This window comes from Bufo gargarizans, chromosome 8, assembly GCF_014858855.1.
Source record: "Bufo gargarizans isolate SCDJY-AF-19 chromosome 8, ASM1485885v1, whole genome shotgun sequence".
Taxonomy (NCBI): domain Eukaryota; kingdom Metazoa; phylum Chordata; class Amphibia; order Anura; family Bufonidae; genus Bufo; species Bufo gargarizans.
Window position 1 is genome coordinate 89,619,869 of NC_058087.1, and position 144,179 is coordinate 89,764,047.

At 44.1% G+C, this 144,179-nt stretch overlaps 1 protein-coding gene across 4 annotated transcripts; it reads left to right on the plus strand.

Annotated features, from left to right (window-relative positions):
• The first annotated feature begins 36,223 nt into the window (after positions 1 to 36,223).
• Positions 36,224 to 105,601, plus strand: CREB1 (cAMP responsive element binding protein 1). Of its 4 annotated transcripts, XM_044302701.1 has the most exons (10): positions 36,224 to 36,378; positions 54,478 to 54,575; positions 59,246 to 59,327; positions 68,045 to 68,166; positions 71,344 to 71,490; positions 77,946 to 78,046; positions 83,578 to 83,720; positions 96,220 to 96,396; positions 99,529 to 99,679; positions 102,064 to 105,601. In XM_044302701.1, exons 4-10 carry the CDS (start codon positions 68,053 to 68,055, stop codon positions 102,206 to 102,208), a joined length of 978 nt encoding a protein of 325 aa, XP_044158636.1. In that variant the 5' UTR covers positions 36,224 to 36,378; positions 54,478 to 54,575; positions 59,246 to 59,327; positions 68,045 to 68,052; the 3' UTR covers positions 102,209 to 105,601. The 4 variants fall into 4 exon arrangements, with proteins under 4 accessions (XP_044158636.1, XP_044158635.1, XP_044158634.1 ...); XM_044302700.1 differs by lacking the exon at positions 54,478 to 54,575; XM_044302699.1 differs by lacking the exons at positions 54,478 to 54,575; positions 59,246 to 59,327.
• Positions 105,602 to 144,179: the final 38,578 nt, after the last annotated feature.

Here is a 144,179-nt window from a genome sequence, read left to right on the forward strand (position 1 = left end):
AAAATTTTTTTTGGATCACTGCACATTCACTTTACACGCACTGCGGCGATAAAAAAATCTGTTTTGATATTTTTTATCAACCGCAGCGGCCTCCGGTACTTCGCTAGCCTCCCCTTTGTAAGACAGGCTTGCTTTTTTTTTCTTGGGTAGTCTCAGGGAATACCCCGAAATTTAGTTGCCCACATGTCTAACAGGGGGTATTCTTCTGAAGAGGCCTACAGGCTTCTGACCCAGTTGGATGAGGAGTGGGAACCCTCATCTGATGAATCCAGCGGGTCAGAATACGAACCTGTAGAAAGCAGTGGCTCTCTGACCCAAAGTTCGGACGAGGAGGCTGAGGTCCCTGATACCACCAGGCGTACCCGGCCCCGTGTCGCTAGACCGCAGGTTGCGCAGGATCCGCTTCAAGAGCAGCAGAGTGGGGCTGGTGCTGTCGGATTACGTGGTGAGGCATACACCAGCAGCCCAGCCCTCCCTGGACCTAGTACCAGCACTGCCGTACAACCTGGTGAAGTAGCGAGCACCAGAAGGCAGTTGAAGCTGGTACGGTGGCACGTGCAGTAGTGACCCCGTCGCAGCCACCGCAAAGACGTGCCCGTAGAGCCCCTAGAATCCCAGAGGTGCTGGCAAACCCTGATTGGCAGTCCCCAACTTCAGCCGCACCTGTAGTTTTCCCTTTCACTGCCCAGTCTGGAGTTCGGGTTGAGACGGCTCAGATCGGTTCGGCCCTGGGATTTTTTGAGCTGTTCTTGACTGCGGAGCTTTTAGACATAGTTGTGGCCGAAACAAACAGGTATGCCACACAATTTATTACCGCTAACCCGGGAAGCTTTTATGCCCAGCCTTTCCGGTGGAAACCAGTCCAAGTTTCCGAACTTAAAACTTTTCTGGGCCTCCTCCTCAACATGGGCCTGACAAAAAAGCATGAATTGCGGTCATATTGGTCCACGAACCCGATTCATCACATGCCCATGTTCTCTGCTGCCATGTCCAGGGCACGTTTTGAGGCCATCCTGCGGTTCCCGTCCCAGGGGCCACCCTGCTTTTGACCGGCTCCACAAAATTCGGCCCCTCATAGACCATTTCAACCAGAAATTTGCAGATATTTATACCCCAGAGCAAAACATCTGCATAGACGAGTCCCTGATACATTTTACCGGGCGCCTTGGCTTCAAACAATACATCCCAAGCAAGCGCGCCCGGTATGGGGTCAAATTGTATAAGCTCTGTGAAAGGGCCACAGGCTATACCCACAAATTTCGGGTCTATGAGGGAAAAGATCAGACCCTGGAGCCGGTCGGTTGCCCTGACTACCTGGGGAGCAGTGGGAAGACAGTTTGGGACTTGGTGTCACCCTTATTCGGCAAGGGGTACCATCTTTATGTGGACAATTTTTACACAAGTGTGGCCCTCTTTAGGCATTTGTTTCTAGAACGGATTGGCGCCTGTGGTACCGCGCGAACTAGTCGCGCGGGCTTTCCCCAACGGCTCGTTACCACCCGTCTTGCAAGGGGGCAGAGGGCCGCACTGTGTAACGAAGAACTGCTCACGGTGAAATGGAGAGACAAGCGTGACGTTTACATGCTCTCCTCCATTCACGCAGACACGACAATCCAAATTGAGCGAGCAACCCGTGTCATTGAAAAGCCCCTCTCAGTCCACGACTATAACCTCCACATGGGAGGGGTCGACTTCAATGACCAGATGTTGTCTCCGTATTTAGTTTCCCGACGCACCAGACGCTGGTATAAGAAGGTGTCTGTATATTTAATTCAGTTGGCTCTGTACAATAGTTTTGTTCTCTACAGTAAGGCTGGGAGAACTGGATCCTTCCTCAAATTTCAGGAAGAGATCATCGAGAACCTCCTGTATCCAGGAGGTTCCGTGGCCCCAACCACCAGTGTAGTTAGCCGTCTACACGAGTGTCATTTCCCCAATGTCGTTCCTGGTACCTCAACCCAACAGTCACCCCGAAAAAGATGTCGTGTCTGTAGCAGGAGTGGAATAAGGCGTGACACCCGCTATTTCTGTCCTGACTGTCCGGACCACCTTGCCCTATGCTTTGGAGAGTGTTTCCGGAAGTACCACTCACAGGTACACTATTAGCATAGGGATCATCTCACCAGGACAGGCACACAGGGCTATTAGGGCCCATTCACTCACTGCTGCTGCAAACGTCTCCTTTCACATGGGACAAAGTGCATAACGCACTTCGCCACATCTTTGGGCGATTTGCGCTTTGCACATTGACCCATGGGGAAGGAGAGGTTTGTTCTATAAAGGTAAAAAAACAAAAAAAAAACATACCAGTAAGCAAACACGTTAATGTTCAGTTAAAAAAGTTAAAGTTTATATGTTCTGTTGCAAAGTTAATAAAATTATTGCGTTGCGGCCTGGTTTTTTCTTTTTTTTCTTTTTTTACCTTCCAGGTGGACCAACCGATCGACTAGCTGCAGCACCGATGTGCATTCTGACAGAAGCATTGTGCTGCTGTCAGATTACACGCAAGTCGGTGTATGCGGCGCTGCAAGACGGGATTTTCTCCTCTGCAGTGACAGATACGTTTGCCGAGGCATACGAGCTGAGGAGGAGGCGGCGTTTCTATGCTTTGGCAAGCACTTTGTATGTATATATATATATATATATATATAAAAAAAAAAAAAAAAATCCCGGCAATGATTTATTCATCCACATCGATTGATGTGAATGGAGAAATCTGGTTTGCCAGGGCATACGAGCTAAGTGGGTATGGATGTAGGGCGGAGCTCCTATGTCCTGGCAGACGCCTTTCCCCTCCATTTTTTTTTTTTGGCAGAGATTTTTTTATCCACATTGATCGATGCGAATGAAGAAATCTGTGCTGTTCATTTTTTTCTTTCAGCCCAGAGGCTGAACGGAAAAAAAAATCTCATTACCTGTATGCTCAATATAAGGAGAATAGCAGAAACTCCTAATGCTGGCCATACATGTAATGATTGCGGAGACCCTCAAATGCCAGGGCAGTACAAACACCCCACAACTGACCCCATTTTGGAAAGAAGACACCCCAAGGTATTTGCTGAGGGGCATATTGAGTCCATGAAAGATTTAAATTTTTGTCCTAAGTTAGCGGAAAGTGAGACTTTGTGAGAAAAAAAAAAAAAAAATTCTATGAACTTGCCAGGCCCCTCATTGGATACCTTGGGGTGTCTTCTTTCCAAAGTGGGGTCACATGTGGGGTATTTATACTGCCCTGGCTTTTTAGGGGCCCTAAAGCGTGAGAAGAAGTCTGGGATCCAAATGTCTAAAAATGCCCTCCTAAAAGGAATTTGGGCCCCTTTGCGCATCTAGGCTGCAAAAAAGTGTCACACATCTGGTATCGCCGTACTCAGGAGAAGTTGGGGAATGTGTTTCGGGGTGTCATTTTACATATACCCATGCTGGGTGAGAAAAATATCTTGGTCAAATGCCAACTTTGTATAAAAAAATGGGAAAAGTTGTCTTTTGCCAAGATATTTCTCTCACCCAGCATGGGTATATGTAAAATGACACCCCAAAACACATTCCCCAACTTCTCCTGAGTACGGCGATACCAGATGTGTGACACTTTTTTGATGCCAAGGTGGGCAAAGGGGCACATATTCCAAAGTGCACCTTTCGGATTTCACCGGTCATTTTTTACAGATTTTGATTGCAAAGTACTTCTCACACATATGGGCCCCTAAATTGCCAGGGCAGTATAACTACGCCACAAGTGACCCCATTTTGGAAAGAAGACACCCCAAGGTATTCCGTGAGGGGCATGGCGAGTTCCTAGAATTTTTTATATTTTGTCGCAAGTTAGTGGAATATGAGACTTTGTAAGGAAAAAAGAGAAAAAAAAAAATCATCATTTTCCGCTAACTTGTGACAAAAAATAAAAAATTCTAGGAACTCGCCATGCTTCTCAGGGAATACCTTGGGGTGTCTTCTTTCCAAAATGGGGTCACTTGTGGCGTAGTTATACTGCCCTGGCAATTTAGGGGCCCAAATGTGTGAGAAGTACCTTGCAATCAAAATGTGTAAAAAATGGCCTGCAAAATCTGAAAGGTGCACTTTGGAATATGTGCCCCTTTGCCCACCTTGGCAGCAAAAAAGTGTGACACATCTGGTATCGCCGTACTCAGGAGAAGTTGGGGAATGTGTTTTGGGGTGTCATTTTACATATACCCATGCTGGATGAGAGAAATATCTTGGTAAAAGACAACTTTTCCCATTTTTTTATACAAAGTTGGCATTTGACCAAGATATTTTTCTCACCCAGCATGGGTATATGTAAAATGACACCCCAAAACACATTCCCCAACTTCTCCTGAGTACGGCGATACCAGATGTGTCACACTTTTTTGCTGCCAAGGTGGGCAAAGGGGCACATATTCCAAAGTGCACCTTTTGGATTTCACCGGTCATTTTTTACACATTTTGATTGCAAAGTTCTTCTCACACATTTGGGCCCCTAAATTGCCAGGGCAGTATAACTACCCCACAAGTGACCCCATTTTGGAAAGAAGACACCCCAAGGTATTCTGTGAGGGGCATGGTGAGTTCCTAGAATTTTTTATTTTTTGTCGCAAGTTAGTGGAATATGAGACTTTGTAAGAAAAAATAAAAAAAATAAAATCATCATCATTTTCCGCTAACTTGTGACAAAAAATAAAAAGTTCTATGAACTCACTATGCCGATCAGCGAATACCTTAGGGTGTCTACTTTCCGAAATGGGGTCATTTGTGGGGGGTTTCTACTGTTTGGGCATTGTAGAACCTCAGGAATCATGACAGGTGCTCAGAAAGTCAGAGCTGCTTCAAAAAGCGGAAATTCACATTTTTGTACCATAGTTTGTAAATGCTATAACTTTTACCCAAACATTTTTTTTTTATCAAAGACATGTAGAACAATAAATTTGGCGAAAAATTTATATATGGATGTCGTTTTTTTTGCAAAATTTTACAGCTGAAAGTGAAAAATGTCATTTTTTTGCAAAAAAATCGTTACATTTTGATTAATAACAAAAAAAGTAAAAATGCCAGCAGCAATGAAATACCACCAAATGAAAGCTCTATTAGTGAGAAGAAAAGGAGGTAAAATTCATTTGTATGGTAAGTTGCATGACCGAGCGATAAACGGTGAAAGTAGTGTAGTGCCGAAGTGTAAAAAGTGCTCTGGTCATGAAGGGGGTTTCACCTAGCGGGGCTGAAGTGGTTAACCCCCCCCCCCCCAACAGCCTCATTTACATACAATAGGGCACATGGAGGACTATGGTACAGGGAAGGGTGGGGCCCGACAATAGCAAGGGCTGATGGGAGATTTGAGAGGGGACAGAGCAGCTGGTTCAAACTGGTCTCCCAGTGTCCCTGAGACAACACCTTGCTGGGGGAACAATGGGACAGGAAAAAGGGGGAGGAGAAGAGGCACAGAACAGCAATGCCTCCAACATAGCAAACATCACAGCTAGAGCAAGACACACATAGTCCACAATACATCGCAACACAATCCAACCGAACCCATATTAACATACATAATATTTAAGACAGCCTGAATGCAATCTGCTACACAGTCTTAAAGGGCATTGTTCCTAAAAGTCATAATATGTCCACGGATGGTCCTTAAAGGGCCAGTAGCAGCAATATAAAATACCACATGCCCAAATTGCATTCAAACGTAAAAATTTACCAGGGGCCATAGTCAGCAGGTAGGAGGCGGGTAGCCAGTCCTCTCCAATGCCCAGTGGCGAGGCGGGTTCCGCCACAATAACAGAATTAGGTTGGCTTGATATTTGGAGGGTAAGAAACCCAAACTTAAAAAGATATTCCTGTCATTCTAAAACCCATGGGAGTTTATCACGAATAGATTTGGTATTCAAAGATAATAGAGGGGCACAGGAGATTGAATAGATCAAGTATGGACGGCGAGGTTATCAGATCACAATACAATTATTATTAATATAAAAAATTAAAAAATAATAAAAAACACAAGGATGAATATAAATATAGGATGGATTAATATAATGGGCACTCATAATAAGATATTGAATGAGATTAGGGAATATTTTGACATAAAGGAGGGTTCATCTAAAAATGACATGGTATGGGACGCCGCAAAGGTATATATAAGAGGGATTATCATTAAATACACTGTAATATATAAGTAAGGAATTAGGAAGAAAATAATGGAATTAGAATGTGAGGTGGAAAAACTTGAAAAAAAATATATTGAAAACCCCATCGCAAAAAACTATAAAGCATGGATAGATAAAGTGACCAAATTGGAAAATTACCTACTTTTACTAGCGGAACAATAAAAAGAGAACTTTGTAAGAGACAATTACATCTGTGCCCATATACCCGATAAAAAACTGGCCACCCTAGTAGCAACCAAGACAAAAAATAATAACTATATACATTGCCTGGTAGATAAATCTGGCCATAAATTGGTTGAACAATTAGCTAAAATGGAGGTACTTAAGGAATATTTTGAAAATATATACAGTAGTAAGATAAATAAGAGTGTGAGGAAAATACAACAGGTCCTTGAGGAAATTGTTATTATCAAGCTAACTGATGATCAAAGAGAAAGTCTAGAGGATCATTTAGTCATTACAGAAGTGGAGGCAACTCTATCTAAGATAACTAAGAATAAGATTCCGGGAATAGATGGGATCCCGTTTGAGGTCTATGCTCAATATAAAGAAGTATTAACTTCAAAATTGCTTAAAATGTGGGCCTCTTCAAGGGAATCAGGAAAACTTCCGGATTCTGTGAGAGAAGCCCTAATAACACTGATATTAAAACCAATACTCCCGGACTCTTATCGCCCTATCTCATTAATAAATACAGACAACAAAATACTGGCAAGAGACGGAGTACAGGGGAGACGGAGTACAGGAAGAGACGAGCAGGACGGAGTACAGGGGAGACGGAGTACAGGAAGAGACGAGCAGGAAAAAAATAAAAAAAAGATTGGGGAGAGTGGTTTCCGGGATCATTCATGAGGATCAGTCGGGATTTATGGCAGGCAAAACTACAAATGACAATATAATTAGATATTTTATGAATACCCAGCTGGAACCTTCGAATTGTAGTGAACATATGGTTGTAACCATAGATGCTGCAAAGGCGTTTGACACCATAGAATGGCCCTTCCTATTCGCTACATTGGAGAGAATGGGATTTGCAGACAATTTTGTATCTTGGGTAAAATTTTCGTATGCCGAAGTTTCTGCAAGGGCAATATTGAACGGCGAATATTCAGACAAAATATCTATTGGTAGGGGGGTTAGACAGGGCAGCCCCTTATCACGGTTGCTATTTGCTATAGCAATGGAACCTCTAGCTCAGGGGTGGCCAACCCGCGGCTCGCGAGCCGCATGCAGCTCCTTCCAACTTTATTTACGGCTCCTCCTCTCTGCCGCACTCTGTCTACAGATGCGGCTCGCAGGGGAGTGTATGTGGCTCGCAGGGTAGCGTGGCGGTGAATTTTGTGGCCATTTTGCATTGCAGTCGTTATGGTTATGTAACTGCAGAAATACAAATATGGCTGACTGTCAAAATGTCCCTCCCAACCACTGTGACTGGGTGATTTACCAGCTGCACATTGCCCCTCACATAGCTTACAATGTGCACTGATGCCATGCAACTAGCTTGTGGTTGCAGAAGTTGCCCAGCGAGAGTCCAGTACAGTGAGCTCACCCTTAAATTCACCTCCATCACTGGCCACCAATGCTAATACTGGGGAGGGAGGGAGGGGGGGCCGCACTGGCCACCAATGCTAATACTGGGGAGGGAGGGGGGCCGCACTGGCCACCAATGCTTTTAATACTGGGGAGGGAGGGGGGTCTGCCCCCTGCTGCCTGGCAGCACCCGATCAGGGGGCTGAGATCCGCACAATTAACCCCTCAGGTGCGGTACCTGAGGGGTTAATTGTGCGGATCACAGCCCCCTGTAAGAGATCGAGTGGTGCCAGGCAGCAGGGGGCAGTTATGTACACAGTTTTTAGTATATTCTAACTTGAAGTGCCCCCATCACTATGGGAACGCCTCTGTGTTAGAATATACTGTCGGATCTGAGTTTTCACGATCTAACTCAAATCCGATGGTATTTTCTAACATAGAGGCGTTCCCATGGTGATGGGGACGCTTCAAGTTAAAATATACCATCAGATTGGAAAAAACTCAGATCCGATGGTATATTAATAGGGACTCCTGACTTTACATTGAAAGTCAATGGGGATTGGATCCGTCCCCATTGACTTGCATTGTAAGTCAGGACGGATCTGTTTGGCTCTGCACAGCCAGGCGGACACCAAAACGCTGCAAGCTCCTGAGCGGAATGGAGGCGGAACGGAGCCAAACTGATGCATTCTGAATGGATCCGCATCCATTCAGAATGCATTGAGGATGTATGGATCAGTTTGGGGCTGCTTGTGAGAGCCTTCAAACGGATCTCACAAGTGGAACCCCAAATGCAAGTGTGAAAAAAGCCTAAGACCCCCAAATCCTTATCAGACCCACAAAATAAGCCCCCCAGTGCTCACATAAGACACCACAAATTAGAAACTCAACCATGCTCATAACTCCCCCCCCCCCCCCATGCCAATTCATCTGAGCATAGGGGGGTTGTCTGAGCATTGTGGGTAATCAGAGCATGGAGGTGTCTGATTTGTGGTATTAGGGGTCTCATTTTGCAGGTCTGATGAGGATTGGTTCTATTTTTTTCATATTTTTCTCCTCTAAGACCTAGGTGTGTCTTACAAAAGACGAAAAATAGTTTGAGGAAACCAAACAAAACTAGGAATCCAAACAAAACGTCAGGTCACTGTGGAGAGAGTGCCACGGTCCTCAGAGCAGCAGCAGCAGAGGTATGGCAGGATAAGCCTCCTACACATGGAGAAGAGCCCTCAGTTTTTTTTTATTAAACTACTGATTATGGGGGTCTTATCTGACATGGGGGGTAGTATGAGCTCAGATAAGACCCCCAAATTCTTATCAGACCCACAAAATAAGCCCCCCAGTGCTCACATAAGACACCACAAATCAGACACTCCACCATGCTCATAACTCCCCCCATGTCAATTCATCTGAGCATAGGGGGGTTGTCTGAGCATTGTGGGTGATCAGAGCATGGAGATGTCTGATTTGTGATGTCTCATCTGTGTATTAGGGGTCACATTTTGGAGGTCTGATGAGGATTGGTTCTATTTTTTTTCATATTTTTCTCCTCTAAAACCTAGGTGTGTCTTACATAAGATGAAAAAATTGTTTGAGGAAACCAAACAAAACTAGGAATCCAAACAAAACGTCAGGTCACTGTGGAGAGAGCGCCACGGTCCTCAGAGCAGCAGCAGCAGAGGTACGGCAGGATAAGCCTCCTACACATGGAGAAGAGCCCTCAGTTTTTAATTGAACTACTGATCATGGGGGTCTTATCTGACATGGGGGTAGTATGAGCTCAGATAAGACCCCCAAATCTTCATCAGACCCACAAAATAAGTCCCCCAGTACTCACATAAGACACCACAAATCAGACACCCCATGCTCATAACTCCCCCCATGTCAGATCATCTGAGCATGGGGCAGTTGTCTGAGCATTGTGGGTGATCAGAGCATGGAGGGGTCTCATGAGGATTGGTTCTATTTTTTTCATATTTTTCTCCTCTAAAACCTAGGTGTGTCTTACATAAGACAAAAAATAGTTTGAGGAAACCAAACAAAACTAGGAATCCAAACAAAATCAAAGCCAGCCTTCACTCCTCAGTAAGGAGAACGCTGCAACGTCACCACACTAAATATGGCAGTGTCTGGGAAACATAAAGCCAAGCGTAAATATGAAGATGAACACAGAACATTTCTACCGGAGTGGGAGGATTTGTATTTTTTCATTGAGAGGAAAGGGAAGGCATTCTGTCTGATATGCCAGACATCAATATCACATTTTAAAGCTTCAGCTCTTCAGCGCCACTTTGCCTCACAACATGCTAAAATGGACCACGACTTTCCGGCAGGTACAGAACTGCGCAAACACAAGCTAAATACATTGAAACGCCACTCAGAACTACAGACTCAGTTCTTTAAGAAACTTACAAAACAATCAGAAACTGTCACTCTTGCATCCTATCAACTGGCATGGAATATCGCTTGCGCCAAAAAAACATACAATGAAGGGGAATTTGTGAAAAGTTGCCTTAGTGACGCCATTGCAATCTTGTCTCCAGAAGATGAACGTTTGAAATGAATGACCTTGAGAAATGCCAGTATTTCCGTATTGCACTGGATGAGTCTACTGATATACAAGACAAGCCTCAGTTGGCAATTTTTGTACGGTCTGTATCAGACAACTACTTAATATTGTCCCGTTGACAGAACTCATGGCATCAATATAAAAGAGACCCTGATGACTGTAGTTGAAAAGGCAAATTTGCCATTATCAAAACTCACAGCCATAACCACAGATGGAGCACCGTCTATGATAGTATCTGTGAATGGCCTTGTCGGGCTATGTAAATGTGATGACCGATTTCCACAGTTTTGGACATTTCATTGCATCATTCAGGAGCAGCTGGTGTCTAAAAAGCTAAATTTAGACCACGTCATGATGCCTGTTCTGGAAATTGTCAATTTTATTTGCATTCATGCGCTTAATCACAGACAGTTCAGCAATCTCATTGCAGACCTTGATGAGAACCTTCCCAGTGATTTGCCACTTCACTGCTCTGTAAGGTGGCTTTCAAGAGGTAAGGTGATATCTAATTTTTTTTTACTTTTGAGTCAGGTAAAGTTGTTTCTGGAAGAAAAACACAAAGACTATCCCGTGCTTTCTGATTCCCAGTGGATTTTGGATCTGGCATTTCTGGTGGACATGCTGCACCACCTGGATAGACTCAACCTTGACCTCCAAGGGAAATTTAAGATGCTGCCCGATCTAGTGCAAACAGTTTTTGCATTTATTAACAAGCTCAAGCTTTTTAAAACTAATCTGAGAAAGGGAGAACTAACACATTTCCCCTCTGTATCAAATGCAAGTGCCTAAGCTGCTAAGATCCAAAAAAAGAGAACTTCTTACTACACAGAACTTCTTGAAAACTTACAGCAGACCTTTGAGGACATATTCCAGGATCTACAACTGAAGAGGCCACAAATTACATTCCTCGTTAACCCATTTGCTGCCAATTCAGATTGTTTAAAACCCCTGCTGGTGACAGATGAAGCAACAACACAATTTGAGATGATTGAACTTTTGGAAGATGACCGACTCAGGTCAATTCTGAGTGAGGGAACCTTGGAGTTTTGGAAAATCGTGCCTATGGAGAAGTATCCCAATGTAAAACGAGCTGCACTGAAGCTTCTATCAATGTTTGGCTCAACCTATGAGGTATTCAAAGACTATAGTAAGTACTCTGGACTGAATATAAACTGGTCCAAGTCGGCCTGTATTCCGATTGATCCTCTGAATGGTTTTGTACCAGGATTACTAGAAGTCAAAGAAAGTTGAGAATCTGTAAAATATTTAGGTATCCAGATAATAACTAATCCCGGGGATTATATACAGCTAAATGTGCTCCCTAAACTACAGGACTTGCGGAAGAAAATAGAGGTTTGTAAAAAAAAAATACATATTTCGATGGCAGGTCGTATCTCACTGGTTAAAATGTGTATATTACCCTCGTTAAATTATACCTTTTGGAATACACCGATAATAATCCCCAAAAGATTTTTTAAAATAATAGCCACTTTAATAACGGACTTGATATGGTACGGTAAAATAACAAGGATAAGAGCACAGATATTATATATCCACGAGAAAGAGGGTGGATTATCAGTTCCGTATTTGGAGCTCTATTTTGTTTCTGGACAGATTAAAAACATGATAATGTGGAGTAAGTCATGTAGGTATAAGAATATGGTGGCAGGGATCAATAAATGGTTAGAAAAGTGTAGTATCTTTCAATTAATAGAAGCAGATATATTGTCAAATCAACAAGTTAACAAAATACTCCTATTCGATTTATGGAATAAATCTTGGAAAATGGTAAAAGATTTATGGCCTCAAACGGAAATACACTCAGACACTTTGCTATGGGATAATACCCATCTAAAAGAACTAAAACTAATTGAACAAAAATTCTGGTGGAAGTATGGAATATTTAAACTGGGACAGATATGGAGAGAGGGGGACATAATAACCTACCAAGATCTCAAAATTGAATATAATATCGGAGAAAAAGACCTGACTCTCTTCTATCTACAGTTGAAAGAAGCTTTGCGAGGGGAGCTAGGAAAAGTTACACAAATAGTACCCTGCCCACGTTTCTTAGAGGACATCCCTAATTTAGTCTCAGGGAAAAGATGGATTTCCAAAGTATACGGAATCCTGTTACAGCAGAAGACAAATAAAAAAGCTATAACTACCCTGAATTATAGATGGTGTGAGGATCTGAATATGCAAAGGGAAGAATTTTGGGAAAAGGCCATAAAGTCTAAAAATAAGCTTTCAAAAAACTTCTCATACAGAATTATGCAATTTAATATACTTTACTGATTATATTACTCCTCAAAGTTTTTAATCAAATGTTATAAATCTAAACAATTTAGCTGTAAAAAATGCGGGAAAGTAGGAGTAGACGACATCCATATACTTTGGACATGTTTAAAGATCCAGTGCTTCTGGAGGAATGTGAAAGAAAAAATAGAGAAATATCACCTGTTTAAACGCCCTCTTAGTTTCGAGGCATGTATCCTGGGCGTGATGGATAAAATGGTTACCTCCAAAGATCAAGAAGTAGTATCTAAGTTGTTATTTTATGCTAGAAAATTGTATTGTGACACACTGGGGAGACGGGAAGGTACCTACAGTTAAGGAATGGGAGAGTTTTACCAGATTCCCACTTGTTGGAGAAGAATTTCATTTGGTGTTGATTAGGGAGAAAGATATGTTTGCAATAAAGTGGCAGAGACGGCTAGTCTAGTAACGTGGGGCTAGTGGCGGATTCGGAGGGGGGATGGGGGATTGGGGCGGCAGTGTGGGGACGGTCCGGAGAGTTGGGAGCACAGTGTTTTGTTTTTTCTCCCCTCCTACCCCCCCCCCCCCCCCAGAAGTGAACTAAGCAGGAGAAGGGATGACGATAAGGTATTACTGTTTATGCTGTTAAGAAAAAGAGTAAAGTTAAATGGAATCGTTGAATTTTTGTAAATTATAAACAGTTAATAAAGACTATTAAAAAAAATATATACATTTGTATTTAGGGGTTAATTATATGCATTGGTGGCACAGTATTGGTGGCCCCTCCTCCTCAGTATTATCTTCTCATTCATGGCCAGCGGCAGCTGCCTCACAGTGGAGAGGGAGAGGGGGGGCTCCCTCCTTCTTCGCTGTGTCGGCTCAGGAGAGCATGGTGCGCGGCCAGGGCCATGTTCTCTAAAAGATACTAGGCTGCGCAGTTTCATGCAATACAAGGCAGCTACAGTTGCAAGAAAAAGTATGTGAATCCTTTGGAATTATATTGATTTCTGCACAAATTGGTCAACACATGTGATCTGATCTTCATCTAAGTCACAACAATAAACAATCACAGTCTGCTTAAACTAATAAAACACAAATGATTAAATGTTACCATGTTTTTATTCAACACACCATGTAAACATTCACAGTGCAGGTGGAAAAAGTATGTGAACCCCTAGACTAATGATATCTCCAAGAGCTAATTGGAGTGAGGTGTCAGCCAACTGGAGTCCAATCAATGAGATGAGATTGGAGGTGTTTGTTACAGCTGCCCTGCCCTATAGGGCTCACCAGTGCATTCCTTCTTTTTAAGAATGTTCCAAACTGTTGTTTTGGCCGCGCCTAATGTTTTTGCTATCTCTCTGATAGGTTTGTTTTTGTTTTTTCAGCCTAATGATGGCTTGCTTCACTGATAGTGACAGCTCTTTGGATCTCATCTTGAGAGTTGACAGCAGCAGATTCCAAATAGCACACTTGAAATGAACTCTGGACTTTTATCTGCTCATTGTAATTGGGATAATGAGGGAATAACACACACCTGGCCATGGAACAGCTGAGAAGTCAATTGTCCCATTACTTCTGGTTCCTTAACAAGTGGAAGGCACATATGCAAACTGTTGTAATTCCTACACCGTTCACCTGATTTAGATGTAAATACCCTCAAATTAAAGCTGACAGCCTGCAGTTAAAGCACATTGTTAGTTTCATTTCAAATCCATTGTGGTGTTGTATAGAGCCAAAAATGTTAAAATTTTGTCAATGTCCCAATATTTATGGACCTGACTGTGTGTATATATATATATATATATATATATATATATATAGATATATCTATATATATATATATATATAAATATATATAAAACTGAGATGAAATCTCACCCAGCATAAGAAGTTGGATGCATATAGAAGTACAGCCAGGACCCCAAAACCTCAATGGTGTCCTACTGCCTCAGAGCCATGATTAAAGGGGTTCTCGCTTTAGCAAATTACATGTGTAAAGGCCGATTCATTGGCCTGCATTTGTGGGAGGGGCACCGCTGCCTTTATGTTCAGCCAACGCCCCTCCCACCTTGCACGTCGTTCTGCGTTTTGCCCGGTACCTGGTGGAGAGTGGCGTGTCCTGTGACCGGTGTGTGCGGAGTAGTGGTGCCTTGTGGTCTGCAGCGTTCCCTGCTGGTAAGTAGCTGCTATGTCCTGCAGCCAGCGCATTGAAGTCCGGCTGGCGGTGGGTCGGCCCCTGGGGGGGGGGGGGGCACCTCCGCACCGGAGCGGTCTGCCAGGGAGCAACGCAAGCTCCCCACGCGGCACGACACGTCAGGGTGCAGCGTGTCCCCGATCAGCTGTTTGCTTCAAAGTCTGGCACGGGCCACCGTGCTATCAGATAGGCAGGGATACGGGAAGCGGGGGGCGGGGCTTGTTCTGGGGTCATGAGAAGGTTAGGGTTTTCGCCGGCTTCAATGCAGTTGCCAGTACTGGCAGGTGCTGTGCAGGGTGTATGTAGAGCCCTGTTTCTGGTCAGTTAGTAGCAGTTGAGGGTGCCAGTCTTTGTGGGGTGATAGCAGGAGAGTAGAATGTGCAGTAATTGTTAATTGTATAACCGTGTCCAGGGAGTCTAGGGGGTTAATGCGGAGGAGTGTAGGGTAGGGAGTTAGGGGGAGGGGGTTTGGGAGGGAGTGGTTTGTGGTCTCTGGCTGAGGTTTATTTTTCACTTGTGGGGTTCCGTTAGCACCTTATCACCTGGGTTTTCCCCGTTAAGGAGGCAGGTCATAGTCGCAGGTGTCGTTTTTTTACTTAAATTACCAAATAATTGGATTTTTTTCTGATATCCTTATCACACGAGTTTTAAATACATTGCATTAGAATTAGTGACTTTTTAAAATACCTTTAATCTTGATAGTTACTATCAAGATTAAAGGTATTTTTAAAAGTCACTAATTCTAATGCAATGTGTCATTTTTTACTTCCCTCAGGCAGTAGGCGGGGTTAGTGGGTACGGCTAGTGGGTACGGCTAATTTGGGTGGTTACGGTCACAGGTCAGGTTCTTTTTATGAAGGAACTTTTTTGATTGGTTTAAAAAAAAAGAGGAAGGTGAGGTAAACAGTTAATTGTTTAAGTTACGTTCTCTCCTTCAATTCTACTTGCTAGTCCTTTGCTCACCCTCCTCTTACCGTTGTTTGTGGTTTCATCCAGCCGTGGTGTGTGACCCAGTGTTGACAGCATGATTGTTTGCTTCTAGGTTCCAGCGTTTCTCTTAAGTTACGTCCAGGATCTTGGTTTACCTGCCAGGTAGTAGAGGTACACGTCGGGGGGGAGGAGAGAGGTTGCAAGTGTAGTTCATGTCTTATTCGCTATCCGTTGTTATGTGTTGTCTCTATAGCTGTTATGTCGCATGCTTCAGATATCGTTGAGGCTTCCGTGGATAAGGATGTTGTGGGAATGTCTGAAGGGGCAGTATTCCGTCCCTTCGTACATGGACTATCCCTAGGCTTATTTTGGAACTAAGAGGGGTATTTCTTTCCCGGCTTCTGCCAGGAAGGCTGAGTTGTACCGGCTGTTGAAAGGTTCAGTGGCTCCATGTCAAGACGACGTCTCCATGGCCACGGTGCAAACGTCACTCACCCAATTACAAGTCATGTTGAATAGCCTAACGTTGGCTGTTACTTGTATTCAAGCAAGGTTGGAGAGGGTCGAGTCTCGCGCATTGGTCGTCCCTGTATCTCCTCCAGACTTACCCGTTGCCTCTACATCCACGCAGGTGGCTGTCGTCCAACGCAGGCCGCTCCTAATGTCTTTCCTGCACATTTTGTCCCGGCTAACATCAGGAAAGATATACTAGAGGGTAGGGATGTTAACCTTGCCTCTTTTCTGGTTGCCACCAGGGACCTGTCCAATAAGAAGGTCATTACCTGCGGTGAGGTCTCTGTGGTGCTGAGAGGCCGTGACCATAGGCTCAATCGCAAGTTGATGATCCCTGAATTTGTCATGGCGTTCAGTCTGTTCAGAGATGTGATATGTTCTGTTAGGTCTGATAGGAGGGAGGAGCTTGATTTGTACCTTTTACGAGTCACAGAGTTAGGGTATAAGTATGGCGGGTGTTCATTTTATGATTATCATTGTTCCTTTTCCGCCAAGGTAGCAGCGACTTTAGCGCAGTTTCAGTTCGTCACAGATTGGTCCAATTTAGACACTGAGTTGTTTTGCAGACATTTTGCTGGGTTGAAAGATCCTTCCTGTTCATTATGTCACTCAATTTTCTACTCAGCGGAGTGTGTGTCACAAGTCAGCCACCAGTGCGCCGTCTAACCCGTCTAGTTCGTCGGCTGGACCCCTAGATGTTTTCAGGTCTTCCAGCTCAGTTGACAAGTTGTGTCGGCCCATTGTTCAGTTGGGTAGGGCCGCTTTCTACACATTTGTTCTAATTGTTTCAGGGCCCACCCCAAAGTCGCATGCACATTAAAGTCACTCAAAGCTTACATGAGTGCCATCCTAATCCAGGTTTTGTGGAGTTTTTAATTTCAGTATTTTCTAAAGGTTTTCATACCGGGTTGGTCACTATTCAAGAGTTTACCCATGAATGTAAAAATCTTCAGTCAGCCGGCAAGAATCCTAGCGCCATAGACAAGCTGATAAACGCTGAGTTAGATAAGGGTTTTTTGATTGGTCCTTTTAAGGTGCCCCCTTTCCAGCGGTGGAGAGTTAGTCCCGTACGGGTTGTCATGGGTAAGTTTAGTAAGAAGGAGAGACTGATCATAGACCTGTCCGCCCGCATAGTTCCCATGTCCCTAGCCTCAATTCCCTTATTCCATCAGAGGAAGTGGGCATGAGGTATTCTTCCATTGACCAGGCCATCGCCATCATCATTCAGTTAGGACCCAGAGCAGCTCTCTCCAAAGCCGATTTCTCTGATGCCTTTAAGTTACTCCCTATTGCGCCCGCTCTCTGGCAGTGGCACAGCATTAAGTGGAGGGACCAATACTACTTTTCCACAAAACTTACTTTTGGTTCTAAGGGCAGCCCGTGGCTATTCGATCAGTTGGCTCAGGCCCTCCATTGGGTATTAGAGAATAAAATCCACTGTGAATACGTCATCCATTACTTGGACGACTTCCTGCTGATTGAGAGGTGGGCCGGCCCCCCAGGGTCTGGGGAAACTTTTGAGTTGCTTTTCTCAGATGGGTGTCCATGTATCCTGCAAGAAAATTAAGGGACCATCCACAACCATTACTTTTCTAGGCATAGTGTTAGACTCTGAGAACATGTTAGCCAGGTTGCCATCAGATAAGCTAGTTAGGATCAGAGAAGTTGTTCACAGGTTCTCAGTTACCACCGTGGTCACCAAGGCTGATTTACAGTCGTTACTGGGCATGTTAAATTTTGCGATGAGGATTATTCCACAAGGCAGGTCATTAATTTCCCGTTTGTTGGCCCTTCTCGCTTCTGCCCCGAACCAATACAGCCCTGGAAAGTCATGCCTTATCTGACCTACACATGTGGGACCACTTCCTCAGCCAGTGGAACGGGGTTTCCTTGTTTATTCCCGAATTGTCTAGCTTGTCTCCAGTAATTTTCTCAGACACAGCTGCTGGCACAGGTTTTGGCTGCTATTTTGGGCACCCACTGGGTCGCAGGTGAGTGGCAGGTTGAGGTTAGACAGATCCCGGGTTTCCTGCAGACCTCAGCACTCTTTGAGCTGTGCCCCACAGTGGCGGCTGCCTTTATCTGGGGCAGCTGCTGGACGAATTTCACTGTGTTATTTATAACCGACAATGCCGCAGTGGTAGATATTATAACCAGTGGTTTGTCTAAGTCTTCACATGTCACGTGTCTCATGAGGCGTCTAGTTCAACTCTCGTTGCAACATCATTTTTGTATTACTAGTACGCATATACCAGGTTCTCAAAATGTGGCAGCTGATGCCTTGTCGAGGTCTAATTTTCCCCTTTTTTCACAGGTCATGCCAGAGGCGGATGTTACGGGCGCTGCTGTCCCACCCCACGACTTGCTAATTCTGGTTTGACTAGTCACCTGGCCACAGCACATACCTTATTTGCCAAGTCACTTTCTCCAAACACGGCTAGGGCTTACCGCACCGGGTGGGCCGCATATTTGCAAGTTCCTGGAGAAATGCCCCCAAGGAGAGACCGGTTTCATTGAGTACATTCTTGCTTTTATAGGTTACTGCCACTCGGAACTTAAGCTGTCACACAACACAGTGAAATCCTACCTGTCAGGGGTGCAGCATTTTCTTTCCGTTACGGGGTTCGTTGTTTTCTGTTCACGCAGTCAAAGCAACGCTGAGGGGGTTAAGTAGATATGGCCCAGGAGACCAGATACGCAGACAAGCCGTTACTGGTAGGCTATTCCGTAACCTGTCTGATGTTCTGGATAAGAGTCCTTTCGGGTTTTGCCCAGCTTGGTGCTTAAAGACGCTATTTATTTAGCCTTTTACGGTTTCTTGAGGCCTGGTAAGTTTACTTATCCCCCCAATAGCAGTAAGTTTGTCACAGTTAGTCAACTGGTTCATCATCTTGAGGGTTTCACGTTGTTACTGAGGACATCCAAGACCTTTGAGACGGGTCCCCCACCCCAGTGTCCTACTTCCCTACGTCCCACTGGTGGTGCCCCGTCAGGGTCCTTCAGCAGTTGCAGGCAGCCTTTGTAGGCCACAGGCCAGATAGTCCACTGTTGCCTTTTGGGGTGTCGCCACTTAGCACTTAGACGACCCCGCCTCGATTTCAGGTCATTCATTTCGTTTAGGAGCAGCGTCCGCGGCCTGCAAAAATCAGGTGCCAGCGCACGTTATCCAGAAGTTGGGCCGCTGGCGCTCCTCCTGCTTTAGTCGCTACATCCCTCATCCCAAAGCCAAGATGTTATTGGCTTTCCAAAGTTTGGTCTTGTAATTATGTCATAATAAATTACTCTTGCTACTCTGTATGCTTTTTTGCCCTCTTTCTGGTGTCCCTACTACGTCGCAGTTGCGGCACAACTCTAACCGCTTAGGTGTTAGGTAGGTTCAGGTGGGGTAGGGTGCATTCTCTCGGTAGCCACGACCACAAGTGCAAAGGCCAATTCATTGGCCTGCATTTGTGGGAGGGGCACCGCTGCCTTTATCTTCAGCCGGCGCCCCTCCCAGCTTGCACGTCGTTCTGCGTTTTTCCCTCCCACCCGCCCTTTTCTCTTGTCACTCATGGAGGGGATGCCCTCTTTCTGGTGTCACTGCTACGTCGCGGTTGCGGCACAACTCTAACAGCTTAGGTGTTAGGTAGGTTCAGGTGGGGTAGGGTGCATTCTCTCGGTACCCACAACCACAAGTATTATATAGAGAGAATTAATACAAGGCACTTACTAATGTATCGTGATAGTTCATATTGCTTCCTGGATTCATTCTTCCATTGCATTCTTTCTTCCATGGTTACAACTAGTGTTGAGCAAATCGGGTTTGGATTGCTGCATCCTAACCAGATTTGTTTGTAAAATTTGTTAACAATATCGCCTCTGTCTTACCGTAACAATGTATGGGATCCGCATCGTCTCACGTCTATTATATGACACTTTGTTTATTCGCATAAATTACAGTGTCAAAATCCAAAGCTGAACTTAGCTTCGTTAATGAGACAGGAAGCAGAGTTCAGCTTCAGATTTTGACACTGTAATTTATGCGAATAAACTGTCAAAATCTGAATCTGAACTCAGCTTCCTGCCTCATAACGAAGCTTAGTTCAGCTTTGGATTTTGACACTGTAATTTATGTGAATAAACAAATGTCATAGATGCGAGACAAAGCAAGTCTCACAATATCAGCTGCAAGTTCACAAAGGCCTACACGGGGCCCATATATTTTACGGTAGGACGGCGACTATATTGTTAAAGTTTTCAAACAAATGAGGTTCAAAAACAACAATCCAAACCCGATTTGTTCAACATTAGTTACAACCACCCTGCAGGACTTTTTTCTATAGTGTGCAGGCACAACCACCACTGTTGGATTGCAGAGTGGTCGTAACCATAGAAATGAGCAGTGTATAATGTGATAGAAAAATGCATCAAGCCAGCAAAGGAGGTAATATGGATAATAACAGTACATTAGTAAGTGGCTTGTATATACTGTCTACATAGGGACCCGCCCCTATTTTAAGAATGGAGCCCCAAAGTGGTGGCTGGAGGACTCCAGTCCAGCCACCACCAAGCGCTCTCTACCAATAGAAGCGAATGGGAGTGCACCACGCAAGACCGGCTACCGCTCCCATTCTGGAGAGTCTGTAAAATAGGCAACTTGTTTTCCAGTGTTCGTGAAAGAATTAAAATAAAATGATGTGCCTGTGATTTGAGGCTGGCGGTATAGAGACTAGATTATTTTGGAGGTACTTATTTTACAGCTCCCAGTAAATGCTGGTAATGAGTCCCTATCAGTGTACTGAGCTGTAGACAGGGATAAGGCTACTTTCACACTTGCGGCAGAGTCATCTGGCAAAACGTATGCAAACTGCATTTGTAAGACTGTTCAGAATCCTGATCCGTCTTAAAAATGCCTGACCAGTCAGAAAAATGCATTGAAATGCAAAATGGATCTGGCATTTATGTTTTTCACCTTTTTTTCGGTCTGCGCAGGATGTATCCGGCATTCCGGTATTTTGAATGCCGGATCCAGCACTAATACATTCCTATGGAAAAAAAAGATCCGGCATTCAGGCAATTGTATAGTTTTTTGGGCTGGATATAAAACCGTAGCATGCTGCGGTTTTACCTCTGTCCTGATCAGTCAAAATGACTGAACTGAAGACATCCTGAACGGGTTGCTCTCCATTCAGAATGCATGGGGATAAAACTGATCTGTTATTTTTACTAATGTACTGTTATGAGATCTTTTGACGGAACTCAGTGCTGGAAAAGAAAACCGCTAGTGTGAAAGTAGCCTTAGGGCTCTTTCACACCTGCGTTCTTTTCTTCCGGCATAGAGTTCCGTCATCGGGGCTCTATGCCGGAAGAATCCTGATCAGTTTTAACCTAATGCATTCTGAATGGAGAGAAATCCGTTCAGGATGCATCAGGATATCTTCAGTTCAGGACCGGAACGTTTTTTGGCCGGAGAAAATACCGCAGCATGCTGCGCTTTTTGCTCTGGCCAAAAATCCTGAACACTTGCCGCAAAGCCGGATCCGGAATTAATGCCCATTGAAAGGCATTGATCCGGATCCGGCCTTAAGCTAAATGTTGTTTCGGCGCATTGCCGGATCCGACGTTTAGCTTTTTCTGAATGGTTACCATAGCTTCCGGGACGCTAAAATCCTGGCAGCCATGGTAAAGTGTAGTGGGGAGCGGGGGAGCAGTATACTTACCGTCCGTGCGGCTCCCGGGGCGCTCCAGAGTGACGTCAGGGCGCCCCACGCGCATGGATGACGTGATTGCATGTCAGGGGCGCTCTGACGTCATTCTGGAGCGCCCCGGGAGCCGCACGGACTGTAAGTATGCCGCTCCCCCGCTCCCCACTACTACTATGGCAACCAGGACTTTAATAGCGTCCTGGCTGCCATAGTAACACTGAACGCATTTTGAAGACGGATCCGTCTTCAAATGCTTTCAGTTCACTTGCGTTTTTCCGGATCCGGCATGTAATTCCGGCAAGTGGAGTACACGCCGGATCCAGACAACTCAAGTGTGAAAGAGCCCTTACTTATAATCGTTATCACTCATTATAGATTTCCAATATGTACTAAACAATGTTGGTTTTGGGATAAGTTGTACAGAAAAAAGAAAAATTCGGGTTGGCAACCGTGATGTGGGGGGGACCTACTAAAAGGAATGACAGAATGGAATGCTCATAGACTTTAACAAGAAAGTGGAATGCCCAAAGAGAATAATGGACCAGAGTGGAATGCCCATAGAGAATAATGGAAATGAAATATTTGAATTAGAGACAAAACCATTTGACATATCTAATAATTATTTAGCAGGCTTACTCTCCAAATTCAGTGGGATTATTTCATGTTCAGATTAAGTGGAATTATCACTGTTTTCTGCAGAATGATGAGGGTGAATGACACAAAGGAAAGCCCATAGACTATAATGGAAAGTAAACTATGAGCTAATTTGCAGGTAAATCTGTGTTATGTAGGAGATTAACCTTTACCACGAGTGTTCCCTGGGTAGAGTAGCAAATTGTAAAATGAAAATTACCTTGGATTATAACCGTTTTCTATAGAATGCAAAGGTGAGTGGCATAATGGAATGCCTATAGAGGATAATTGCATGATTTTCCTAACTTGTGACGTAAAGTCATAATTTTATTAACCGCCTCCGGACCACCTAACGCAGGATTGGAGTCCGGAAGCGGTTGATCCATTCCTCCTTGAGGCGCCGGCGCGTCATCTCGCTAGACGCGAGATTTCCTGTGAACGTGCGCACACAGGAGCGCGCGTTCACAGGATCGGGAGGTAAACAAGTGCATCTACAGCCTGCCAGCGGCTATCATTCGCTGGCAGGCTGTAGATGTGATTTTTTTAACCCTTGAAAGGTACAGTACAGACCAAAAGTTTGGACACACCTTCTCATTCAAAGAGTTTTCTTTATTTTCATGACTATGAAAATTGTAGATTCACACTGAAGGCATAAAAACTATGAATTAACACATGTGGGATTATATACATAACAAAAAAGTGTGAAACAACAGAAAATATGTCATATTCTAGGTTCTTCAGAGTAGCCACCTTTTGCTTTGATTACTGCTTTGCATACTCTTGGCATTCTCTTGATGAGCTTCAAGAGGTAGTCACCTGAAATGGTTTTCACTTCACAGGTGTGCCCTGTCAGGTTTAAGATGTTGGATTTCTTGCCTTATAAATGGGTTTGGGACCATCAGTTGCGTTGTGGAGAAGTCAGGTGGATACACAGCTGATAGTCCTACTGAATAGACTGTTAGAATTTGTATTATGGCAAGAAAAAAGCAGCTAAGTAAAGAAAAACGAGTGGCCATCATTACTTTAAGAAATGAAGGTCAGTCAGTCTGAAAAATTGGGAAAACTTTGACAGTGTCCCCAAGTGCAGTCACAAAAACCATCAAGCGCTACAAAGAAACTGGCTCACATGCGGACCGCCCCAGGAAAGGAAGACCAAGAGTCACCTATGCTGCGGAGGATAAGTTCATCCGAGTCACCAGCCTCAGAAATCGCAGGTTAACAGCAGTTCAGATTAGAGACCAGGTCAATGCCACACAGAGTTCTAGCAGCAGACACATCTCTAGAACAACTGTTAAGAGGAGACTGTGTGAATCAGGCCTTCATGGTAGAATATATGCTAGGAAACCACTGCTAAGGACAGGCAACAAGCAGAAGAGATATGTTTGGGCTAAAGAAAACAAGGAATGGACATTAGACCAGTGGAAATCTGTGCTTTGGTCTGATGAGTCCAAATTTGAGATCTTTGGTTCCAACCACTGTGTCTTTGTGCGACACAGAAAATGTGATCGGTTGGACTTTACATGCCTCGTTCCCACCATGAAGCATGGAGGAGGAGGTGTGATGGTGTGGGGGTGCTTTGCTGGTGACACTGTTGGGTATTTATTCAAAATTGAAGGCATACTGAACCAGCATGGCTACCACAGCATCTTGCAGCAGCATGCTATTCCATCCGGTTTGCGTTTAGTTGGACCATCATTTATTTTTCAACAGGACAATGACCCCCAAACACACCTCCAGGCTGTGTAAGAGCTATTTGACCATGAAGGAGAGTGATGGGGTGTTGCGCCAGATGACCTGGCCTCCACAGTCACAGGACCTGAACCCAATCGAGATGGTTTGGGGTGAGCTGGACCGCAGAGTGAAGGCAAAAGGGCCAACAAGTGCTAAGCATCTCTGGGAACTCCTTCAAGACTGTTGGAAGACCATTTCAGGGGACTACCTCTTGAGGCTCATCAAGAGAATGCCAAGAGTGTGCAAAGCAGTAATCAAAGAAAAAGGTGGCTACTTTGAAGAACCTAGAATATGACATATTTTCAGTTGTTTCACACTTTTTTGTTACGTATATAATTCCACATGTTAATTCATAGTTTTGATGCCTTCAGTGTGAATCTACAATTTTCATAGTCATGAAAATATAGAAAACTCTTTGAATGAGAAGGTGTGTCCAAACTTTTGGTCTGTACTGTATATCAGACGCTGTTTTGTTAACAGCATCTGATATACCTGCTACCTGGTCCTCTGGTGGTCCCTTTTGCTTGGATCGACCACCAGAGGACACAGGCAGCTCTGTAAGTAGCACCAAACACAACTACACTACACCCCCCTGTCACTTATTAACCCCTGATCACCCCCCTGTAAGGCTCCATTCAGACGTCCGTATGTGTTTTACGGATCTGCAAAACACATACAGACGTCTTAATGGAGCCTTACAGGGGGTGATCAACCCATATAGACTCCCTGATCCCCCCCCCCCCCCCCGTCATTGATCACCCCCCTGTAAGGCTCCATTCAGACGTCTATATGTGTTTTGCGGATCCACGGATCCGCAAAACACGGACATAGTGGATCTGCAAAACACGGACACCGGCAATGTGCTTTCCGCATTTTGCGGATCCGCACATTGCCAGAACTATATAGAAAATGCCTTTTCTTGTCCGCAATTGCAGACAAGAATAGGACATGTTCTATAGGCTCTACAAAAAACGCAGTGTTCGCCCGATCAGGCCTGATCTTGTGCGCACACTTGCGTTCAGTCCGCCCCACCGCAGTGACAGAATTCTTTTTTTCTGATCACTGCAAAAACACAGTAAAATTGCTGCGGCGCTATAAAAAGATCACTTTTGAGGGGCATGGCGAGTTCATAGAATTTTTTTTTTTTGGCACAAGTTAGCGGAAATAGATTTATTTTTTTTCTTACAAAGTCTCGTATTCCACTAACTTGTGACAAAAAATAAAATCTCACATGAACTCACCATACCGCTCACGGAATCCAAATTTATATTCCAGACTTCTTCTCACGCTTTAGGGCCCCTAAAATGCCAGGGCAGTATAAATACCCCACATGTGACCCCATTTTGGAAAGAAGACACCCCAAGGTATTCCGTGAGGGGCATGGCGAGTTCCTAGAATATTAATTTTTTTTGGCACAAGTTAGCGGAAAATTATTTTGTAAGAGAAAAAAACTAAATAATAATAATTTTCCACTAACTTGTGCCAAAAAAAAAAAATATATTCTAGGAACTCGCCATGCTCCTCATGGAATACCTTGGGGTGTCTTCTTTCCAAAATACGGTCACATGTGGGGTATTTATACTGCTCTGGCATTTTAGGGGCCCTAAAGCGTGAGAAGAAGTCTGGAATCCAAATACCTAAAAATGCCCTCCTAAAAGGTACTCATTGGAATTTGGGCTCCTTTGCGCACGTGGTATCGCCGTACTCGGGAGAAGTAGGGCAACGTGTTTTGGGGTGTATTTTTATATATACCCATGCTGGGTGAGAGAAATATCTGTCAAAAGACAACTTTGTATAAAAAAAATGGGAAAAGTTGTCTTTTAGAGAGGTCTGTGTATGATGCTCCGGCGTGCAGGTGAGCGATCTTGAGGCGTTGCATGGCTCGGTAGTGCAGAGGTGCTGGGAAGACTGCCTAGATAGAGGAGGAGAGGAGGCCTATGATGCGGGCCAGGTGGCGTAAGGACACTTGCGGAAGGGAAAGCGTGTGGCGGAGTTCCTTGCGGATGGCATGGGCTTTGGATGGCAGAAGGCTGAGCGTTTCTGTTGTCGAGTTGATTTTGTGAAGCCTAAAAATTCCATGGATTGGAAAGGGGTAAGGCAGGATTTTTCCAGGTTGAGGAGAAAACCTAGGTGGGATAATAGGTCCATTGTCCAGGTCAAATGTGTGAGCAGGATGGAACAGTCCTGGGCCATGAGGAGGATAATGTCTAGATAAACAATCAGACGAATTCCGTGACTGCGGAGGCAGGATACGACAGGGCACAATAACTTGGTGAAGCACCAAGGAGCTGAGGAGAGCCCGAAAGGTAGGCAAGTGAACCGCCACATTTCCTTGTTCCATTGGAAACAAAGTAGATTTCTGGATGTCTCGGAAACTGACACTGTTAAATAGGCATCTTTTAGGTCTAGTTTGAAGGGGAGCAGTAACAATTTAAAACTTAGCTTTTAATGTGTCTATTCTCCCTGGGTAGGGAGAGGTCCCTTTACAAACCTCAAGAAGAAGAGTACGAAAATGCCCCCAGCGGGAGAAGTCTCGTGTATAGACGTATTTGTTAAACACACTGTAGCTGAACTCTGCTCTCTCTAATCCTCGACTCGGTTCAAGTGTAACAGAGAAGAGAGGGACATCATTAAATCACTCAAGGGGGATAAAAACATAATCATAAAACCCTCAGATAAGGGAGGAAACATTGTCCTTATGGACACCTCGGCATACAAATCGATGTGTCTGGCCATCCTGAACAACAAACAGGGTTATGAAACCCTGCTGAGTAACCCTACGCTGAGATTCCAAGGCGAATTATGTGCGATACTTGCTAATGCCAAGACTGCTCAACTTATTAATGGAGAGGAGTTTGAATTCCTATACCCCCACACCTGGTGACAGCAACGTTCTACTGTCTTCCTAAAGTCCACAAGGACACGACCCCTATGAGGGGACGTCCCATCGTGTCAGGGGTGGGCAGCCTCTCACAGTATGCAGGCATCTATGTGGACCGCCTCCTTAGCCCATTTGTGCAAGCCTTACCCTCATATGTAAGGGATACTGGGGACCTATTAACCAAATTGGAGCACATCTGCATCGAACCCAATTGGCGCTTGGCGTCAATCGACATCGAGGCATTATACTCCTCCATTCCCCACGACAAGGGCTTGGGGGCAGCCGCACACTTTCTAAAAGCAAGGGGTTGCCAGCATTCGGCACATAGCGACTTCGTCTTGGAGCTCTTGCAATTTGTTCTTACCAGGAATTTCTTCCTATTTGATGGCCGCACCTACCACCAGCTCAGGGGTACGGCTATGGGCAGTTCTTGTGCGCCCTCGTATGCCAACTTGCTCCTGGGCTGGTGGGAGGAGACAGTGGTATTTGGAGATATGCCCAGCCAATCCACTGGAAATGTTGCCCTTTGGTCTCGCTACATAGATGACATTTTCATCTTGTGGAGCGGGACTGAAGGGCAGTTTGCCAGCTTTGTCCAGGAACTCAATACCAAGTTCATTTCCTCCATTATGAAAGACAATCTTCCCTTTTTAGATATTACACTTTTCTAGGGATGATGTGGGCGGGTTGAGGACAACGATATATCGTAAACCCACGTCAACCAACTCGCTACTGAGGTGGGATAGCTGCCACCCTGCCCCACTTAAACGTGGAATCCCCTTCGGACAATACATTCGTCTTAGACGCAACTGCTCCGAACTTAGTGAATTTAAACATCAGGCATCCATTATGAGGGCTAGGTTTCTAGAACGCGGCTATCCGGACAGAAGAACACTGAGACAAGCTTATCAAAAGGCCCTAGGACGTAGTAGGACTGCCCTCCTACACCCCACCACACGCCCTAACATAGACACAACAAAAACAATACGGAAAGTTGGCACCTTTGATTCAGCCGCAACCCAAGTAAAAGGCATTTTGGGTCATAACTGGGAGACCCTTTTGATGGACCCCGACCTAGCCGAAATATTGGGCCTGCACCCCTCGATGACATTCAGAAGGGGGACCAACCTAAGGGACAAACTCGTGCACAGCCATTTCAGTCCCGCCGCCAACCAAGGGACTTGGCTGGACAGAGAGACCACAGGTTGCTACAAATGTGGTCACTGTAGCTTCTGTGACTGGTTGGTCAAGGGCAAATCCTTTGCGGCGAACCCTCCAGACAATGCCCACATGATCAAGCAGTTTATCAACTGCCGCAACGTAGGGGTGATATACCTACTTAGCTGCGAGTGCGATCAACGATATGTGGGCAAAACCCGGAGGGAACTCCGCAAAAAGATGAGCGAACACTTGGGAGATATCCGCAATGGAAGGGACATGCCGGTAGCCAGGCATGTCCTTTCGTTACACGGAGGCCGTACATCAGCCATCAAGTTTATGGGAATTGAGCGTGTGAACAAACCACCTCGGGGGGGGGGGAGACTGGGACAGACGGATCCTCCAGCGTGAATGCTGGTGGATCTTTAAACTCAACACGTCCCACCCCCATGGCTTGAACAAACAATTACATTTTGGCTGTTATATATGAACCCTTTCACTTTATACAGTACCGTACTGCTCATCCGCGGATTCATTAATATTGTCTCTCCCTAGGCGTGTATTTATTTAGCTGTTTATTTATAACAAAACGTCCTCTCTGTTAGCCCTCCCCCCCCCCTTTCAGGTCAGTTAGTTTTTCGTCCTGCCAAAATGTCCTTTTTGTCAAAAAGCGAGGGGTTAATTCCTCCCCATCTGGGGAGTACAAGTGTAGTAGCTATTAGGTCTGTAACCTTACTCTCCTTTAATTGGCTCCACCCCCTCTATCTGCAGATTGTGCTGCAGGGGCGCAATATACTGAGGTTTATGGGTGACTGTTTCCACACCAACTGTTTTGCGTCCACCGGGCAGCCCTGGAGGCGTGATGATGTTTTCACACCACTATAGCTGCGTCCTCCTCGGCCTGCTCTTGCATCGCCGCGACCTACGGCGCATGCGCCCTGTGGGAACGCCGCACCCGTTTGGCCCGATCATGTGATTTGATCTGATCACGTGGGTCGGCGTCATACACGGTGCATGTGCACTGACCGACGATCCTCCCCTTCCTTTCATTTAAATACAGCGCGCCTGTGCATAGCTGCCAGGCGTGCACCTGTGATGGATGATATGGTGAACCTCCATGCCGTGATTCCTGGATACCTTGCGATACCGCTCCAGTAACTATGTGAGTACCGGCTCTCACCCATCACTATGTGGGCAGTATGGGCATTTAGACTCCTATAGTTTTTTATACTGTTTCTGTCTATGTGTCTTTATAGGTATACCATCCCACATGCCTCACTCTGTCAATGATCTACTTTGGCTTGGAGGGATTTCCTAGAGTAATACCCCCATATATTCGCCATATTGCAATACCTTTATATAGTCGCAATAAATAGATCGACAGGAGCCATAATACTAAGCCCCGTGTCCCCTGATGATTTATAGGGCTTTAGGCTTAGGAAAGCGGACCAAAGATAAGTCAGACCAATGAAACGCGTTGGGACACGCTTACATATCACTAGACGCGCAATTTATTTGCACTTATCTACCCTTTTTTAATTTTGCTTTACACGCAATCTAATACGGCTTCACACCTCCACCTGCCTGGATACTTAGGACTCTGCCCCTGGTCACCCTGTGATAGAGTCACATAGGGATTCCGTATCAGGGCAAGGTTCCGGATGGGGCCACCCCTTGCGGGGCACGAACCACGTGCTAGGTCAAGCAGGGCAGTACTAGGATGAGTTTCTCTGCTGAGGCTACTCTAATACCAGGTCTTACTGACATTTCGGATATCCTCCTTCCTATGGACATCTGATGAATGACCGACCTGTTGCACGTGACCACCTCCTGTACTAACCCACCAAACGTGGTTAACAAGTGAGGCCTCTCTAAGAACTGGTAAGACATTTCTTATCAGTCTGATCCCAATACTATATCTTGGGATCCAGATTTTAGGGATCTTGCGGTCATTCCACCATAGGCCTTTGCGACTCTTTTTCGCAGGCCTAGGGAGGACGACACCTGTTTTGGTGCGCAACGCAACACTTGCAGCACACCAACCCAGGACTTTTATTCCCTACCCAGGGAGAATAGACACATTAAAAGCTAAGTTTTAAATTGTTACTGCTCCCCTTCTCTACTTGTGCTTTAATCCTTTAAGCGGTATCCAGGTGAACTGCCCCTGCAGTCAATTACCCTGGAAAGACAACACCATATATTTTTTCTCTAGGTCTAGTTTGACCAACCAATCTCCGTGGAGGAGCATGTCTCTGAGGAGGTGGGTGCCCTCCATCTTAAAGTGGCGATAACAGACAAAAGCGTTCAGTGCCCGAAGGTTGATCACTGGACGCATCTGGCCTCCTTTTTTGGCCACCAGAAACATGTTTCTGATAATGCAGTTGGAAGGGTCTGGGGCCGGTTCTATCGCGCCCTTCAGAAAAAGCTCCTTCAATTCCCTGTGTAAAAGAAGTTATTTCGGGGCGGGGAGGACAATGGGATGAGGAGGTGGAATGTGGATCGGGGAACACACCAGTTCTATATGGAACCCCTGAACGGTAGAGAGAATCCATGGATTGGCAGTAATGGCTGACCAGGCATGGAAAAAAAGACTGAGTCTGCCCCCTACCCAAACAGTCGAAGAAGATAAAGGGGTTGGTAGACTTACCGAATGGGTGTCTGGATACTGAGAATCCTCTGGCACCACAGGTGGGAAAGAAGGCGGGAGGCTGTCGGGCTTCCTGGTTGGAGGATCTGAATGAAAAGGAGCCTTGACCCGAACCACGGGTATGGAAAGTTGACTGGCCGGACAGACGGCCCCTAGAACTGCCGGCCCTGGTGTGGAGACCCGTCCCTGGAAGACGATTGGGCCTTATCTAGTGCGGTGAAGGCACCCACGAACCAGGATAAATCTTTAATAAAAGAGTCTCCAAACAGAAGGCCCTGGGCATCTTTGCCCGCCTCCGTTAAGGCCAGGTTGGATAGTTTAGGTTCAATTTTGAACAGAATAGCCTTCCGTCTCTCAATACAGGGAGTGCAGAATTATTAGGCAAGTTGTATTTTTGAGGATTAATTTTATTATTGAACAACAACCATGTTCTCAATGAACCCAAAAAACTTATTAATATCAAAGCTTAATATTTTTGGAAGTAGTTTTTAGTTTTAGCTATTTTAGGGGGATATCTGTGTGTGCAGGTGACTATTACTGTGCATAATTATTAGGCAACTTAACAAAAAACAAATATATACCCATTTCAATTATTTAATTTTACCAGTGAAACCAATATAACATCTCAACATTCACAAATAAACATTTCTGACATTCAAAAACAAAACAAAAACAAATCAGTGACCAATATAGCTACCTTTCTTTGCAAGGACACTCAAAAGCCTGCCATCCATGGATTCTGTCAGTGTTTTGATCTGTTCACCATCAACATTGCGTGCAGCAGCAACCACAGCCTCCCAGACACTGTTCAGAGAGGTGTATTGTTTTCCCTCCTTGTAAATCTCACATTTGATGATGGACCACAGGTTCTCAATGGGGTTCAGATCAGGTGAACAAGGAGGCCATGTCATTAGATTTTCTTCTTTTATACCCTTTCTTGCCAGCCACGCTGTGGAGTACTTGGACGCGTGTGATGGAGCATTGTCCTGCATGAAAATCATGTTTTTCTTGAATGATGCAGACTTCTTCCTGTACCACTGCTTGAAGAAGGTGTCTTCCAGAAACTGGCAGTAGGACTGGGAGTTGAGCTTGACTCCATCCTCAACCCGAAAAGGCCCCACAAGCTCATCTTTGATGATACCAGCCCAAACCAGTACTCCACCTCCACCTTGCTGGCGTCTGAGTCGGACTGGAGCTTTCTGCCCTTTACCAATCCAGCCATGGGCCCATCCATCTGGCCCATCAAGACTCACTCTCATTTCATCAGTCCATAAAACCTTAGAAAAATCAGTCTTGAGATATTTCTTGGCCCAGTCTTGACGTTTCAGCTTGTGTGTCTTGTTCAGTGGTGGTCGTCTTTCAGCCTTTCTTACCTTGGCACACCTTGTGCTTTTGGGCACTCCAGTGATGTTGCAGCTCTGAAATATGGCCAAACTGGTGGCAAGTGGCATCTTGGCAGCTGCACGCTTGACTTTTCTCAGTTCATGGGCAGTTATTTTGCGCCTTGGTTTTTCCACACGCTTCTTGCGACCCTGTTGACTATTTTGAATGAAACGCTTGATTGTTCGATGATCACGCTTCAGAAGCTTTGCAATTTTAAGAGTGCTGCATCCCTCTGCAAGATATCTCACTATCTTTGACTTTTCTGAGCCTGTCAAGTCCTTCTTTTGACCCATTTTGCCAAAGGAAAGGAAGTTGCCTAATAATTATGCACACCTGATATAGGGTGTTGATGTCATTAGACCACACCCCTTCTCATTACAGAGATGCACATCACCTAATATGCTTAATTGGTAGTAGGCTTTCAAGCCTATACAGCTTGGAGTAAGACAACATGCATAAAGAGGATGATGTGGTAAAAATACTCATTTGCCTAATAATTCTGCACTCCCTGTAGAGAGGGAAGTATTCGCGTTGCCTGTGATGCACAGAGCACGCTGTGCCCATCCCCAGAGCTCTTCCAGATCTACCTGGGTGTTCTGGGTTCTGGCTAATTCAGCCATTTTGAAAATCTTTGTAAAGGGGGCCTAGGACATCCAGTAATTTATCCTGGCAGGCCTTTAATGCCGACTCAAGACCCCTACGGGGGTTCCATCCCAACTTGGCCAGAAATTGGGTCATTTTGGGGTCCACAACGGGTGTCTCACAGACCTTGTTCAGGACAATAGGTCTGGGGCACTCCGCTCTCAGTTTGTTCCTAGCCTTCTTGCTAAGGGGCTGGCGCACTCGGGACTCTAGATATCTGGCAATGTGGTCCGATGGGAACCACTCCGCGGACCTCGGATGATGGAGTGCATCCAGGTCGAAAAGCGGCTCTCCAGAGGGGTCTAGTATAGCATCTAGAGGCTCAGAAGGCACCCTAGTAGAGGTGGTAGGAACTGAAGATGTCCGGGAGAGTCCACATCTAATAGTTCCAGGTCCTCCTGTTCTAAACTATTGCCAGATTTTGACTGCGCCTCCTCGTCAGATCCGAGTTCTGACTCAGAATCTGTCATATTGCTCTCTGGTGCATTTCCATGGCATCGCCTTTTCTGCCTGGCTGGCATAGGCTCTTTTGCGCGAACGCAGCGCTCCCTCTTTGGTGGAAGGGATCACACCAGTCTTATTGGTTCTGGAGGTTCAGCGTTAGCTGCCCATAAGCTCAGCGGTCTTGGGCGGCTACCGGGTCTGGAGGATGATGAGCCATAAGGGCCTCAGAGATAGACTGCAAGATGTCAGTAGACATGGAGCCCATGGCAGCATGGATAGTTACTACTACAGAGCGCTGAATTGCCACAGCCTGTGGCTCATTAGCAATGGTGCCTGATACCTGGGCATGAGGAGTCACCTCCATGTCCTCAGGAATATGATCAATGGGGAGGCTGTCCTCAGACATCATGGTGTAGGGCTTATATATATATATATATATCTTGAAAGGCTGATCTATAGTGTGGCCACAGAAAGGGAACCCAGGAGACAGGGGAAAGAAGGCAGGCTTAACAATGAATACGGTCATCAGAGGGTAATGAAGGGACAAGTCGCAGGGGCTGACAGGCGCAGTGAAGGAGCCAGAGCTCTGTGAGGATGCGCGTGAAATCTCACGAGATTTCGTACAGCGCTGTGAGGAGAGAAGAAGTAGCTAAATGAAGATGCATCCGAAGTCCCACGAGACTTCAGACGGCACAAAGCGAAGCGGGAAAAAGATCTCGCTTCAGAGGAGGAAAGAAGGGAAATAGCGGCCAAAATTGCGCAATATTTCGGCCGCCGACGAGCGCACAGAGCCAGGTACAGGCACGGTATAGCGTGGAGGGTGTAAAGGGATGGGGGGGGGGGGGGGATAAGCTATCAGGGAAGCAATAACCAGAAAAAACGGGTGTACTATGACTAAAATAAGTAACCACACAGAGGCAAGGGGAAAGGGATACCCCAAGTCCTGTATAGGATACATATACAACGGTGCAAATATTCTTAATTATTACTGAAAATAAAGACCATAGTGAGTACTTATCTGAGTGGTCAGCAGCAAAGAAAGAGGAGGAATCTATGCAAAGCAGGACTATTATACTGGTCTTATGTGGGAGGTTTTGTTACCATGGTTACTTGTTTTGTTTTTTTCTTTGCTGCTGTTAGTTGTTCAGAAAAGAAAGAGAAAGCAATAGGAGCCTTCGTGTCATGTAATAAAATTGAAATGTAATACGTGAATTAGAGACAAAACCATTTGACATATCTAATAATTATTTAGCAGGCCTAGGGCTCTTTCACACTTGCGTTGTCCGGATCCGTCGTGTACTCCATTTGCCGGAATTACACGCCGGATCCGGAAAAACGCAAGTGAACTGAAAGCATTTGAAAATGCGTTCAGTGTTACTATGGCAGCCAGGACGCTATTATAGTCCGAGTTGCCATAGTAGTAGTGGGGAGCAGTATACTTACCGTCTGTGCGGCTCCTGGGGCACCATGCGATCACGTCATCCATGCGTGTGGGGCGCCCTGACGTCATTCTGAAGCGCCCCGGGAGCCGCACGGACGGTAAGTATACTGCTCCCCACTACACTTTACCATGGCTGCCAGGACTTTAGCGTCCCGGCAGCCATGGTAACCATTCAGAAAAAGCTAAACGTCGAATCCGGAAATGCACCAAAACGACGTTTAGCTTAAGGCCAGATCCGGATTAATGCCTTTCAATGGGCATTAATTCCGGATCCGGCCTTGCAGCAAGTGTTCAGGAATTTTGGCCGGAGCAAAAAGCGCAGCAAGCTGCTGTATTTTCTCCGGCCAAAAAACGTTCCGGTCCTGAACTGAAGATTTCTCTCCATTCAGAATGCATGGGGGATAATCCTGATCAGGATTCTTCCAGCATAGAGCCCAGACGGAACTCTATGCCAGAAAAGAACAACGCAAGTGTGAAAGAGCCCTTACTCTCCAAATTCAGTGGGATTATTTAATAGTAAGCCTGCTACAGATTTATTTGATATGTTGAATGGTTCAGGCACCAAGTCACATTTTAATTCCCACTATAGTTTATGGGCATTCCATCTTCTTTGCATTCTATAGAAAATGGTTATAATCCAAGGTAATTTTCATTTTACAATGTGCTACTCCACCCAGGGTACACTTGCATAAAGGTTAATCTCCTACATAACACAGATTTACCTGCAAATGAGCTCATAGTTTACTTCCCATTATAGTCTATGGGCTTTCCTTTGTGTCATTCACCCTCATCATTCTGCAGAAAACAGTGGTAATTCCACTTAATCTGAACATTAAATAATCCCACTGAATTTGGAGAGTAAGCCTGCTAAATAATTATTAGATATGACAAATGTTACATTCCCATTATTCTCTATAGGCATTCCACTTTCCTGTTATAGTGTATGTGCATTCCATTCTGTCATTCCTTTTAGTAGGTCCCATGTGGGGCGTTATGACGAGAGGAAGCAGCATGTCTGACAAGTGCCATATGTCGGTGCCCGCCGCACTGGACGTTCAGCAGAAGGTGACAAGGACGCCGGGTACTCGGCAGACAGCCGCTCCCCTCCACACCAGACTACCAGGACCGATGGAAATCGCACACACAAAACACAAGCTATCCCTAGGACTAGAGAACCATCCAGCTCCACACCAACTCCCTGTCACACAACAAGCGGGAACCCCAGTTTACTTCCGGCCCCAAAGCAGCAGCGCGCATGCGGGATAGGCGCCCTAAAACCCGCCCCTCCCGCTGATTGGCTGCCGACGCTGCTGTGGCAAGGCAGACGTCCTGTCAAAGCAGAGCCCGCCGCACAATGCCACGCCCGACATAGACAGAGAGGGAAAAAAAAAGAAAAAAAAAAAAAAAAAAAAAGAAGAAACCGCCCAGCAGCAGAGGAAGGAGAGAGAGGAGCGAACAGCACAGTGACGCGGCGGAGGTGTAGTTTGACGCGGTGTGTTACGTGGTGGGGAAGAGAATAAAAAAAGCCCAGCGAGATCCCAGCCGCGAACGAAAGCAGTGACGGAGGAGAGGCAGTGTAACCCGGTAAGAGGAAGGAGGAGGAGAGGGAGAGGCTGGAGGAGAGACGTGGAGCAGGCCGCAGCACCGGGCTCTCCTCCTAAACATAAGGGCACACTCCCGCAGGCTCGCCGCCTTTTACCGACCCTTTTCCCGGCATTTGTTCTCTTATTTTTTTTTTCCTCCCGCGATGGATTGGTGTAAATTCGTGCGCGTGCGGCCGCTGCCCCGTGCTGAGCGAGGAAGGCTGGGGCCGGAGCCGCGGAACAAAGGATAATGGCGGCCGGCGGCGGCCTGAACCGGGGGTGTACACGGGGGGCACCGGAGGGCTCCAGACCTCTGCCTGCAGCGGCACTGCTCCCAACCGGAGCCCTTTCAGCGTGTTCTCCTGCTCCCGCCTGCGAGTGAGTGTCAGCTCCTGGGCTCACATTGCCAGGGCCAGGTTTGGTCATTTCTGGTTTTGCATTATTTTTTATTTTTTGTTCTGTGATGTAAAATCAGAATTCACCACAATCTGCCCCTGGTGATCTGCATTTCTCCTGACCTCAGGGATGTGATCTCGCCTGTAGTATGGCCATCAATAAACGTGTTGTGCTGCAGCGTCTGTGTGCGATTCTTGTGCGACAGATCGCCTCCAGTGATGTAGGGGAAGCCTTTGGGTTGCTTTCTATAGGTGTCATCTCCTTGCCCACTCATAGCATGGTGCAGTTATGGGCATTTTGTATCCGTTTGAGCATTTTCCGTCGGAGATCCTTTGTTTTAGACTAGAAAAAAAAGTACAGCAATGGCTAAAACGGCTGCAAAATGTCTAACTGACAGACTGGATCCGTATACTGTTCTTCTGATACTCCGTAAGAACGGGAAATGAAATGGAGATGTGCCCCCCCCCCCTCATTTATATGGTGTCATAACTTCACTGCTGTCTGAGGAGATGAGGATCAGGTGGTTGGATTTGGACATATCCAATCTGTTGGATGGCGGTAGACATTGGAAGGGGTAGCTGGTCGGCTATATAGCGGTTAGGGTACATGCATACATTTGCACTGGTATTTTATTTTTTGGGTGGAGGGGGTATGCTTTGAAATAAACACATGTATTTTTTTTTTTTTTTTCTGGGGGTTTTCCAGCGTATCTTTTTCTTTTTATTTTTTCAGCATTTTTTTGCAGTGTGTCCCCTAGGGTTTTCCTTGTCACATAGACAAGGTGATCTGAAAACATGATATGCTGCACTGTGTTTTTTAAAAGAAATATATAAAAAAACAGTTTTTGGTGACCTGTATCCCAACTTTCCCATAGACCCTCGGCTGACATCTGGAGCTGGTGTTTTACCACTGCTTGGCGTCCTTACACGTGAATTTGGCTCCAGCAGTTTTTGCACAAGTAAGGCCTCATGCACACAGCCGCAATCTGCTGTCCCCAATGCACGGGCAATATCCGTGCGGATTCAGCAGACGGATCTAGGCCCATCCAACTTGAATGGGTCAGTCACCTGTCTGCACCGCAAAAAAGGATTGCATGTACTAGTTGTTTGCAGTGTGGAGGCACGAAACCCCATGGAGGCACTCTGTAGTGGCTTATCAATGCGTTCGTATCTCACAGCTCCTTTGGGAAATGATAGGTGGAATCTGGTTGCTGAGGGTAAATAAGCCAGTTTGCTAGGTCCCCCAGTATGTCTTACCACTAGCGTTTTCTTCATGGCATTTTCCCCCTATAGAGGTGTTGTCAGAGAGCCTGGAAATGCACCCACCCCCCTAAAAGCTACAGCATGTGTAGTTTAAAAGGACAAAGAAAACCCCCTAATGACCAAAACACTGGGGGCTTGTGTGTCTGACACTTCAGATTTCCCGTAGACTTTGAGCTAAGGCTACTTTCACACTGGTGTTTTGGTTTCAGTTTGTGAGATCCGTTCAGGGCTCTCACTAGCGGTCCAAAACGGATCAGTTCAGCCCCAGTGCATTCTGAATGGATAAGGATCAGTTTGGCTGCGTTCTGTCTCCATTCCGCTCTGGATGCGGACACTGAAACGCTGCTTGCAGGTTTTTGGTGTCCACCTGGCAATGGCGATGTAAGGCAATGGGGACGGATCTGTTTTCACTGACACAATAGAAAACTGTTCCTTCCCCCGTTAACTTTCTGTTTTGACTTAGACTTTTTTTTTTTTTTGAAAGAATAATGCAAACGGATACAAGCGTTTGCGTTATCGGTGCAGCTACAAGACGGATCCGCACCGAATGCCGGTGTGAAAGTAGCCTCGCATCTGGAGCTGGCATTTTTACAGCAAAGAACGCCAGGAGAGACCTGTGTGATAGCAGCCTTAGGGCGGGCTCACAGCACCATTATTTCTCAGTTCTTCTGATGCGTCAGTAGGAAAAGAGTATCCTATACAAAAAACAGATCCTGAGTCAGTTACGCACTTTTGGCATCCGTTTGAGCAGTTTCCGTCAGATCCGTTGTTGGGCAAAAAAAGTCCTGCATTGCCCTTTAAAATGTGCAGTCCCGGGTAAGGTTTCAGATTTATTTTATGCACTTATATAGCGCTACTATATTCCTCAGCTCTTTATAGACCTTAGCATCATGCTGTCCCTGGTGGGGGGGCACAATCTAAGGTCCCTATCAGTATCTTTGGAGTGTGGGGGAGAACATACAAACTTTGAACATAGGACCCCAGTGCTAACCACTGATCCACTGTTCTGCCCATATGCATTGTGGGCTCTGGGGAAAGCAGTTTAGTCAAATATTCAAAAACTGTTTGAAATCCAGTCCTGAAAGAGAACCGTATTGCTGCGCAGGCCCATTCACAACTGAGCTGCCCCTAGGACGTGTGGCATGTACGGTGATGTCACTGGCCTATGAGGTCTAAGAGCTCATGGAGCGAAGGGTGGGTCATCAATATCACATTTCCGGATAACCCCTTTAATTTATTATTTTAGAAACTCTATTGCGGTGATGCCAGTGTATGGAAAACGTTCTGATGTCCACTGCTTGGGGAGATTTATGAAAACTGACCTGTCGCTGCACAGCATTTTAGTTCATATTCTGCTGTTCTGTTGGTTGCTACGGACAACAGACAGTTTGTCTTTTAGGCGGTTATCATAAATCGCCTGTGTTTAGTTTATTAACCCCGCACTTAATTCTTTTTTTATTTTGCAATAAAGTTCAAAGCAACCGTCTTGGTTTTCTTTTTGTATCTGTGTATTACTTTCTGTTAGGCGGGAAAGGTATTTCTGTAGGTTGAGGCTGTTCCGGACATTCCTGTGATTTGCCAGATTGCGATGTGTATTACTGTGCCCTCCAGGGAATACGTCTTGTGTATAGATTGGAGTTTTTCATTTACCGTATACACAGACGGGCAGGTCTGACTAGCGACTGCGTCCGGTCACAAAACGGAAGACATCCTGAACAGATCTGTCTATTCAGAATGCCTGAGTACTAATTGCAATGTTTTGTTTTGTTTTTTCCGGCATTGTGATCCTCTGCCGAATCTCAATACCAGAAACCAACAACGCAAGTGTGAAAGTAGCCTTACCAATTATAATCTTAGAGGTCATAAAAGGAAAACACACAAAAAAAGCAGGCTACCATGTAGTAAATCAGCTAAGAAGTCCAGTTTAGACAATTTTCCACCAACTACTGCAGCCTTTTTATGGCACCTGGCCGAGGGCAGATATTCAGTGAATAGTAGATCTGCTGTTGTATTTTTCAGTCATGCTGAACATAAGGTCTGCATCTATGAAAACCCTAGACCTTTTTTGTTTGTTTTAACACGACAAATTTTTTATTTTTATTTTTTTCATAAGAGGACAACCTTCACAGACCAACCTTGGCTGACAACTCATTCAGAAAACGACTTTCTGAAATCGCTAATGTAGGCCTGCTCGTAAAGGGCTTCCAGTATGCACAGGACTGGCCTTTGGTCTCGTTCATCAAGTTGTAAAGGTCCCTTTACACGGGCCGACAGCCAGATATATGCTAACTAGTGTTCTTAGGAACGCTCATTATTGGTTATCTGGCAGTGTAATGGTGCCGCCGATGAATGAGCGAAATGTTTAGTCATCAGGTAATTGAATCATTTATGCAGGCACATAAATATTTGTTTGCCAGTAGTATATTGTGCTCTGCTGCTGGCAAACGAGTCGGTATGAGGACAAGCGATGGCATTAGCGATCACTCCTCCCCATACTGTGGAGGAGATTGCTGTATGTTATAGCAGCAGTCTTCTTTACTGACGAGAAGGCGATTGTTGGGACGGAGCAGTTCCTTTCTGACAATTGCCTGCTGAATTGTCCTGTCCAAAGGGACCTTAAGTCCCATGAAGCTTGCTCTCCTCTCTTTATAACGCAAGAGGACAGATGTACAAACTGGAAGAAAGCTTTCTAAAGCTGGCCGTACAAGAGATGCCTTGTTTGGCCAACGACTCTCTCCTCCTCCCATATCCATGCGCACACTGCCTGGCCAAGCATATATGTTGGACCTGAACCATACATATTAGATGGTCAGTCAAACCTTGAAGGCTATGTACACCTTTGGGGGCATTATTATTGCATAATTTTTTTTTTTACATTGGTCTTTATTAAAAATATGGCACTTTTATTCTGTACAGAGCTGACATGCCCTTTGGATTTCCTGCCTTTTCCGTCAGACCAGGAGCAGACGGACTCCTTATCTTTGCTCTCTGACATTATAATCGCTCATTATAGCTCAGTTCTTATCTTACTGATAAGACTGTGGCTTAAATAAGTGTTTATGACCTCTTAGTAGTTTAGAGAAGAGGGTTATTAGATGACCTGCACAAAGTGAAAGTACCAGTCACACAGCTAGAAACAGTTAACACTTTGTAACATAACTGCTCAATATTTTGAATAAAGGTCAATTGAAAATAAGATTTTTAGCCAAAAATGAGTAAAATAAACAAAAATTGCTTTCTAAGGTGTACATAGCCTTTACAAGGGCTATTCACACCTGGAGGCCTTTCAGACAGACCTCAAACCATGTAACTGGACCTGTGGAGGCTGCCTCCCACCGCTGGCTTATGGCTCTTTTGCGCAACCCCTCCCTGGTCTCCCTCTGTCACCATCTACTTTGACATGGGTCATATTGACTGAAGGAGCCACAACTTTCCAAATGAGCAACACGTCACCTCAGCGGCCACATGACCCGTGTCGGACCAAATTTTGATACGGCGACCAGGAGCGAAGGGGCCTGAACCCAGCAAGGTAAGTGTGCTTCCCTCCGCAAGTTCAGCCATGTGAGTTTGGGGTCTGCCTCAAAGGATCCCTGATTGGCCATAAACATTAGGCAACTAGTGGCAGATTTCAATGACAGGCAAATATATGTATGGTGACAGCCCGACTATCGTCTGATAGAAGTATATTTGATTTTGAAACTCAACCTTTTGCTCTGCTGACATGTGCTCCTGCTGATAGTGGTTTTTAGCAGCCCCCCCATCCCCTTCTGTATGATGGTAAACACGCATGTTCATAGGGGAGATTACTGTCACGCAGTACCTATGCAAGGCCAGCATTACATGGAATGTAAACTAAAAAACAATATATAGGGTGATTAATAAAAAGTCTCTACTTGTGGTGAAAATGGGCTGCTGGAACACAGCCACCAATAAATCATATAAACTGTTAGGATGACTTCTGTGCATCACCATGTGCTGTCTGCTTGGCAGGTATGAATACTAGGGGTGCACCGAAATGAAAATTCAGGATACCCCTTGACCGAAACTGCCTTTTTGCCCAAATACTTTTAAAATACTTTTTTTTTTAAATGATTTTATTAATAATTCTTTTTCATGAATTTAATAAATCATATTACCCACCCCATAACAGTGCCATCCACAGACCCCCCACCCACCCCATAACAGTGCCATCCACAGACCCCCACCCCCCCATAACAGTGCCATCCACAGACCCACCCCCCCATAACAGTGCCATCCACAGACCCCCACCCCCCCATAACAGTGCCATCCACAGACCCCCACCCCCCCATAACAGTGCCATCCACAGAACCCCACCCACCCCATTACAGTGCCATCCACAGAACCCCCCCCCCCCCCATTGCCGCTCCAGTACAGACTAGTTATTATAAAATGTGTACAATTAATAGAAAATAGCGGGGAGGGACTGGAGGAGCTGGGGCCGGTGCGTTCACTGTGCTCCGGCCCCCAGCTCCAGTAGTTATAAAATGTTGTACAATTAATAAGGATTCTATTCATGAGGCCCCCTCTGCAGTAGAACATTCAATATAGCCACATCCTACTCACAGGGCTGTTGTCTGCCCGGCCGGCCAGCATTAAGATGAGCGGCAGCGTCACGACTGACGTCATGTGCCCGGCCTACTTTCTGAATGAAGGAGGCGGCGCAGGTATGTGACGTCAGTCATGACGCTGCCGCTCGTCTGCCCGGCCGGCCAGCATTAAGATAACAACCCTGTGAGTAGGATGTGGCTATATTGAATGTTCTACTGCAGAGGGGGCCTCATGAATAGAATCCTTATTAATTGCACACATTTTATAACTACTGGAGCTGGGGGCCGGAGCACAGTGAACGCACCGGCCCCCAGCTCCTCCTCCCCGCTATTTTCGGCCGATATTTTCGGTGGCCGAAATTTCGGTGCACCCCTAATGAATACATTCATGAGCAGAAAGGGATAACGGGGAAGATGCACACAGGTAAACGGAGCACTCTCGCTTGTAATATGGCACACCAGTACTTTCTGCATACTGTAGTGGGACATTCAGCTTTGCTTAGAATAGTGGACACCATAGGGAGCGAGGGCATTTTATTATAAATCTTGGGATCATTTATTATGACTCCTTACCGTAGTTCCTGGCATAGATAATTTGCAAGGGCCATTTTGTGACTTTTTAAGCAACCATGTGCCTAAATGTTTTGTCACCCTCAACACTGGGGAGTGATGGGGGCATTACCATCAGTCCATGAATATTCACTAACATTTACACCACGTAAATTTCAATTGAAATCTGCTCCGGTCAGAGGCTGGAGTAAATATGCACACAGACTGGCCTCTACGTCCCATGTGACTGGTCCATTGTATGTGCGATCCTGTGCAGTAGAAGGTCAGTCCACAGTTTCAGTGCTATAGTCTGCAGTATCTATAGTGCAAAAGAGGCTTTCCTGTGAAAAAGGCACCAATAAAGTATTAAAGTGCCCCCAATAAGTGTGAGCCAACCCATAAGTGTCACAGCAGGTCTGCGCCTTATCGCGTATTGGGGGCATCCTGCAGCATGGAATATCAGAGACTGGCAAAAAACTCCTACATGACTCCCATTGTGTTCAAAATACCTATCACATCAGCAGTTCCATTCATGGGGAGCCATTGTGGACAGAAAGAGCTCCCTAACTAGCTAGATGCTGTTGTTGCTATTGACTGCAGTATGTAGGGAGTTAAAAGCTATGGACACCTTCGGGGGGCAATTTTTGTTTATAATTGCCATTTTTGGCTAAAAATCATATTTTCAATTAGCCTTTATTAAAAAATATTGAGCTAATCTGTCACAAAGGGTTAACAGTTTTTCTGTGTGACTGGTAATTTCACTTTGTGCCTGTTATCTAATAACCCTTATCTCTAAACTACTAAGGGGTCATAAACACTTATTTAAGCCATATTCTTATCAGTAAAATAAGATTGAGCTATAATGAGTGTTTATAGTGTCAGAGAGCAGAGATAAGGAGCTTGTCTGCTCCCCAGATGACGGAAAAGACAAAAAAAATCCACAGGCTGCTACTAGAGCATCTCAGGGTTCCATATTTTTAATAAAGACCAATTTGACAGCGGCAGGGATCAGAGTTAGGCTACTTTCACACCAGCGTTCGGGTTTCCGTTCGTGAGCTCCGTTTGAAGGAGCTCACGAGCGGACCCGAACGCAGCCGTCCAGCCCTGATGCAGTCTGAATGGAGGCGGATCCGCTCAGACTGCATCAGTCTGGCGGCGTTCAGCCTCCGCTCCGCTCGCCTCCGCACGGACAGGCGGACAGCTGAACGCTGCTTGCAGCGTTCGGGTGTCCGCCTGGCCGTTCGGAGGCGTGCGGATCCGTCCAGACTTTCAATGTAAGTCAATGGGGACGGATCCGTTTGAAGATGCCACAATGTGGCTCAATCTTCAAGCGGATCCGTCCCCCATTGACTTTACATTGAAAGTCTGGACGGATCCGTCCCAGGCTATTTTCACACTTAGCTTTTTTTTTTGCTAATATAATGCAGACGGATCCGTTCTGAACGGAGCCTCCGTCTGCATTATTATGAGCGGATCCGTTCAGAATGGATCCGCCCGAACGCTAGTGTGAAAGTAGCCTTATCCCAGCTGTTACAGCGGGAGCACCTTTTCATTCAGTGCTGGACTCCCGCAGTGATCTGGAGCAGCCTCTGTAAAGTCTGTTCCTCTGTCTGTGACCAAGGGACAGAACAGAACACTGAGCTAATACTGTGCTCCGGACCAGAGAACTTCTAATATGTAGACATACAGATTTATGAAACTAGCCTTAGTGGTTTTAGAAAAATGTTCTGTGCCCAGAGAGCGACTGTTGTGTGGGAGCGCAATCGCTTGCTAGCTAAGGCCTCTTTCACACTTGCGTTGTCCTGATCCGGCGTGTACTCCACTTGCCAGAATTACACGCCGGATCCGGAAAAACGCAAGTGAACTGAAAGCATTTGAAGACGGATCCGTCTTCAAAATGCGTTCAGTGTTACTATGGCAGCCAGGACGCTATTAAAGTCCTGGTTGCCATAGTAGTAGTGGGGAGCAGCATACTTACAGTCCGTGCGGCTCCCGGGGCGCTCCAGAATGACGTCAGAGCGCCCCATGCGCATGGATGACATGCTATGCGATCACTTCACACATGCGCGTGGGGCTCCCTGACGTCACTTTGAAGCGCCCCGGGAGCCGCACGGACTGTAAGTATACTGCTCCCCACTACACTTTACCATGGCTGCCAGGACTTTAGCGTCCCGGCAGTCATGGTAACCATTCAGAAAAAGCTAAACGTCGGATCCGGCAATGCGCCGAAACGACGTTTAGCTTAAATCCGGATCAATGCCTTTCAATGGGCATTAATTTCGGATCCGGCCTTGCGGCAAGTGTTCAGGATTTTTGGCCGGAGCAAAAAGCGCAGCATGCTGCGGTATTTTCTCCGGCCAAAAAACGTTCCGGTCCTGAACTGAAGACATCCTGATGCATCCTGAACGGATTTTTCTCCATTCAGAATGCATTGGGATAATCCTGATCAGGATTCTTCCAGCATACAGCCCCGACGACGGAACTCTATGCCGGAAGAAAAGAACGCAAGTGTGAAAGAGCCCTTACAGAGACCGACTCTATTAAATGCAGCAATTTCCTCCGCAGCATGGGGAGTAGTGATCGCTATGCTATCGCTCGTCTCCATACTGTCTCTAGTGCAGGGATCGGCAACCTTCGGCACTGCAGCTGTGGTGTAACCCCCACCCCCGAGTACCACCCGAAATTTGTAATAAAACTTAAGTTACCCCAAAATGGTGTCACTAAAAATACAATTTACCCATCTAAAACAATCTCTTATATGGCTACATAGGACAGAAAAATAAAAAAGTTATGGCCAGAAAATAAACCAAGTATTTCGTTCATGTCCTTGGCTGAAAATTCTCCTCGAAAATGCTGAGGAGTATTATTACTGTTTTGGAAAACTATAGCACTACTTCTGCCAGAGAACCAAAGAGCCACAGTAGAAAAAAGGTATTATGTCCCATAGTCTTTCAGCTAACAACTAGAACTGATGTTGCCTCAGAACGCACCAAAAAGCAACGGTGCAAAAAAAAAAAGCCACTAACATCACCACTGAAACCTTTGTGTGAAGCCACTCTTATAAACTGTCTACGAGTCTCTGGCACTGACTGTAGGCAAATGGTGTGTATTGTGTTATAGCACAGACCCCTGGACGAAGGCGCATCGAAACCTGCGTTGGGATGGGTGCGACCCCGGTTATAGCATCAGTCATAATCCCTGTGTTATACTATACACTGCTACTTATTATTAGTGTACCGTCCATGTAATGTATATTGAATAAAATCAATTATTGTTATTCTACAGCGTAAATTGTTTCTAATTTTTGTAGTTTATGAAGATAAATGTTCCAGTATATTACTGTACCTCCACATATGGGATGCACAGCTGCAAGCGATAAGGCCCCTTTACCCCATACAACTCAGCAGGCGATTGTCTGCTCATCAGTGGAGACCTCTGCATTTCCAATTCCCCATACAGAATAATTGTTTGTTGGCAGCAAAGCGTGCTTAGACGGCACAATCTGCTGCCAGTAAACCATAACTTAGGGCTCTTTCAAACGAGCGTGTCCCTTGTGGGAATTGCATGTTGTGTGAGAGGGATGGTGCGTTCTGAACTTAGGAAGCGCACAGCATTATCATGATTGATACTGCCGTGTACCTCTGTCTGACTTTTCTGTAACAACCATACAAATATCTGTATGGTTCTGATACTGCTGTTTGCCTCTGCCTCCCCTGTATTAATCATGATACATGACAAGAGATTATCTGGCTGAGATCTTGCCTGTGTAAAGGGGCCTAGAGGAGACCTTGCAGGTGCACCCTGCCAATTGATTGCAGTTGTGCTAATAGAGCGATAATGGAGAGCAGGCTGTACTGGTGCCTGTGGCTAGGACAGGTCTGTTCTAATGATTTGCTGGGGTGCACTTGGCTCATCCACTAATAATTAGTGTTTATGGTGTGTGCCACAAGATGCTTGTAGGAAACCCCCTTTTTGGGTGATTTGACACACTGCCATTTCAGGGAGAAATGGTGCAGTGTTTATCATGGCTTTTTCTTTTGGTCAGAATTGCTGCTGCCAGATGCTTGTTGAAAGTCAGCAAGTTTTTTGTTTTTTGCCATTCCCCCCCAGAATGCTCTATTGTACCTTTTTCCCCATACAGGATCTTTTCCATTGACTTCTCTTTTGGTGAAGGATGGGGGTGGGGAACTAAAATAAACTAGTAGAAATTCATGGAATTGTTTTTGACAAGCTCTCTCTGAGATCACAGTATTGCCTGTACAGGTGTCATAAACAGGCAATCTTACTCTCTTTAAAAAAAAAAAAAGTCATTCATATGGGGCCTCATGCTCACAACCGTAAATGTTTTGTGATCGGCAAACCATGGATCCCAGCCGCGTGCGCCCTGCACTATTGTAGAAATGCCTATTCACGTTCGCAATACAGACAAGAATAGATCATTTTCTATATTTTTCTGGAGTATTTTTACTCCTCTGGAAGAAATGTAGTGTGGCCACTTTGTCCAAATCCCCCCCCACACCTAAAAAAAAAAACTGTATGTACATGAAGCCTATACATTTTTCCTATGGTCTTGTTAGACCAACAAATCCCTGTAGGGGTCGCTAACTAATATTTAAATAATTTATAAACTTATCTTTATTAATATCAACCTACGACTTACAAACACAGACTTGTTTAAAATTATCAAGGTGCAGTGAGATGATATAGGGTTAATATGTATGCTAATTATCTCTTAGCTATATTGGGATATTCCCTTCTACCTATAGGGTGCGCTAGTGAGGCACATATAATTATACACTTTAAGGCTCCTTTCACACCTGCGTTCAGGTGTCCGCTCATGAGCTCCGTTTGAAGGGGCTCACAAGTGGCCCTGAACGCAGCCGTCTGGCCCTAATGCATTCTCAGTGGAGGCGGATCCACTGAGAATGCATCCGTCTGCCAGCGCTCAGGCTCCACTCAGTGAGCGGACACCTGAACGCTGCAAGCAGCGTTCGGGTGTCCGCCTGGCCGTGCGGAGGCGAGCGGATCCGTTCCGACTTACAATGTAAGTCAATGGGGACGGATCCGCTTGAAGATGACACCATATGGCTCAATCTTCAAGCGGATCCGTCCCCCATTGACTTTCAATGTAAAGTCTGAACGGATCCGCTCAGGCTACTTGCACACTTAGAAAAAATTTCTAAGATATAATGCAGACGGATCCGTTCTGAACGGAGCCACCGTCTGCATTAATATGAGCGGATCCGTTCAGAACGGATCCGATCGAACTCTAGTGTGAAAGTAGCCTAAGAAAACCTCTTGAAAAAAAAATTTTTATATATTTTTTGTATATATTTATTATGTTTTTTTTTTTTTCCAATGACAGACCGGTCCTTTCTTTATCAACAACCTTTATGTTTTACAAGTTGTTGATCCACTGCACATGGGATACAGGGGTGACGAGTACACTGTGTATTGCAGTCTATCCGTGCATGCAACCTCCAGATGGCACCATCCTTCTATACTCCTATTAAGAGGTAGCCATAGTTGTAGTCTGAGTCTTTTACTCAATTTATTAATGGGTGCCCCCCTGTAGTACGGTGTAATTACTGGGTGTTCAACTGCAGCATGGATTGCTGCTGACTGTCGTCACTTGTGCACTACCTGTGCACTCACTATCTACTAAATGCTCATTTGCAATACAAGTTGCTACTCCCTGTTGTCACTATACATTTGCTAAACTGACCCTGTGCAGTAGCTAGATGGACTCGGTCAAACTCCCTTGTACTTTGTAACTAAAGATTAATAACACTGTGCCTTCATTATAGCCCCCTCGATCTCTCACTGTCCCTGTTTAAAATGTGAAATGCTACACTGTTACACCCCTCCCGACATGTTTCGCCACTGTGGCTTCGTCAGGGGATGTGCGTATAGACGTGCACACGCCCACAGGTAACTCCTTTTATGAGTGTAAAGGTGCCGCCCATCCCTGCGCTTCTATCAACATTGTATCTTCCTCTCCTATTGACAGAAGCAGTGGCCTTTCAGCGTAGTGTCTGCCCTCTGATGTGCTTCCTCCACGCCCATACTCTGCCCCCCATGTGTGCACGGTCTCCACGTGACACCAGCCGCAGCAAGCGTGTGCTGCGTGCCCTCCTTCTCTTCCACGTCATAGGTGACCGCCGCTCCTGGGGATATCTGATAGGTGCGACATCGAGTAAGCCGTCCTGGCAATATGACGTGGCAATATAGACTGCAATACACAGTGTACTCGTCACCCATGTGCAGTGGATCAACAACTTGTAAAACATAAAGGTTGTTGATAAAGAAAGGACCGGTCTGTCATTGGAAAAAAAAAAACATAATAAATATATACAAAATACAAAAAAAATATATAAAACATTTTTTCCAAGAGATTTTCTTAAAGTGTATAATTATATGTGCCTCACTAGCGCACCCTATAGGTAGAAGGGAATATCCCAATATAGCTAAGAGATAATTAGCATACATATTAACCCTATATCATCTCACTGCACCTTGATAATTTTAAACAAGTCTGTATTTGTAAGTCGTAGGTTGATATTAATAAAGATAAGTTTATAAATTATTTAAATATTAGTTAGCGACCCCTACAGGGATTTGTTGGTCTAACAAGACCATAGGAAAAATTTATAGTAATATCCCGAGGGTCTCTAATAAGGGTCTTTGAACATTATATTACATGAAACCTAAGTGCTTTTTTGATTGAAAACTATGGTGCATTGATGGACGCAGCCTCCACTTAGCATATCCACGCTGAGACCTGGTATGTCAGCAGAGGTAAAGTAAAAGCCCTTGCCTCAGCACAGGGCAAGGGGCAGCATCGGAGCATGAAACCCAGACAACCCCTTTAACTTTGTCTACATGATTAATGCCATGTGCTGAAGCGAGATTAATGCCATTTGCTTTAAATTATTGCAATCCATAGAAGAAGCAATAAGACAATTGCATTTTACATGCATTTTAAAAATATAATCTAAAATTCTAATCACCCGCTTGTTGCCATTAAAAAAAATTATAAAGATAATTTGCATTGTCATATCCCAAAATGCTCAACCTAAAATTATTTATACAGTATGAAATGCAAATGCTTTTTTTTTTTTCTTCACCTACCAACATATTTTTTTTTTTTACTAAAGAGTGATTAAAACTCTAGTTGTAAAGAAAAAAAAAGTTATGGGGCTCAGAATAAGGCGATTCAAAGAACAAAAAAAACTTATTTTTTTTTTGAAGTATTAAATGTGGTATTTCTGTAATCGTTCGCAACCAGAGAATGATGGTAACAGGTTTGCCGTACAGTAAATGCTGTAAAAACCAAAGTCATAAATCGCACAAGAGGAGTAGTTACTTCCTAAGGCCTCATTCACACAGATTTTTTATTTATTTTTGCGGTCCGCAAAAACTGTTTCCATTGTTCTGTGATCCGTGTCTGTTTTTTCTTCCGTGGGTCTTCCTTGATTTTTGGAGGCTCCACGGACATGAAGGAAAAAGTCGTTTTGGTGTCCGCCTGGCCGTGCGGAGCCAAACAGATCCGTCCTGACTTGCAATGCAAGTCAATGGGGACGGATCCATTTGACGTTGACACAATATGTGCAATTGCAAACTGATCCGTCCCCCATTGACTTTCAATGTTAAGTCAGGGTAAATTTTAACTTGAAGCGTCCCCATCACCATGGGAACGCCTCTATGTTAGAATATACCATCGGATTTGAGTTACATCGTGAAAACTCAGATCCGACAGTATATTCTAACACAGAGGCGTTCCCATGGTGATGGGGACGCTTCAAGTTAGAATATACTAAGAACTGTGTACATGACTGCTGCCTGGCAGCACCCAATCTCTTACATGGGGCTGTGATCCACACAATTAACCCCTCATGTGCGGCACCCGAGGGGTTAATTGTGCATATCATAGCCCCCTGTAAGAGATCAGGGGCTGCTAGGCAGCAGGGGGCAGACCTGTATTACATTCATTGGTGGCCAGTGCGGCCCCTCTCTCCCTCTACTGTATTAATTTCATTGGTGGCCGGTGCGGCGCCCCCCCCCCCCCCCCCCCTCCCCTCCTCTCCTCTACTGTGCGGCACCTGAGGGGTTAATTGTGCGGATCACAGCCCCCTGTAAGAGATTGGGTGCTGCCAGGGGGCAGTCATGTACACAGTTCGTAGTATATTCTAACTTGAAGCGTCCCCCATCACCATGGGAACGCCTCTGTGTTAGAATATACTGTCGGAGCTGAGTTTTCACGAAGTGAAAACTTAGATCTGAAAAAGCTTTTATGCAGACGGATCTTCGGATCCGTCTGTATGAAAGTAGCCTACAGATCACTGATGCGGATGACAATCTTGTGTGCATCCGTGTTTTTTCACGGACCCGTTGACTTAAATGGGTCCGTGAACCGTTGTCCGTCAAAAAAATAGGACAGGTCATATTTTTTGGGCTGACAGGAAACACGGATCACGGCCGCGGATGAACAACGATGCATTTTCCGAGTTTTCAACTGACCCATTGAAAGTCAATGAGTCCGCAGAAAATCACGGAAAACGGCACAACGGACACGGATGCACACAACGGTCGTGTGCATGAGGTCTAACACTGATGTAAAGATCTGCCTCATCCTCCTCTCTGCTCTGCTTGTCAGAGATTATTATCCTGAATACAGTTTAATGTGATCTTCAGCTAAATCTCTGTCGGAATGGAGTTCATGAGGAGACATGACGTACAGTGGGGATGTGGCTAAGGAGCAGCAGCACCTGTATGCAGTCTCCATTACCACAGCCCCACTTTACCACAGTCTGTCCTGTCCATCCTCTCTGTACTTCATGTCTCCTCATGAACTCCATTCCCACAGAGATTCAGCAGAAGATCTTATTATCTGTATTCAGGATCATAATCTCTGACAAGCAGAGCAGAGAGGAGGATGAGGCAGATCTTTACATCAGTGTTGTGAAGTAACTTGTCCTGCAGTGTGATTAGGATAGGTTTTGTGTGTACTAATAGGACGCAGGGCTGTGGAGTCGGTAGATAAATGCTCCGACTCCTCAGTTTTTTGTACTTCCGACTCCCCGACTCCTCTGTATTTAATATGCGAATGTATTTTATACATTCCTTGAAGGAAAGAAAGAAGTTCTTCTAAGCTCTTCTAGCACAGAGAGGTAGTTGGGCAGAAGCTGCTGCCTTCTCCTTTGTGTGCTGATCTTCTGCTGAAGATGGGGCAGTGGGAGGATCCAGGAAGGGACATTTATTTTAAAACATGATTTCCCTAGAAGAATCCCATAGTCATGTTTAAAGGTTAAGATAACATTCTGAGTTTACACGTTTTATAGCCTTAGCTGAATGACAGCAGTTTTTCCAATGGTTTACAGCTTCAGTCTTGAACTATTGACCCTCCATTCCCTTCACTTATACAAGTGTCTCTAGTCCTGCAAAACACATATTTACTTAATCCCTTATCAGTGAGAGGCTCGGTAAACCATGGGCATTGTGTTCCCTGTAACATCAGAACACAACACAATGGAAAGTATATGTATTGCCACTCCTAATTGTGCATTGCGTGCCATATAGTGAAGCATATGAAAAGCATGCTTCTTCACCTCACTGAACGCGTTTGTTTTGCGGTTACGTGAGGCACTGCATGCATTGGCCTTTATTCTTACAGTAGAGAAGTCATTAATTATAACTGTTTATGAATTCGGACATTTAAACTTGCTTTTTTTTATTTATTTTTTATTCCAATTTAAATTTAGTAGGAGTCGGAGTCGGTTCATTTTTTGCTGACTCTGACTCCAGGTACCCAAAATTGACTCCGACTCCACAGCCCTGATAGGACGGCAGCCATTTTATTTCTCCTAATGATTTTTCCCCAGACAAAATGAACCATTATAACTAATGAAAGGTATTTTGGAATATAATTATTGTAAAGTAATATTTAGGTATTTTTATTTTCTTAATTCCTGAAGAACCCCTTTTAAAGAGGACCTCACCACTCTTGACATGCCTGTTTTAATAGCTTCATGCATTCCCAATGGAATAACAACTCTGGGGCGTCTATTCTTATGGCCTTATGTTGTGCCATTCCTGTGTTATTTCTACTAGACGTTATGAATGAATTGCTAGCAGTCTGCAGTAGGGGTACAGAGGGGTGGTAACTAGTTGGGGGTGGGGTGTAGCTGCACTCTATCTAATCAGTGCTACCATTTTCAGACTGGAGGTACACCGCCCCCCCCCCCCCCAATCCCCAATTTGTTACCACCCTTTGTACACTTATTGCAGACTGCTCGCAATTCATTTGTAACTTCAATAATAATGCAATGACACAACATAGTCATAAGAATAGTTGCTCTGGAACTATTACATGGGGACTGCATGTAGCTGTTAAAACAGGCAGGTCAGGAGGGTTGTCCGGTCCTCTAAAGGGTTTGTCCGGTTTCCAATATGGTCCTCCTAAAGGGTTTGTCCGGTTTCCAATATGGTCCTCCTAAAGGGGTTGTCCGGTTTCCAATATGGTCCTCTAAAGGAGTTGTCCGGTTTCCAATATGGTCCTCTAAAGGAGTTGTCCGGTTTCCAATATGGTCCTCTAAAGGAGTTGTCCGGTTTCCAATATGGTCCTCTAAAGGAGTTGTCCGGTTTCCAATATGGTCCTCTAAAGGAGTTGTCCGGTTTCCAATATTGAAGGCCTATCTTCAGGATGGGTCATAAAAGTGGATGTGGGTATAATTTATGTAAATTATACGGTTATTGCTATATTAACTGAGTTTTCAGATTTTACAAGGCAATAATGATTAGAAGATAAAATAATAAAAACACTTAAGCTTCTTCCACATCTGTGGTGGAGGTTCTGACAGGAGCTTCCGTTGCAGATTCCATCCCCCCAAAAAAGGCCAAAATACCATTGTTTGCAGGACCCAACAGACCCCACTATAGCTGTACCTTTTTTTGTGTAGCCAGACCCTAAAACTTACCTGCACTCCCTCTGATTCAGTGCCACAACTCTGTCATTTTCCCTGGACAGCAGCCAGTGATGTATTCTTGTGGCTGCGGCCAGCAACATTGCATATACCGGTACAGCAAATCATTTGCACCTTACACTACTGAGGCCAGTGATTTGCTGCAGCAGTATACGGGACGGCACCTGCAGCCACATTAGTCACTGGCTGCATCCTGCCAGCGCTAAATTTGAGGAGCACAGGAAGGCAAGTTTAAATGTTATTTTACCAGTCTCCTTAGGGAAAAAATAAATAAATAAAGAAACTTTGAAAATGCTATTACTGTCAGTGTTTAACATTATATCTATCTTTCCCATGAATACAGATTTTAACCTAACTGGTTGCTTTTCATCATACTACTACCCAAAGTTGCTTTTCACTTGGATGAGTACGGACCCTTTAAAGGCTACAGTCTTCTAGCCCGTAAGTGTTGGCACTTCAGTTTACAGAACATGCCCACTTTATTTATTTTTATTGTGAAACAAACAAATAGGGCAAAATAACAGAAAGTCAATGTGCATAACTATTCACCCCCTAAAGTCAAAACTTTGTAGAGCCACCTTTTGCGGCAATCACAGCTCCAAGTCGCTTTGGATAAGTCTTTATGAGCAGTTGCCACATCTTACCACTAGCATTTTTGCCCATTCCTCCTTGCAAAACTGCTCCAGCTCCTTCAAGTTGGATGGTTTGCGCTTGTGAACAGCAATCTTTAAGTCTGACCACAGATTTTCTATTGGATTGAGATCTGGGCTGTGACTAGGCCATTCCAACACATTTGCTTGTTTCCCCTTAAACCACTCAAGTGTTGCTTTAGCAGTGTGTTTGGGGTCATTTTCCTGCATCCCCACAGCATGATGCTGCCACCACCATGTTTCATTGTGGGTATGGTGTTCTTTGGGTGATGTGGTATGTATGTTTGCACCAGACATAGTGTTTTCTTTGGCCGAAAAGTTACATTTTAGTCTCGTCAGACCAGAGCACCTTCCTCCATAAATTTTGGGAGTCTCCCACATGCCTTTTCACAAACTCACAACGTGCCTTTTTGTTTTTAGCTGAAAGTAATGACTTTCTTCTGGCCACTCTGCCATAAAGCTCCAACTCTATGGAGCGTGCGGCTTATTGTTGTCCTATGTTCAGATACTCCTGTCTCTGCTGTGGAACTGTGCAGCTCCTCCAGGGTTATCTTAGCTCTCTGTGCTGTCTCTCTGATTAATGCCCTCCTTGCCTGGTCAGTGAGTTTTGGTGTGCGGCCGTCTCTTGGCAGGTTTGCTGTTGTGCCATGTTCTTTCCATTTGGTTATGATAGATTTGATGGTGCTCCTGGGGATCATCAAAGATATTTTTTTTTAATAACCTAACCCTGACCCTGTACTTGTCAACAATATTGTCCCTTACTTTGGAGAGTTCCTTGGTCTTCATGGCAGTGTTTGGTTAGTGATGCCTCTCGCTTAGGTGTTGCAGCCTCTGGGGCCTTTCAAAAAAGGTGTGTATATGTAATGACAGATCATGTGACACTTGGACTGCACACAGCTGGACATCATTTCATGATGGATCCGCACCTAACGCAGGTGTGAAAGTAGCCTTAACTGCCAAACAAAACTCAATATTTATTGCCCTGATTCTGTAGTTTACATAAACGCCCCATATGTGGTTGTAAACTGCTGTATGGGGAGACAGCATTGCTCAGAAGGAAAGGAACGCAATGTGTTTTTTGAAAAGCAGATTTCACTGGGATAATTTTAAGCTGCCATGTCACATTTGAAGACCTCCTGAAGCACCTCTAGAGTAGAAACCCCCCCCCCCCCCCCTAATATAATGACCCCATTTTGGAAACTATGGGATAAGGTGGCAGTTTTTTTGGTACTATTTTAGGGTACATATGATTTTTGGTTGCTCTATATTATACTTTTTGTGAGGCAAGGTATTTTTTTTTTGTTATTTACAGTGTTCATCTGACAGGTTAGATCATGTGCTATTTTTATAGAGCAGGTTGTTACGGACGCGACAGTACGAAATATGACTATGTGAATTTGGTTGTTTTAGTTTCATACAATAAAGCATTTTTGACCCATCTAACCTGTCAGATGAACACAGTAAATTCCACAATAACAGCATTTTTGAATAAAAATAATCATGTTCTAGTGTCTCCATATTTTTTTTTTGCGATCGTCTTAGGGACCGATACCTAACATGTCTACTTTTCTTTTGTTTGTTTCCAATTTTATTTTATTTTTTACTTTATTTTGGGAACAGGATGTGGTTGAATTTTTATATTTTTTTTACTTTCAGTTTATTTTTTGTCCCACTCTGGGACTTCAACTTTTAGGGGTCTGATCCCCTTTACAATGCATTACAATACTTCTGTATTGTAATGCATTGGCTGTAAGTGTATTACCAGCCCCCTGGCTCTCCCAGAAGGCAGCCACAATGCCTAAGGAAGGCATCAGGCTGCCTTCCCTGCCATAGGGTCCCTGTCACAGCAGCGCGGGGACCCCATGGACAACGGCACCTGTGAGGATACCGCAAGTGCCACGGTCAGCGCTGGCAGTGCAAGGGTTAATGCGCCGGCTAACGTTGACAACCGGACCACTGCCTCTGATCGTGCGGGAACAGCTCCTGCACCCTCCCGATCGGCGCGCTGTACCTGTACTGCAATGCAGAATAGTCCGAATGGTGGAAAAGCAGCCCCAATCAAGTTTCAAAGAAATGCAAGCTGTCCTGGAGGCTCAGGGTGCATCAGTGTCAGTGCGGACTGTTTGTCGATATTTTAAATGAAATAAAACGCTATGTAAGGAGACCCAGGAGTACCCCACTGCTGACAGACATAAAAAACTAGACTGCAGTTTGCCAAAATCACTCTGGGAAAATGTCTTGTGGACAGATGTGACCAAGATGGCTTTTTTAATTTATTTATTTATTTGTAAAGCACATGAGAATGAGGCCTAGAAAGAAAAGAACACTGCACCTACAGTCAAATATGGCAGAGATTCAAAGATATTTTGGGGTTGTTTTGCTGGCACTGGAAGCCTTGACTGTGCAAGGCCTCGTGATGAAGCATCCAAAGTCGATTCACATAAAACTTTGTTTCAATACTGTATGGGGCGAGCGTCCGTACAGTATTAGAATGTAGAAAGTAGAGCCAAAGTTATTACTTTGCGAAGTCTTGAGTACAAATTAATTTATATAGTTATTGTGCATTTCTCGCAAGGCAATAACTTTGGCTCATCGGAGCCAATACATTCTAATACTCCTGCTCCGTACAGTATTAGAACAAAGTTTTATGCAAATCGACTTTGGCTGTTTCATCCAATATAGATTCGCTCATCTCTAATTGCAATGTAGGGCCCAGTGTCAGAAAGCTGTGTTTCCATCCTAGGTCATTGGGCTTACCAGCAGGACAATGGCCCCCAAAATACTTCAAGAAGCACCCAGAAATGGATGGGAACAAAGTGCTGGAGAGTTCTGAAGTAGCCAGCAATGAGTCGGGATCTTAAAGGGAACCTGTCACCGCGATTTTGTGTATAGTGCTGAGGACATGGGTTGCTAGATAGCCGCTAGCACATCCGCAATACCCAGTCCCCATAGCTCTGTGTGCTTTTATGGTGTAAAAAAACTGATTTGGTACATATGCAAATTAACCTGATCGTTTTCTTACACAATAAAAGCACACCGAGCTATGGGGACTGGGTATTGCGGATGTGCTAGCGGCCATCTAGCAACCCATGTCCTCAGCTCTATACACAAAATCCCAGTGACAGGTTCCCTTTAAAATTGCTGTTAGGAAATGGCGCCTTTCAAATATGAGAGACCTGGAGCAGTTTACAAAAATAGAGTGGTCCAAAATTCCAGTTAAGAGGTTTAAGAAGCTTGTTGATAGTTATAGGGAGCGATTGATTTCTTCCAAAGGGTGTACAACCAAATATTCATTTTTGTGTTGTTCCAATACACACAAAGGACATAAACATGTGTAATTGCAATATTTCTCTGGGAGAAATACTTTATTTTCTGGAAAAATGTCAGGGGTGCCAACACTTACGGCCATGACTATATGTGCACCTTTTGGGGGGCAGTTTTTTCAATTATTGCATTGTACTCATTTTGAGCTAAAAATATTTATTTTTTAATTGGCATCCTTTTTTTCTGTACATAGCTGACATGCACTAGTAGCACCATTTGCTGACAGGCTCCTTATCTCTGCTCTCTGACCTTATAAACACTCATTATAGATCAGTTCTTAACCCCTTCAAGTCACGTTGTCATCAGGAAGATATCAGTGTTATGGGAAAAATATTAAAACCTCATAAAACTCATCAGGACATACATATGCATTCATTAAGCTCTCCCTCATGTGTAATTAGGAGTGTAATGTGTACTTGTTGAGGTGGCCAGGGCTGTAATAGCAATCCCCAGACGCGGGTGGGAAACGGGTAAACTGGCCCATGGAAGTGAAGGAAGGAGCCAGAATATGCTGCCGAATCAATCTATCACCGCGGCTCTGGGAAGGATCGCGCGATCGCTTACAGTCGCTGAAGCTGTGTGAGGAAAGCGAGAGAGGGGCGGCCCCAAAGGCTCTGACGTGTCGTTTACAGAGCCGGGCCACTCCCTCAAGCAGGGAGAAGCTTGTAAACAAGACATTAGCACCAGAGCGGGGTTGATGACGTCGGGGGTCACATGACCCAAACCGGCAGGGTCGAAACAGCGCCCAATCAATAAAGTGATTTAGAAAAGAGTTTAATATAGGAATATAATAGCTCTTGGCATACATTTTATATAACTCGTATAAACCATTGTGTTTATGACCTCTTATTAGTAGTTTAGAGATAAGGGTTATTAGATGACTGGCTGAAAGTGAAAGTACAGAACAGCAAAAAAATGAGCAACATGCAATCATAAAAAAAGTGTCTCTGAATGTATACGTAGCCATTAACCTTTTCCAAATGGCAATGATCACCCGTAGTTGTATGCCTTTATTGAACAAACCAATCGATAGAAAAATAACAATACTTGCAACTTGCTGCATTGTCTTTACATACTTGCTGTCAAAAGCTGATGAGTGAAGTATGCTAATCTTTTTGATAACTTAATCCTTTCTAGAACGTTTCCTGAACCTGGTCAGGCGATGATCTTCTAAAGTAATCTTAATGAATGCCAGCCTATTAACAGAAGCATTTATACGGTATGTTTGAATTTATGAATATCAGATTGCAGAATGGATGGTGGAGGATCATGTTTTAGAGGATGTGTTGGTAATCTATCAAAGCACTTCTTCCGTTCCTTGACTCGTTGCTTCACACTTAAATTAAAACTGAAAAATGTATAAAGAATCTATTTTATGTCTGACTGACTCACTCACTTTTTTTTTCTTTCCTCAATTACTTTTCTTATGTGATCAAAAAGTCACGTGTACTCCAAAATGGCATCAATACAATCTACAGATCGTCCCCTAAAAAATGAGCCCCCACACAGCTCAGTAGACAAATGTTATGGGGGTCAGAATATGGTGATATAAAAAATAAAAGAAATTGTTTTAGAAGATTTTTTTTTTTTTTTTTTTTCAGTATTAAAACACCCAAAAAAACTACACATGTGGTATTGTTGTAATTTTTCCGTAGGGACAAAACCCATAAAACTGTGACTTTAATTATGCATTTATTCCAATTCCACCGTATTTGGATTTTTTGTCCCGCTTCCACCTACATTGTATCCCATATTAAATGGTGGCATTAAAAAGTCTCCCGCAAAAAGTTATGGCTCCGTGAAAAACGGGGAAGGAAAACTAAAAATACATCTGGTATCCAAGGGATTAAGCAATGTGAACGATGTAGTAACAGGCATGTGTTATGTAAATCATTGCTGTCTGAATACAGTGAACGATCCTCCACGCGAATGACCTTGTACATGATGATCTTTGTATGAAAATACTCATCTGTCATAGGCTTTAAATCTCTAAATGTGAACATGACATTAACTGCCTAAACGATGATCCACAAGTCTGTATCCACCAGTAGCCTTAGTTCATACGCTGTCCCCAGCTCCTTCCCCAGCTTGCATCCAGGCTAGTGCTGAGTAGGTTCTCTCTACAGGGCCGTTTTCGTTCTTTCAGACTCCATTCACATTATGTTTATGAAACGATCGTTTAAAGGAACCAGTCACCAGGAAAATGCGTTCCATTGTTCTGGCATTATGTAAAAGAGCAGAAGACACCGAGCAGATTGATATATAGTTTAGTATAACATCATTCATTTAAATATCTGCTCATTTTGGGCTCTCCACGTGGAGAGTGATAGGCAGGCTGTCAGTCACTGAGTAGGACCACACGGGGGATCCATTATACTGAATCTTTTTTCCACAAAACTGCTCATCAATCTGATCAACCTGCTCTATCGGACAAACTGTAGAGCAAGACATGGATTTCATGTGCTACACATTAATCTATGGCTGCAGGGCATAATTTATACACATGTATGTATATGGTTTGATAAAAATGCATAGGCCCATGTCACAGTGGCCTTTCGAGTGAATCGCTTCACTAATTTGATCAACAGCACCTCTCCTGCCAAGATAAGCCTCCTTAGGACTGGGCCATACCATCCCACGGGGCCAGCAGTAAAAGCCGTCATGCAACACTGCACTATGTGAACAAATTTCAAAAGTTCACCTTTAAATAGGACCTATAACCTCTCCAAACCAGTCAGTTTTAGGCTACTTTCACACTCTCTTTTGGTGCTGATCCGTCATGGATCTGCACAGACGGGTCCGTTCAGAAGGGATTCGTTTGTATTATCTTTAACATAGCCAAGACGGATCCGTCTTGAACACCTGGGAAAGTCAATAGAGGATGGATCAGTTTTCTATTGTGCCAGTGAAAACTGATCCGTCCCCATTGACTTACATTGTGTGTCAGAACGGATCCGTTTGGCTCAGTTTCATCAGACGGACACCAAAGCGGAATGGAGATTGAACTGATGAATTCGGAGTGGATCCTTTTCCCATTCAGAATGCATTAGGGCAAAACTGATCCATTTTGGACCGCTTGTGAGAGCCCTGAATGGATCTCACAAACTGAAAGCCAAAACGCCAGTTTGAAAGTACAGACTTAGTAACTACTTACATTCCCCATGTAATAACAATTCTGAAGCATCTGTTCCTTTGTTATTTCTATTAGAAGTTTATGAATGAATTGCTAGCAGCTTGCAGTTACGGTACAGATGGGTGTTACCAGTTGGTGGGTGTCCCTGCACAGTCTGACACTAGCAGCACTGATTGGAGAGAGTCAGACACACCCACTACTTGTAACACCCAACAGTACCTTTACTGCAGACTTCAGGCAATTTGTTTGTAAAATTCTAGCAGGAATAATATAGGAATGGCACAACGTAGTCATAAGAAAAGATGTTCCAGAATTGGTATTGGGGTCCATTCACACGTCCATGTGTGTTTTGTGGATCCGCAACACGGACATCGGTGATGTGCGGGCCACAAAATGCGGAATGCACATCGCCTGCACTTAATAGAAAATGCCTATTCTTGTCCGCAATTGCGGACAAGAATAGGACATGTTCTATTTTTTGAGGGGGATCGGAATTGCGAACCCGGAGGTGCGGACTAGCAATTCAGTATCCGGGCAGCACATTGTGCTGCCCCATGGAAATGAATGGGTCCGCAATTCCCTTCCGCAAAATGCGGAAGGAAATTGCGGACGTGTAAATGGACCCTAAGGCCTATTGCACACGACCGTATGGCTTTTTCAGTGTTTTGCGGTCCGTTTTTCATGGATCCGCTGTTCCGTTTTTTTTTTTCCGTTGTGTTTCCGTTTCTGTTCCGTTTTTCCGTTCCGTTTTTCCATATGGCATATACAGTATACAGTAATTACATAGATAAAATTGGGTTGGCCATAACATTTTCAATAGATGGTTCAGGAAAAAACGGAACGGAAACGGAAGACATACGGATGCATTTCCGTATGTGTTCCGTTTTTTTTGCGGATCCATTGACTTGAATGGAGCCACGGACTGTGATTTGCGGGCAATAATAGGACATGTTCTATGTTAAAACGGAACGGAAATACGGAAACGGAATGCATACGGAGTACATTCCGTTTTTTTTGCGGAACCATTGAAATGAATGGTTCCGTATACGGACCGTATACGGAATGCAAAAAACGGCCAGTAAACGGGGAAAAAAAAAACGGCCGTGTGCAATAGGCCTAATATGGAGAATACAAAGAGCTAGTAAAAATGACATGTCAGGAGAGGAGACAGGTGCTGTTCAAATTTGGTCTCAGAAACCAGACTGAGGCCAAGTAGGTGTTAATCCTTATGCAGACTCTTGCTAATTAAAAGCACCAATACAAGGTATGACAAATTAAATGATACCATTACAAATTTAACGTGTCCCACAAAAATCATGCCCCCATGCAACTGTGAAAATTATGGCTCTTGGAAGGTGGAGAAAAAAAAAAATCTAAAGTACGTTGTTGTGTTTAAGGCCACAGGATTTTTTTATATTTTTTTTATTTACAGTATTTTTACTTATTTTTTTGAGTTTCATTCAGACATACAATTTTTTTATTTTTCTATTAACATAGCTTTAACCACTTCACATCCGGGCCATTTCCCCCTTCCTGACAGCCATTTTTTGCAAATCTGACATGTCACTTTATGTAGTAATAACTTTAAAACGCTTTTACTTATCCAGGCCATTCTGAGAGTTTTCTCATCACCTATTGTACTTTGACAGTGGTAAAATTGAGTAAAAAAATGTCATTTTTAATTATAAAAAAAAATACTAAATTTACAAAAAATGTGGAAATTTTCGAATGTAAATTTCTCAACTTTTATAATAGTAATACCTCCAAAAATAGTTATTACTTTACATTCCCCATATGTCTACTTCATGTTTGGATCATTTTGTGAATGTCATTTTGTTTTTTGGGGACGTTAGAAGGCTCTGACGTTTACAAGCAAAATTTCCAAAACCCACTTTTTAAGGACCAGATAGAAGCCACCCCAAAATGACCCTATTTTAGAAGCTACACCCTCAAGGTATTCAAAACTATTAACTATTTTTACAACATTGTTAACTCTTTAGGTGTTCCACAAGAATTAATGGAAAATGGAGATTAAATTTCAGAATTTCACTTTTTGGGCAGATTTTCGATTTACATTTTATTTTTATTTTTTCCCCACTAACAATGCAAGGGTTAACAGCCCAACAAAACTCAATATTTATTTATTGCCCTGATTCTGTAGTTTACAGAAACGCCTCTTTCATGGCAGGGCGCAGTAGGAAAGGAACGCCATATGGTTTTTGAAAAGCAGATTTTGCTGGACTGGTTTTTTGACACCATGTCCCATTTGAAGACCCTCCTGATGCACCACTAGAGTAGAAACTCCAAAAAAGTGACCCCATTTTGGAAACTACAGGATAAGGTGGCAGTTTTGTTGGTACTATTTTAGGGTACATATGATTTTTGGTTGCTCTAGATTACACTTTTTGTGAGGCAAAGTAACAAAAAATCGCTGTGTTTTTAGTTATTTACAATGTTCATCTGACAGGTTAGATTATGTGCTATTTTTATAGAGCAGGTTGTTGCGGACGCGACAATACCAAATATGATAACTTTTTTTGTTTTGTTTCAGTTTTGCATAATGAAGCATTTTTGAAAACTCATATTTTTTTTTGTCTCCACATTCTGAAAGCCATAGTTTTTATTTATTTATTTATTTTTTTGTTTTTTGGGCGATTGTCTTATGTAGGGGCTAATTTTTCTTGGTATGAGAAGACTGGTACTATTTTAGGATGCGTATGACTTTTTTGATCGCTTGGTATTGCACATTTTGTGATGTAATGTGACCCGAAATTTTTTTAGCACAGTTTTTATTTTTGGGATGGTGTTCACCTGAGGGGTTAGGTCATGTGATATTTTTATAGAGATGGTTGTTCCGGATGCGGCGATACCGAATATGTCTTTATTTATTTCACTTTAACACAATAATGGCATTTTTGAAACAAAAAATGATGTTTTAATGTCTCCATGTTCCGAGAGCTATATTTTTATTTATTTATTTTAGCGATTTTTCTTATGTAGGGGCTCATTCTTTGTGGGATGAGGTGACTGCTTTATTTGTACCATTTTGTGGGACATACGCCTTTTTGATCACTTCGTGTTGCACTTCTTGTGATGTAAGGTAACAAAAATAACAGTTTTTAATTTTTTTATGGTTTTTATCGGACAGGGTGGATCATGTGATGTATTTATAGAACCAGCCATTACGGATGCGTTAAAGGGGTTGTCCCACTTTGCTTTTTTAATCTTACCAGCAGTAGATGTCCTAATAACTTCCTGGTTTGGCTCCAGTTGAGTGAAGGCCGGCCACGCCTCCTCATGACTCACCCTGAGAGCTCAGTCCTTGCGTGCTCGTTCATGTGGATGAGTCATCCACATGGAGCCGTATGTGAGGTTCCCCCCCCCCCCCCCCCCCCCCCCCCCCCAGTATAATATACATTGAGTGCGGCCCCCTCCCAGTATAATAAACATTGGTGGCGCAGTGGGAAGTGCCAATGAGGGTTAAAAAAATTAACTCACCTCCACCTATTGATCGCGCAGCTGCCGGTCTCCTGTTCTTGCTTCAGGACCTGTGGTGACGTCACTGAGCTAATCACATGGTCCATTACCATGGTGATGGATCATATGATGTACCATGTGATGTCACCACAGGTCCTTTCACAGGTCCTAAAGAAAGAACAGGAGACCGGCATCTACGCGATCAATTGAAGGAGGTGAGTTAATTTTTTATTTATTTTTTTAACCCTCATTGGCACTTCCCACTGCGCCACCAATGTTTATTATACTGGGAGGGGGCCGCCGCACTCAATGTATATTATACTGGGGGGGGTTGGCCGCACTCAATGTATATTATACTGGGGGGGGGGTTGGCCGCACTCAATGTATATTATACTGGGGGGGGTTGGCCGCACTCAATGTATATTATACTGGGGGGGTGGCCGCACTCAATGTATATTATACTGGGGGGGGGGGGGGTGGCCGCACTCAATGTATATTATACTGGGGGGGGGGGGGGGGGGGCGCACTGCGCCACCAATGTTAATACAAATGCAGGAGGTGGGTGCCGGAGTGAAATAGTCGGCACCCGACCTCTATGATAGGGGGCTGCGATCAGCGGCAGTTAACCCCTAAGGTCCCGCTCCCTGTCATAGAGGTCGGGTGCCGGCTATTTGATTCCGGCACCCGCCTCCTGTATTTGCGCATGCGCGGACGTGCGCGTACTTGTAGGAATGGAGAGGCGGCCCGAGTACTTGTTCAGCTGTTGTGCGCAGGTGCGGCACAGCGATGCGGCCGGACGAAAGAGGCCGTATCCATGGGATACAGAAAACAACAAAGGAATCGCTTTACATGATTTTTGGAATGAAAGGTAGCTTTTGGATAATAACATGGATAGGAAGATATGTTGTGTGGGGGTAAATAGATTAGATAAAACCAATTTTATGAAGTGGGACAACCCCTTTAATACCAAATATGTTTATTGTATTCATTTTTTCCTAATTTTTTATTTTTTTTAGTTACTTGGGAATTTTTATTTTATTTTTTATTTTATTTTTTTACACTTTGTGTCCCCCATATAAGGTCATACAAGACCTCTGGGGGACATTTTTTCCTTTTCCTTTATATTTTTTTCACGCTATTGATTTCTCCTGTAACTGGGGCTGACATAGTAGCCCCAGTTACAGGGGAAATACACCCCCCAGAGAGGCTGTACAGCCTCAGTGCAGGGCTGATCGTGGTCTATGGAAGACCCGACAGCTCCTTCACTGTCCCGGCGGTCACATGACCACCGGGCCGGAACAAGGAAGCGCAGTGTGTGTATGCAGCAATCTAGAAGGCAGGGACACCTGGGAACTGTTCCTGCCTTCTCTCTGGGTTGCCCTGCTGTCACTGACTGTAACCCGCTCTGCAGCTGCATGATCGATTTACCATGCAGCTACGATCTCTGGACGTTCTAGAACCTCCATTCAGAGTTAAACATCCACCCATAATACATTTATATCCTATGGGTGTATGTGAAGTGGTTAAATTTGCAGATTTCCACATTTGGTGTAACTAGCATGTTTCTGACAGCCTAGGCTTGAAAAAAAACAGATACACAGCTTGATCTCCTCTACATTGGGAGATATAGCCATTAGAAATCGGTTGACGATATGAAGAGTTAGGCTTCTTTCACACGAGCAAGTTTTCCGCGTGAGTTCAATGCGTGAAATGATCTCCTCCAGTCACGTGTAGTGTACGGTGCCTGGCTTCAGGGTGTGTGTACTCCACAGCATCTCGCTCCGCAGCATGTTCTATATTCTGCGTTTGTCACGCAGCCCTGGCCCCATAGAAGTGAATGGGGCTTCAGTGAAAAACGCATTGCATTTGCAAGCGAGGATGCATTGTGTTTTTCACTGATGGTTGCTAGGAGGTGTATGTAAACCTTCAGTTTTTTTTTTTTTTTAAATCACGTGTGTGAAAAACGCATTGCACTCGCGCGTAAAAACCTGAACGCAACTGCAGACAAAACTGACTGAACTTGCTTCCAAAATGGTGCGACTTTCACTGAACACATTCGGACCTAATCCGTCATGCTCGTGTGAAATAGGCCTTAGGCCTCATTCACACTGCAATGTTTTGATCAATGATTTTGTGCCCAAACCAGGTGCAGATCTTTCCCTCAAGACGCATTCACACGAATGTGGTTTGGTTCCGCATCCGAGCCGCATTTTTTGCAGCTCAGATGCGGACCCATTCACTTCAGTGGGGCCGCAAAAGTTGTGGACAGCACTCCGTTCCATGGCCCCGCAAAAATTATAGATCATGTCCTATTCTTGTCAACAAGAATAGGCATTTGTATGATGGGCCTTCCATTTGCGGACCCCAAAACACAGCACGTTTGTGTGCATGAGCTCTTATCTTGTATCACAAAATCACAATCCCTGATGAAAATCACTGACCAAAACACTGATGGATGTGCCATTGTGTACAAGGTAAGCCATAGGATAATGGGTGACAATTTAGTGTTGAATGGCAATTCTTATACCAGACTTATTACCCTTTTTTATTTAATTTTCACCCTCTTATTCACAACTGGCTATTTTCAAATAGACTAGATAAGATCAAATAGTTAAATGGCATACGAAAATAGGATATGGTGTAAATGTCTGATAGGTTCAGGTCCCAGAGGTGGAGCCGCACCAGTGTGAAGAACGGGCCTTGTCACAGCCAGGAATGGAGAGGTGGCCACGCACTTCAGTAGCACCGAGTAAGTTTGTTGAGCAGTGTAGCTACCATGGTGTTCACTAAAACTACATATGCCTGTTGAGAAATACATTTCAGCTCCTACAATGCTCGATTGTATGTTCTTTCACGTCATTTATCTACAGCACGGAGTAAAATAACTGACAGGCGCCACTGTTCTTCTGCATAATTGTTTGGAGAAACGTCTCCGCCATTGTGTGTTCTTTCAAGGCTTCTGAATTCGACTTGATTTTCATCACCTAACGGTGAATTTTAAGAACCTGCACTTTAACTGATGTCGTTTTTACACAGTTTGTTTCCAGGGCTAAGTGGTTAAATGTTGGTAACAGTGGAATTATTCTTTACAATTATGGCTTTATACTGTTAAAGTAAAGCTAGTCATACATTTTAGATTGCTTTCAGCCGACAGCCTTTCCTGCTGGTCCTTTCCCCTCTTCCTTGCCCATCCTCCCATACACATGCACACTTGGTCATATGTAGATGTGCTCTCAATGGAGAGCAGGAATAAGAAGCTTGCAGTAAACCTTACATATTATTCCACTTTATAGTAAAGATCTGCCTATATTTGATCTACTTTTTAGGTAACTAAATGACCATGGAATCTGGAGCAGAGACACAGCAGGGTGGAGATGCGGCTGTGACAGAGGCGGAAGCCCAACAAATGACTATTCAAACCCAGCCACAGATTGCAACATTAGCACAGGTATAGCGCAGTTAGAAATTGTGGAGTAGCTTTAAATCTTTTAACAATTAACATATAAAGTAAACGTCCTTTTCTCTTTAAGGAATGATCTAGTTTTAGGTTAGTAAAGCTTAATTTGTCAAAATGGCTAATACAGTCATGTATGCGCCATGGAAGCTGTATACTGCCACCCTGGTGTCTGAAATTTGCATACTTAACTTTCACCCACCGCATGATGGTAGTGACTGCTTTCTCTGGCTGCTCCTGGTACCCTTATATTCATCTCAGGTGCTGAACGGAAAATGTACGCATCTAGAACTTGCACAGATACAGGCAACAGGATCCCCAGTATCTGCACATGCACTGGACACGTCCGTTTTCTGTTCAGCACCTGGACAGAATACAAGGTCCCCAGGAGCAGACAGGTAGACTGGTCACTGCCAGCTTGCAGACTATGGACTTGGCGGGTGATAGGTGGGGTCCTCCAGTAGGTCAGCTCAAGAACCGCATACAGTCATGTATGCTTGTATTAAGATTACATGACTGTGTGGCATTTTGACAAAATAAATTAGAAAGTGGCCAACTCTTTAATTGCTATTTGTATTGTGTACATATATCCGCATCTCCCTTGCACCTAAAAAGTCGCAAACTTTGTGTTCTCCGACTTTTTAACTGCAATTTTTTAATAAGTTGTCGCATCTCACATATTTTTCACTGCATTCTTCACTTTCCCTAAAGGGACATAGCCAGCCAAACTTATCTTCCTTTATACTACTTTTCTGGTACAAATAAAGCCAGAAATCGACAGCAGCTCAACGCTGTAGATTAATAAGGTGCACGGACTGCAGGAGGATGAGCCTTGTCATATGTTAGGCACATCCCCCAGCAGCACAGGAGGTATCGAGACGAGCCCAGAAAAGGCAGCTCTGGCTAAATTCCCCCCCCCCCCCCCCCCCCCCTTAGTTTCAGTTGCTCGCTATTGTCAACACCAGTTTGCTGTGACTGCGGACAGTCTGTACATACAGAGGTTGAACAGGTACATAACTGGTCCTGCTCCCAGCTGAGAAGTGTATATAGTTCTATCCAGGGTCGGAAATGCTCCCTAACCAATCTCTACAGCAGGGGTGCACAACCTCTTCTGGTTGGGGCTACGTTGTCAGACTGAACCAATCCCAAGGGCCAATAATAAAACTTAAAGGTGTATTGCCAACTGAAATGCTGTATTTATGGCATATGGAAAATACAGTATATACCACATATGTCTGGTTACATCAAATGGTAAACTACATAAACAATGCATGTGAGCCACCACAAGACATACATACGTGTCTGTTCCTAAATGGTTGGGGCCACACAGAAGGATATTGAGGGCAGCAGGTTGTGCGCCCCTGGTCTAGACTGCATACAGTTGTATCCAGTTCTCAGCTGAGAGCATGGCTAGATGTGCACTGACTTCACTCTCTGCAGGTAAACATGATCTTTATTCACTCAAAGCAAACTAATATCTTCAAAATATTGAGGAATTGAAACAAAGTATATTGGAAAATAAATATTTTCACTTATAATGGTTAGGTTAATAATGCTGAATAAAACAATACCTTTCTTTTCTTTTTAGCTTGCTCTGCTGTGGAGATATATGGACTATTAGGCAGTTAGAGCACCAAGGGGCCGGCGTAGTTCTTGGAGCACTGCTACGCCACTCGGTACACTCCACCATCCCCTTTGACAGGGCTAGATAGCATTGTCTAATGGCGCCTGTGCTGTGGCTCACTTATTCATTGGGGGTCCATTGTTATTTATGGTGTAAAAAGTGATAGGTGTCAGTGTGTTTTAGTAAAATTGTGTATTCCCCAGGAATGCATCATTTTGCTGATGGAGTCGCTTATACTTAGGCATTCATTGGTAGCAGTAGAGCCTCTGTATAAGGGAGCGAGCGCTGTTGGGGGAGGAGAGTGCTTACAGAACTTTCCATCCTCCCAGTCGCTCATATTCTGTCTGTGAAGCCAGTGGTGACTTCAGTCCACCCAGAAGTGGAGGTGCCAGCGGCTTCACAGACAGTGGAGGAGCAGAGCAGCTAAGCAGAATTTGAAGCTTACTAGAAAAGAAAGGTTCAGTCAACAAAAAGGCAAATCAATCTGAAAGCACCATGCTATAGAGCATTGATTATATAGTTTTGTGGGAAAAGTCAATAAAACCTGTCATTTTTACAGTTATCACTTCACAAGGCTGCAGATAGATCGGTACAGGATGGAGGAGTTATCAGTGACTGACAGCCATCTCTGTATGGACACTTGTACAACCTGTACCGATAGCTGTTCACAGGAGGGAGAAAAAGCAGAGATATAAATGTATACATTACAGTTTTTGCTGAATCTTTTCCCATAAATCTATATATCAATCTGCTCTATAACATAGTGATTTCAGATTGTACTGCATGTTTTGGTGAAAGGTCCTCTTTAAGCATTATTTATGTAAGACTGGACAATCCCTGAAAAGTGAACTTGTCACCCTGAAAATGCAGTGCAATCTGGGCATCATGTTCTAGAGCAGGAGGAGCTGAGCGGATTGCTATGTAGTTTTACGGGAAAAGATTCTGCAACGCCTATAATTGGTTTAAATCTACTGTAGTAGCCGTGTGTGGTCGTATGTGATTGACAGCCCATGTACACACTGTACTGCATTTTCATGGTGGCTTCATATTACAGTGACGCTGTCGCATTGAACATAGTGTCTGAGGTACAGGCAGCATGTAATGGAGCAGAAGGAAATTAGCAGACTGACTTAGTTTTGTGGAGGAAGATTTGGAATAACTTGTGTTTAGACATTGGGGATGAACGAATCGACTTCGGATGAAACATCCGAAGTCGATTTGCATAAAACTTAGAATGATGGTAAAAAGCCTTTCATCCAAAGACTATTCGCTCATCCCTGATTGACATCTCAGCACATTCTGGGCTTTGAAGTCAAGGAGGCGGTCCTATCAGTGATTGACAGGGGTCCATGTATGACTAATAGGACCGCCTCCTTGACGGCAAAGCCTAGAATGAAATACAGGTTATACTGAATCTTCTCCTGTATAACATGCTGCTGGCAGATTACACTGCCTTTTCATGGGGACACGAGTTACATTTTTGTGTTTAAAGTGTATATGAAATGTCATACGTTTTGCCATAACAAACTTTCTTGCAATCTTGTTAGGTTTCCATGGCTGCTGCACACGCAACGTCATCTGCCCCAACTGTTACACTAGTCCAGCTTCCGAATGGACAGACAGTACAGGTACACGGGGTTATTCAAGCTGCCCAGCCATCAGTCATCCAGTCTCCACAGGTGCAGACAGTGCAAGTGAGTCAAGTCTTTTCATATCGTTTATTCTTTAATTAACTTATTTTGCAATAAAATTATTAGGTCACACCCACAATAACATTTCAGAAAGGTATTTCACTTTTATTTGTATTTATTGAAATTGTCAAGTCCCAAAACTAAGGAGTAACTGATGAAACAGTTTTGTTTACATGGCAGTCTAAAGATTTCCGAGTAGGGATGAGATGAATCGATGCATTGGAATCAATTCGCTCATCCCTACTCCTCACACATGGCATAAATAAATTGATTTCAGCAAAGTCTTGTTCTAACTTCCACTGTGTAATACTCAATATCACAGAACTGATTAGAATAAATTAAAGGGGTTGTCCTCTTTTGTAAGATTGATGACCCATCCTAAAGATAACGGGGACTGACTCCCGGCACCCCCACTGAGCAGCTGTTTGAAGAGAAAGTAGCACCTGTAAGAGCACTGCCTTCTCTGCTCGGTTTACCTGCTCAGTGCAGCAATTGCAGGGGTAAGCAGGTGTAATTACAAGAATGGCTTCCCAGTTCACTTCTATGGGACAGCTCTGTAGTATTCACTTGAACAGACAGCTGTCCCATAGAAATGAATGGGGATGCCATACTTGTATTTACACCTGCTCACCACTGAAATTTCTGCGGCAAGCAGGTAAACAGCAGAGAAGGTAGCGCTCATATATCTGCTGCTTTCTCTTCAAACAGCCAGGAGTTGGACCCCCACGATCTGATATTGATGACCAATCCTGGGGATATTATTGATGCTTTTAGTTTAAATTAGAAAATCTTGTTTCATAGCAAACTACAAGAAATAGGGTACGCTCTGAGAGTATTTTCTCCAAGAAAAGCTTCTATCGGGGTCAGCTGTAGACAAACATGAATCAAATCCAGCCGTACAAAGTGGAAGGAAGCAGCATTCCAGTAAAGTTCCAAAAAATGCATGGAAAGGCTTCATTCACCCATGTTACATGATGTCATCATTTCAGCTACACAGTGGAACCCTTCTCAACAATAAGTGAAGGTAGTGTCAAGATATATACCGTATTTTTCGCTTCATAGGACACACCTATGCTTAAGAGGAGGTGAATAATAAAAAGTGTTTTTCTTCAGACCTCAGAACAGATCCCACATTAGACCGCCAATCTTCATTAGACCCCCATCAGAGATAAAATAAATACATTAACTTACCTCTCCTGGACTCGCCGCACCCTGGTCTTCTCCAGGCCCATGCTGCACTGTGCTGACTGCATACAATGTCAGGTCATGCTGCACACACTACTTTCTTATGCTGTACAGTGCAGCGCAGTGCCCAGAGGAAGACCATGGACATTGAGTGCAGTGCTACAGGGCCCGCTCCCTGTGCCTCCTGAATACTAGTGAGTGTTTTCATGATGAAAGCAATCACTAGTATTCCCTTTATATGACACACATCCAAAAGTGTGCCTTATAAAGAGGAACATATGGTATATGCAAACCCACAATCATGGAATTAAAGGGGTTTTTGGGAAGCTTGATATTGAATGCCTATCCTCGGGATAGGTCATTAATATCTGATCGGTAGGGGTCCAAGTCTCTGCACCCCTGCCGATCAGCTGGTCGAAAAAAACACAGCACTCCCATTGTAGGTAAGTGTCGGTTGTATAAGGCCTCTTTCACACTTGCGTTGTCTGGATCCGGCATGTACTCCACTTGCCGGAGGTACACGCCGGATCCGGAAAAACCGCAAGTGTACTGAAAGCATTTGAAGACGTCCTCAAAATGCTTTCAGTGTTACTATGGCAGCCAGGACGCAATTAAAGTCCTGGTTGCCATAGTAGGAGCGGGGGAGCGGCATACTTACAGTCCGCGCGGCTCCCGGGGCGCTCCAGAATGACGTCAGAGTGCCCCATGCGCATGGATCACGTCATCCATGTGCCTGGGGCACCCTGACGTCACTCTGGAGCGCCCCGGGAGCCGCACGGACGGTAAATATGCTGCTCCCCACTACACTTTACCATGGCTGCCAGGACTTTAGCGTCCTGGCAGCCATGGTAACCATTGAGAAAAAGCTAAACGTTGTATCCGGCAATGCGCCGAAACGACGTTTGGCTTAAGGCCGGATCCGGATCAATGCCTTTCAATTGCCATTAATTCCGGATCCGGCCTTGCGGCAAGTCTTCAGGATTTTTGGCCGGAGCAAAAAGCGCAGCATGCTGCTGTATTTTCTCTGGCCAAAAAACTTTCCGTTCCGGAACTGAAGACATCCTGATGCTTCTTGAACGGATTTCACTCCATTCAGAATGCATTAGGATAATCCTGATCAGTATTCTTCCGGCATAGAGCCCCGATGACGGAACTCTATGCCGGAAGACAAGAACGCAAGTGTGAAAGAGCCCTAACACAGCCAGCACTTGCTACATATAGCTCAGCTTCTGAGCTATCTCCATACATTCCCCTGCTATGTGACATACATGTACATCACATGTTTTGAAGGGGGTTATCTCACCTCAAGCAATAAGAGCATATCGCTAGGATATGCCCCTATTGTCTGATCGGTGCGAGTCCCACCGCTGGGACCCACACCTATATCGAGAACAGAGCCCGAAAAGTGGTGGCAGCCGCCCTCCATTCAATTAACTTTTTTTTATTTTTATGGAGCTGCCAAAAATAGCAGTGCTACCGATATGCCCCCATTTTCTGAGATGAGACAACCCCTTTAAGACTTCTTAAAAATCTCCTATTTATGGTTTTCCCTTCTACTTTTTGAAGACTGATGCCATCACATTTTAAAGGCTATGTACACCTTGCAGGAATCACGCTCCATGTGAGAGAGGGATTGTGCGGCCTGGACTACAGAAGCGCAGGGTATTATCATGATTGATGATGCTGTGTGCCTCTGCCTGACCTTTCTGTAACTGAATCATAGTGACATAAAGCTGTTACAGAAAGGTCACACAGCATTATCAAGCATGATAATGCCCTGCGCTTCTGTAGTCCAGAACAGTGATTCCCACAAGGGACACGCCTGTGTGAAAGAGCCCTAACCCTTATCAGACAGAGCCAATTTTGACCTTCCTGACAAAATTGCAAATCTGACACATCACTTTATGTGGTTAATACCTTTTGGAATGCTTTTACGTAACAAAAAAATTCTACGTTTTTTTTTTATTTTTTATTTTTTTTTTTCTTGACACGTTAATGGTAAATTTGGGTCGATTTGTTTTGTCTTCATTTAAAAAATCAAAAATTTACTGAAAATTTTAAACATTTTGCAATTTTCTACATTTGCATTTCTCTGCTTTTAAGAATTTTGATAGCTCACAAAATTATTAACATTCATCATATGTCTGTTTTATGTTGGCATCATTTTGTAAATGTCATTTTATTTTTTAAGGATGTTAGGCTTAGAATTTTAGAAGCAATTTTTCAGATTTTCAAGAAAAAGCCCAAAACGAACTTTTTTTTAAAGACTAATTCAGTTTTGAAGTGACTGAGGGACTTTTATAATAGAAACCCCACCCATAAGTGATCCAGTTTTAGAAACTACACCCCTTAAATTATTTAAAACTGATTCTACAAGCTTTGTTAACCCTTTAGGTGTTCCACAGGAATTAAAGCAAAATGGAGGTGAAATTTAAAATGTATTTTATTGCAGAATTTCCACTTTATTTTTTCCCGTTAACAACAACAAAAACCTCAGTATTAGTTACCCTGATTCTTCAGTTTACAGAAATACCCCATTTATGTGGTTGTAACTGCTGTATGGGCTCACAGCAGGGCTCAGAAGAGAAGGAGCACTATTTAGCTGGAATGGTTTTCAGGTGCCATGGCTCATTTGAAGAGACCCTAAGGTACCCCTACAAAGGAAACCCCCAAAAAGTGACCTCAATTTTGGTAACTCAAGGACTTTATCGAGGTATATAGTGATTTGACTCTGCGTCCACCAAAAGTGCACAGGAGGTAGAGGGATAGGGACAGAGATGCGGACTTAGGACTTGAAGATAGGATCAGGGATCTGTAACTGCTGCAAGTGATCAGATCACATCAATATAAGGCTACATGCACACGAACGTTGTTGGTTTCCGTGTCCATTCCGTTTTTTATTTTTGCAGAATGCGGACAGCACACGGCTGTCCGCATCAGTATGTCTGTTCCGTAGCCCCACAAAAAAATTAGAACAGGTCCTATTCTTGTCCGTTTTAGGCATTGTTATAATGGATCCGCAAAACAAAACGGATGGCATACATACGGTCCTGTGCATGTAGCCTAAGGCCTCATGCACACGACCGTGCCATTTTTTTGTGGTCCGCACACAACGGATCCGCAAATAAACTGAAGCCGCCCGTGTTGCCTTCCGCAATTTGCGGAACGGAACGGGCGCTGGCAATATAAATGCCTATTCTTGTCCGCAAAGCGTGGACAAGAATAGGATATGTTATATTTTTTTATAGCGGGGCCGCGGAACGGAGCCACGGATTCGGACAGCACACGGAGTGCTGTCTGCATCTTTTGCAGCCCAATTGAAGTGAATGGGTCCGCATCCGAGCCGCCGTTTGGCGGCTCGGATGCGGACCCAAACAACGGTCGTGTGCATGAGGCCTAATAATGATGATTATCACTGAGGTAGGTCAGAAGCTGACTATTTTTCCCCCCCACTGTGGTGCACCACAAGTCCCAGCAGGGCCCAATCGCAGAACAAAACTTTCTCTGCATGCTCTTCCATTTTGTAATGGCGATGTGCACAGAGGGCTTAGCTAATCTACATGCCCCTCTTGCAATGCAATGGGGGGGGAGGGGTGCAGCCTTTCTGCACCATTTAGCTAAGATGGCTGGCTGTCGGTGCCAGCAGCTTCTGTATTCTGTCACCTTGTCAATAGACTGGTTTGCATTGCGCCATACATGTATGGCAGAATGCGATATCTCTCTTCCCGTTGAGTCATGCATGTATGCTGCAAGTTGAAAAAGGGTTAACATGTAAAAAAAATTTTTTTTTTTACATATGTTAGGGTACTTTCACACTAGTGTTTAAGTTTTCTGGTATTGAGTTACATTATAGGGCAGTGATGGCGAACCTATGGCACGGGTGCCAGAGGCGGCACTCAGAGCACTCTCTGTGGGCACTTGCACCCTGGAAAAGTCTATGGTGTACCAATATGCCTTAGGCCTCCTGCACACGAACCCCGAGGCCGTGCTGCGGGCCGCAATGCAAGAACACTGACCATGGGGCAGCCGCAGTGGATCACGGACCCATTCACTTTAATGGGTCCACGATCTGCAAAAAGATAGGACATGTTCTATCTTTTTTCGGAACGGAAGTACGGGATGAAACCCCATGGAACCTCTCCGTAGGGTTCCGTTCTGTGCTTCCCTTCCACACTATTCCGCATCTCCGGATTTGGCGGACCCATTAAAGTGAAAGCGTCCGCATCCGTGATGCGGAATGAACGTGCAACGGTGCCCATGTATTGCGGATCTGCAAATGCGGTCCTCAATATGGCAACGGGACACCTACAGTCATGTGCAGGAGGCCTTAGACTTTTCCTGCCATTCATCAGCGCAGGCGTACTATGAACACCACAGGCAGCGCACTGAGTGTAAACAGGCTTTTATAGCGAAAAGTACATGGAAGATGTACTATACTGGACTGTAGTATTCAGGGGAAATTCCCATGTTGGCACTTTGTGATAAATATGTGGGTTTTGGGGTGCAGTTTGGGCACTCGGTCTCTAAAAGGCTTGCCATCACTGTTATAGGGGCTCAATATTGGGGGGAAAAACGCTTCAGTTTTGTCCCCATTCATGGTCAATGGGGACAAAACTGAATGCTCTAAAATGCATTCCGTTCCGTTTAGTTGCGTTCCCATACCGGAGAGCAAACTGCAACATGTTGTTATATTTTGCTTTCCGTCCTGGGAAACTGATCAAGACGGATCCGTCATGACCCCCAATGCAGGTCAATGGGGATGGATCTGTTTTCTCTGCCACAATAGAAAACTGATCCGTCCTCCATTGACTTTCAATGAAGTTAATGACTGATCCGTCTTGGCTATGTAAAAGATAATACAACCGTCTGCATCAGTTATGAACGGATCCGGTTGTATTATTAGTAATGGAAGAGGTTTTTGCTGGACCCTGCCGCATCCAGTAAAAATGCTAGTGTGAAATTAGTCTTGGTGGTTACTTTGAGTTCAAAAGAAAAAATGCATTTAAGTTGATCTTATGTTGCTGCCGTTCCAGCAGTGCCGCGGTCTCAGCCAATAACTGCCAGAGGTAGGTTATTACTGCAGCCAATGAGTGCAGCTCCTGTCCATTTTCTGCCATGCGGAAACCCTGGTACCCTCCAGAACACTCGTCGAGTATTAGCTTTTTTCTGATTGCCTTTAGCAGGTCATTGCCATTGCTTATGTATCCACTATAGTTAGATGACAATAATAATTTGAAATAGACGATTATGTACTGTCTTTATTTTTTGAGCAGATTTCCACAATTGCAGAAAGCGAAGATTCTCAAGAATCAGTAGACAGTGTAACAGACTCTCAGAAGCGCAGAGAAATCTTGTCAAGACGGCCATCATACAGGTATTAAGAGTTGGTAAATCTGTCCTTAGTTCTGAGATGTTCTCTTCACTTAAAGGGCTTCTGTCACCCCACTAAACTGTGTTTTATTTTTTTTTGTTTGTTTTTTGTGTGTACTTATAATCCCTATACTGCGATTTATCCATACATAATGTGATTAATCATTTTGGTTCAGTAGATTTAGCTAAAAACGTACTTTTATAATATGTAAATTACCTGTCTACCAGCAAGTAGGGCGGCTACTTGCTGGTAGCAGCCGAATCCTCCTATCATAATGACGCCCCCTCCGCATGTTGATTGACAGGGCCAGCGAACCGGATCGTTCTCTGCTGGCCCTGTTTGCATTCAAAATCTGGCACCTGCGCCGTACCTTTCTTCAATCGGCGGAGGCGTACTGAGAGGCGGACGCTCGCTCGGCCGATCCATCCTCAAGGCGCCTGTGACGGGTGTAGATGTGACGTCATCGGCGCAGGCGCATTGAGGATGGAGCGGCCGCCTCTCTGTACGCCTGCGTCGACTGAAGACAGGTACGGCGCAGGCGCCAGATTTTGAATGCAAACAGGGCCAGCAGAGAACGATCCGGTTCGCTGGCCCTGTCAATCAACATGCGGAGGGGGTGTCATTATGATAGGAGGGTGCGGCTGCTGATGACACAAAGATATGTAACAGGGTTGATGTTCCTGGAGGGAAACGCCAAATGGAAAAGGACTTAGGAAAACTAGAAGAATGGTCAGAACTCTGGCAACTGAAATTTAATGTGGATAAGTGCAAGATAATGCACCTGGGGCGTAAAAACCCAAGGGCAGAATATAGAATATTTGACACAGTCCTGACCGCAGTATCTGAGGAAAGGGATTTAGGAGTAATTATTTCAGAAGACTTAAAGGTGGGAAGACAATGTAATAGAGCAGCACAAAATGCCAGCAGAATGCTTGGATGTATAGGGAGAGGTATAAGCAGTAGAAAGAGTGAAGTGCTTATGCCGCTGTACAGATCACTGGTGAGACCTCACTTGGAGTATTGTGCGCAGTACTGGAGGCCATATCTCCAGAAGGATAGATACTCTAGAGAGAGTTCAGAGAAGAGCTACTAAACTAGTACATGGATTGCAGGATAAAACTTACCAGGAAAGGTTAAAGGACCTTAATATGTATAGCTTGGAAGAAAGAAGAGACCGAGGGGATATGATAGAAACTTTGAAAAACATAAAGGGAATCAACTCGGTAAAGGAGGAGAGCATATTTAAAAGAAGAAAAACTACCACAAGAGGACACAGTTTTAAATTAGAGGGGCAAAGGTTTAAAAGTAATATCAGGAAGTATTACTTTACTGAGAGAGTAGTGGATGCATGGAATAGCCTTCCTGCAGAAGTGGTAGCTGCAAATACAGTGAAGGAGTTTAAGCATGCATGGGATAGGCATAAGGCTATCCTTCATATAAGATAGGGCCAGGGACTATTCATAGGATTCAGATATATTGGGCAGACTAGATGGGCCAAATGGTTCTTATCTGCTGACACATTCTATGAAATAGGGCTGATTTGAAATTTGAAATTTCTTTGTTTTTAACCACTTCAGCCCCGCTAGGTGAAACCCCCTTCATGACCAGAGCACTTTTTACACTTCGGCACTACACTACTTTCACCGTTTATTGCTCGGTCATGCAACTTACCACCCAAATGAATTTTACCTCCTTTTCTTCTCACTAATGGAGCTTTCATTTGGTGGTATTTTATTGCTGCTGACATTTTTACTTTTTTTGTTATTAATCAAAATGTAACGATTTTTTTGCAAAAAAATGACATTTTTCACTTTCAGCTGTAAATTTTTAAAAAAAAAACGACATCCATATATAAATTTTTCTCCAAATTTATTGTTCTACATGTCTTTGATAAAAAACAAATGTTTGGGCAAAAAAAAAAATGGTTTGGGTAAAAGTTATAGCATTTACAAACTATGGTACAAAAATGTGAATTTCCGCTTTTTGAAACAGCTCTGACTTTCTGAGCACCTGTCATGATTCCTGAGGTTCTACAATGCCCAAACAGTAGAAAACCCCCACAAATGACCCCATTTCGGAAAGTAGACACCCTAAGGTATTCGCTGATGGGCATAGTGAGTTCATAGAACTTTTTATTTTTTGTCACAAGTTAGCGGAAAATGATGATGATTTTATTTTTTTATTTTTTTCTTACAAAGTCTCATATTCCACTAACTTGCGACAAAAATAAAAAATTCTAGGAACTCGCCATGCCCCTCACGGAATACCTTGGGGTGTCTTCTTTCCAAAATGGGGTCACTTGTGGCGTAGTTATACTGCCCTGGCAATTTAGGGGCCCAAATGTGTGAGAAGAACTTTGCAATCAAAATGTGTAAAAAATGACCGGTGAAATCCAAAAGGTGCACTTTGGAATATGTGCCCCTTTGCCCACCTTGGCAGCAAAAAAGTGTGACACATCTGGTATCGCCGTACTCAGGAGAAGTTGGGGAATGTGTTTTGGGGTGTCATTTTACATATACCCATGCTGGGTGAGAAAAATATCTTGGTCAAATGCCAACTTTGTATAAAAAAATGGGAAAAGTTGTCTTTTGCCAAGATATTTCTCTCATCCAGCATGGGTATATGTAAAATGACACCCCAAAACACATTCCCCAACTTCTCCTGAGTACGGCGATACCAGATGTGTCACACTTTTTTGTGGGCAATGGGGCACATATTCCAAAGTGCACCTTTTGGATTTCACCGGTCATTTTTTACACATTTTGATTGCAAAGTTCTTCTCACACATTTGGGCCCCTAAATTGCCAGGGCAGTATAACTACGCCACAAGTGACCCCATTTTGGAAAGAAGACACCCCAAGGTATTCCGTGAGGGGCATGGCGAGTTCCTAGAATCTTTTATTTTTTGTCGCAAGTTAGTGGAATATGAGACTTTGTAAGGAAAAAAGAAAAAAAAAGAAAAATCATCATTTTCCGCTAACTTGTGACAAAAAATAAAAAATTCTAGGAACTCGCCGTGCCCCTCACGGAATACCTTGGGGTGTCTTCTTTCCAAAATGGGGTCACTTGTGGCGTAGTTATACTGCCCTGGCAATTTAGGGGCCCAAATGTGTAAGAAGTACCTTGCAATCAAAATCTGTAAAAAATGGCCTGTGAAATCCGAAAGGTGCACTTTGGAATATGTGCCCCTTTGCCCACCTTGGCAGCAAAAAAGTGTGACACATCTGGTATCGCCGTACTCAGGAGAAGTTGAGGAATGTGTTTTGGGGTGTCATTTTACATATACCCATGCTGGATGAGAGAAATATCTTGGCAAAAGACAACTTTTCCCATTTTTTTATACAAAGTTGGCATTTGACCAAGATATTTTTCTCACCCAGCATGGGTATATGTAAAATGACACCCCAAAACACATTCCCCAACTTCTCCTGAGTACGGCGATACCAGATGTGTGACACTTTTTTGCAGCCTAGATGCGCAAAGGGGCCCAAATTCCTTTTAGGAGGGCATTTTTAGACATTTGGATCCCAGACTTCTTCTCACACTTTCGGGCCCCTAAAAAGCCAGGGCAGTATAAATACCCCACATGTGACCCCACTTTGGAAAGAAGACACCCCAAGGTATTCAATGAGGGGCCTGGCGAGTTCCTAGAAATTTTATATTTTTTGCATAAGTTAGCGGAAATTGATTTTTTTGGGTTTTTTTCTCACAAAGTCTCACTTTCCGCTAACTTAGGACAAAAATTTCAATCTTTTCATGGACTCAATATGCCCCTCAGCGAATACCTTGGGGTGTCTTCTTTCCGAAATGGGGTCACATGTGGGGTATTTATACTGCCCTGGCTTTTTAGGGGCCCTAAAGCATGAGAAGAAGTCTGGAATATAAATGTCTAAAAATGTTTACGCATTTGGATTCCGTGAGGGTTATGGTGCGTCCATGTGAGATTTTATTTTTTGACACAAGTTAGTAGAATATGAGACTTAGTAAGAAAAAACAAAAACAAACAAAAAATTTCCGCTAACTTGTGCCAAAAAAAATGTCTGAATGGAGCCTTACAGGGGGGGGGTGGGGGGTGATCAATGACAGGGGGGTAATCACCCATATAGACTCCCGGATCACCCCCCTGTCATTGATCACCCCCCTGGTAAGGCTCCATTCAGACGTCCGTATAATTTTTACGGATCCATGGATCGGATCCGCAAAACACATGCGGACGTCTGAATGGAGCCTTACAGGGGGGTTATCAATGACAGGGGGGTGATCAGGGAGTGTATATGGGTGATCACCCGCCTGTCATTGATCACCCCCTGTAAGGCTCCATTCAGACGTCCGCATGTGTTTTGCGGATCCGATCCATGGATCCGTAAAAATCATGCGGACGTCTGAATGGAGCCTTACAGGGGGGTGATCAATGACAGGGGGGTGATCAATGACAGGGGGTGATCAGGGAGTGTATATGGGTGATCACCCGCCTGTCATTGATCACCCCCCTGTAAGGCTCCATTTAGACGTCCGTATGCGTTTTGCGGATCCGATCCATGTATCCGTGGATCCGTAAAAATCATACGGACGTCTGAACGGAGCCTGACGGGGGTGATCAATGACAGGGCGGTGATCAATGACAGGGGGGTGATCAGGGAGTTTATATGGGGTGATCAGGGGTTTATAAGGGGTTAATAAGTGACGGGGGGGGGGGGGGTGTAGTGTAGTGTGGTGTTTGGTGCGACTGTACTGACCTACCTGAGTCCTCTGGTGGTCGATCCTAACAAAAGGGACCACCAGAGGACCAGGTAGGAGGTATATTAGACGCTGTTATGAAAACAGCGTCTAATATACCTGTTAGGGGTTAAAAAATTCGGATCTCCAGCCTGCCAGCGAGCGATCGCCGCTGGCAGGCTGGAGATCCACTCGCTTACCTTCCGTTCCTGTGAGCACGCGCACCTGTGTGCGCGCGTTCACAGGAAATCCCGGCCCTCGCGAGATGACGCATATATGCGTGACTCTGCGCAGGGCCGCCACCTCCGGACCGCACATCTGCGTTAGGCGGTCCGGAGGTGGTTAAAAACGTTATTTGACTTTTTTTAAATTTTTTTTTTATATATATTTTTTTTTTAGGTCCCCCTAGTGGGCTTTAACATGCAATCATCATATTGTTTTTACCATAGACTGCAGTGATTTGCCATTGCAGCCTGTGGGAGTTTCATTATGGTGGCCCCACCCATTGGAACAAATGGGGAGGCCATTCGGTCCCTGGGAGTGCATCAATGAGGGGTTCAATGTCTGTGATCTGTGTTATTGCTGATCATAGACATTGCTTCTGGGTGTTTGCTATGTAACACTGCTGCTTATATATGCAACTGGGTTTTATAAGTTGGGGTGTGTCCCTGCACAGTCTGACATTGTCAGATTAGTGCTGTTGTGTCAGACTGTGCAAGGATTTACAGCCAACTGGTAGCACCCAGTTGTATATTTTATCATAAACCTCTTCTACCAGAAAGAGGGATTAAGAGCAATTATCAATTTTTTTTCCATAGAAAAATCTTAAATGATCTGTCTTCAGATGCCCCTGGTGTACCAAGAATTGAAGAAGAAAAGTCTGAGGAGGAGACATCTGCTCCAGCCATTACAACAGTAACTGTACCAACACCTATCTACCAAACCAGCAGTGGCCAGTATAGTAAGTACTAGGCAGATACTTTTTACTTTTCTATCCTACCATATATGTGATTTTATTTTATTTGCACAGCTTTTAATGTGTTGGATTCATTGTTTGAGCTAAAATGAAATCGGTGATATATTAATATATGTTTAACCTTAAAAGATTTGTTGTAATAGAGGAACTGTTTCCATTGTCTACTTCTAGAAGTAGTCACTTTATTTTCAGCAGATTTTGGATAAATCCGTAGTAAAGGTGAATATAAGATACTTTTGTAATCTATCTTATTAGAAAAAAATCCTGTTTCTCGTGCATGGCATTGGGGGACACAGCACCATGGGTATATGTCCAACTACCACTAGGAGGCACTAGACACAAAAAGTGTTGGCTCCTCCCAGGTGGGCTATACCCTCTCCACAGGCACGAGGCTATTCAGTTTTAGTCTAGTGTCCGTAGGAGGCAGACCTGTCCTGCTTTTTTGCAGGTTCTGCTGTTTTTTATTTTTATTTTCTTTTTTCTCTCTTCCGCAGGTCTCGGTGTTCTCCACCGTTATACCTGCTGCAGGCTGGGGCTCCATCGTGTTCCACTTTAGTTGCCCCCCTGCGGGCGCGTACTTCGGTACCATCGCCGGTCACCCAGTCCCCACGGACTGCATCCGCAGTGGCTTGCCGGCATTCCCACGGTTTCCGTGTTGAGTCTGCCGAAGGGGTGACCCTGCTGCGCCCGAAGACATCGGATGGTGAGTATATCTGATGGTGAGTATACTCCCCTGTCCCTGTGTCCCTGCCCCAGGGTTAGGTTCCCTCCTGTGGCCAGGGGGATGGGATCCACCTTAGCTGGGGGTCCTGGGGAGCCTCCATCTTCCCCCTAGCCAACCCCCCCTTTTTTCTGGGGGGGGTTATATTCTTGTTTCCCCTCCCTTCTCTTCCCCCTTAGTTGGTCTTTTCTCTCCTCCCTGGCCACACAGTCTTCTCCCTGGCTTCTCCGCTACTTTAGTCCCCGGCTTCTGCCGGGACTAGGCCTCATCTTCTGTGGCCCGTTCCCGGCTCCCAGGTGCTCCGTTTGCCCTGATCCACCTGTCCCTAGGTGTCGCTTCTCCCCCCCTACCCTCCTCACCTATTTTTATGATTCGGTGGGCCCTCTGTCGGCCGCGGTTCGCCCCGCCCCCCTCGCTCCATTCCCGGCCGCCTTAATAAATCGAGGCCCCGGCTTTTGGGCCTGCTAGGCCGCAATCTTCCCGGCCCCTCCTCCTTGCTTCCCGGGCTTTTCTGAGCCCCGCCCGGCCCTTGGGAGGGGCTATCTCTTCACCCTTTCCTGGGCTAACGTGCTTTTTCTGCTGAAGGGGGTGGTTAACCCCTTCCCTCCCCTCAATTGCTTCATGTCCCCTGCAGCCCTACTGACCACCTCTTTTGGGGGGACAAGCTGCTGCAGCGCCTCTTTGGGGGAACAGGGCGTCCGGGTCAGGATAGACAGCCTCTGCTGGCTGCTTTTTGAGCATCTCCTCTCCCAGCCTCTCCTCGGTCGCCACGTGTTTTCACGTGCGTCCGCTGTCTGCACCTCTCTGGGTCTAACAATGGCTGCCGTGCGGTCAGCCTGTCCCTGCTGGGTGCAGTACCTCTTCCCAGATCCTTTCCCCGAACAATCCCTTTGTGTCGGTCCCCCATGAATGGGCTCCCTCCGTGTCAATGCCATGGGAACCTTGACTGCCTCTCCCTGGCGGTGTCGCTGGCCGCTACCAATCCAAATTGCGGCCACCTCTGCCCTCCCAGGGTCCTCCCTGCAGATGGGGCACGCTCAGTTAGGGGTACCTGCACCCGGGTTCGGCTAGGGGTAGCTCACGGTACTCCCTCGGGTGGTCTCAACGGGGTACCACCCCTCCTCTGCATCCTCGGATCCCCCCCAGGACAGGCCTGAGGCTGGTGACGAATCCTTCCTGTCACCCCATCCGTTGCCTCTGGGGACACCTCTGCGCCGATTCCCTCGGAACAGAGCATCAGGCGGTCTTCCTCCATACAGAAGCCCTCTGGGAGGTCAAGACGAATGTGGACGGAGGAACCTTTCCTACCCAGGGTTGGTATCCCCTCTAGTGGATTTTCGGATGGTGCTCCCCTGACCGCACAGGTATTCAACCGCACAGGTAAGGCAGCCGTCCCCGTGTTTAGCATACTGAGTCACCTACGCGGTGTCTCTGATACGTACGCCTTCTCCTTAACAGGGGGATTCCTGCACCACTGCCATAGGCTGTCCCTGACAAGCCTTCCTGGTTCCCCTATACCAGGGGCTATCCTCTACACATTTGAGAGTGTTTCCACAGGGTCCCCATCCTGGTGGTGGTGTTCGCCACTCTACCTCATTACAGGGGGTTCCTGTTCTGGGCAAGCGGTTAGCTCGGCTATCGCCTCCTGTAGGTTGGGGAGTTAAGAGCAATTGTACAGCTGCCTTGCCCCTTTTCATAGGTAGTGTACCTACACCTACTCCAGATGCTGAAGCCATTACTCCTGGCTGGCTCTGGGGTGTTCCATACAGCACTATTTCTCCCTTCCGGGCGAGATGTACAGGCCACTTCGATTGCCGTTGCAATTGCACCTGTCTGTTCCCAGCCACTTTGCTCCCGTCATAGGTAGAGTATCTACGCCATCTCCTGATGCTGTAGCCAATTCCCCTGGCTGGCGCTATGGTGTTCCGTGCGGCACTATTTCTCCCTTTCTGGCGAGATTTACAGGCCGCCTTTAATTGCCGTTGAAATTGCACCTGTCTATTCCCAGCCATTTTGCTCCCTTCATAGGTAGAGTACCTACGCCATCTCCGGTGCTGTGGTCGATACCCCTGGCGGGCTCTATTGTCTTCCAGGCGGCAACATTTCTCCCTACGGGCGAGATATAGAGGCCACTTTCTATTGCCATAGAGTTGCCCCTGTCCGGTTCAGTTACACCTGTCTGTTCCCTGCCACCTTGATCCCTTAACAGGTAGAGTACCTGCACCATCTCCGGATGTGGTAGCCGTTCCTCCTGTCCGGCTTTATGGTGTACCATGTGGCATTTTCTCTCCCTTACAGGACGAGATTTTGAGGCCTCCTCCAGTTGCCGTGGCCATTGTACCTACCTCATCATAGTGTGCACCAAACAGCCATCTTACTTCCTTCATAGGTAGAGTTCCTGAACCGTCTTTGATGCTGCAGCCGTTACACCTGTCTGGCTTCTATGGTGTACTATGCGGCCCTGTTTCTGTTGCCATTGCACCTACCTGATTGTAGTGTGCACCTGTCTTGTTCTTTGTGGTACCGTGCGGCCCTATGGGTTCCATTGTTAACGCAGTTGCTGTTGCACCTCTCTGGGTCTGGGGTGCACCATGCGGCCACATTGCTTCGATCTTAAATGAAGTTCCTCTTCACAGCCATATTTCTACTTTACAGGTTGTGTACCTGTACCCTCCGAATGCTGTCGCATCCCCAGATGCTGTGGCTATGTTTCCACTCTCCTTGGTCGGCAACATGCAGCCACTTTACCTTTATTTTAGGCGTGTGTTTGTAGTACCCCAAGTGCTGGGCCCTATGGTGCGATCTGTGGCCCAGACAGTTTCTTTCTTACTAGGTGTTTTCTGCCCACGGGTTCTAATCTGTGCTGCAGATGTTGGTTCCATCCGTTTGGTTCTTCCATACGTCTGCCACTCCGTTACTGTCGTCCTCATTGGTCTCCTTGTGCCGCTCAAGGCACTGTCAGCACCAGGTCACCCTTGTTCAGCATGTGCATGGTTACCATATCTGGCAGGGGTGGGTCAGCCCATCCCCCACCTTATCGGTCTAGTGCTGCTTCTGGTAGCTCCAGTATATGACTGATCTGTCTGGTCCGGCGGGTGGTCCTCATTCAACCTCCTACTCCATGGCCAGGTGGTTGTTGGCCTTTGTGCTAGAGTTGCTCTTGCTTTCTCTTTAAGGTCCTACGGTATGCTGTGCTCCGCGTTACCCCATGTTATAGGGGAGTACTCACATTGTTTCCTATTGCTGAGCGGGCCATTCCTGGTGTAGTACAAGGATCTCCACTGGATCTTCTACCTTGTTTGGACATGTAGCTGGTGAGCATCGGCCGCGGCAGTGGTTTTCGGTCATCGCTGGATGTCCGCCTCACGGTATCCTTCTGGGTCCACGGCTTTTTTTTTTTTTTTTTTTTTTTTTTTTTTTTTTTCGTCGCTGGACGTCCTCCCTGACGGGTCAAGGACAGGACCACTGAGCGCCACACATCTGTCTGAATTTTCAGCTGATTGCTCTGGTATCGGTCAGGGCCCCGTAGTTCCTTCTGGGTCCTGGTGTTTTCGGTTTTCCCTTGTATTTTATGCTTGGTTGCACTACATGGCGGAGGGACGTTCCCCTTGGACCTTGCCGTCGTCTGTACCTATCAGGTACTTTCTCCCCCCTGCGAGTTTTCTGTATGCCGGTCGCAGCTGGTTTCTACATTTCTATGTAGGCTACCCCGGTTTTTTCATGGCGACTTCTGCATTCCTTATGCATATCGATGTCTGTCGTTTTGTGGTACCTCCGAGCTGCTGTACTTGCCCTCTCTGGGACAATGTTTACGGTTTGCTGGTCAATGTTTTTGGTGCGGCTAGTTGTCCATGGCCAATGTCCCTTCCCCTATGGCGGTTTCTTTTCGCCTTTCCTGGATATGCTGGCTTGCGTTGTCTTCCGGTGGTTCAGCTCCTGGTTCCTTGTGACCCCATCTGGGTACTCCTTTCTGGAGTCCCTGTCCCTGTTCATTTGAGGTCCTCTTGGGATTTGTCTTTTTTCCATCCTCCCACGTAAAGTACCTGGTATTGAGTGGTTTGGTGCTACGGTTTGCAATTCCACCGTATGGTCTCCTTCGGGAGGGACCTCCTCCTGTTGTAGACCCCTTCCTCCTTAGGCTGTTTGGAGTGCTCTTCTTCTACTCCCATGTCTGTCAGTCCAGTGTGTTCCTGCCAAGGTTGCCTGGGCCTGTCTCTGGTTCCTTTTTTCCATGATACTTCACATGCCCAGAGTTTCCTCTGGTCTTGCGCTTTACAGTGCTATCTTGTTTTCGGAGGCTTGTGCCTCGTTTCCTGTTTTTGGGGACGCAGGAGCGATCGTTCTTTGTTCCTGGCTTTTACCTACAACCCCCTCCTTCTCCAAGGGTTGGCAGTTTCCTCTAGCAGCCTTGGGTTTTCGCCTTTACATGGGGCGCTTGGCTTCTTCACCTGGCCTTGCGGTGAGGGGAGTCCCTCTCCCTTCACATGTGAGCCTTGCTATGGCTTCCCTCACTCGTTTGGTTTCCAGTGCTTCCCTGTTTCTTTTCTCCCCTGGCCTTTCAGGGGATGGCCACAGGTTTATGGGTCTGAGACAATGTAGGGCGTTGGGTCGATCCAACACGCAGTGCTGTCCTAATTTTTTTCTCCAGCCCTTGGCTGCGCTTGGTGTTCCCTTTTGCCACCTTCTTGCATTTGGGATTTTCTTCCAGACATTTGTCCTGGGGTGCTGGCAGTCTTCCCTGCTTCTTCTGAGGTTTCTTCCTTGTTATGAGACCTCTTGCCCATTCCGTGTTTTTTCCTGTTGGGTCACATGGTCACATTCTCCTGCACCTGTATGCCCAGCCGGTGGCACGTCTCTTCTTTTCCCACCCTCAGGGACTGCTTTGGGACGTCCCATGGTGCTGTGTCCCCCAATGCCATGCACGAGAAAATTGGATTTTTTGTACTCACCGTAAAATCCTTTTCTCGTAGTAGGCATTGGGGGACACAGATCCCACCCTATGTTTTTACTTCCGCTTCTCCGGGCTGGTCTCTTGATCTTTCCCGGTACGGGAGTTGTTGGTTCCTTGCTTTTCTTCTCTCTCCTACTGCTTTTGGTACAAACTGAATAGCCTCGTGCCTGTGGAGAGGGTATAGCCCACCTGGGAGGAGCCAACACTTTTTGTGTCTAGTGCCTCCTAGTGGTAGTTGGACATATACCCATGGTGCTGTGTCCCCCAATGCCTACTACGAGAAAAGGATTTTACGGTGAGTACAAAAAATCCAATTTTCTCCATCTAGCAGCTCATTCCTCTTCCCCTCTTCTTTCTATAGAGTGTTATAGGCATCATGTGATCCTTCAGCGATCCTTCATTAGAACTTGGCTGAACACTTGTTCGACCCACAGCTATCCCTCCCAACTCCCATATACAGATAACAGACTCAAATTTGCTAAATGTTTTTTCGGTGGGGGGGAGAGAAAGTCGCTGCCAAACACCTTGAAATTCACTGTGCTTGATACTTTTGTCCCGCAACATCATCTGTTGGGGGGGAGAGTCAGGAGCACTCCATATACATTAGATTTTCTTTTGTAGGGGGAGAAAGAAACCTTTTTCTTTGATAAGATATATTCCAAAGTTAATTTCAGCTGTACTATTGATGTTATGCTAAGTTTTTAAGTGACCATTTAAAGGGAGTCTGTCACCACATTTGACCATATTAGACAGATCCTATAGCGTTATATGTGCCACCCAGCAGTTAAAAACTGTACCTTTGTTGCATATAACCGAGTCTTCTTTCTGCCAAAAATGAACTTTGAAGATTATGTAAATGAGCTCTCTCAAGTGCCCAGGGCGGTGTCTCAATCTTCCGAGCCCAAGACCGGACCTCCCCAACGGCTCATAACCCTGCCCTCCGTGTGCCTGTGCCCGCCCGTTTACTCCCCTCCCCTCGCCTTTTCCATTGCGGCTGCGCGGCCAAACTCGTAGCTGGCGCATGCGCAATGCGATGCCCGGTCCTGGCAGGGCATCGCAATACCTACTGCGCATGCGCCGGCTACGAATTTGCATGCTGCACTTTTTGCTCCGGCCAAAAATCCTGAACACTTGCCACAAGGTCGGATCCGGAATAAATGCCCATTGAAAGGCATTGATCCGGATCCGGCCTTAAGCTAAACGTCGTTTCGGCGCATTTTCTGAATGGTTACCATGGCTGCCGGGACGCTAACGTCCTGGCAGCCATGGTAACGTGTAGTGGGGAGCAGTATACTTACAGTCCGTGCGGCTCCCGGGGCGCTTCAGAATGACGTCAGGGCGCCCCACGCGCATGGATGACGTGATCGCGTGGCACGTCATCCATGCGCATGGGGCGCTCTGACGTCATTCTGGAGCGCCCTGGGAGCCGCACGGACTGTAAGTATACCGCTCCCCACTACTACTATGGCAACCAGGACTTTAATAGCGTCCTGGATGCCGTAGTAACACTGAACGCATTTTGAAGACTGATCCGTCTTCAAATGCTTTCAGTTCACTTGCGTTTTTCTGGATCCGGCGTGTAATTCCGGCAAGTGGAGTACACGCCATATCTGGACAACGCAAGTGTGAAAGAGGCCTAATGTGGTTCATTGCGATACCCTATCCCTTGTGTAGTTTTCAATCAAGGACCAGTATAAAAGAGAGAGAAATTCTAGAGTGCTTCTTTGAAAGGCACCTTTATTCACCCAGTGATTGCCTTGCTTTTAGGAGAAACAAAAAAAAGTATATTAGAGAAATGTATTTTATTAAAGTGTGTATATATAAAGGTTTAGGTACACTTTAAGCTCTAGTTGGTATACTTGTAAAAAGATTTATTTCTGAATGCAGCAATAGGTATGGCCCTGTTACAGATAACATTTAATGCTGTTCCCCTGTCTAGTAGTGCCAGGGGTGGCCAATAAGCTGGAGGAGCATTTATCAGCATTATCAACCCTATTTAACCAGGCATACAGCCTGGTAGGGTTGATGATGCTGAAAAACAACAACCTTTTTATGACTCGCTGTGGCACCATTACTGCGAGAACTGCATTTTATGTTTGTGCTAATGACCTAACTGGAGCACTGAAGGGCTAGCCAGAGCCATTGAAGCACCAGTTTCACAACCCATTCAACTTCAGTCCTCCTCCTGGATTGATGGGTTAGTCTTTTAGTGCCTGCTGCTCTCCTAGTGCTGAGACATGTCATCTCGTGGCTGCACTGTGTCTCCAAGACTGGAAGATACAGCGCAGGACAAGCTTACAGGTCTTAAAGCTTGCTGAGTGTAAATCTGCTCTGCTTGGAACTCTGCAGCAAAAACACTGTGATACATGTTCATTTATGCCCAACTCCTTTAAATCTCAGCGTGTAAGGGCTCGTTCACACGAACGTTTTCTGCATTCCGTATACGGGCCTTTTTTTTGCGTTCCATATGCAAAACCATTCAATTCAATGGTACTGCAAAAGAAAAACGGAATGTTTGCATTCCGTTTCTGTATTTCCGTTCCGTTGAAAGAACATGTCCTATTTTTGCCCGCAAATCATGTTCCATGGCTCCATTCAAGTCAATGGGTCCGCCCAAAAAACTGAACACATACAGAAATTCATCCGTATCCGTTGCGTTTTGCAGAACCATCTATTGAACATTTTATCCCCAGCCCAATTTTTTCTTTACAATTACTGTATATGCTATTCGGAAAAACGGAAGAGAAACTGAAACGAAACAACGGATCCGTGAAAAACGGACTGCAAAACACTGAAAAAGCCATACGGTCGTGTGGAAGAGGCCTAAGTCAGTAAGGTCGCCCAGGGAGCTACTAGGGTAAATTTACAGCTGGATGTACAGCTAATGCTTTAGCTGATCTGTGGTGTTGTGATCATACTGAAAGTTCAGGCAAACTCTTTCTTGTTTGAAATACTGGCAGAGAAAAATATCCCGCCGGAGTTCATAGCTGGATAGGCACCATCAGGCTCCATTAACTATTGGGGATCCGGACGATTTCTGGCATGAATTTGGGGATTCGTCAGGCCAAATCCTTACACTCATGCCGGAAACTGCCTGGATCCCATTATAGTCAATGGTCTTTGGGGTGGAAAAGGAAAATCCAGACTATGCGTAGATGATTAACTTTAACTGCCGGACAATTTTAGCGCTAGTGTGAAATTAATCTTAGATCCCTGACATACATTTGCTCAGCTAGGGATCTGCATGTCTTGGAACACATTGACATAAACATGCTTAAAATATAAACGCAACACTTTTGGTTTTGCTCCCATTTTGCATGAGCTGAACTCAAAGATCTGAAACATTTTCTGCATACACAAAAGACCCATTACTCTCAAATATTGTTCAGAAATATGTGTTAGTGAGCACTTCTCCTTTGTCGAGATAATCCATCCCACCTCACAGGTGTGGCATATCAAGGTGCTGATTAGACTGCATGAATATTGCACAGGTGTGCCTTAGACTTCCCACAATAAAAGTCCACTGGTGTGTCCACAATTTGCCTCACTCAGTGCAACACATCTCCGTCACATAGAGTTGATCAGGTTGTTGATTGTGGCCTGTGGAATGTTGGTTCACTCCTTGCAGAATATTGGCAGGAACTGGAACACGCTGTCGTATACGCCGATCCAGAGTATCCCAAACATGTTCAATGGGTAACATGTCCGGTGAGTATGCTGGCCATGCAAGAACTGGGATGTTTTCAGCTTCCAGGAATTGTGTACAGATCCTTGCAATATGGGGCCATGCATTATCATGAGGTGATGGTCGTGGATGAATGGCACAACAATAGGCCTCAGGATCTCATCACGGTATCTATGCATTCAAAAGGCCATCAATAAAATGCACCTGTGTTCGTTGTCCATAACATACGCCTGCCCATACCATAACCCCACCGCCACTATGGGCCACTTGATCCACAACGTTGACCTCAGCAAACCATTTTCCCACACAACGCCACATACGCTGTCTGCCATCTGCAGTGAACAGTGAAAACTGGGACTCATCCATGAACAGAACGCCTCTCTAATGTGCTAGACGCCATAGACTGTGAGCATTTGCCCACTTAAGTCGGTTACGACGACTAACTGTAGTCAGGTCCGGACCCCGATGAGGACAACGAGCATGCAGATTAGCTTCCCTGAGACGGTTTCTGACAGTTTGTGCAGAAATTCTTTGGTTATGCAAACCGATTGTTGCTGCAGCTGTCCGGGTGGCTGGTCTCAGACGATCATGTAGGTGAACATGTTGGATGTGGAGGTCCTGGGCTGGTGTGGTTACACGTGGTCTGCGGTTGTGAGGCCGGTTGGATGTACTGCCAAAGACTGCTTAGGCTACTTTCACACTTGCGCAAGGTGCAGATCAGTCTGGTATCTGCACAGACTGAACCGCACCTATAAATGCAAACGATGGTATCCGTTCAGTGCGGATCTGTCTGCATAACAACTTTTTCAGATCTGAGTTTTCACGATTGTGAAAACTCAGATCCGACAGTATATTCTAACACAGAGGCGTTCCCATGGTGATAGGGATGCTTCAAGTTAGAATATACTAAGAACTGTGTACATAACTGCCCCCTGCTTCCTGGCAGCACCCGATCTCTTACAGGGGGCTGTGACCCGCACAATTAACCCCTCAGGTGCCGCACCTGAGGGGTTAATTTAGCGGATCTCAGCCCCCTGATCGGGTGCTCCCAGGCAGCAGGGGGCAGTTATGTACACAGTTCTTAGTATATTCTAACTTGAAGCGTCCCTATTACCATGGGAACGCCTCTGTGTTAGAATATACTGTCAGATCTCAGTTTTCACGATCTAACTCAAATCCGATGGTATATTCTAACATAGAGGCGTTCCCATGGTGATGGGGACGCTTCAAGTTAAAATATACCATCGGATTGGAGAAATCTCTGATCCGATGGTATATTAATAGGGACTCCTGACTTTACATTAAAAGTCAATGGGGGACAGATCCGTTTACAATTGCACCAATATTGTGTCAATGTAAACGGATCCGTCCCCATTGACTTCCATTGTAAGTCGGGACGGATCCGTTCGGCTCTGCACCGCCAGGCGGACACCAAAACGCTGCAAGCAGCGTTCTGATGTCCGCCTCCAGAGCGGAATGGAGGTGGTACGGAGCCAAACTGATGCATTCTGAATGGATCTGCAGTACGCAGCCCTGCAGGGTGAGCGAATGTGAGGTCACAGGGGTAGTTACTAACCGAGGGTGTGTTTTTTTTTTTTTTTTGGTACTCAGTTTTTATATATCCTGGGCAGGCGTACAGTAGTGATGGAGAGGCTGGCACATGGATCCTCTGGGGCACTCTCTATGTATAGGGACCAGGCCGAGTGGTAGGTGAGGTGCCCTGGGTGTTGCAGGTTTAATGTGCCGTATGGCAAGCGCCCTTAAAGTTCGTGACGCCAGTGCCGGTAACGGTGGCACACCGATTTGTTGTAGGAATAATTGAGGAACACAAGATGCAGTGAACCAGAACTTCCTTTTACTGAACAGTTCAACTATTTACAGTCTTTAGTTAGTTCCACATGTAAAAGGTTGTAACAGGCAGGCTTTATATAAACTGCAGGCAAAGTGCTTGCAAGATACTTGGAGGGAATAACACTTACAGATCAGGCTGTATTTTCCTTAGGTCCTGTCTGGCTTTCTCCAAGGCCCGTATGCCCTTTTGCTGGCTTTATCCTTGGGTAGGGAAACCTTCCTCTGGTATATATCTCCTTGCTGTAGAATATACTTCTGCCCTTCAGCTCTCTTTGGCTGGATAAAACTTGGCTGTGCACTGTACTTTTTAAGGAACTTCAGGAGGCAACTTCTTCCCCTGGATGCAACTTCTGAGCTTCTTTTGCTCAGGAAACTCAGGCAGGCTAGACTGCACTAACTAGCCTCCTGGACTACACTGCACTGACTTTCCTGTCTGGGCCTAACTATATATACTAGGGGGTTCCCTAGCTCCCTCTACTGTCTAGGAGGAGGAACTACACCCCTAATAGGCCTGGTACAGGAGATAACAGGAAAATACACACTATAATGCAATACTAAATACCATATAAATCACAATGACCATGTTCCACAGGGTGTGGAGAACAACGTGGCCCAATTGACCCTTGTGTAGTGCCCACATTTACCTAGTAGGACACTACAGATCCGCATCCATTCAGAATGCATTGGGGCTAAACTGATCCGTTTGGGGCTGCTTGTGAGAGCCTTGAAACGGATCTCACAGGCGGATCCTGAAATGCCAGTGTAAAAATTGGCTTATGGTAGAGAAATGAACATTCATTGCACGGGCAACAGCTTTGGTAGACATTCCTGCAGTCAGCATGCCAATTGCACGCTCCCTCAAATGTTGCGATATCTGTGGCATTGTGCTGTGTGATCAAACTGCACATTTCAGAGTGGCCTTTTATTGTGGGCAGTCTAAGGCACACCTGTGCAATATTCATGCTGTCTAATCAGCACCTTGATATGCCACCTTGATATGAGGTGGGATGGATTTTCTCGGCAAAGGAGAAGTGCTCACTAACAGATTTAGACAGATTTGGGACAAAATATTTGAGAGTAATGGGTCTTTTGTGTATGTAAAAAATGTTTCAGATCTTTGAGTTCAGCTCATGCAAAAATAAAAACCGAAAGTGTTGTGTTTTATATTTTTGGTCAGAGTATATACACATACTGCTGTTGTTGTTGTTGTTGTTGTTGTTGTTGTTGCAAACACCTTTTCTTACAACTTATATTATGCTGTGTATTTCTGACTTAGTTGCCATTACTCAGGGAGGAGCGATACAGCTAGCTAACAATGGTACAGATGGAGTCCAAGGGCTTCAGACATTAACTATGGCGAACACAGCTGCATCTCAGCCTACCATCTTACAGTATGCACAGACGACAGATGGACAGCAGATACTTGTCCCAAGTAACCAAGTTGTTGTGCAAGGTAAGAGGAATGATCCATATAACGAGAAACATTTTGTAATACGCTCCCTGAGAAGCCAGTAACCTAGTCTGGTTCAATTTGATTAAAGTGATACCAAAAATGTTATTTTTAAGTAGTTTGTTTATTTTTGCACAATGAAAACCCTATATACGGTATATATGTATGAATGTGTGTGTATATGTATATATAAAAAATAAAGAAACAACACAGCAGCACTTCCGTGAATGTGCGTTTATTCACCCGGTATCGTGCAACGCTTCAGTCCTCTCAGTGGGACTAGTCTCAAGCAGTGGTTACAAAGTAATGGTGCTCAATACATATATAAATTGTGACCCCCATCATTATGAGGCAATTAAAATAATGAATAAATGAGTGATAAAAAATGTCAAATTGTGTTGCATTAAAACAAGTGCTGACCATGAACAATTCATTGACCTACACCAATGTTTTTTACATTCTTACAAGTTATGTGCAAATAATGTGATAAAATATACAGTTCAATATTAATAAGATAATTAAAAACACCTGTATACAACCAGTGCTTTAAATATAGAATCGCTTACAGCTGATGGGAAAGAAGGGAGAACACTACCTGCCCAGCGTGTGTAGGGAATCGTGGCTCGCAGAGCGTCTGATTACAGACTGCGCATGTCAGAAATATACTTGGAGAAAAAACAGGATCTGTGACGTCCACCTGACAAATTACATGGTGCTCACATGATCGCAAGCCGCATCAGAGGCGGTCAGGGAACCCACAGGTCCTGGAAGCTACAGCTTTCCAAGACGACATAATCAAAGCTCTATATCACATTTGAACCCACAGGTCCTGGAAGGTACAGCTTTCCAAGAAGACATCAATATACTGGAATCTAAATAATTGTATTTAGAGCACCATGTAATTTGTCAGGTGGACGTCACAGGTCCTGGTTTTTCTCCAAGTATATTTCTGACATGCGCAGTCTGTAATCAGACGCTCTGGGAGCCACGATTCCCTACACAAGCTGGGCAGGTAGTGTTCTCCCTTCCTTCCCATCAGCTGTAAGCGATTCTATATTTAAATCACTGGTTGTATACAGGTGTTTTTAATTATCTTATTAATATTGAACTGTTTATTAAATTTTTTGTTATTTCCAACATTCATCTGACAGGTTAGATCATGTGGTATTTTTATAGAGCAGGTTGTCACGGATGCGACAGTACGAAATATGATTTTTTTTTTCAGCATGAGATGACTGTTTGATTGGTACTATTATAGGGTGCATATGACTTTTTGATCGCTTACTATTACACTTTTTGGTATGTAAGGTGACAAAGAATGCTCGTCCTGGGGCACCAAGTACCGGCCGTTTAGGACAAGCATTCTCATCCTGGGTCCTTAGCGTGTTAATGAAACACAATTTTTGAAATTTTTATCACTGTTATTTATTCAAATACATACAAGGCCGTCCATAGCCTGTCCCCTCCCTACATCTGAGCTACTTTCCCGATACACCCCCACGCGCACTCTCCGATCCTCACAAGACCTCCTTCTCTCCTCTTATCGCCTCTTCCCACAATCTACTCCAAAATTTCTCCCATGCATCCCCCATACTCTGGAACTTGCTACCCCAACATATCAGACTCTCACCTACCGTGGAATCCTTCAAAAGAAACCTGAAAACCCACCTCTTCAGACAAGCCTACAACCAGTGACCCTGGTGCCTCTATGACAAACTTCACCCGCACCTACTGTGTCCTTCTCCCATACCATGTAGATTGTAAGCCCTCACGGTGTATTATGTATGTATACCTCTTCTCATATGTACAGCGCTATGGAATGAATGGCGCTTAAATAATTATTATTTTAATTGCCTCATAATGATGGGGTTACTATTTATATGTGTATTGAGCACCATTACTTTGTAACCACTGCTTGAGAATAGTCCCACTGAGAGGACTGAAGCGTTGCATGATACCGGGGGAATAAATGCACATTCACAGAAGTGCTGCACAGTTTCTTTACTTTTTGTATTTTTGGGCTTGAGGGATCGCCCTTTAGCCGCTGGCACTCCAGCATTTGCTTGGTTTACAGCGGGCCTCCCTGAAAAAAAAAAAAAATAAGAAATAATATATATATATATATATATATATATATATATATATATATTTTATATTTGCATTGTAGCATCCCATGGCTTTTACTTTTCTTTCGACAGAGCTGTCCCATTTTGGGATACATAAGACTTATTGATTGCCTAGTCACTAACAGGTTCATTGTTGGATTGCAAGGACTCCCACCCAGCACTAGTGCATGCCAAGATCCCGGTTTCTTAACTTTTTTTTTATTTTTTAAATCCCAGTTTTGATTTTATAAGGCTAGTTTCACACTAGCGTTCGGCTGTCCGCTCGTGAGCTCCGTTTGAAGGGGCTCACGAGCGGACCCGAACGCTTCTGTCCAGCCCTGATGCAGTCTGAATGGATGCGGATCCGCTCAGACTGCATCAGTCTGGCGGCGTTCAGCCTCCGCTCCGCTCAGCAGGCGGACACCTGAACGCTGCTTGCAGCGTTCGGGTGTCCGCCTGGCCGTGCGGATCCGTCCAGACTTACAATGTAAGTCAATGGGGATGGAGCCGTTTGAAGATGCCACAATATGGCTCAATCTTCAAACGGCTCCGTACCCGATTGACTTTCAATGTAAAAGTCTGGACGGATCCGCTCATGCTAATTTCACACTTAGCCATTTTTTGCCAATATAATGCAGACGGATCCGTTCTGAACGGAGCCACCGTCTGCATTAATATGAGCGGATCCGTTCAGAACTGGTCCGATCGAACGCTAGTGTGAAAGTAGCCTAAAGGTTTTTTTGTGTTCATTTTTTATGTATCTGTCTTACTGGGTTACAAACATTGTTTATCTGTATGTTGCCATTCATCTAATTCTCTGCATGGATTAAACTTTGATCAAAAGAAATGTGGTTTCTTGTTAGATGAATGGAATGGTAGCTCACATGATTCTCGTGATTGGTAGGGGTCGCAGTGGTCGGACCTGCACCAATTAGACACTTACACCCCTATCCTGTGGATAGATGAGTTGGAATGTGTTTAGACTATATATACTATAAACTATTTTTAAAAAAATACTTTCCCATTTTAGCTGCCTCAGGAGATGTACAGACTTACCAGATTCGCACAGCTCCCACAAGCACGATTGCACCAGGAGTGGTCATGGCATCATCTCCAGCAATCCCTGCCCAGCCTGCGGAAGAAGCTGCACGGAAGAGAGAAGTGAGACTTATGAAGAACAGGTATGATAGTTCTTTGTGTGGATTAAGGTTATAAGGGTTCTGACCCCTGGGATCCTCACCGATACTAAAATTGAAGGCGCAGCAATGCAGTTATAGCACTGTGCTCCCATCACTGTTTTTCCGTGAACAGGGCCATGTTGCAGTTCCCAGATGGTCAGGAGCACTGTTCTGCAGGGCAAATGTAGAAGAGGATGCAATATTTATTTATCTCTGAAGCCCTCTTCATTCTGAGGATCAGTGCGAGTCCCACAGGTTCTTCCCCCACTAATGAAAAAGTGGTGGCATATCTTTGCTTCATGCTATCACTTAACAAGATGGGGATAACGTTGATACATATTTGTCTATGAAGTCATGACTACAACCATATGTTCAGGCTAGGCGCCTCCCGGCATTGACATACTAGTATGTATAGACAAATGTATTGAGACATCTACACGTTTACACCTACAGGAGCTTTTATGACACCCCCTTCGAAATCCTTAAGCATTAATATGGAGTTAATAATAATCTTTCTTTATAAAGCGCCAACAAAACTCTGCAGCACTTTACAATTCAGAGGGAACAGGTACAAACAAAGTGGACGTCACAGAATGAGTGAGAGCTTACAACCTGAGGAAATGGGGTTGATTACATGAGGCATAAGTGCTTTTACTGTACAAGAACCTTTCTGGGATGGCCTTTTATAAGGTTTTGGAGTGTTTCTGTGGAAATGTTTGCCCATTCACCCAGAAGAGCATTTTTGAGCTCAGGCTGTGTTGTTGGATGAGGTGGCCTGACTCAGTCTGCTTTCTAATTCATCCCAAAGGTGTTCAGTGTGGTTGTCCACTCCAAACTCACCCTACTATGCCATTACAAATCACACTCCAATTCAGTGAGTTTTTTTCCCCCCCACAAATGTTTGTTAGGGCTTATGCACACAACTGGATAACACAAGAGGCCATTCATTTCTGTGCATCCGCAAAAGACAACACACATCTGTCATCCGTATGTTAGTTTTACATATTATAGAACATGTCCTATTCTTATCCGTATTGTGGATGAGAGTAGTCATTCATAGTGATGAAAAATGCAGATTGCACATGGATGGTATCCGTATTATGAGGATTTGTGGTTTGCACACTGTAGTATGGACATTGTTGTGTGCATGAGCCCTAAAGGCAGAGTACTGTACATGGCTAGGTGTTTGATTTTATCTATTTAAGGACTGGATCCATTTTCATTTTTTATTTTTCCTCCCCACACTTCAGTAACCATAACTTTTTTTATTCACATAGCCATATTAGGGCTTGTTTTGTGTGGGACAAAAATAATTTTAATGGCACCATTTAATTTACAATGTCTTGTATTGGAAAACAGGCCAAGGTTTTTTGGATTGATATTCCATCATCCTTTATTTGCGGCTCAATACGATTACAGCCATGTAATGAGCATATTATGGAGTTATTTTTTTAACCAGTAAAAAAAAAAAAAAACGCGTGTGTAAGGATCCTTAGGTCATTTTCAGATGGCCATGGGAGGTGTGGAAAAATGGTTCTTGTGACAAACACCTTTTACCAGACTGACTGTGACTTGTCTGAACGCACAGCATCAAAGTGATGTATCATGATACTATGATTACAGTAGAGTAGTGCCACGGTTTGTAAGAACTCATAGCATCATAAATTACTATGGTGCCATGAGTTGTGGTCAGACAAGCTGCGGTCAATGGATTGTTTTTCTCGGGATCACACATGGCCATCTGAAATCAGCCTTAGGCCTCTTGCACACGGCCATTGTGGGTTTGTTCTGTGCATTGGGGACCGCAATTTGCAGTCCCCAATGCACGGGCGGCGGCCGAGACGGATAGAGACCCATTCAACCTAAATGGGTCCGTGATCCGTCCGCACTGAAAAAAAATAGAACTAGTTCCATGGGGTTCCGATCCGTGCTTCCGTTCCACATCTCAATGATTGCGGACCCAATTAAAAACTGCCACGGGCACACAACGTTCATGTGCAAGAGGCCTTATGAAGTAGGTTTCCATCAGTGAGCAGCTGCAGACAAGCCCATAAGATATGCTTTCAACAGCACTTAATACATTTAGGATTAATTGGAATACTGATTGCAACCAACATGAGTGTCTGAACTCACAAATGCTCTATGCACCAAACTGGGGGCAAATTCCAACAGAAAACCTCACATTTTGCAGCCACAAGGGTTTTCCAACTCCATACGATGCCCATGATTTGTTGAACTGAGATCTCCAAAAAGATCGAAAGGTTTTGATGGTCAGTTGTCAAAACACATTTGGCCATATAGGGTAATTTGTCTTCCATTTGTTTAACACATGGTTTTTTTTTTATAGCTAATTTACAGCACTGTTTGGTTTGTTTTTGTTCCTACAGGGAAGCTGCTCGGGAATGTCGCCGGAAAAAGAAAGAATATGTCAAATGCTTAGAGAACAGAGTAGCAGTCCTTGAAAATCAAAACAAGACATTGATTGAAGAACTAAAAGCACTTAAGGACCTCTATTGCCACAAATCTGACTAAGATGGGCAGGTTAATTTAGGTTTATGAACCCCTAATGATGAGACTGGTTGCCCATAACCTGATGAACTGTATTTTTTTATTTCATTTTCTATATTCCCCTTTTGCGCAAAACTGCCTGACCGCCACAACAGGATTTCATTCATCTATGCTTTTTGCATTAAACTGTGAATGCTTCTAACTCCTGCCTCCAAAACCAAGTGAATTTAACATCTGTCAAGATCAAGAAGAAAAAAGACTTATTTTATTATTATTTTTTTTTTATCAGATTTTGTTTATTTGCAATTCTGCTTTGCCCTTCCTACTTTTTGCTCCACATTGTTAGTACAGGGAAGGTTTGTGTATAGATATATATATATAATGCATTGAGGCATCTATCACTCATGAGGCTCTTAGTACAATTATATACTGTATTATTGGAGCTAATTACAGACACTGCCTTGCTTTGCCCATCTACTTTACTCCACTATGCCTGGCCCAAGCATAGATGAGAAGATTGATCAGTTCATTGAGCTGTCCAGCTGACCATACAACACATGGAAGATAACCATTTTAATGCCCTATGGAGTAGATGCATTGTGTTTTGGGGATGATTGGACTGGGTTTTGCTCGGCAGCTGCACCAATCATTTGACAAGTTAGCGCATTCTACTCTTTCTACATTAAGCAGCTGTGCAAAACTTTATTGAAAGGTCTTTTCTAAGCACAGCACACTGAGGTACATTTACTAAGTTTTAAAGGACGAAGGTTGAAGGAGGACCTTAAAGAAGCACTCCTTAGTTCAAAAGGAAATACAGGAATGATTGTTACGAATTTCAACACTTGTGCATTCTGTTAAGGAAAGCAGAATGTCTAATTATTCACTGAACGGTGACACTCTGGGCAATTTTAAAACTGCAATCATTTCTTTATGTACTGTACCTTGTTAAACTCAAATCCCTATCACCAGCAACCTGTTGTGGGATGTTTGACTCCACATTTATATTTATAAATTGGATTTTTCTTTTTTTTTCTTTTTTTTTTTTTTTTTTTTTTGCTCCTTCCCTGTGCCCATGTTTGAAAAGATATAAAAAAAAAAATTGTACTAAACGGGCACATCCCTATTGGTTTACTGTTAGCCTCTGCTCACTGCAACATTTGAAATCCGAAGCTTACTTTGTGTTTTGGGATTTGTTGTTCTTGTAAAATATTTTATGTTGAGTAGAGTTATCATGTACTATTTGAAATACATTTTGTATTTTAAAACTTATGATGTATTGTTTGCATCAAAACATTTTTTTACTTTGTGTGTGCAGAATTCCTTTGTGCTTATGTGCTATTGTATATACCCTATATTTTAACTTTTTACACACATATATTACTATATAAATTGAATTTCTGAAATTCAAACAGTTTGTAATCTTAGAATATGTTTCTGAGGTGGTCAGGGCTAAAAGTTTCATGTTACAGTATTAAAATTTACAAGACAATTTATAGAAACTAGCAAGGGCTGGTTCAAAACAGATTTGGTTTAGGAACAGTTTTACAGATATTAATTATACTTCATTAAACAGCTAAAGGTTTCGAGTGTCAAAATGGAATTACAAAACCTGGAAAGACATATACATCTGCTTAAGGCTGCCTGCACTGGGTGTGGCTCTGCAAGAATTTCTGTGTTTCCGTGCTACATCCACATCAAAATCTGCATGTGATTTAACCTCAGCCTTTCATTTAAAAGGGTCGAAGCCACACCAAAAATCGCAAACAGTTGACACGCTGTGGAGTCAGAATCCACGTGGGAGGACAATTTCTGCTTCGAAAAAAAAAAAAAAAAGAAGCAAATTGCATATGAGATTTATCTAATCTCCTACAGTTTGCTGGTGCTGTATTACAGGGCGGTTTTTCTGCACAGAAAAAAGTGCATAATCCACACCATGTGCAGGTTGCCTTAAAAGGAGGCTGTCACCTAATTTTCACCAATATAACTAACACTGCCCCATAGAAGATTGCAAACGCTTTCCAAGCATACCTGTGTGTACTATGTGTCTGTATTCCATGTCCAGGAAATGCACTTTTATTCTGCTGGAATACAGCTCCAAGTGCCCAGCTAAAAGTGAAAGTAAAAACCGCTTTCACTCCTGACTCGATTTCTAACGGCTATATCTTCTGATATAGTGGATATAATGCTGTGGTTCTGGTATAGTTTGAAAGGTTCTCCCCTCTTCAGTCTGGTTTGCTTTGGGCACATAGGAGCTGTTTTCCAGCAGAATTAAAGTGCTTTTTCTGGCCGTGGACTACAGACACAGTGCACACAGGTATGCTTGGAATGTGTCTGTAATCTTCTGTGGTACAATGCTCTTAAAAAAATTGGTGAAAAAAGGTGACAGACTCCCTTTAAGGAGAGGTCTGTTAGCGGTTTTCACACTATTGAACCGCTAAAATCATTGTATAGCTCCTGAGGACTCGAGCATATTGATGCATATGTTGCTGATGATACATCAAGGATGACAGGTCAGAAAGTTTTAATAATTCACATGCCATATGCAAATGACTGGCTTTGTCTCATAGGTGATTCTCTAAGGACCTTCCTTTCTGCAGTTTATTGATTTCACCAGTGTCATAGGATGTCTTCTCCAACTCTTGCCCATATGCAGTGCCTTTTCCTTCTGTGCACATAGACATTTATGTAATGTTCATCACCGCTCAAATTTTGTAGGGAAAGGCGTTATACAATAGCCAAGTCCCCACTGTACGTGTGAGATACTGAGAGATATCTGTAATCTGCAGAGGATCGTTTACAGCAAAGAAGCCTGGAACACATTGCCACTGGTTTGAATACTACACGTGAGTTATTAAAACTTTCTTCTCTCTTGATCGCCAACAGTTACCCTTGATTTCTCAGGAACTATTCTAGTTATCAGTTCAGTGGGATGAAAATGGCTGAAATATTCCCATTACGTAGCTCCAGATAACATCAAAAGGAACCTGTCACTGTCTTTGAGCCCACTAAACCATTAACATGCCATCATGCAGCTTTCTAATGATGCCCTCAGAAAACCAGCTGTTTTGGGGTAAGCTAGTCCTGAATTCATCTCCTGCAGTATCAGCACATGTGTATTGAAGCTGAGGACTGCACAACTCATATACTATTGAAGAAAAAATGTACTGTCCTTGGTGGTTTTGTGGCCCCCAAAGCTAGTGTGACATTTCATGTAGTAATGGTATCCATATTTCCTCTGTGGACAGTAAGAGAATACAGTAGTAAACTGGATCACCTTGGGATATTCAGTGATAGATTTATTTGTTGCAGCACTAAATTACATCATGAAAATAACCTGACATATGCCGGTAGCCATATATCCCTTATTCTTGTGATCGACTTGCTCATGTCCTTTGTGTGTGCCATTAATAAAAATGAAAGGATTGGTGCTCTCTCCTAGGGTCCTGTATTGATTGTGGCAGCCTCGGACTGAGGCATGCAGTATTATCTGATCTTTCAGTACAACCGCTTCTTCTGCAATCAGGATGCCAAGGAGATAAATCCTTTACAGGGTCACTGTTGGACCTGACATAGTACATAAGGCCGGAAACAAACAAAAAACATTTGTCCATCCAGTTTGGCCCGTTATCCTGCAAGTTGATCCAGAGGAAGGCACAAAAAATCTGTGAGGTAGAAGCTAATTTTCCCCACTTAAGGGGGAATAAATTCCTTCCCGACTCCAATCAGGCAATTGGAATAACTCCCTGGATCAACGACTCCTCTCCAGTAGCTATAACCTGTAATATTACACTCCAGAAATACATCCAGGCCCCTCTTGAACTCTTAGTGTTCTCACCCTCACCACCTCCTCAGGCAGAGACTTCTATAGTCTCACTGCTCTTACCATAAAGAATCCTCTTCTATGTTTGTGTACAAACCTTTCCTCCAGATGCGGAGGATGTCCCCTGGTCACAGTCCTGGGGATAAATAGATGATGGGAGAGATATATTTATACATAGTTATTAGATCTCCCCTCAGTCGTCTTTTTTTCCTAAAGTGAATAACCCTAATGTTGATAATCTTTCAGGGTACTGTAGTCGTCGTCCCCCCATTCCAGTTATTACTTTAGTTGCCCTCCTCTGTACCCTCTCCAGCTCTATGTCTGTCTTGTTCACAGGAGCCCAGAACTGTACACAGTACTCAATGTGTGGTCTGATTAGTGATTTGTAAAGTGGTATGACTATGTTCTCATCACTGGCATCTATTCCCCTTTTGATGCAACCCATTATCCTATTGGCTTTGGCAGCAGCTGCCTGACACTGGTTTTTACAGCTTAGTTTGTTGTTCACTAAAATTCCTAGGTCCTTTTCCATGTCAGTGTTTTACCATTTAGTATTTTAAGGGATCGCCCTCTTTCAGGGGGTCACACTTGCAGATATCTTCACGGACACCAGGATTTAAGGGTCAAACTGTGTTCACATCCGCGTAAACATAAACAGTTTTACAAAATAAACTCCTGCCCAGCTGGGCTCTACCTAAACAGAATTATGATTTCCCTGACTCCCCTATAGTCTAAGATTTATGCTCAGGGTCTCAGGCTCCAAGCCTCAGTTGGTCTGCTCAACAAACACTGTTCCACACCGGAAAGCGATCAGGCTTTGCATAGCCTTGTGGCCCCTTAGTCCTACAGACTGAGGCCACCCACAGAGCCTCTGCTCCAGGTTCACATACACTTCTCAGACTGACACACTGAGGGTGGATTTATGCCAGACTGATTAGGGTAGGGTTCACCTGCGCTCACCTCTGGTATGAGGGCCGGCAGCTCCCAATACAAAGTCTAACTGCCAGTCCAATTAAAATCCAACCCAGAATACATAAGCAAAACTGTCTCAGCAAACTCCTTTGCTGAGACCACTGCACACTTCTGGATTTTAGTTATCTCACCCAGCTGAGGTATCTGGGTGAGATATGTGGCAAGGTGGGCGTGTATATCATCTTCCCCAAATCCTTCCCCCGGAGGTCTGAGCATTCTTCCACATCGTACCATGCCCTCTGGAAGATGTGGTCAGTGTCGCCTTTTTCCCTCTATTCTCCCACCCCCAGGCTAGCAGAGCTTGGTCTTTTACAAACAGATTTTCTACCTAGTAGATATCCATTTAATGGCCAGATACTCTCTTCCACGAGCTACGATGACACACTGTCGCACTCTCTGGTCTCGCTCTTTTTGACAGTCTCTCTCTTCAACTTCTCTGGCACTCGCATATGGTCAAGTCCTTTCTTGGACTGCTGCCATTTTTGACTGAACTGTTCACAAAGTTATTTCCAGTCATGGTCGTGCCCGGACCCTTTCTCCTTTGCGGATCTCCTTTAGCAGAGCATGCTAATTGCCGCTTACTCCTTTTAAACACATCTGGTAAAAAAAATTCTGCAGGGGTTTCCTCAGGTTTGGCTTCAGTTTCAGAGTCCTCTGCTTCTTCAGTGGCTTTTCCTACTGTGGCAGACTCTTCTCCAGCCTTATCTTTGGTCTCTGCAATATCCGAGGATTTCTCCCACTCCAACTCACCGGCCTTAGCTTCTTCAGACTTTGAGTCTCCTTTGGAGTCTTTGTTCACTTTGTTAGCCTTCTCGGACACCGCATCATATACAGTCAGGTCCATAAATATTGGGACAGGGACACAATTCTAACATTTCTGGCTCTATACACCACCATAATGGATTTTAAATGAAATTAACAAGATGTGCTTTAAAGGGAACCTGACATGTGGATATTTGATTATAATCTAACTAATTGTATACAATCATTAACTACTAAAAAGTGCCTTAGATGTATTCACTTACTGGTGTGACAGATGGTTACCTCATAATATACATGCAAAAATGCTGCATTCTAACGAGCTTATTTGAGTCCAGTGTGATGTCAGTGAGTCCAGCGTTTTTTTAATTTTTAATTCAGAGCTATAACCACTCCCCTGCCCACCTGCTGCTGATTCATATGGAAAATTACTGTCAATCAGCAGCAGGTAGGTGGGGAGAGTCAGGAGCTCATGAATATTCAGGACTCATCATTATGAGCTGGAGCTTTTCAATACAAGATGTTGGCAGATTGACTGGGTCAATTAAAGAAGGTGACCCAGCATTTTGCTAAGAGAATCAGTCATATTTATGTTGCCCTTAGGACACCATAAAACTGATGACAAGTTCCCTTTAACTGCAGGCTGTCAGCTTTAATTTGAGGGTATTTACATCCAAATCAGGTGAACGCTGTAGGAATTACAACAGTTTGCATATGTGCCTCCCACTTGTTAAGGGACCAAAAGTAATGGGACATAATGATAATCATAAATCAAACTTTCACTTTTTAATACTTGGTTGCAAATCCTTTGCAGTCAATTACAGCCTGAAGTCTGGAACGCATAGACATCACCAGGCGCTGGGTTTCGTCCCTGCTGATGTTCTTCCAGGCCTCTACTGCAACAGTCTTACGTTCCTGCTTGTTCTTGGGGCATTTTCCCTTCAGTTTTGTCTTAAGCAAGTGAAATGCATGCTCAATTGGATTCAGGTCAAGTGATTGACTTGGCCATTGCATAACATTCCACTTCTTTCCCTTAAAAAAACTTGCTTTTGCAGTATGCTTTGGGTCATTATCAATCTGTACTGTGAAGCGCCGTCCAATGAGTTCTGAAGCATTTGGTTGAATATGAGCAGATAATATTGCCCGAAACACTTCAGAATTCATCCTGCTGCTTTTGTCAGCAGTCACATCATCAATAAATACAAGAGAACCAGTTCCATTGGCAGCCATACATGCCCACACCATGACACTACCACCACCATGCTTCACTGATGAGGTGGTATGCTTAGGATCATGAGCAGTTCCTTTCCTTCTCCATACTGTTCTCTTCCCATCACTCTGGTACAAGTTGATCTTGGTCTCATCTGTCCATAGGATTTTCCAGAACTGTGAAGGCTTTTTTAGATGTCGTTTGGCAAACTCTAATCTGGCCTTCCTGTTTTTGAGGCTCACCAATGGTTTACATCTTGTGGTGAACCCTCTGTATTCACTCTGGTGAAGTCTTCTCTTGATTGTTGACTTTGACACACATACACCTACCTCCTGGAGAGTGTTCTTCATCTGGCCAACTGTTGTGAAGGGTGTTTTCTTTACCAGGAAAATAAATCTTCGGTCATCCACCACAGTTGTTTTCGGGGTCTTTTGGTGTTGCTGAGCTCACTGGTGCGTTCCTTCTTTTTAAGAATGTTCCAAACAGTTGTTTTGGCCATGCCTAATGTTTTTGCTATCTCTCTGATGGGTTTGTTTTTGTTTTTTCGGCCTAATGATGGCTTGCATCACTGATAGTGACAGCTCTTTGGATCTCATCTTGAGAGTTGACAGCAACAGATTCCAAATGCAAATAGCACACTTGAAATGAACTCTGGACCTTTTATCTGCTCATTGTAAATGGGATAATGAGGGAATAACACACCTGGCCATGGAACAGCTGCAAAGCCAATTGTCCTATTACTTTTGGTCCCTTAACAAGTGGGAGGCACATATGCAAACTGTTGTAATTCCTACACCGTTCACCTGATTTGGATGTAAATACTCTCAAAGTAAAGCGGACAGTCTGCAGTTAAAGCATATCTAGTTTGTTTCATTTAAAATCCATTGTGGTGGTTTATAGAGCCAAAAATGTTAGAATTGTGTCAATGTCCCAATATTTATGGACCTGACTGTACTTGCATTCTTAACCCCTCCTCCTCCTCAAGGTTGGAGGTACTAGGGCCCTCATTAGATTCTTTGTCTTCTGGCATTACCACCAGAGAGTCACCCAGGTAATTGTTCCCTGTTCGTGTAGGCTTCCCCAGCAGACCACTGGATTTCTGGAAGGCATTGATAGCAGAGGGGATGTCTTTCATGACCAGGTCCTGACTACTCACTGCCACAACTCTTGGATTCAGCCTCCATATCAACCACATTACCTGGTTCTACAGAACCATCTTCCATCTTGTCTGCCTCGGCCGGCGCCACCATCTCCAGACCTATTCTTAACAGGCTCTGGCTTAGACTTCTCCAGCTCATAGACGTTCTTCGGGCGACAATTTTTGAGCTCATGAGATCTTCCATCTCTGCTCTGAGTTGCCTGTTCACCTTTCTCAAATTCATCTCGCTCCTCAAGTGCTTCTCCCGAGCATCCGTCGCCGCTTGGGTCAAACTTCTGTTTCTTCACCAACCTAGACACAATTTGTCTCTGGTGGTCCAGGTCCACCATCCGATCATGCAACTCTTAATCAAATTGAGCAATTCTGGCTTACAAATGTCTCTTCTCCTCCAAGAGAGCAGATTTTCCTGAGATGCTGTTTGCCACCTCATCAGCCAGTTCATCTCTTTCCTGCTCCACATGATGTCTGGATCGCTCAGAAGCTGCAAGTTCCTCTTGTAGTAGGAGAAATTCTGCTGCTAATTGTGACTCTAGATCCTTTAGTTCATTCATCTCTTTCATAGTCGTCTCCTTTGACTCTTCTTGAGCTTTCTCCAGTTGCTCTGCGAGAACAGCTAGTTCCTTCTCTAGTGTATCTAGGGACTGTGCAGAGCGGGAAAAAACATCTTTAAGTTTGCAGCTGTACTATATCTGGGTAGATGAAGTCCCCCATAATAACAACCTCATTATGATCTGCCTCGTCTATCTCGTTTAGTAGTAAATTGTCTGTGCACTCTGGTATATTAGGTGGTTTATAATAAACTCCTATTAGTAATTTACGAGGGGCGTTCATTAAAGATTTCCTCTGACCCACTTCTATTTATCACAGGTTGCTGAAACTGCACATGTGTAATGATATAAGTCTCTATAGGTTACACGCCAATTTGCAACTCAGAACTGATAACGGTCTTGATTTTACAGGTGTTGAAGCGGTGTGAGGTTTGATATTGAACCCAGTGGAATACAGAGCAGTCGTCAAGTTCCTTTACTTGAAAGGCTGCACACCAAAGAAGATGTTCTATGAGATGAAAGAGGTTTAGGGTGATGATTCCCCATCATACGATGTAGTCAAAAACTGGCATCATCAATTCAAATGTCTGACTTTGGTAGAAACAGCTCCAATTCCAGGGTGACCCTACTCTGCTATTGATGAACACACCATCCAACAAGCGGAGGTCGCCATTTTGGAAAATCGCTGCGTAACCAATCACCACCTACTCCATAATGTCAAGATTAGCGTTGGTTGGGACTGTGAAAAAAAATATCATCTAAGTCCATCTTCACATGTATAAGGTATCTGCTCGCTGGGTTCGCCGCCTGCTCACACCTTTCCAGAAGCAGGAACGAGTTGAATGCTCTCGGGCTCTATTGACGATGTGCCATGCAAGCCAGGAGGACTTTTTCAACAGCTGATCACACAGGATGAAAGCTAGGTCCATCACTATAATCTGGAGACTAAAGACCAGTCGATACAATGGAAGCATCATCACTTGCCGTCTCCAAAGAAGGCACGTGCACAACCCTCGGCAGGCAAGGTCATGCTCACAGTATTTTGGGACCAGCACAGAGTAGTATTGATGGATTTCCTAGCAAAGGGTACCATGATCACTGGGGCATAATATGCTTCACTGCTGCGGAAATTACTGGAGGCCATCAAAACCAAGAGACGTGGTATGCTCACCAAAGGTGTCCACCTTCTGCAAGACAATGCACCAGTTCACAACTCCCATGTTGCCTAAATGGAAGCATGCTCCTGTGGCTTTGAAATTCTACCGCATCCCCCTTATTCACACGCCCTCGCAGCATCGGACTCGCACCTCTTTCCAACAATGAAGTTATTTTTGAAGGGCAAGCATTTTCCAGATGATGAGATTCTGATTTCCGAACTCACAACGTGGCTTTTGGAGCAACTTGGCGACTTCTACGAGCGAGGTGTTTACAGTTGTATAAAGAGATAATAAAACACCAATAATGGATGACTCACAGTAGTGAGTACCCGTGCCAAGCCCACACGTATAGTAAAACACCAAAACGGAAAACAGGGCCAGCACACAGTAATATCATATATAAACTTTATTAGCGTCTCCAAACGAGACAAAGAGCGATAAAATATACATAAAACACAATATGATGGTGGATAGAGAGCACACCAGATGACATGGAGCACCACTAAAGGCTCATCTTATTATGACAAATTGATACAGGGAGATAGCATGTATTATGCATATAAGCCAAACAGGATGTAGAATACATATAGTCAGGCAGGACAGGGTAAAGATGTCATACAATATACAAGAAAGAGATATAAAGTGCATAGTGCAAAAGTAGCAAAGTATATAGATCGCTCAAACTGAATTGTCCGCAAAAGAGCCATACAATAGATACCTGAGTAGTGCACCAACAACCCCAACGTACGTTTCACGCAAGCTTCTTCAGGGGGAAGTGTGTGTGTGTGTGTGTGTAAAGAGAGCTAATAGGGTGACTTATCTAGCCAGAGTAATCAATTGAAAATAATAAACAGCTGCAAGGAGTAAGGAAGACATGTGTGGCCACACATGGAAGGGAGACTAGTGCGCTCCAAGCTGAAACGCATCTCGTCACTTCCGGTCTCCAAAGGAAGATAGAGGATGAACCGCATAATGAAACGCAGAGCGCTACTTCCGGGACAGAAAGAGAGATAGAAAGAAACAAAATCCTGTAAACATGACCATCGAGTGGTACCCAGATGCCTACCTATATCATTGAGGGCAAAGATAACAAATACTATAACCCGGTACAGAGATCAGGCATACCGGAAGTGCGTACCAGCGGTATGGAAAACATCACATGGCCCAGTGGAACGCAACTAACCGGATGCCAAAGTACAGTACATAAATATTTATCATAAAGATCCACAGAAATTCATAAAAACAAAGCAATATTGCTACATTGGTGCCTATGGAACCAGAGTATAAATATGAATTCATAAAGTGCAAATATGTGTGTATAGCGCTATACACAGACACTGAACAATACATGTGAATGAATGTGAATAAAAAAAAAAAAGAAACATGATAAATAGAAACTATATGTTGCATAAACGGCTACGTACAGTACAGACCAAAAGTTTGGACACACCTTCTCATTCAAAGAGTTTTTCTTTATTTTCATGACTATGAAAATTGTAGATTCACACTGAAGGCATCAAAACTATGAATTAACACATATGGAATTATATACATAACAAAAAAGTGTGAAACAACTGAAAATATGTCATATTCTAGGTTCTTCAAAGTAGCCACCTTTTGCTTTGATTACTGCTTTGCACACTCTTGGCATTCTCTTGATGAGCTTCAAGAGGTAGTCACCTGAAATGGTCTTCCAACAGTTATGAAGGAGTTCCCAGAGATGCTTAGCACTTGTTGGCCCTTTGCCTTCACTCTGCGATCCAGCTCACCCCAAACCATCTCGATTGGGTTCAGGTCTAGTGACTGTGGAGGCCAGGTCATCTGTTGCAGCACCCCATCACTCTCCTTCATGGTCAAATAGCCCTTACACAGCCTGGAGGTGTGTTTGGGAGCATTGTCCTGTTGAAAAATAAATGAAGGTCCAACTAAACGCAAACCGGGTGGAATAGAATGCCGCTGCAAGATGCTGTGGTAGCCATGCTGGTTCAGTATGCCTTCAATTTTGAATAAATCCCCAACAGTGTCACCAGCAAAGCACCATCACACCTCCTCCTCCTCCATGCTTCATGGTGGGAACCAGGCATGTAGAGTCCATCCGTTCACCTTTTCTGCTTCGCACAAAGACACGGTGGTTGAAACCAATTATCTCAAATTTGGACTCAGCAGACCAAAGCACAGATTTCCACTGGTCTAATGTCCATTCCTTGTGTTCTTTAGCCGAAACAAGTCTCTTCTGCTTGTTGCCTGTCCTTAGCAATGGTTTCCTAGCAGATATTCTACCATGAAGGCCTGATTCACACAGTCTCCTCTTAACAGTTGTTCTAGAGATGTGTCTGCTGCTAGAACTCTGTGTGGCATTGACCTGGTCTCTAATCTGAGCTGCTATTAACCTGCAATTTCTGAGGCTGGTGACTCGGATGAATTTATCCTCCGCAGCAGAGGTGACTCTTGGTCTTCCTTTCCTGGGGCGGTCCGCATGTGAGCCAGTTTTTTTTGCAGCGCTTGATGGTTTTTGTGACTGCACTTGGGGACACTTTCAAAGTTTTCCCAATTTTTCAGACTGACTGACCTTCATTTCTTAAAGTAATGATGGCCACTCGTTTTTCTTTACTTAGCTGCTTTTTTCTTGCCATAATACAAATTCTAAGAGTCTATTCAGTAGGACTATCAGCTGTGTATCCACCTGACTTCTCCACAACGCAACTGATGTTCCCAACCCCTTTTATAAGGCAAGAAATCCCACTTATTAAACCTGACAGGGCACACCTGTGAAGTGAAAACCATTTCAGGTGACTACCTCTTGAAGCTCATCAAGAGAATGCCAAGAGTGTGCAAAGCAGTAATCAAAGCAAAAGGTGGCTACTTTTAAGAACCTAGAATATGACATATTTTCAGTTGTTTCACACTTTTTTGTTATGTATATAATTCCACATGTGTTATTTCATAGTTTTGATGCCTTCAGTGTGAATCTACAATTTTCATAGTCATGAAAATAAAGAAAACTCTTTGAATGAGAAGGTGTGTCCAAACTTTTGGTCTGTACTGTATGTGGTGGAATAAGACGTCCATGGAACAGTATGTATCCAAAGATCTAATTCCACGGGGTCTTCAGGTTGAGGTGTTCCACTCCTATGGTCTTGAAGTGGAGAATTTGAATGCTAGATGGGAGGAAGCTTGTAATGTCTGTTCTAATATTTTTTTTAAACTTTTGATATCAGCTAATGAGACCGTGCTGAGTGCATTAGATAAGGATTTGACTACAGTAGATGCCCAATTGAAACAGTTATTATCTAGCACTGATTTGGAGTCTTTTAAACATGAAATGGAGAACAGCCATGATGCATGGGAAAAACAAATAAAGGAACGTAAGGCCAGTAAATTTCAGAGGGATCGTCAGGATTATGAACAGAAACAGGTGTACCGATGGAAGCAGTTTAAAACCATACCAAGGAGTCGAAGTGTCTCCGTCTCTTCCTACGCTTCGACAGATGCCCAAGGTGCACGAGGTGATGATGTGGCTAGTTCCCGTTCAACGAGGTATGGGGGTAAATCTGTCACAAGGATGGGATGACAGCTGTTTCTCAGTTCCTTGCTATGTCCGATGTTGAAGGTGATTATGCCGCTTTCATTTTGCAAATCTTGGACTTTGCCCTCAGGCATAATTTTTTTATGTTTAAGGGATCCTTCTACCTGCAGCTCCAGGGAACGGCCATGGGGGCAGCGTGCGCACAGTCCTATGCTAACCTTTTCCTGGGGTTGTGGGAGAGGGGTCTCTTCTTGACTGATCCTGTTCCTTTTATTGATAGGGTACAAATGTAGAACCGTTACATCGACGATGTGCTTATGATCTGGCAGGGCACGACTGGAGAATTGGACTCCTTCATGACAAATTTGAACAAAAACCATCTGAACATCCTTCTTACCTATAAATCCGGTCGAAAGGATATGGACTTCCTGGACGTCCTTTTACAGGTAGATCAGGGTGGCTATGTTTATACTGACCTTCATCGTAAACCTACCTCAGTTAACAGCCTTTTACATGCGGACTCTGCACATCCAAGGAAGCTGAGTGAAGGTATTCTCACGGGTCAATTTTTGCGACTTAGACGCATTTGTTCAAATGATGAGCTGTTTGAAAAGCGAGCCCAGGAGTTGACTAAAAGATTCAGGGAGAGGGGCTACACCGAATCCTCTCTGAAGAAAGGCTATTTTAGAGCCAAATGATCTGGGAGGGATGACCTTTTACAGCAGCGGCCCAAGGTGACAAAGAAATCACAGAACAACATGGTACGGTTTATTACTACCTACAACTCAGGTCATAATGCAGTGTTGAAATCGCTGAGCACACATTGGAACATTCTATGTATGGATCCGATCTTGAAACAGCATCTACTCTCTAGACCATCTCTAACCTTTCGAAGGGACAGGAACATTCGGGACGTTTTAGTCCACAGTCACTACCAGGTTGCCACCCCTCCACGTATATTTGGATCCAAGGGTCCCAAATGGGGTTGTCGCCCCTGTGGCAACTGTGTTGCATGTGCCAACATTCTCACTACCACTTATTTTACTGATTCTGCAGGTCAGAAGATCTATCAAATTACACATACTATTACCTGCAGCACTATTGGGGTGGTGTATGTCGGGAGTTGTCCCTGTGGGCTCCAATATGTGGGGCTTGTTGCACGAGAATTGAGGCGTCGGACGAGAGAACATGTCCTGGGGATACAGTCAGCGGCGATTGAAGAGGATGACACCTGTTTAAAGACTATTCCCCGCTACTTCAGGACACATCACGCCTGTGATGGTTCTTTGTTGAAGGTAAGAGGCATAGATAGGGTTTTTGTTGGCAGTAGGGGTGGCAATTGAAAGAGTCTACTAGCCCAATGTGAGGCCAAATGGATTTTCCAGCTTCATACAGTTACCCCACATGGCCTGAATGAGGGTTTAAGTTTTGCCCCTTTTCTGCAATGAGCCTCCCTGTTTGTGTAGACGGATCGTGGCTTGATTTTCTTTCTGCTGAGCTCTATTTATTTTGTATTTTTTGTTCCTTGATATATTCTGTGTGTGTCTGTACATGTGTGGATGTATGTCTGGCCCAGGCATACATCCACCCATGGTTGCTTTTAGGTTTAATACTTTAGAGGATTTTGTCCCTCCACCGGCTGTTCCATTCTGGCCTGGTTTATTATGGTTTTTAATTATGTTTTTTTTTCTCTGCTAGTTATTTAGGTGTGGTCGCCAAGGACATTCCGGGTTTCATCTCTTCCCTTCAATTCCTTCTCATCTTGGCTGAAGATCCCATGGATGATTCCACGTTCTGGTGCCACGGACCAGTTTTCCCTTCCCGCCTTTTTGCACTTGCACTTTATGGTGTATTTACACCTCATATATATGTGTTTACATGCATCACTTTTATTAGTTTAGTGTTTGTCATTTTTATCTTACCACTTATATGTGTCTTTTATTTATATTTTTGTAATAGGGATGGTTCAATCATCTATATATATTTATATAAAAATTACCCTCTGTGGCACTTTGGTATGTATGTGCATTGGTCATGCGCATATGCTCTTGTGGCGTCCACATATATACACACATAAATATAGTTTCTATTTATCATGTTTCTTTTTTTTATTTTTTATTCACATGTATTGTTCAGTGTCTGTGTATAGCGCTATACACACATATTTGCACTTTATGAATTCATATTTATACTCTGGTTCCATAGGCACCAATGTGGCAATATTGCTTTGTTTTTATGAATCTCTGTGGATCTTTATGATAAATATTTATGTACTGTACTTTGGCGTCCGGTTAGTTGCGTTCCACTGGGCCATATGAAGTTTTCCATACCGCTGGTACGCACTTCCCGTATGCCCGATCTCTGTACCGGGTCATAGTATTTGTTATCTTTGCCCTCAATGATATAGGTAGGCATCTGGGTACCACTCGATGGTCATGTTTACAGGATTTTGTTTCTTTCTATCTCTTTTTCTGTCCCGGAAGTAGCGCTCTGCGTTTCATTATGCGGTTCATCATCTATCTTCCTTTGGAGACCGGAAGTGACGCGATGCGTTCCAGCTTGGAGCGCACTCATCTCCCTTCCATGTGTGGCCACACATGTCTTCCTTACTCCTTGCAGCTGTTTATTATTTTCAATTGATTACTCTGGCTAGATAAGTCACCCTATTAGCTCTCTTTACACACACACACACTTCCCCCTGAAGAAGCTTGCGTGAAACGTACGTTGGGGTTGTTGGTGCATTACTCGGGTATCTATTGTATGGCTCTTTTGCGGACAATTCAGTTTGAGCGATCTATATATTTTGCTACTTTTGCACTATGCACTTTATATCTCTTTCTTGTATATTGTATGACATCTTTACCCTGTCCTGATTTTCCTGCCTGACTATATGTATTCTACATCCTGTTTGGCTTATATGCATAATACATGCTATCTATTTGTCTTAATAGGATGAGCCTTTAGTGGTGCTCCATGTCATCTGGTGTGCTCTCTATCCACCATCATATTGTGTTTTATGTATATTTTATTGCTCTTTGTCTTGTTTGGAGACGCTAATAAAGTTTATATATAATATTACTGTGTGCTGGCCCTGTTTTTGTTTTAGTGTTTTTGTTGTATAAAGAGATGGTAGAAGTGTGTGTCCCTAGGTGGCACCTTTGTAGAGTAGGACTAATAACTGTGCCAAGTTTCATTGCTCTCAGTCCACAGGAAGTGGGTCAGGGGAAATATTTAATGAACGCTCCTCGTATTATTATTTTTGCCTATTTCTACCCACAGTTACTCCACATGTTCATGTCCCTCACTTATATCTTCTCGGACTGTGGGCTTTAGACAGGACTTTACATAAAGGCAGACCCCTCCCCCTCTCCAGTTTTGACGATCCTTTCTAAACAGACTGTAACCCTGTACATTAACTGCCCAGTCATAGCTATCATCTAGCAATGTCTCTGTTATTCCCAATATGTCATAGTCCTCCTCACATATCACTAATTCCAGTTCACCAGTTTTATTAGTCAGGCTGACTTTAGGATACATACATTTAAGAGCGCCAGGAAGACAACACACCATTCGGTGATCCCGGTCTTTGTTACAGATCGCCCTATCTGTAACCCTAATAAATGAGTCTCCCCCTACCAGCACTTGTCTGGCCTGCCCTGCTCTCCTGGTCCCCTGCTTACTGGAGCTGACATTCCCCTGACTGGCAGAGGAAGTGTCCGGCTGCAGCAGTGCCCTCCCTGAACTGACATCCCCCTCATCTGCCAACCTTGCAAACTTGTTGGGGTGTGTCAGATCAGGGCTAGCCTCCCTGGCACTCCCTCTACCCCGCTTTCTGTTATCCAGCTAGCTACCTCACTTTCCTGAGTCTCCTCGCTACCACCCTCCCCCACATCTACCCCATAGAGTGCTTACTCAGTGAGCAGAAAACTCTTTTCCAAATTGTCAACACCTCTCAGTGTTGAAACTCGCCCGGTTAGATACTCGATGTGCGATTCGGGCAATTTGCTCACATTTTGAACAAAGATATGCACCATCAAACGGCTGTTCCAGGACTGCATACATTAGACAAGATGTGCACTGGACTACGCTGTCAATAATGGAACACATAGTAAATGGGTATTACGCAAGAAAAGAAAAAAAAATACAATACAGTGCAGTGATAAGAATCTAACTTAGTGTAGTCCCCTCCTAAAGTGCCTGAATCTGAAGTCACGTAATCTAAAGTCACACACTTAATACAAACATACATTTTAAATCAAACACACGAATGCTCACAAACTCGCGGTTTTTGTCTGCTCGTATAGTGCAGATCTCAAAACAGCCTGCTTTCCTCCCCCCCCTCTTAATTCCAAGGGATGCACACTCCGGCCTTGTCCGTTCTGCGGACCTAAAATTGCAGTTCGCAATGCACTGGCAGTGACTATGTGGCCACTGTCTGTGGATGCTGACCCATTCACTTGAATGGGATCCACATCCGACGGTCCACACCGCAGATACGAAGTGCATGCACTACTTTTTTGTGTTGCGGAGGCACGGACAGAAAACCCAAGTGAATGGGTCCGCGTCCATGAAGCAGTGCTCAAACAGCCAGTGCCCATATATTGTGGACCCGCTGTTTGTGAGCTGCCAAATGGGTAATGGCCGTGTGCATGAAGCCTTATAAGTGGTGCCCAGCATAGTACAAGCTTCCCTTTTAATACAATATACTGTGGCTCTCAAGTTACAATATAAATTTGTTTCCTGACTACCACTAAGTTTAAAACATAACTTAAAGAGCACATGTCAGCAGGGATTAAACAGACATATAGTAGGGTTGATGCTGCTGAATAAAATATTTGTCTTGTGAAAAGCAGTTGCAGCATTCCTGAGTAAATACTTTTATTCTTTCTGCAAATAAGGGCTTTAGTGCACAGTTGGGCAGAGCCAACACTTGAAAGGTGAGAGGCTAAGCCCCTTTCCCTCAGCAGACTCAACCCTGTTTGCCTGGTTTAAAAAGATCCTGCTGAGAGATGCTCTTTAGCCATTATAACAATATGGAAAACTTATATTATTACTAGCAGAAAGACCCAGCTTCGCACGGGTATATTTTATCAATTGTGCCCACTCCTTTAACAGTGACCTACACAGTGCCTGTCCCTTTTAACCGTGACCTCCACAGTGCCCACCCCTTTAACAATGACCTCCGCAGTGCAACGCCTCTTTAACAATGACACCCACTGTGCCCGCCCCTTTAACATTGACAACCCCTTTAACAGTGACCTTCATAGTGGTCGCCCCTTTAACAGTGACCTTCATAGTGGCCACCCTTTTAACAGTGACTTTCCCGATGCCCACTCCTTTAACAGTAACCTCCACTGTGCCCGCCCCTTTAAGCAGTAAAGAAAAATGGCTGGGTTGTTATGGAAACCTGGAGTAAAACAGTGTATGGCAGTTGGGATTTGAAGAGAAAGACTTGCAGGCTTCTATTGGCTAAAGCAGGAAATTTTTGGGAATATCTCAGGAACGGTAAATCCCGGACACCTGATGTACCTGTGTGCCAAATTTGGTGAAGATCGGTCCAGTCGTTTGGTCGAGCATAAAGAATGCCTAGACAATACTCATTTTTATATATATATATATATATATATATATATATATATATATATATACACACACACACACACACACACTAGCAGAAGGAATCGGCTTCGCACGGGTATATTTAATCTATTTAATTTTTTATGTTTCTGTGTGTCGTAAAAAGATATTGACAGTTTCCCCCATAACAGTGACCTCTACAGTACCCACCTCTTTAACAATGACCTCCACAGTGCCCGCCCCCTTATGTCCTGGTACTTAAGGACACAGGGCGTACCTGTACGCCCTGTGTATTTTCAATCACCGGCACGCAGTATCGGAACAAGGTGCCTTCTCAAATCATTGAGCAGGCACCTCGGCTAAATGCGCAGGGAGGGTCCCGTGACCCCCCCCCCCCCATGTCAATTCAGTCCTGCGGTTTGCGGCTTTTTATGGTGCGGGCGGCAGCGGTGCCATCGGGTCCCCATGGGGCTGTAGGGGGGACCCGATGGCATGAAAGGCAGCGCGATGCCTTCCTGTGACGTGCCTGTGAGATCCAGCCCCCTTTTGGAGGTGTAGTCCTAAACTTTTGATCAGCTGAAAAACAGTCTGTTTCAGTTTATTCGTTGTTTTCATTAAATTGAATGCTCAGAAATAGGTTTTCTCTCACTCCCATTTCTTCTTGTTGCATGTTGAAGCTCTGCTTGGAACCTTGTTAAGATCCAGCCATGCTAAATATGTTTTTTTTGCCATTTTTCAAGTGGTCTTAAACTTTTGATCAGGACTGTATCACATGACCTAACCCCTCAGATGAACACCATAAAAAATAAAAACTGTGCTAAATAAAACCATTTTTTGTCACCTTACATCACAAAAAGTACAACAGCAAGCGATCAAAAAGGCGTACGCCCACCGTACCAATCTAACCATCACCTCATCCCCGCAAAAAGTGAGCCCCTACCTAAGACAATCGCCCAAAAAATAAAAAAAACTATGACTCAGAATACGGAGACACTAAAACATCATTTTTTTTTGTTTTAAAAAAGCTGTTATTGTGTAAAACTTACATTTAAAAAAAGTATACATATTAGGTATTGCCGCGTTCGTATCGACCGGCTCTATAAAAGTATCACATGACCTAACCCCTCAGATGAACACTGTAAAAAAAACAAAAAAAAACTGTGCTAAATAAACAATTTTTTGTCGCCTTACATCACAAAAAGTGTAATAGCAAGCGATCAAAAAGTCATATGCACCCCAAAATAATGCTAATCAAACTGACATCTTATCCCGCAAAAAATTAGACCCTACATAAGATAGTCGCCCAAAAACTGAAAAAACTATGTCTCTCAGACTATGGATACACTAAAACATGATTATTTTTTTGTTTCAAAAATGATATTATTGTGTAAAACTTACATAAATAAATAAAAAGTTTACATATTAGGTATTGCCGGATCCGTATCGACCGGCTCTATAAAAATATCACATGACCTAACCCTTCAGATGAACACAAAAAAATAATAACTGTGCTAAATAAACCATTTTTTGTCACCTTACATCTCAAAAAGTGTAATAGCAAGCGATCAAAAAGTCATATGCACCCCAAAATAGTGCCAATCAAACAGTCATCTCATCCCGCAAAAATCATACCCTACCCAAGATAATCGCCCAAAAACTGAAAAACCTATGGATCTCAGACTATGGAAACACTGAAACATGTTTTTGTTTCAAAAATGAAATAATTGTGTAAAAGTTACATAAATTAAAAAAAGGATACATATTAAGTATCGCCGCGTCCGCAATAAGTTACTCTATAAAAATGTCACATGACCTAACCCCTCAGGTGAACACCGTAAAAAAATAAAAATGGTGAAAAAAAGCCATTTTTTGTCATCTTATGTCACAAAAAGTGTAAAAGCAAGCGATCAAAAAGTCATATGCACCCCAAAATAGTGCCAATCAAACCGTCATCTCATCCCACAAAAAATTGAAAAAACTATGGCTCTCAGACTATGGAGACACTAAAACATGATTTTTTTGTTTAAAAAATGAAATCATTGTGTAAAACTTACATAAATAAAAAAATAATTATACATATTAGGTATCGCCGCGTCCGTGACAACCTGCTCTATAAAAATACCACATCTAACCTGTAAATCAGTGTTTCCCAAACAGTGTGCCTCCAGCTGTTGCAAAACTACAACTCCCAGCATGCCCGCACAGCCAAAGGCTGTCCAGGCATGCTGGGAGTTGTAGTTTTGCAACAGCTGGAGGCACAATGGTTGGGAAACACTGCTGTAAATAACAAAAAAAGGTGCCAAAAAAGCTATTTCTTGTTACCTTGCCTCACAAAAAGTGTAATATAGAGCAACAAAAAATCATATGTACCCTAAATTAGTACCAACAAAACTTCCACCTATCCCGTAGTTTCCAAAATGGGGTCACTTTTTTGGAGTTTCTACTCTAGGGGTGCTTCAAATGGAACATGGTGTCAAAAAAATTGTCTAGCAAAATATGCCTTCCAAAAACCTTTGGCATTCCTTTCCTTCTGCAGCCTGCCATGTGCCCGTACAGCTGTTTACAACCACATATGGGGTGTTTATGTAAACTGCAGAATCAGAGCCATAAATATTGAGTTTTGTTTGGCTGTTAACCCTTCCTTTGTAACTGGAAAAAAAAAATCATAAAAATTGAAAAATCTGCCCAAAAAGTGAAATTTTGAAATTGTATCTCTATTTTCCATTAATTCTTGTGGAATACCTAAAGGGTTAACAAAGTTTGTAAAATCCGTTTTGAATACCTTGAGGGGTGTAGTTTGTAAAATGGGGTCATTTTTGGGTGGTTTCTATTATGTAAGCCTCACAAAGCTAATTCAGACCTGAACTGGTCCTGAAAAAGTGGGTTTTAGAAATTTTCTGAAAAATTTCAAGATTTGCTTTTAAAGTTCTAAGCCTTTTAACGTCCCTAAAAAATAAAATGGCATTCCCAACATGATCCAAACATGAAGTAGACATATGGGGAATGTAAATTAATAACTATTTTTGGAGGTATTACTATTTTTGGTAAATAAATATAAGAAGAGGTACTGAGGGCACCATTCTCCCACCTGAAATTATAAGGAACCCAATCCTGGCCTCCTCCGACCATCCAGAAAGCGGGGTGCATGGCTTGAACAGAATTTCAATAAATTGCGAGATAAATAGATCAGCCGCACTCACCATCCGTGTTCACATCTTTATTGCAGGGTACATTCCGGGGGTGGACTCACATGGAGCATCAATAAACAGCGACGGCCGTTTCGCGGTGTGACCGCTTCTTCCGGCTGTTTGATACACTTTAAAAGTCGCACGCAGTTTTATAGTGTCTTTTAAAGTGTATCAAACAGCCGGAAGAAGCGGCCACACTGCGAAACAGCCATCGCTGTTTATTGATGCTCCATGTGAGTCCACCCCAGAAATGTACCCTGCAATAAAGATGTGAACACGGATGGTGAGTGCGGCTCATCTATTTATCTCGCAATTTACTATTTTTGGTAAATTTGGTATTTTTTTATAAATTAAAATAATTTTTTTACTCCATTTTACCAGTGTCATGAAGTACAATATGTGACGAAAAAAATATCTCAGAATGGCCTAGATAAGTAAAAGCGTTTTAAAGTTATTCACGCATAAAGGGACTCTGGTCAGATTTGCAAAAAATTGCCTGGTCCTTAACCCCTTCAGGACACAGCCTTATTTCACCTTAAAGACCAGGCAATTTTTTGCGAATCTGACCAGTGTCACTTTAAAGAGGACCTTTCACTTGTATAAACTATGTGAACTGAGTATGCTGCAATATATAGAGCGGCGCCCGGGGATCTCACTGCACTTACTATTATCCCCGGGCGCCTCTCCGTTCTCCCGTTATAGGCTCCGGTACCTTTGCTCCTTAAGTTATAGTAGGCGGGTCTTCCCTTGTCCTATGGGCGTCTCCTTCTCCTAGGCTGCAGCGCTGGCCAATCGCAGTGCATAGCTCACAGCCTGGGAGAAAAAAAAACTCCCAGGCTGTGAGCTGTGCACTGCGATTGGCCAGCGCTGCAGCCTAGGAGAAGGAGACGCCCACAGGACAAGGGAAGACCCGCCTACTATAACTTAAGGAGCAAAGGTACCGGAGCCTATAACGGGAGAACGGAGTGGCGCCCGGGGATAATAGTAAGTGCAGTGAGATCCCCGGGTGCCGCTCTATATGGCAGCATACACAGTTCACATAGTTTATACAAGTGAAAGGTCCTCTTTAAGTGCTGATAACTTTAAAACGCTTTGACTTATCCAGGCCATTATGAGATTGTTTTTTCGTCACATATTCTACTTTATGACACTAGTAAAAAGTAGAAGTAAAAAAAAAACATTTTTATTTTAAAAAAAATACCCAAATTTACCAAAAATGTGTAAAAAAAATTCAAATTTCAAAGTTTCAATTTCTCTACTTCTATAATACATAGTAATACCTCCAAAAGTTATTACTTTACATTCCCCATATGTCTACTTCATATTTGGATCATTTTGAGAATGATATTAAATTTTTTGGGTATGTTACGAGGCTTAGAAGTTTAGAAGCAAATCTTGAAATTTTTCTGAAATTTTCAAAAACCCAATTTTTAGGGACCAGTTCAGGTCTGAAGTCACTTTGCTAGGCTTACATAATAGAAACCACCCAAAAATTACCCCATTCTAAAAACTACACCCCTCAAGGTATTCAAAACTGATTTTACAAACTTTGTTAACCCTTTAGGTGTTCCACAAGAATTAATGGAAAATAGAGATACAATTTCAAAATTTCACATTTTTGGCAGATTTTCCATTTTAATAATTTTTTTCCAGTTACAAAGCAAGGGTTAACAGCCAAACCAAACTCAATATTTATGGCTCTGATTCTGTAGTTTACAGAAACACCCCATATGTGGTTGTAAACTTCATTACGGGCACATGGCACGGCGCAGAAGGAAAGGAATGCCAATACGTTTTTTGGAAGGCAGGTTTTGCTGGACTGTTTTTTTTGACACCATGTCCCATTTGAAGCCCCCCGATGCACCCTATCACGGATGGTGTTGCAGAAAGCTGGAACTTATAAATAAACATCCGACTGGCTTTATCCCAAACTAAGGAGCATATGGGTGAGCCCTATAAAACCCCTAGAGCTCTCCCTGATTGCTATGCCCATGCATAGGTCTTTATGGTAGATGATTGTATGTCCACGTACCTCACACTATGTGACACCTGAAAACCCTATAATAGTGAGGGGACACGAATCAAGCCAGTGGGAAATACAAATAAAGGAAACAGACTTATCTGAGGAATCAGCAGAAGCAGCATCCAGCAGTGAACACAATCCAAGAAGAAGTATAAACTGCAAAGTGAGTCAGTATGGGAGGGAATGTAAAGGGAGACAATCAGTGTAAATAAGTGACAGCTGGGAGAAGGAAAGGAGATGACAAAGTGAAACCAAAACAAAGAATTTCATGCAGGTAGAGAAGAACATCTAACAGACCTTCTCACAGAAGTGGCGGTGACAGTACCCCTCCCTCTATGGGTGGATTCAGGACACTCAGAGCCCACCTTCTCAGGATGAGACCTATGGAAAGCCCTGATAAAACGAGCGGCCTTATTGTCCGCCTCTGGGACCCACATCCTCTCCTCAGGACCATAACCCTCCAAATAAACGAGGTACTGGAGAGAACAGCGGATAATGCGAGAATCCTAGAGACCTGGAATTCAAGATTACCATCAACAACAATCAGAAGGAGGCAAAGAGGAGGGTACAGTGGGTTGGACATAAGTTTTTAATAGGGACCTGTGAAAAACATTATGGATCTTCCAAGTCTGAGGAAGATCAAGATGGAAGGCAACAGGATTGATGACGGACAAGATCTTGTAAGGCCCAATAAACTTAGGACCCAACTTCCAGGAGGGAACCTTCAGTTTGATATTCTTTGTAGACAACCACACCAGATCACCCACATTCAGGTCCGGACCAGGCACACGTCTCTTATCCGCCACACACTTATATCTCTCACTCATCCTCTTCAGATTACCCTGAATCTTTTGCCAAATAAATGACAAAGATGAGGAAAATCTCTCCTCATCAGGTAAACCAGAAGACCCCTCTCCAGAGAATGTCCCAAACTGCGGATGAAACCCATATGTACCAAAAAATGGTGACTTATCAGAGGACTCCTGGCGACGGTTATTTAAAGCAAACTCAGCAAGGGACAAAAAAGAACACCAATCCTCCTGATTCTCCGCCACAAAACAGCGCAGATATGTCTCCATATTCTGATTGACGCGTTCGGTCTGACCATTCAACTGCGGGTGAAAAGCAGAAGAGAACGACAACCGGACCCCCAAGCGAGAACAGAAGGCTTTCCAGAATCTGGAAACAAATTGCGTGCCCCTATCAGAGACGATGTCTGAAGGAATGCCATGCAATTTAACAATGTGATCAACAAACGCTTGCACCAGTAGCATTGGTTAACCCAGAAAAGGGAATGAAATGCGCCATTTTGCTAAAACGGTCAACTAATACCAAAATCACAGTCTTCCCCAAGGAACGAGGCAGGTCCGTAATGAAGTCCAAGGACAGGAAGGAATGGGTAACGGGAGGAGAGAACCCGATGGCTGTGAATGAGGGACCTTGGCACGAGCGCATGTCTTGCAGGCTGCCACAAAACCCTCAACCGTCTTACGAAGAGTCGGCCACCAGACTCTCCAAGCAATGAGATCCACTGTGGCTCTGCTCCCCGGGTGCCCAGCAAGGACAGTATCGTGGTGCTCCTTAAAAACCTTGTGTCGTAAAGCGAGAGGCACAAACAACCTCCCAGGGGGACAAAGATCAGGAGCCTCTGCCTGGGCTGCCTGAACCTCTGCCTCCAAATCAGGATAAAGAGCAGAGACGACCACCCCTTCAGCCAAAATGGGACCCGGGTCTTCAAAGTTCCCCCCCCCCCCCCCATAAAACAACGTAACAGGGTATCTGCCTTCACATTTTTAACCCCAGGCGGAACGTAACAACAAAATTAAACCTAGAAAAGAACAAAGACCATCTGGCCTGTCTCGGGTTCAGACGCTTGGCTGATTCCAAGTAGGACAGATTCCTATGGTTTGTAAACACGGTAATAGGGTGTCTGGCTCCCTCTAACCAATGGCGCCATTCCTCAAAAGCTAATTTGATGGCCAACAACTCCCTATCTCCCACATCGTAATTTCTCTCTGCAGAGGAGAGTTTCCTTGAGAAAAAGGCATACAGTCGCCATTTGGCAGGAGAGGGACCCTGAGATAAGACCGCACCCACCCCCACCTCAGAAGCGTCCACCTCAACAATAAAAGGTAGAGAGACATCAGGTTGTACTAAAATGGGAGCGGAAGCAAAACTCTCTTTGATACTAGAAAAGGCTTTAAGCGCATCTACCAACCACAAAGAAAAATCTACCCCCTATTTAGTCATATCAGTGAGTGGCTTAACAACAGAGGAATAATTCAAAATGAACTTTCTGTAATAATTGGCAAAACCCAAAAACCGCATCACCGCCTTTTGATTCTCAGGAAGCTCCCAATCAAGCACAGCGCGGACCTTCTAAGGGTCCATGCGAAAACCAGAAGCGGAGAGAAGGAAACCAGAAAATTGAATCTTCGGAACTGCAAACACACATTTTGCCAGTTTACTGTACAATTTATTATCCCGCAGAATCAGCAAGACCTGACATAAGTGGTCTCGATGAGTCTTGAAATCAGGAGAAAAAATCTAAATGTCATCCAGATACACCAGTACAAATTTCCCCATTAAATGATGAAAAATGCTGTTCACAAAATGTTGGAAGACGGCCAGAGCATTCATCAAACCAAAAGGCATAACCAAATTCTCAAAATGACCCTCAGGGGTATTGAAGGCCGTCTTCCATTCGTCCCCTTCCCTGACCCTGACTAGGTTGTATGCCCCTCTTAAATCCAACTTAGAAAAAACCTTAGCCCCAACAATCTGGTTAAAGAGGTCCGGGATCAGAGAAAGCGGATATGGGTCACAAATCGTGATACAGTTCAGCTCCCTGAAATCCAGACAAGGTCTTAAAGAGCCATCTTTTTTCTTAACAAAAAAAATACCCAGTGGCAACAGGTGACTTCGAGGGTCAGATGTGTCCCTTTCTCAGGCTCTCAGAGATATAAGTACGCATAGCGACTCTTTCAGTTTGGGAGAGATTGTATAAACGTGATTTTGGCAGTTTGGTGCCTGGGATGAGATTAATAGGGCAGTCGTACTCCCGGTGCGGGGGCAACTCCTGGACACCACTCTCGGAAAACACATCCGAAAATTCAGAGAGAAAAGATGGCACAGTCTTGGTAGAAACCTCTGAAAGACGCCGTGAGGCTATTATTTCTGCAAAACTCCCTCCAACCATTTATTTGCCTTGTTTGCCAATCAATGGTGGGGTTATGTTTAGTGAGCCAGGGTAGCCCCAACACTAGAGGAGTAGGTAATCCGCTTAAGACGAAACATGACATATCCTCAACATGAGTGTCACCCACAGTCAAACGGATATTGTGAACTATGCCCTTTAACGATTTTTAAGAAAGTGGAGCGGAATCGATAGCAAGAACAGGTATATCCTTTTCCAAAGTGAATACCTGGAAACCATGCGTTATTGCAAATTGATTATCAATGAGATTGACAGCTGCTCCACTGTCTACAAAAATCTCACAAAAAATGTTCTTACTGTCTAGCGCCACCCTGGCAGGTAGGAGAAAACGGGAACTACAAGTAAATGGCAAACCTTCAATTTCCACGTCAACCTTGCCAATAGTACCAAATGGGAAGTTTTTAGAGGGTTTTTTTCTTTTTGTTTTTCCCTTTGTTTTTCCCTCAGAAAACTCCATGAATCTCCTAGAGGGGCAAACATTTGCCAAATGATTTATACCCCCACAACAGAAACAAACCCTCCTCTGAGAGCTGAATCCTCTACTATCAGAGGCAAGCAAACCAAGCTGCATGGTCTCCTCCTCAGAGGGGATTGAGACCGACTGAGACCCCTGCGCACTGAATGAGACAGCCCCACTGTCCTTGGACTGAATATGACAGGAAAGAGTAGTCTCCTCTCTCTCTCTAAGTCGCCTGTCAATACGAACAGCTAGAGACATGGCAGATTCTAACGTGGCTGGTCTCTCATGAAAAGCAAATGCATCTTTCAATCTTTCCGAAAGACCTTGGCAAAATTGACTTCGGAGTGCAGCATCATTCCAACCAGTATCAGCTGCCCATCTCAGAAATTCTGAACAGTATATCTCTGCGGACTGTTTACCCTGGCATAAAAGACGCAGTTTAGATTCAGCCAGAGCAATACGATCCGGGTCATCATATATCTGCCCCAGGGCTACAAAAAATTCATCCAAATATAAAGGGAGACAATTAGTGTAAATTGGTGACAGCTGGGAGAAGGAAAGGAGATGACAAAGTGAAACCAAAACAAAGAACTTCATGCAGGTAGAGAAGAAACTACACCCCTCAAGGTATTCAAAACAGGTTTTACAAACATCGTTAACCCTTTCGGTGTTTCACCAGAGTTATTGGCAAATGGAGATGAAATTTCAAAATTTTAATTTTTTGCCAAATTTTCCATTTTAATCCATTTTTCCCAGTTACAAAGAAAGGGTTAACAGCCAAACCAAACTCAATATTTATGGCCCTGATTCTGTAGTTTACAGAAACACCCCATATGTTGTCGTAAGCTGCTGTACGACAGGGCGCAGAAGGAAAGGAATGCCAAACGGTTTTTGGAAGGCAGATTTTGCTGGACTGGTTTTTTTGACACCATGTCCCATTTGAAGCCCCCCTGATGCAGCCCTAGAGTAGAAACTCCGAAAAAGTGACCCCATTTTAGAAACTATGGGATAGGGTGGCAGTATTGTTGGTACTATTTTAGGGTACATATGATTTTTGGTTGCTCTATATTACACTTTTTGTGAGGCAAAGTAACAAGAAATAGCTGTTTTAGCACCATTTTTATTTTTTGTTATTTACAACATTTATCTGACAGGTTAGATCATGTGATATTTTTATAGACCAGGTTTTCACGGACGCTGCGATACCTAATATGTATACTTTTTTTATTTATGTAAGTTTTACAGAATGATTTCATTTTTGAAGCCAAAAAGAATAATGTTTTAGTGTTTCCATAGTCTGAGAGCCATCATTTTTTCAGTTTTTATGCGATTACCTTGGGTAGGGTATGATTTTTGCGGGATGAGAGGACTGTTTTATTGGCACTATTTTGGGGTGCGTGTGACTTTTTGATCGCTTGCTATTACACTTTTTGTGATGTAAGGTGACAAAAAATGGTTTATTTAGCACAGTTTTTTTTTTTTACAGTGTTTATCTGAGGTGTTAGATCATGTGATATTTTTATAGAGCCGGTCGATACGGACGTTACGATACCTAATATGTATACATTTTTTTATTTATGCAAGTTTTACACAATAACAGCTTTTTTAAAACCAAAAAAATGATGTTTTAGTGTCTCCATATTCTGAGCCATAGTTTTTTTTATTTTTTGGGCGATTGTCTTAGGTAGGGGCTCATTTTTTGCGGGATGAGGTGACAGATTGGTACTATTTTGGTGGGAAAACACCTTTTTGATCGCTTGCTGTTGTACTTTTTGTGATGTAAGGTGACAAAAAAAATTGTTTATTTAGCACTGTTTATTTTTTTTATTTTTTACGGTGTTCATCTGAGGGGTTAGGTCATGTGATATTTTTATAGAGCCGGTCGATACAGACGTGGTGATACCTAATATGTATACCTTTTTTCCCCCTATTTTTTACAATTTTATTTTAACTTTATTTGGGGGAAATGACGTTTTTGTTTATTTTTACTTGAAACGTAACATCTTTGGGGGGAAAACTTTTTACTTTTTTTTTCACTTTTGGGTGTCTAATCCTTTACAATGCATTCCATTAGTTATCGGACATACACAGGGCGTACCGGTACGTCCTGTGTCCTTAAGTACCAGGACATCAGGGCGTACCAGTACGCTCTGTTTCCTGAAGAGGTTAAAGTGAAAATGAGCCCGGTCCTTAAGAGGTTAACAGTGACTTTCACAGTGACCACCCCTATAACAGTGACTTTAACAGTTACCGTCCCTTTAACAACAGTGACCTCCACTGTGCCCGCTCCTTTAAAAACAGTGACCTCCCCAGTGCCTGCCCCTTTAAGCAGTAAATAAAAATGGCTGGGTTGTTATGGAAAACTGAAGTAAAACTGTGTGTATGGCAGTTAGGATTTGAAAATAAATACTTGCAGGCTTCTATTGGCTAATGTGGGTCATTTTTTTTTGAATATCTCAGGAACGGTACGTCCTAGAGAGCCAAGACCCGGTCTAAAACCTTCCCGGACACCTGATGTGCCTGTGTGCCAAATTTTGTGAAGATTGGTCCAGTCGTTTGGTCGCGCATAAAGAACGTTCAGTCAGACAGATGTAAGACAGAAATTAATTTATATATATATATATATATATATATATATATATATATATATATATATATGCAGAGAATCGGACAGCACTCCAAGACTTGAAAAAAGTAGAAATCTTTATTCACCCATGTGAAAAATAATTGCAACGTTTCAGCTCACAATCGAGCCTTTCTCAAGCAATGAAACACAAGACTGTGCATGTCTTATACAGCTTTTTCAAAAATCAGACAACCAATGAATTTTACAAATCAAGACATGTGACTGGTAAACATGTGAAAGTAGTTCACCTCATTAGATCATGTGAACAATTACTTATGCAAAGTACCATACTGCTGGATACACAGGGATGTGTCCATTAGTGTTGCATCCAAGCTTGTAACATTTAAATAATGTATACTACAAAGTGCATATGTGCATAAATAAAGTGCATAAAGATACAAAAAAAATTAAATCATGTATTAATGTTTAAAATCATACACCACAGAGGCTGAGGGAAAACAGTGAAGGTCTGATCATGTTCGACAAAACCGCATGTTCATGTGAATACTGGCCAAAAACAGCCCTGTTAACTAATACTGTCAAAACCACAGCATGTCAAAGACAAACCTCCACCCACAGTGTGCGCTCGCAACTGCGCTCCAATATATCCTCGGCAGCCAGATATCATACTATTGCCGTGTGGGAGCTATTGCATACGCACAATGTGACATTATTAAAGGCATCGTCTTTGTAGCAAGGCGCTTGACACTGTATATGCTTCACTGTCAGGACCAATCAGAGAGGGATCCAACCTCCCGGGTAGATCAACCCCTCCAAAGTTATGGTCAGGTAAGGGGGACACCACATGCAAATGTAGTGCACCCCGAACCGTCCCATTATAACGGTCCATAGACAGTGTAATGGGGATCTCCCATATAAATCACTTGATAGCAGAAAATTGATTTTGACACATCGTGGATACAGTAACAGAAAAAATTCTATCCAGTTAAATTCATATACATAGAACATCGCAAGCTGTCGCATGTGTCCAGACTTCTATATTCACTGTTTCCGCATCAGTCTGTGTGGTGTCTAAAAAACAAATAAGAGAAAATTACTCATATGCTTGTGAATCTTATCTAAATTCCATCATCACAACAGGGATCATGCCAGAAAGCATAAAGAGTGGGGTATCAGGCAAACAGTAATCTAGAAGCATCCAGGATTGTATTCCACATTTAACCCTTTAGGTTTTAGGCTATCTAAAGTGTAGATCCACCACATTTCTTTGTTTTTCAATATTTTTATTCGATTGCCCCCTCTCCTGGGGGGAGGTACATGATCTACAATCCAGCATGTTAATTCACGTTCTGAATGTTTCTGCTCAGAAAAATGCTTCGGTACTGGTAAATCATGTCGTTTTTGGCGAATTGAAAATCTATGGTTATTTAACCTGGTTTTCAAATCAGTGGAGGTTTCTCCCACATACAGAATTTTACATGGGCAGGTTAACACATAGATTACAAAATTAGAATTGCACGTCAAATGAAAATTAATAGGATAAGTTTTACCAGTGGCAGGATGTATAAAGCTGCGTCCCTTGCCTATGTATTTGCAATTTACGCAGCTTAAACATGGGAAGCTGCCCAATCCATATTTTGACAATTTCATTTGACGTGCTCGCTGCCTTGAGCCACAATCTGCTCTCACCAATTGGTCTTTCAGACTGCTGGCTCTCCGGTATGAAAACAGGGGAGGCAGTCTGGGGAAAAGTTCCTTACTAAACTATACACTAAACCTACTGACAAGAATACCATATTAAGGTATGATAGTAATCACCCGAAAAATATGGTTAGGCATTTACCGTACTCGCAATTTTTGCGGGTGCGTAGAATAACATCAGAGGAGAGCAACTCGACGGAGGCCCTTGAGGATATGTCAAGGAAGTTTGAAGACAGGGGTTATCCGCCAAAGTTGCTACAGACACATAAATATAAGGCTCTGGAGATGGACAGAGAGTTGACCTTAGTGAGGAAAGATAAGGAAAATCCCCAACGTCGGATTCCTTTTATCTCTACTCATACGGAGGAAAGTGCAGCCATCAGCAAGATTATTAGAAAACACTGGAGTATACTGGGCAATACTTTCAGTGATATCCAAGAATTTAGACTGCCTCCCCTGTTTTCATACCGGAGAGCTAGCAGTCTGAAAGACCAATTGGTGAGAGCAGATTGTGGCTCAAGGCAGCGAGCACGTCAAATGAAATTGTCAAAATATGGATTGGGCAGCTTCCCATGTTTAAGCTGCGTAAATTGCAAATACATAGGCAAGGGACGCAGCTTTATACATCCTGCCACTGGTAAAACTTATCCTATTAATTTTCATTTGACGTGCAATTCTAATTTTGTAATCTATGTGTTAACCTGCCCATGTAAAATTCTGTATGTGGGAGAAACCTCCACTGATTTGAAAACCAGGTTAAATAACCATAGATTTTCAATTCGCCAAAAACGACATGATTTACCAGTACCGAAGCATTTTTCTGAGCAGAAACATTCAGAACGTGAATTAACATGCTGGATTGTAGATCATGTACCTCCCCCCAGGAGAGGGGGCAATCGAATAAAAATATTGAAAAACAAAGAAATGTGGTGGATCTACACTTTAGATAGCCTAAAACCTAAAGGGTTAAATGTGGAATACAATCCTGGATGCTTCTAGATTACTGTTTGCCTGATACCCCACTCTTTATGCTTTCTGGCATGATCCCTGTTGTGATGATGGAATTTAGATAAGATTCACAAGCATATGAGTAATTTTCTCTTATTTGTTTTTTAGACACCACACAGACTGATGCGGAAACAGTGAATATAGAAGTCTGGACACATGCGACAGCTTGCGATGTTCTATGTATATGAATTTAACTGGATAGAATTTTTTCTGTTACTGTATCCACGATGTGTCAAAATCAATTTTCTGCTATCAAGTGATTTATATGGGAGATCCCCATTACACTGTCTATGGACCGTTATAATGGGACGGTTCGGGGTGCACTACATTTGCATGTGGTGTCCCCCTTACCTGACCATAACTTTGGAGGGGTTGATCTACCCGGGAGGTTGGATCCCTCTCTGATTGGTCCTGACAGTGAAGCATATACAGTGTCAAGCGCCTTGCTACAAAGACGATGCCTTTAATAATGTCACATTGTGCGTATGCAATAGCTCCCACACGGCAATAGTATGATATCTGGCTGCCGAGGATATATTGGAGCGCAGTTGCGAGCGCACACTGTGGGTGGAGGTTTGTCTTTGACATGCTGTGGTTTTGACAGTATTAGTTAACAGGGCTGTTTTTGGCCAGTATTCACATGAACATGCGGTTTTGTCGAACATGATCAGACCTTCACTGTTTTCCCTCAGCCTCTGTGGTGTATGATTTTAAACATTAATACATGATTTAATTTTTTTGTATCTTTATGCACTTTATTTATGCACATATGCACTTTGTAGTATACATTATTTAAATGTTACAAGCTTGGATGCAACACTAATGGACACATCCCTGTGTATCCAGCAGTATGGTACTTTGCATAAGTAATTGTTCACATGATCTAATGAGGTGAACTACTTTCACATGTTTACCAGTCACATGTCTTGATTTGTAAAATTCATTGGTTGTCTGATTTTTGAAAAAGCTGTATAAGACATGCACAGTCTTGTGTTTCATTGCTTGAGAAAGGCTCGATTGTGAGCTGAAACGTTGCAATTATTTTTCACATGGGTGAATAAAGATTTCTACTTTTTTCAAGTCTTGGAGTGCTGTCCGATTCTCTGCATATATTAGAAGGTGGAAAGCTCATTCCTTTGGACATAGCACCTGAGCCAACAGACTGGTGCCGCCAAATCTCCTTTTCTGCTATATATATATATATATATATATATATATATATATATATATATATATATATATATGAGATTAGGCTACTTTCACATTAGCATTTTTGGCGGATCCGTCATGGATCAGCAAAAATGCTTCCGTTACAATAATACAACCGCATGCATCCGTCATGAACGGATCCGGTTGTATTATGTCTTACATAGCCATGACAGATCCGTTTCGCACACCATTGAAAGTCAACGGGGGACGGATCTGTTTTCTATTGTGTCAGAGAAAACAGATGCATCCCCATTGACTTACATTGTGTGTCAGAACAGACCGGTCTTGCTTCGCACCACATTGCGGAGGGAAAAACGATGCTTGCAGCGTTATTCTGTCCGCAATGGTAGTGCAACCAAACGGAATGCATTTTGTTGCATTCCGTTTCGTTCAGTTTTGTCCCCATTGACAATGAATGGGAACAAAACTGAAGCCTTTTCATCCGCTATTGAGATCCAATGATGGATCTCAATAGCGGACTTGAAAACGCTTAGTTCCAAAACTTTTAAGATGAAAAATGTGATGACTTTGTAGGCAATTCTGTAAACACAAACAGAAAGTTCTGGTGGACCCTAAGGAATCACTTCTACTAGGTTTTGCACAATACAGGAAAAAAAAGGAGCAGGCCATCCTTCCACAGGTAAATCGAATTATGGAATACATTGTACTGTCCTATAAAGAGACGTGCATGCATTAAAGCAGTAGAGCTGTTGCGAACATTACATTTTCAGTTCGCGGAAGGCGAACGCGAATTTCCTCAAATGTTCGCGAACGGGCGAACCACCATAGACTTCAATAGGCAGGCGAATTTTAAAACCCACAGGGACTCTTTCTAGCCACAGTAGTGATGGAAAAGTTGTTTCAAGGAGACTAACACCTGGACTGTGGCATGCCGGAGGGGGATCCATGGCAAAACTCCCATGGAAAATTACATAATTGACGCAGAGTTGGGTTTTAATCTATAAAGGGCATAAATCACCTAACAATCCAATTTTTTTTTTGAACAACGTGGTTTAAAACATCCAGTGTGTGTATACGATCAGGTATGATGTTGTATCGATCAGGTAGTGTAAGGGTTACGCCCGCTTCACAGACATTGACAGACCAAACTCCCCTTTTAATGCACCGCAAACAGTCCATTTGCCCAACTGCAAACTTTCCATTTGCACAAGGTTGGATACCAAGCTAGCCATGTCCCGTTGAGGTCATTGAAGGTTTCTTCCTCCACCCAGCCACGTACAACACCAAGGGTCCCCGAAAGGTGAATTGAATTGATTTTTCGAAAGGGGAGATGGTTAAAAAAACGCTGGCTCCCTCCCCTTTGTTTTAATCCACGGTCACTGCGTCTGCATGCAATTTACTCTCACACCCGATATGAGTGGTATTTTTTGTAGTTCTCGTCTCATCAGTTTAATCCCTGTTACATCCCCAATCTGGGGTCCATTTATTGAATAGATTTTTCGAACGGGGAGATGGTTAAAAAAAACGCTGGCTCCCTACCCTTTGTTTGAATCCACGTCACTGCGTCTGCGCCGTGCAATTTACTGTCACACCCGATATGAGTGGTATTTTCTGTAGTTCTCTTCTCATTAGTTTAATCCCTGTTACGTCCCATATCAGGGATTGCCTTTTGTGAAAAAAAAATTTGGACGGGTACCTTCGACTGCCTTCACAGTGACAGACCAAACTCTGATACACCAAACTGAATTGATTTTAGGAACCGGGAGATGGAAAAAGCAGCTTGGTCGGTCCTCATACTCCCAAGTTAGGGCACTGCGCACGCACGGAGCAATGTGCTGTGACACCCTATATGAGTGGTGTCTTAACTAGTACTATTCTTATCAGTTTAATCCCTTTTACGTCCCCTATCCGGGGACGTGTGTCGAATTGATTAACCATTGTCGAATTAACGAACCATTACGACATCCTGAAATAATTTTGTTCTGAGCTCTGTACTTGCTTTCTATTGGAATTGATGGGGATTTTTTAAATTGTCTGCATTATTTCTAATAAACTATTAAGAGACTTTATTATGATTTTTTTTATTTTATGTATTAAAAACCCATACAACTTAAAAAAATAAAAATGTATGTTTTTTTAATGAGAAATTATCCAGCCGATCACTTTTGGTCTGATCATAATGAAGCAACGGCCTTATCATCTGGGGTTTGGCAACATTGCCAACACACTCATAGAGGTGATGATCGCTTCATTGTGATATGCAAGCTCCTTCACCACAACAAGGTAACAATCACGAAGGGGAATTGACACTTGTATGTGCCTTTTTTTTTTTTTTTTGCATCCACAGTGCAGCACCAGAGGACAGAAAAATTAGGCATGTACACATGCCTGAAAAACAATGGTATTGTTGCAGCCGCTGTTGTAGCAGCGGCGGGAAAATGCTGCTTGAACCCTAGTTGGTGGTGGAGAATTCACGAAAGTCATCCGGTATGCAGACATTAAATACAGCAGCGTGGGGGACCATTTTGAGGCCAAGGCATGTCATCAGGCCTATTGTTAGTCAAATGTATCCCCCACTGTCAGTCCCTTCGGGATCCATGCCTCATTCATCTTAATGAAGGTGAGGTAATCAACACTTTTTTGACCGAGGCGACTTCTTTTGTCAGTGACAATGCCTCCTGCTGCACTGAAGGTCCTTTCTGACAGGACACTTGAAGCGGGGCAGGCCAGAAGTTCTATCGCAAACTGGGATAGCTCAGGCCACAGGTCAAGCCTGCACACCCAGTAGTCAAGGGGTTCATCGCTCCTCAGAGTGTCGATATCTGCAGTTAAGGCGAGGTAGTCTGCTACCCATCGGTCAAGTCGTTCTCTAAGGCTGGATCCCAAAGGGCTGTGGCGATGTGTAGGACTGAAAAAGCTCTGCATGTCCTCCATCAACAACACATTTGTAAAGCGTCCTGTCCTTGCCGCCGTGGTTGTGGTAGGAGGAGGATTACTTTCATCTCTTCCCCAGTTAGATTCCCGTTGTGCTGTGACATCCCCCTTATAAGCTGTGTAAAGCATATTTTTTAGTTTAGTTTTGAACTGCTGCATCCTTTCCGACTTTAGGTAATTTGGTAACATTTCCGCCACTTTCTGCTTATACCAGGGGTCTAGTAGCGTGGCCACCCAGTACAGGTCGTTCTCCTTCAGCCTTTTTATACGAGGGTCCCTCAACAGACATGACAGCATGAAAGACCCCATTTGCACAAGGTTGGATGCCGAGCTACTCATTTCCCATTCCTCCTCCTCACTGATGTCATTGACGCTCTGTTCTTCCCCCCGAGCCACGTACAACACCACAGGTCCCAGATAGGTGAAAACAACGAGCACCCTGGGATGCCTGCTGTGGTTGGTCTTCCTCCTCCTCAAAGCCACATTCCTCCTCTGACTCCTCTTCCTCATACTCCTCTTCCAGCGTTGCCGCAGGTCCGGCAAGCGATGATGACAAGGCTGTTTCTGGTGGTGATGGTGACCACAACTCTTCCTCTTCACACTCATCTACAGCCTGATCCAGCACTCTTTGCAGGGCACGCTCCAGGAAGAAAACAAATGGGATGAGGTCGCTGATGGTGCCTTCGGTGCGACTGACTAGGTTTGTCACCTCCTCAAAAGGACGCATGAGCCTACAGGCATTGCGCATGAGCGTCCAGTAACGTGGCAAAAAATTTCCCAGCTCCGCAGAGGCTGTCCTAGCACCCCGATCATACAAATACTCGTTGACGGCTTTTTCTTGTTGGAGCAGGTGGTCGAACATTAGGAGTGTTGAATCCAACGTGTCGGGCAGTCGCAAATCAAGCGCCTCACTGGCATGTTGTTTCGCCGCTGAATATCGGAAAAGTGCACCATGGCCGTGTAGGAACGCCTTAAATGGCCGCACACCTTCCTGGCCTGCTTGAGGACGTCATGTAAGCCTGGGTACTTAGACACAAAGCATTGTACAATGAGATTCAACACATGTGCCATGCACGGCACGTGTCAACTTGCCCAAATTCAATGCCACCAACAAAATGCTTCCATTGTCACACACCACTTTGCCGATCTCCAGTTGGTGCGGGGTCAGCCACTGATCAACTGTGCGTTTAGGGCGGACAGGAGTGCTGGTCCGATGTGGCTCTCTACTTTCAGGCAAGTCAACCCCAAGACAGTGTGACACTGTTGTATCCGGGATGTGGAATAGCCCCTGGGGAGCTGGGGGGATTCAGTTGATGTGCAGCCAGACGCCGCTGCAGAAGAGGACTCAGCCGAGGAGGTTATCGAAGAGGATGGCGTAGGAGGAGTAGAGGAGGTGGCAGTAGGCCTGCCTGCAAGTCGTGGCGGTGTCACCAACTCCGCTGCAGAGCAACGCATTCCATGCTTTTCAGCCAACAGCAGGTTGACCAGGTATCAGTGGTCAAATGGACCCTTGCCCAAACACTGTATGCCAGAGATGCCATGACTTCCTTTTCAATAACAGAGTAGAGGTTTGGGATTGTCTTTTTTGAAAAAAAAATTTGTCCGGGTACCTTCCACTGTGGTGTCCCAATAGCGACAAATTTTTTGAAGGCCTCAGAATCCACCAGCTGGTATGGTAAAAGCTGGCGGGCTAAGAGTTTCGTCAAGCCAGCTGTCAGACGCCAGGCAAGGGGGTGACTCTGTGACATTGGCTTCTTACGCTCAAACATTTCTTTGACAGACACCTGACTGTAGGCAGAAGAGATGGAACTGCTGAAGGTGAGAGGCGGAGTGGCGGGTGGTTGAGAGGGGGCAAGGAGGATAGCAGTGGTTGACGTGGCTAAAGATGCTGGACCAGAAGGAGGATGGTGGCTTTGAGTTTGTGTGCTGCTTTTACTCATGTGTTGATCCAATTGGCCTTTGTGATGTGAGATCATGTGCCTTCACAAAGCAGTTGTACCGAGGTGGGTGTTGGACTTCCCACGACTCAGTTTCTTTTGGCAGAGGTTGCAAATGGCATTGCTGTTATCAGAGGCAGACACACAAAACAAATGCCACACTGCTGAGCTTTGCAATGACTGCATTCTGGTGGTGGCAACAGCATGCGTTGATTGGCGTGCTGTCTGGCTGACCCCGGGTGCAGATACATGCTGTCTGACTGCGACCTCCCCCTGCTTCCAAGTCGTCTCCTCCTCTCTGTCTCCCCTTCTGAACTTTCCCCCTCTTCTTCTTCTCTTCGAGCAGGCACCCACGGACACATCGTCATCATCAACCACTTCACTTGTATCTGACACCTCAGCAAAGGAAGCAGCAGCGGGTACAACATCATCATACTGTACGTCCATGTGTGTAATCCTGCCTGACAGACATATCCCTGTTATCTACAGTCGTGGCCAAAAGTTTTGAGAATTACATAAATATTGGAAATTGGAAAAGTTGCTGCTTAAGTTTTTATAATAGCAATTTGCATATATTCCAGAATGTTATTAGGAGTGATCAGATGAATTGCATAGTCCTTCTTTGCCATGAAAATTAACTTAATCCCAAAGAAAACACTTTCCACTGCATTTCATTGCTGTCATTAAAGGACCTACTGAGATCATTTCAGTAATTGTCTTGTTAACTCAGGTGAGAATATTGACGAGCACAAGGCTGGAGATTATTATGTCAGGCTGATTGGGTTAAAATGGCAGACTTGACCTGTTAAAAGGAGGGTGATGCTTGAAATAATGGTTCTTCCATTGTTAACCATGGTGACCTGCAAAGAAACGCGTGCAGCCATCATTGCGTTGCATAAAAATGGCTTCACAGGCAAGGATATTGTGGCTACTAAGATTGCACCTCAATCAACAATTTATAGGATCATCAAGAACTTAAAGGAAAGAGGTTCATTTTTTGTTAAGCAGGCTTCAGGGTGTCCAAGAAAGTCCAGCAAGTGCCAGGATCATCTCCTAAAGAGGATTTAGCTGCAGAATCGGAGTGCCACTAGTGCAGAGCTTGCTCAGGAATGGCAGCAGGCAGGTGTGAGCGCATCTGCACGCACAGTGAGGCGAAGACTTTTGGAAGATGGCCTGGTGTCAAGAAGGGCAGCAAAGAAGCCACTTCTATCCAAAAAAAACCATCAGGGACAGATTGATCTTCTGCAGAAAATATGGTGAATGGACTTCTGAGGGCTGGGGCAAAGTCATATTTTCCGATGAAGCCTCTTTCCGATTGTTTGGGGCATCAGGAAAAAGGCTTGTCCGGAGAAGAAAAGGTGAGCGCTACCATCAGTCCCGTGTCATGCCAACAGTAAAGCATCCTGAGACCATTCATGTGTGGGGTTGCTTCTCATCCAAGGGAGTGGGGGCTCACTCACAATTTTGCCCAAAAACACAGCCATGAATAAAGAATGGTACCAAAACACCCGCCAACAGCAACTTCTTCCAACAATCCAACAACAGTTTGGTGAAGAACAATGCATTTTCCAGCACGATGGAGCACCGTGTCATAAGGCAAAAGTGATAACCAAGTGGCTCGGGGACCAAAACGTTGACATTTTGGGTCCATGGCCTGGAAACTCCCCAGATCTTAATCCCATTGAGAACTTGTGGTCAATCCTCAAGAGGCGGGTGGACAAACAAAAACCCACTAATCCTGACAAACTCCAAGAAGTGATTATGAAACAATGGGTTGCTATCAGTCAGGAATTGGCCCAGAAGTTGTTTGAGAGCATGTCCAGTTGCATTGCAGAGGTCCTGAAAAAGAAGGTCCAACACTGTAAATACTGACTCTTTGCATAAATGTCATGTAATTGTCGATAAAAGCCTTTGAAACTTATGAAGTGCATGTAATTATATTTCACTACATCACAAACAACTGAAACAAAGATCTAAAAGCAGTTTAGCAGCAAACTTTGTGAAAACTAATATTTGTGTCATTCTCAAAACTTTTGGCCACGACTGTGCATCCTCTGGTAATAATGGTTGCGCATCACTAATGTCATCAAACTGATGTGTAAATAACTCCTCTGACGGATCAAGTGAAGCGGCTGTGGTGGCTGTGGTGGTAGTGGTGGTGGTGGCGGGCGGGAGAGTGGTAACTTGAGAGCAGGTGACCGAAGCTGAGCTGGAGGAGGATGGTGCATTAAGGTTCTTAGCGGAAGCTGTTGAAGAATGGGTGTCCTGTGTAAGGCAGTCAACTATGTCCTCAGAATTTTTTGGGTTCAGGGTACGTGGCCTCTGAACACTGTGCATTATTCCAGGGCCAGTGGAAATCACCACGACCACGATGGCTCCTGCCTCTGGGTGGGGTGGCCTGCCTCTGCCTGTCATTTTTTTTTTTTTTAGATAAGTGGTACTATGCGTGCAAGGTACTGTGCCACCCTATATAAGTGGTGGGCAGTGGGCACAGTACAGTCTGTGTGGGCCTGACACACACTGGCTTGCAACTGCGATTATATTTATTACAGAGAAATAATAAATTGACTTTTTTTATCTGCAAGGTATTGTGACACCCTGTAACGGTATGAGTGGTGGCCTGGCCAGTGACCACAGTACAGTCTGTGGGCCTGACACACACTAGCTTGCAACTGCGATTGTATCACAGAAAAAAAAATGACTTTTATCTGCAAGGTATTGTGACACCCTGTATGAATGGTGTGCACACAGTACAGTCTGTGGGCCTGCAGCCTCTCACACACAGGCAGGCAACTGCAAAAAAAATATATATATATATATATATATATATATATATATATATATATATATATATATATATATGAAAAAAAAGAGGACTGCACTCCAAATTGTGATGAAAATCCACGCTGTTTTATTCACCCATAGTATGGCAAATCTTGCAACGTTTCAGCTCATACGAGCCTTCCTCAAGCATAGAGATAGTGAAAGTGAAGACTTATAAAGCATCTACAAAACGTGTCCCACCCATCGGGGTGTGGTTAC

Excerpts from the sequence above, each read along its gene's own strand:
- CREB1 (XM_044302701.1), top strand. The coding sequence starts at position 68,053 with ATGACCATGGAATCTGGAGCAGAGACACAGCAGGGTGGAGATGCGGCT. Across the intron at positions 68,167-71,343 it reads AGATTGCAACATTAGCACAG|GTTTCCATGGCTGCTGCACA; the intron begins GTATAGCGCAGT and ends CAATCTTGTTAG. Across the intron at positions 71,491-77,945 it reads CACAGGTGCAGACAGTGCAA|ATTTCCACAATTGCAGAAAG; the intron begins GTGAGTCAAGTC and ends TTTTTTGAGCAG.